The 144,179-nt window shown below is 32.6% G+C and overlaps 6 protein-coding genes and 1 long non-coding RNA gene across 8 annotated transcripts; 4 read left to right on the top strand and 3 right to left on the bottom strand.

Annotated features, from left to right (window-relative positions):
- Positions 1-12,949: 12,949 nt before the first annotated feature.
- LOC133205785 (angiotensin-converting enzyme-like) lies at positions 12,950-20,436 on the bottom strand. Its single transcript, XM_061341655.1, has 11 exons — positions 20,309-20,436; positions 19,341-19,465; positions 18,999-19,153; positions 17,591-17,823; positions 17,046-17,255; positions 16,096-16,369; positions 15,639-15,874; positions 14,198-14,342; positions 13,876-13,974; positions 13,521-13,643; positions 12,950-13,166 (listed from the first exon to the last, which is right to left on the bottom strand). The coding sequence occupies exons 1-11, from the start codon at positions 20,415-20,417 to the stop codon at positions 12,974-12,976; spliced, it is 1,902 nt and encodes a 633-aa protein (XP_061197639.1). The 5' UTR covers positions 20,418-20,436; the 3' UTR covers positions 12,950-12,973.
- A 4,617-nt stretch (positions 20,437-25,053) lies between these two features.
- Positions 25,054-36,849, top strand: LOC133204764 (Na(+)/citrate cotransporter-like). Its single transcript, XM_061340507.1, has 14 exons — positions 25,054-25,377; positions 30,196-30,345; positions 30,596-30,711; positions 32,626-32,780; positions 32,978-33,044; positions 33,833-33,988; positions 34,137-34,265; positions 34,476-34,556; positions 34,811-34,915; positions 35,000-35,086; positions 35,255-35,369; positions 35,500-35,661; positions 35,975-36,112; positions 36,507-36,849. Exons 1-14 carry the CDS (start codon positions 25,234-25,236, stop codon positions 36,660-36,662), a joined length of 1,761 nt encoding a protein of 586 aa, XP_061196491.1. The 5' UTR covers positions 25,054-25,233; the 3' UTR covers positions 36,663-36,849.
- An 8,322-nt stretch (positions 36,850-45,171) lies between these two features.
- LOC133204767 (solute carrier family 13 member 2-like) lies at positions 45,172-62,882 on the top strand. Its single transcript, XM_061340511.1, has 13 exons — positions 45,172-45,291; positions 46,192-46,307; positions 58,238-58,386; positions 59,101-59,200; positions 59,366-59,533; positions 59,826-59,954; positions 60,215-60,298; positions 60,392-60,496; positions 61,071-61,153; positions 61,417-61,529; positions 61,890-62,051; positions 62,320-62,457; positions 62,600-62,882. Exons 1-13 carry the CDS (start codon positions 45,172-45,174, stop codon positions 62,810-62,812), a joined length of 1,680 nt encoding a protein of 559 aa, XP_061196495.1. The 3' UTR covers positions 62,813-62,882.
- Positions 54,702-57,908, top strand: LOC133205914 (uncharacterized). Its single transcript, XR_009723676.1, has 3 exons — positions 54,702-54,786; positions 57,325-57,474; positions 57,792-57,908. It is a non-coding gene; the product is annotated as an uncharacterized LOC133205914 (long non-coding RNA).
- A 4,987-nt stretch (positions 62,883-67,869) lies between the features above and the next one.
- Positions 67,870-81,408, top strand: LOC133205913 (Na(+)/citrate cotransporter-like). Of its 2 annotated transcripts, none has more exons than XM_061341807.1 (14): positions 67,870-68,013; positions 68,518-68,667; positions 68,983-69,098; positions 73,931-74,079; positions 76,253-76,361; positions 76,478-76,633; positions 77,378-77,506; positions 77,601-77,684; positions 77,764-77,868; positions 78,901-78,983; positions 79,169-79,281; positions 80,220-80,381; positions 80,636-80,773; positions 81,006-81,408. In XM_061341807.1, exons 1-14 carry the CDS (start codon positions 67,885-67,887, stop codon positions 81,195-81,197), a joined length of 1,815 nt encoding a protein of 604 aa, XP_061197791.1. In that variant the 5' UTR covers positions 67,870-67,884; the 3' UTR covers positions 81,198-81,408. The 2 variants fall into 2 exon arrangements, with proteins under 2 accessions (XP_061197791.1, XP_061197790.1); XM_061341806.1 differs by having other exon boundaries at positions 76,229-76,361.
- A 2,596-nt stretch (positions 81,409-84,004) lies between these two features.
- Positions 84,005-90,210, bottom strand: LOC133204766 (glycerophosphocholine cholinephosphodiesterase ENPP6-like). Its single transcript, XM_061340510.1, has 7 exons — positions 89,988-90,210; positions 89,616-89,764; positions 87,673-87,835; positions 86,951-87,240; positions 86,421-86,588; positions 84,360-84,453; positions 84,005-84,231 (listed from the first exon to the last, which is right to left on the bottom strand). Exons 1-7 carry the CDS (start codon positions 90,208-90,210, stop codon positions 84,005-84,007), a joined length of 1,314 nt encoding a protein of 437 aa, XP_061196494.1.
- Positions 90,211-97,174: 6,964 nt separating this feature from the next.
- Positions 97,175-102,374, bottom strand: LOC133204765 (glycerophosphocholine cholinephosphodiesterase ENPP6-like). The gene is made up of 7 exons (XM_061340509.1): positions 102,155-102,374; positions 101,672-101,820; positions 99,470-99,635; positions 99,057-99,346; positions 97,804-97,971; positions 97,531-97,621; positions 97,175-97,377 (listed from the first exon to the last, which is right to left on the bottom strand). Exons 1-7 carry the CDS (start codon positions 102,372-102,374, stop codon positions 97,175-97,177), a joined length of 1,287 nt encoding a protein of 428 aa, XP_061196493.1.
- Positions 102,375-144,179: the final 41,805 nt, after the last annotated feature.

Raw genomic sequence — 144,179 nt, 5'->3', positions numbered from 1 at the left:
TCCCTTTTCAATCGGTTATCACAACTTATTTCTTTTATATCATTTAAATCGAGTTTTGATTGAATAATTCAATGATGACGTTTTATGTAATAAATAAACAATTGCTTGTTGTCAGTTTCATTAAAAATTGCCAGTAACTTAGATCCGCCAACCGGAAACGCCACCGTACTCACGTTTTAGCTATTTCATGGCTGTTTATAGAAAATGAAAGTAGACTTTTAATTTAATGTACGATACTTACTATGCGAGTGAAATCTAAATATAGTTTACGGACATCAGCTTGTATCTAATAGTAGTGTATTGTTAGAGGAGTAAGTTAGAACTCTGGTGCACCCGTTTCGGAGTTTATTTGCAAAATTTATTAATTTATAAGTATAGATTTGTAGTGAAGGTGTCAAAAATCAGTCACGTCGAAAAGTGACGTTGATCACGTGTGGTAGAAATTGAACTCCATCAAGCTAAGTATGCTGGTATAATCAAGTGAGGATCTTTCCTTATGTATAGATACATTTACAATATTATATGCATTGAAAGCAGCTGTTCATGATATTGTAAAGTCACATAAACAAGACGGACTTAAGTCCTTACTTAACTCCAGGTAATCACATCAAGATAAGTGTATAAGGTAGACGGAGTGGACATTGAGAAACAATGACGTTGTCGGACGTCATGAAACTAAACGGCGACAGCGCCGTGTGATCATGTAATGTCTTTTTTATTTTAGAATAATTTGGCAAATTATCAACGTATCAAGTTAAAATTTTTAACATTTTTTAAACTTTTGTTGATTTATGTTTTTCATAAATTTTGTAAGCACAGACTACATAGTATTAATTTTATCGCTTCAGTCCACGAATTTTTTGATAACCGCTCGTACAATTTAATATTAAATCACTTGGATTATTCTGAATTATACACCCCCGACACAGAAGATTTTCATAAAAAAGAATTGCGTCAATGTATGATTCAGCCAGGTTTGAATTTTTATTTTATCAACGGTTGCCATTCAGTAACAGAAATATTATGATCTTTAAATTAAACTTCGTCAATATTAGATGTAAACATCTAAGATCCTAGCATACAATCAAACGATTGTAATTTAGAAAATTCATCTCAAAATGAAAAAAGATAACAAAGGTTATTTAAAGTGATTTAAAGAAATCTCTTCGCTTAAGTATGTTTTGGGAAATCTATTTCTTACAAACTGCTGCTCTTATCCACTTTAACTTTAAAAGATTTTATCCTCATACATGTTACATGTATAATGTACTTCAGAAATCTTATAGATGAAATTATGGTAAAAATATCATTTTCTTTCTGATGGAATATTTAGTGATAAGTGAATAATTTAAAGAAAAGCATTTTTTTTTTTTGAAGTAGCGTTCCATATAATAGAAGTTTCAATCATCAAATCCAATTTTAACAAATAATATATTCCCAAGAGTTTCCAATCTAACATGAATATTTTTGTTTTATATATAATTAAGGAAGTCGGCTACTAAAATTGAACCAGTATATGCTGAATTTACTTTCGTATGCGTTTTATAAGGTGTGAGCTAAAATGGATTTGAATACAAGAATCTCTTTCAGAAGGAGCTAAGGCTTCACTGATGATTTGTTTTCGCACTAGTTCTCCATACAATTAGCTGAGGAATTAAATTTTAGTCTCATTTTTGGCGAATATATCTCTTGGTACCTCTTACGATAAATATTGCTGACTCAGCATGTGGAAAGTAATTCAAGATTCTGCAGACGAGAGTTCTAAAATTAATAAAATCTAGTTATGAACCCCATAGGAAATCCAATATGAAATAAATCTATCTGACTAAATTACGATTTGCTTTAAAGTCATATATGGCGTATTTTTGATAAGTTCAGACTAACTAAAATTAAAAAGATCTTTCTATGCGTTTTATTACTTGATATAAAGATAGGAGTTTCCTGTAAATTACACATTACAATTTAAATCAATCGCGTTTCATAGATATTAGAAATTTAAAACAATAACCGATTTATTTACCGACTCCGCATTTAAATATCAGACACAGTTTAATTTAACGTGGGATTTTTCAAGTTCTGCGGAAGCCCGTTGAGGCCAGTTCAGAGAAAGAAATTTTTTTATTGCGTTTAAACGCAAAACATTGCGTTTGATCGCAAAACATTGCGTTTGATCGCAATAATCATTGCATTTAAACGCAAAAGATTGCGTTTAATCGCAATGTATATTGCGTTTAAACGCAAAACACTTTGGGTTTAATCGCAAAAGATTGTGATTAATCGCAATCTTTTGCATTTAAACGCAATAATATTTTTGCGTTTAAATGCAATACTTTTTGCGTTTAAACGCAATAATTTTTGCGATTAAATGCAATACTTTTGCAATTAAACGCAATGATATTGCGATTAAACGCAATAATTTTTGCGATTAAACGCAATAATATTGCGTTTAAACGCAACAATCCTTCCTTATAAGGATTTTTTTGCATTTAAACACAATGATACTGCAGTTTCAAAATCAAACATCAATTAGCCATAGCTTATAATTACATGTACATGTACTAGGATACTAGTAACTATGCAACATTACTGAAACATTCAATTGATCAAAGACTTCATTAAGAGCGTTGGGTTCTAGTACATTTAAGACACTCAGGTTGTTAGGATGCCATTGTTTTACTACAATTTTCAAAAACTGGAAAATTTTGCAAAAAAGACACAGAATAAAATTGGATCTTCTTTGCTTACGTATCACAACTTATAGATAATGTTTCAGTGGTATTAAAAGCACTTGTCAATTTGGTAGTACACATCGATCAATCTGTTTTCATTTGATTTTGATCACATATGAATCCATCACCTATGTTCTTGTGTTTACTGTATGCAACCATAGGAAGAGTTGAGAATTTACATTTAAGTCTAAATACTACATGTTGTACGTAATTCCAACATTTCATCATTCCTTTTCTAAAACCCCTTTATATATGGGTTAAACTTTGTGACCGCAACGTAGTTGATAGTTTTTTTTAACAAAGCAACTGACCAAAACTTCATTAAGAATGTAGAGATCTAATAAGCTTAAGACATGTCTCGTTCTTAGATTGCCTTTGTTTTTACAACTGACATTTTTTTCTCTTCTATAGATTCATATAAGTGATTTATCCTTTCAGAGAGCGTTTGCTCGGAGAATCTGATTCTATAAAGCTAGACAACACACAATTTCCTAATAAGTACAGGTAACAAAGAAAAAAATGAAAGATATAAGTTTGCGTGGGTCCATTGTACTCTGCAAGGCCCTATACAAATGACTGCTTGTAAACACAAAGATTATTGCGTTTAAACGCAAAAACTATTGTGTTTAATCGCAAAGGTATTGCGTTTATTCTCAAAAGTATTATTGCGTTTAAACGCAAAAAGTATTGCATTTAATCGCAAAGTTATTGCGTTTAATCGCAATCTTTTGCAATTAAACGCAAAGTGTTTTGCGTTTAAGCGCAATGATTATTGCGATTAATCGCAAAGTTATTGCGTGTAAACGCAATAAAAAATATTTCTTTCTCTGAACTGGCCTCAACGGGATTCCGTAAAGTTCAAAATCAGTGAAAATTTTAATTTGAATGTAAATAAAAAGTATCATGTTCATCTACACTCAGTTTCGTATTTTTATTTTATTTTATTTTTTGCTGAGATACGCCATATTTAGCTTTAAAAATCTATGCATTGATTTCTTGCTTTTTACACGAATCTACCTTTTCATTAAACCTTTTTAGATATTTCTTGTTGCCAGATATTCACGTATAAACAAAGGTATATTAGCAAACATTTGAAAAAAAAAAGAATAATGTAACTAATTATTGCTTAAAAGCACTATGCAATGCAAGAATATTTCAATCCACGTGTCATCATGTATAATTTTTTTTAAAGAGTTATAGAGTTATGAAAATTATGCTTAGGACTAAACCCTTTCATTTTTAATTTCATTCAAAATCAATTGCCGAGAAAGCAGCCTTATTCTTAGAGAAATTTTGTTATAAATACGTTTATTCTGACATTTATTCCTAAATGCCACCCCTAGCTATTGAATTTATTGAATTTTTTTTATTGAATTTTCCTTAAAAATATATGTTTCTTGTGCAGTTGAATTATGCATGCAAAGATTGAAAAAGGATTTGTTTTACAGATGTACAGACACGTATTTCTTGGTGAAAATTCTGTGATAGCGAGCATGGTCAATCAATTTAATAAAGATACATGTACAATGGCTCATATTGTGACTACAATGTATATACACATAAATCTGCCTAAAAAGGCAGACAGACCACAATAATATATATAATCTGCTTTTGTTTCACCAAGAAAATACCATTTAATGGTAGGAATATATTAGTTGATTTACCCAAAACGTCATTCATTGGTATATATGTAGCTATTTTGTCGTTCTTCCAAGCTCGAAAGCTTGCATGGAACACGAAATACACCATCAATATTAAAGATATTGCAACTTAGATCATTGGGAATGGGTGACGTCAATTAATTTTGTTTTTGTCAAAATTGACAGCATCTACACATTTTCCAGTTATCATATCCCATAAAGGGATAGCGAAAGAACATAGTGATTTGAGTCAATGAGATCATTAAATGTATAAAAAGAATTAACTTAGAGTACACAGTTCTGGGTAATAAACATTAAGGCAGGAGTTCGTGTTTTGACACAATACATAACATCAAACTGCCATACAGGACAGTTAAAGATTTAATCAGGGGATCACAAAATAACGTAAATACATTACAGAAATTCTCCATCAATACCAAAATATAAAATTCAGGGAAGCAGAAAACTTTCATGTTTTGCTTTAATATATTTACTGGGTATACTAAATTCAATCATTATTTCTAAAGTTAAATATAAAAATACATGTATTTCCAAAATAATCTGATAAGAATTTGGAAGATAGTCACCACAAACTATTAATATGTAAACTGTATTCCAGAAGACAGTTCATTATTCATTTTATAAGTTATATTATATAGATATAGCCTTTTCATGGAGTTGATCTATTGATATATCGACTTAACAGAAAAGTATAACGACCGAGCACGAAGTCGATATATCTATGGATTCACCGAATTAAAGGGCTACATTTGTTATATTATTTCTTACAGAGATTTGACAGAGCAAAATTTGAAAATAATGGGACAAACCTCTAGTTTTTTTTTCTTCTCTTTTTTAAATACTTGGAGACCAAAGATTAAAATAAATTAAACTGTTTACTGTAATTGTGTTTCCTCTATACTGAATATAGTAATTTAGGGAATTTACTGATTTAAAAGGCTACGTTTGTTTTAGTATGCTTTGTATCAATTTTTGAAAAACATATCTAAATTTTTAATATAAAGTGTAGATCCTTATTCAAAACATTGTTACGACTTATCAATTATTACAGAACATCACAAGTATAAATAGAATTTGATCTATAGATAATGGTTTATTTTTTTCTCGAGAAGTGATTGGTGATTATTGATATCGGTCGAACAATCAGCGAGGGACTGTGTGGCTGCCTTATGTGCCACCTGGCACGAAGAAGCCTAATGTAAAATGAATGAATCAGCGAGTGTATTGCAAAGCTATAAATAACGATATCTTTTACTTTAGCTTTGGGAATGAAAAACACATGTACATGTAAACAATGATCCGTTAGATAACATGCCATTGTACGTGTACAAGTACCAAATCTGAGGCACCATATGCGCATTTCGACAAATTATGTCTCTTCAGTGATGCTCATGCCGAAACGTTGGAAATCCGAAATATTTCAATAAAAAAAAAACTTTGAAGAGCTGAAAAAGGGAGTACCAAAGACTGGAGCCAAATACGTCGAAGGATCAGAGCAATGCATGAGGGAGATAATCCTTAATTTGAAATAAATTTCTAAATAAATAGTTATGGCGTTATTCTAATTTAAGGTGATTTTGAATCTTTATTGCAGATATAGACTTGCACCCTAAATAACAAATACTTATCCCGCTTCAGACAAATTTGTAGAATACTGATCGACTAAAAAACAGATCACACGACGCCCTGAAATTTTTCTAATGCATCATCTTCGAAAGGGGGTTATAAAAAATCGGGTACGGTGCGAGATTCTGTTTCTGGTGTAAAAATGGCGGCTGTTGAAATTTTAACCGCCTTCCTATTGGAAGAAGGTAATCACATTTTAAGTGATTTTATCGTAGGCCGGAAAATGACCTTATAAGAGAATCATCCTTTCTAAAACTAACCTTTCACAAAGTTTTTAGGTTTATGGTATTGCAATGAAATTTGATGCGTAAATTGTTATGTGAAATAAATTATTGAATAGTGATCTTTTGAACTGCTTTCAAAATCTGATTGCCTAACTTTTCCCGAGTGTGTGAAAAATCTACATAAGGGTAATGGATTGACAATACCGATAAACTGTGCGTCAACTTCTTAGCTCACCTGATCGAAATTTGTCCCTTGTCTGTCGTCGTTATTGTCGTCGTCGTTGTTGTTGGCGGTGTCGTAAACTTTTCATATTTTCATTTTCTTCTCAAGAACCACTGGGCCAATTTCAACCAAACTTGCCACAAAGTATCCTTTGGTAAAGGGGATTCAAATTTGTTCAAATGAAGGGCCATGCCCCTTTCAAAGGGGAGATAATTATGAATTCGTGAAAAATTAATGGCATCATTAAAGATCTTCCTCTCAAGAACCACTGTGCTTGAAAATATGAAACTTATGTGGAATCATTGTGAGGTAGTGTAGATGCAAATTTGTTCAAATCATGACCCCTGGGGGTAGGGTGGGGCCACATTGACAATCAAAGTTTAACAAAGGAATATATAGGAAAAAAACTTTAAAAATCTTCTTGTCAAAAACAGCAAAGCTTTGATTAGTTATATTTAAACGTTAAATGGAAACAGCCTCAGGTAGTGTAGATTCAGATTTGTTCAAATCATTACCCCTGGGGGTAGGGTGGGGCCACAATGAGGGGATCAAAGTTTTACATAGGAATACATAGGAAAAATCGGCAACAGACATTTTGTGTCATTAATTCAAAAGCATTCTTAGGAAGTGTATATTCAAGTAAGTTCAAATCATACCCCCTCCCTGAAACACTTATGTATTTAAACTTTTCTAGACTGAACTGATTTCTGCTTTTTCCTAGCCAAAGTGCTCAGGTGAGCAATGTGCCCCCTGGGCCTCTTGTTCATACATGTACATGTAATTGTTTGATGCACTGAAACTGTAAATAAATCATACGAGCTATTAGTGTCTCATTACAAAATAATAAAACTATTTATGTGCAAAATAAAGTAAATCATACCATCTCTGTTGCTTATTCTGTTGTAAGAGTTTACATGAGTTTGCACAGTTATTTTTTTTTTTTTTTGTTTACATCTTTAGAAACCTTCTTTTTTTTTTTTTATCACGTAATTAATGTTTATCTCCAGTTCGTGCATTCTGATGAAAACATTTTTTTTAAAAGTGAGCATTTATTAGAATGTCAAACAAATTACCAAATAAGTATACAACAATTATGTATGCCCGTACTTGAATACAGCATATAATTCCTTATAAGGATATTGAACAGATGTACACAATAAAAAAATACTAATTTGAATAGAAATATTGGCGAAAAGATTGACGTTTGTAAAAGGTTTGTCCAATCTTTTTTGCCATATTTGTGTTTTTTCATTATGTACATTAATATTCATATAAAAGATATATTCAGATGTGGGCATTTGTAATTTTTATACTTATTTGCCAATGTGTATTTTATTTGGCATTCTAATAAATGCCCATTTACGACAATTAGTTTCATTTAATGTATTGCAAAAAAGGTGAAGATTAAATATCATAATTACGAAAGGTGAAAAGGATGTTAAAACATCAAAAGTTCAAAAAATATTAAATGGAATGAAACAGTAGATATTAAATACTTAATTTTCCAATGGTACGAGAGTACATTGCAAATGACGTTCAACATATCAAATATACTAGTAATTAGAAAAGCACTTTTCTTGTACGTTAATTCAATAATATCTTATTTATCCAAATCCTAAAAACACATATAATTTGTGTCTTCATTTTGGTGGATAGTGTCAGTCTGAAATACTGTTGACGTCTGTGTTCTGATTGCCAAAGGAAATTAATTCTAAGAAATGATATGACATCTAATACAAAGAATACGAGTAGTATATAGAATTGTGTCTCTATATTGTTTTACGATAAAGTTCAATCATAGGTAAAATATACAAGTCCATAAAGTACGAAGGTCTAAAAATGCTATTGTTTTCTTAATAACTGCTTAATGTGTATGATATTTTTTTAAATATTGACCATGATTTGTTATATATATTAAAATAAAGACAACTCACATTATTTTACTGACTTTATAGGTGTAAATACTTGGTACGTGCAAACCGCACGGCATAGTTTGACGTAAAGCTAGTTTCATGAAACGTCAAAAATATGATTTTTGTTACATGTTCGCGGACACACGCTGCGCTAGTTTTTCATTATTATGCTACACTGCCAAGTAAATGCGATAATATTTATAATAGCGCATAATTGGGTAAATTTCAAAAATTTAGAAACAATAAACGACAAGTTAAATTGATGCAAAGCATCACATCGGCCGCAAATATATATTTAGCAGTTTAAAGCATTTCCACAAGAAAGAAAAAAAAAAAAAAAAAAATCAAAAAGTATACGATACATTTTTACTGTACACTTCCTTACTTCTCTGTGCATCTTGAATTCTTTAATTTTCAATGATCAATTGTTAAATATCTATTTATTATTTAATCCAAGTAAATAAAATGGACATAAAAATTGGACTGCCCGCAATTAAAAGGATAGGAATGTATTATGACATCAAATTATTTTATTCAAAGACAAATGCATCAACTATTTAAAAATGTTAATATGAAATTCAGAATATCTGAATGCTGACAAAAATGACGTACAGACTTTCAAGTGCTGATACGTACTTGGATCTTTGTCACGTGATAATGCCGATGATATACGTTTCACAATAAATGTGAAGTGCAGACAAAAAATAATCATTGTATCCTTTGCAACTGTAGTTTATTCAAAACAAAATCAACTTTTTCTTTAAATTTTTATAATTCATTAATTATTTTAAGCACTGTAATTCATATTCGAAAACTTAATACGTTTTGTTTTCATATCTTAAGCACACCGGTAGCAGTTCATGAAACAACTTTTTTTTATATAAATAAAATCATACATTGATACATATCTGATAGGAATTGAAAAATTATTCCATCGAAGCAATGAAAAAATAACGACTCATTTCTCCATGTGCACATTCTAACACAACCAAAAATAGATCGGCCGCTCCTGCGGCTGATAATAATATAGACTGTTCGAGCGTCATTAGGATAAGCATTACTGCCCAGTCCGACTTTGTGCTATATTTATTAAAACGTAGCAGTGATTTTCCACTTCTTGTACTGTCTCCCAAACCGTACACACCGTTTAAACAACGATCGATATATCTTATCAATCTCAAATCATAGAACTAAATATTTTCGAATAATTTTCAGATGTTTGAAAGATTATTTTATCTCCGACGTCGTTTTAATCATATCAAAACATAATTGTTATGACTGGACGCTGTTCTATTCAGATGGCTGAAGTCGCTTTTTCTGTCAATTTTAGAAACATACTTCTTGCAGTTTTTTTCCTTTATATTTTCAGTGTCTGTCCAATAATCGATACTTAAGATATCAGAAAAATGAAGACAGTCGCTTTATTTGCAGCACATTTAATTTTTATTAATTTTTGACTTAATTTATGAAGAATATAATCATTTTAATGTAAAAACTTTAAATTAGTTCAAAATTGAGCATTTTAACCCTGGGCCGTGCGCACTATCAGCGACCTTTAAAGACCCGGATATTTACAAAAATATCATATCAAATTCAAACGATTCAGATTTGGATTTTAATAACAATTATTTTGTTATGCAATAAGTATAAAGAGAACCGTTCAGTTTGAAAAAAAATTCGTCATTGTTCACGAACTTTATGGACAACTCTTGTACATCACCTTTCAAAAGTTGTTACCCTGTTAGCAATAGTTAGATATATATAGGAGGACATATTCACTAATTAAAACTTAATTGTTACACTTTCTTAAAAAAAAACGCCCCTCCCTCCTGCCATTGAAAAAATGGTGCATGCTGACGTTTCGTAAATTGGTTTGCAAACATTTAACATGGCCGCCATCAGGTGTCTTGACAAACCAGATTTTTTTTTCAATAAATAGGCATCCACACAACGTCAAGGATCCACAGTCTATTCGTGTTCCTGGAACCAGTAAAAACCCCATCTGGTATTTTGGGGCTTGCTTCTCTCGTTGCGAAGCACCAATCAAATTGGGGCTTTCGTAAATTGGCAGAAAACGTAAACAGAATGTTAGTACATGTAGTTGACACTCAATGCATGCGGTACAAGTTGTCACCAAAAGGCTTTATATGTGATTGATGGAGAGATAAGAATGATAATCAAGATATGTTAATTTCCCCGGAAGACGTTGCTTCAGTCAACCTGTAAAAATTTAATAAATTTTGTCAAGGGTTTCATGATCACGAGTGAACTCAGGGCCCCCGACTTTGTCAGGATGGTAAAGTATCCTTTTGGTTAACTAAATAAACAAAATTTAGAAACATCACTCAAAAAGAAATGATGGTGTATTATATACAAATGACACATATATTTAAAAAAAAAGAAGAAGTGGGTTCCATCATCTTCGCTAGCCAAGGATTTCTGATCCCCTACACCCTATCGTTTGTGAGGAGGGGATCAGATGTAGGGGGTCAGAAACCCTTGGGTAGCGAAGCTATGTTCCAATATGTATGTTAACGTTTTACGAATCGGATCTGGTGTCGGATCTTGAGAAGAATATACCCCCTCCCCTCTCTCTGAAGAGACTTGAATCTTATTTCAGTTTACGTTTTGCGGAAAGTTATAGTTAAAATCGTTCTATGATTTTGATTTTGTTTAAAAATTAAAAAATACTTTGTTTTAACAATGGACTTAACGTTAAGAGAAATGTATTATGGGAATTCTACAATCAATTTAAATTCTAAAAGTAGTCTTGCTCAAGAATCTTATCAAACGATAAGAATTCTGAGCAGAGCAAACCGCACAGACCTCTGAAAACATAAGACGTAGGATCAGGTGCCATGGAGGAGTAAGCATCACCTGTTGACTGGTCACACGTTCTGCGTGTCCTATGTCATGATCGGGTATATGGAGAAATCTGTAGCAAATACTTTGATCGACTATCATAATGAATATTTACTTTAGAACTATTTGTGAAATTTCTGTGTGTAGATTTTTTTAAATTCAATACAAATGAGGTAAAATTTGGAGATAATATGTGAATAACTGTACAAGTCATATTTCCATTTAATTATTAAGAAAAATGTGCATGTATGCAAGTAAGTAAGTAAGTATATAGTTATTTACTTTAGTTATACAGCGTACATACTTTATTTACAAGTATAGTTAATAGTTAACTAGCCTTTTTTATTTTTGTTAGGGGGCTCCGTTTTACAAAAGAACTTACGACAGCGGACTAAAACTTTTGCAAATAACTTTCTTTTTTGACATTAATTTGAAAATTGTTTTTAATCTTTTTAAAAAGAATTCAGAAAGATATTTTTATGCAAGCATTTTTTTTTTACAGAAACATTAGTTTTGTAAGATTTTATAATCAATTAGTTGTTGGTCTAAATATTAAATTCTTTTGTAAAACAGACCCCGTGGATTCTTAATTCTGTCATAAGATTTTGAAATGCCACTCAAGCATACATGTATACATGTAAAGAAAAAACATGCAAAGAACGACAACACCTAAATATTGACGATTCGTTTTTCAATTCCAAATATAATTCATGACATTTGATGAGGAATCAGTCATGGTCTTTGAACATGCTGCAGACCAAGTTAAGAAATCAAGACCACAGGTGCTTGTGGACAGGACCCTCCCCCCCCCCCCCCCCCAATATATACCCTGGATCCAAGGATATTTTTATACGTCTTTTTCCATAAATTAATCTTCTAGTACACATTTACAATGCATTCCATATGAAAAATCCAAAAAATAACGTAGAATTAACGTTTTACATGTATTAAAAACATACCCGCGGTATTTTATAATACCGCGGGTATGATTTTTTAATAAAACGTTAATTCTACGTTATTTTTTGGATTTTTTTTATTTTTCATATGGAATACATTGTAAATGTGTCCTAGAAGATTAATTTATGGAAAAAGACGTATAAAAATATCCTTGGACCCAGGGTATATATTGGGGGGGGGGGTCCTGTCCACAAGCACCTGTGAACCTAACCTGTATCAGTGTATGCAGTGTCCTCTTGACTATGATACATGTATCTTATTCGATCAGGAGATACATCTACATATACCATTTTTCATGACTTATTACAGGCATGTAGTATAATTTTTGAAAGTGAGAGGAGCCAGCCAGAAAAAAATGACAACTTACACCTGAAAAAACTTTTACAAGAGAGATTAATTGTCCAAACTCAAAAACCCCATTGTACATGTATGTGTGTGTGTGAGGGTGTGGGTGTATGTGCGTGCAAAGGGAGGGAGGGGGTGGTAGGTTCTAACTTCCTTGACAATCAAATTTTTTTTCATACATTACCACATTATCCCGATTTGACTATACTGCAGCCTTTCAATGAACATTTTCAACATTAAAAGGTAATGTTTGGAAAAAAGAGAGGGGGTGTCCCCCCTGATACAATGTACCCGTATTATCCATGCCATTCAATATTATGTTCACAGTTACCTGTAGGCTACGTATCTTCAATGTCCACCTGCTTATATTAATATGACCATAACAAAAATAGATTAACATTAAAAATGATACAGATGCAATGCTTTTTATTCTTTATTTATTTGTCTCCTGTTTCCAATTTATGTTGGCCTTTGCCCAACCAACTTCCCCTTTATTTTCTTTCTTCAAAAAATCCGTTAAAGGCTGAAAATATTTTTTGAAAGGTTCTGTGTCTATTTTGGATTTCCCAGTCATCTGCTGTAAAGCCTCTTTCCAATGTTTGCTGCCACCAAGTTTCAACATATTCCTTAAATTAAAAATAAGAATCATTTTTTTGGAAATAAGTAAAAAAGAAAAACAACATATAGAATGAATATAGTGTTGAAAGTTGTGAGCTATTTTACTGTGCGTAATTTACTGTGCGTAATTCACTGTGCGTAATTTACGTTTACTAAGTTAATTTTACGCAGATGTGAAGAAGAGCATTGATAAAGAAAACATCGGACAAAAAAAAAAAAAAAAAAAAAAAAAAAACACACCTGGCAAAAAATTATTCTGTACAAGAATTCGATTTCTTTTTTTAGCATTAAAAAAAAGTTAGTATCTTCCCTATATTCTTACAGACACAACGGGTAAATATTATACTGTATGTGTAACTTACAAAAGTTTGAGTCCTGCCTCTTTTGATCTGTAGAAATCGCACGTGTAAAGTGGTCCCTGATGACCGCTAGCGTTACACATGGCTTCATAAAATTGGAATTGCAGGATAAAACTGGTAAAATATCTGTTATGAAGTATGAATTGTAAATGTACAAAATATAGTATAAGAGAATGTAGAAAACATTTTTTTTTCGATTTATTCTCAAAGGCACAAATGAAAAAGGTGCAGAGAAATTAATTGCAATAAGATACATGTAAATTTAAAGGCAGATGTTTTGAAAAGGTCAGCATGCAAAAATTTTAAGTACTTGTGAATTTTACTTACTAGTATATAGGAGATAAGTACATGTACTTACACGATATACTGTGCATTAGCTGCAACATGGAACTTCGCCCCAGGATCGAAGTCTGTTATTGTTCGTGGGACAGGGGAGGTAACTCCTTGGTACTCCAATCTATAAACAACTCATAGGGGTTATCTCCACATAAAGCTAATTCATTTATTAATTTCTTTATTTATCTAGTTACTAAAAGATTATGTATAGTGTATTTATTTATAATTTTTCTACTCATTTTTGTAGTTTAATTAGTTCATTTTCTTTTATTTATGTTTTATTTATTTACATTTTTCTCTGAAAACATGTACAGTACAGAATATTCTTATTTCAAATTGCGTACCTCATTTTCCACCATTCCTCATTGTACTTGTCGGGAGTGACCTCTCCACTAAATACCCGCCATCTCCACTTATCCACCAAATAACCGAAGGGAAGAAACGCTAGTTTTAACAAGGCCTGTCTCATCAGATAATTGATGTCCGATTCTGAAATGTAGATACAAATCAAATAATTATTATACACCTATGTACTGGCTATGAGGACAAAATCAAGTTGATTGCCCCCAAAGACAGGAACTATTCCACGAGGTGCAGTCGAGGAAAATACATATGTAGTTGCTGTTGAGGGGGACAATAAACTTGCTCTTGTCCGAATAGACTACATTTGTCACGATAAAACCAGCTAGAAGAGTGCCGAGATGAAACGAGAGGGAAGTGGAATGCTGAATAGTAAATAGTTCGATGACAATTTCATTGGCAAATAGCATAAAAAAAAAAAATTCCACGACAGGGTTTGTTTAGAAAAAAAAATGGTGTACTCGTCATATTTTTATAGAGAAAAATTCATAGTGATAAAATAAATCATCTAAGTTCCTTTCATTAATTAAATATCCATTAATTTGTTATATGATATATATATACATGTACATGCAACTTGAGAAAATTTTTGTTATTCGATGTTTGATATTTATAATAACTCATTAGAGAGCAATTTCCGGAAAAGCATTTAAATCTAAAATTTGCTATAGAACAAATAATTTTCAATAACAAACGAGAAAGCACAAAAAATTATGACAATACCATTGCATTTTCTCGTCATATCATCTCTAAAAAACACACTAATATTCGCAATTTAAAAATGCATATACATGTATTAGTTTATGCACCCCCTCCAATCGAGATGGATGGAAAGTTAACTGCTTTCTTTCTTTTAATTATTTAGTGTTCATTTTAAATTAAAATAGACCAATAATTAGATGATTAATGCGAAGCAAGGGGAAAAAATAAATTTTTACAACAGTGTCAAAATTGCTATACCGTTAAATTAATTTATTATTACGTAGCTGAACATTGTGGGGGTTGAATATTTTTACATAAATATTTGCAAAATAATGCGGTTTAATAAATACTTAAATTGTTTGGATATTGAGCATTTCTTACAGCAAAAAAGGGTACAATTTAAACATAATATTTGCATGTTTGTTCATGAAATTACGGAATCTACAACTATATTGAAATTCATGAAATTATCAACATCATTAGAGGGTACATGTAACCATAACCATTGGCGTCTGAACCAAGGGGGAGGGTGCTAAGGGGGCTTATCTTCCAACTTTTTTTTTTTACAAAGACATAATATGGGCAATGAAAATTGGGGCTTATGTGTGTGCTTGACGTACATGTAGAAACATTTTTGTGGGTTTAGCCCCCCCCCCCCCCCCCCACTATCAATTTGCTTCTGACGCCTATGCAAACTATACGAACTCAGAAATATACACTTACTCATTTTATCTTCATCAGACACAGAATTTTCCTCCAGTAAACCGAGGGTCTGAAGATGTTTGCGCGTGCGCACTGACAGTGCAATTGTGTCTCCAATGGCTTCGTGGAATCCACCATTAGCTCCGGTTCTGTACACTGCAGGCTGGTTCCGATAGGCCATAAAGTACTCTATATGACCCATTTCGTGGTGTATGGTTTGGAAATAATTCATTTTAACTTCTGTGCACATTTTTATTCTATGGAAAAAAAATCAATTTTTGGTTTTGAAATTTTGTTATGACTCGCTAAAATGATTACGGTACATAATTATATGACTGTGCGCAAGGAGATAGCTTTTCGATCTGTTTAAAACTATCTGCTGCAGGGAAAATATTCAAAAATATGAAAAGGACAATACAGAAAAGCTTTTACATCAATAGGATAATCCAGACTATCAATGTATACATGTACAGTTTACCTAAAAGTATCATTGTTGTAGAAATCAAAAGCGGAGGCGTGACACTGCACCTCCCTGTCTTTTTCTTTAGGACGGACTAGCATTGAGCGTTTCCAAAAATCAGGCACCATTTTATACAGTCCTATAGAAGTATAAAACTCCTCTGCAATCCGGAACATGTTGCCAACATTGTAACCCTTTTCCACCATTATCTTATCGAAATCCGGTTCCTTCACTTCCGGGTAAGGTTGTACAATGTTAAAGATATTATCCCATTCTTGTGCCCACATATTTCCTTAAAATTCAAGTACATAATAATGTCAACCTTTTACAGGTTTAGAATACTTTTTCTTATTGCCTACAACAAGGTATATGTATTCCTCTTTCCCCGTGGTATAGAATGTCATTATTGATACTGTAGATTCCTAAATATACGCGAGTAATTAATAATCGCGTAATTTCGCAAGAAGCACCACTCTCGAAAGAAAATTACTCGCATGTATTCTTATGATTTAAATCTAAGGCATGTAAAACATTTAGATCAACCGTGCATTCGCGAATGATTATTTTCGCTATTTGATGTCAAACAGCCATTTCGCGACATTTAGTACTCGCATAAAATAAGAAATTTACAGTATTCGTTTCAAATTATAATTTACATTTTTTTGGTGAGAAAGATGAAAGTTCGTGTCAAGTGTATATTAATTGTAGATGTAGACATCTGTCTATAACATGTGTTTCTATCTTTAAAGCTTCTAAGCTATACTCAATTTCTCCCCCTTACAGCATAAAAGCAAAACAGATTAAAACGCAAAAAAGTTATTCATACATGTACTGTCCTTTGTACCGAAAAATAGAAATTAGTTAACATAGACATATTCACCAAACACAATATCTAAACGACGTATACAAGTATCAGGCAAATTTGGTGTTGCTTAATACTAAGTTATATACACGCCATTCATGGTTACCTAATAGGTGCGCAGGAATACTTCCATCATTTGGAAAGTCGTAGGTCGGATGATGCTGAGCATAATAATTTTTCAACTTCCGGCGAACATAACTATGCAGCTGAACGTACAAAGGTTTGATCTCCTGCCACAATCCTTCAACAATTTCTACAAGTTCCGGTGTGTCAAAAAATTCTTTCTGACGCCAAGCGTCTCCCAAGTTCTCAAAACCTTGATAAAAAAAAGAGAGCATTCTCTCATGTTGTAAATTTTGAAATAACCGGGTGGCAGTAATTCAAAATTTACAAGATGACAATTCTTCAACATGATACATGTATGTTATATATATATATATATATATATATATATATATATATATATATATATATATATATATATATATATATATATATATATATATATATATATCTATGGTGAAAATGACAAGATTGCCTTCCAAACATTTTAAACATCTATCGATAAAATAAAATGATCACAAAAACATCTATCGATAAAATAAAATTATCACAATCATGTACAAATTTAAATTGATGAAGCTCTTGTACCGTGTTCCAATGCTCCAGTATTTTGAAGTTCTACCCATTCTGTGTAAAGATTGGCCATTTTCTTTCCGGTAGCATCTCGCCATTTCACCCATAAATCGGATAAAACTGCAGGATCTCGCGATGAATCGAAGATATTGGTTATGCCTGGCTCTAGTTGGATAGTTGTACCATTGAAAACTACGGTTCCCTTTCCATATATTTCTTCTAATTTGGTTTGAATGCTGTTCATTTTCCTACAAGGTTAAAAGATGTGAATTCTGTATGTACATGTATACGTATAATTATGTATCTGCAAGATTGTCAAAATACATGTTAAGGTCATGTTCCTTCAATATATGTTTTGTATTTCTTCATAATATATAAAAAAAATTATTGATAATTATCATTATACTAGGAAACACATCATCTAATATCTTGCACAAATGCCTGACAAGGTACCTCGATTGTTTGTAGGGAAGCTTTTTTAAATTTGGACTATTTCAATGACAATTTTTAAAAAAAAGAAAATTGATCATTGATATTATTGAGGCTTTATTGGTAATAGACCTAAGAGCTTACGAAGTTGCTCTGCCTTCTGTCTACACTTTGTATTCCATGTCAATAGTTTCAGAGTTCTTTTATGGTATGAATGTACGCTAGGCTACATGTATATACAGAGGGAATTAAATGCTTTAAGTTAGAGAAACAGTGTTGTAAAAGGCCCGTAGAACGCAGGGGGGGGGGCACTTTTTCTGATTATAGTATTTTGCAATTATAGTAAAATTTCTTTAGATGCTGGTTGCCCCCCCCCCCCCCCCCGAACTTTCGTTGCTCTAAGGCACTGGCAAATTCCCGAATTTTTGACAGTTATTTGGGTTTTTTGCTTGTCAGATTATTTTGGGAAGTTGCCCCTCCCCTCTCCCCCCCCCCCCCATTTCAAACCGTTGCTACGGGTCTTTGTTGTTATTCAAAATTAACTATGACTAAATATCCTTACTTAATTTTGTGTATTTTTTTTTAAATTAACTGTTACATGAACATGACTGTACAACACTGAACATTAGAGTTTCATTGTATCATGCAATGAATTTGTTTGAAATGTTTCTACTCCTACTGGGTTTTTTTTAATTTTTATAGAACTTTGTGTAAAGGTACAGCACTGTCACATATATTTTTTCAAAGATTAAAAGAAAAAGTAAGTGATGGGCACGCTAATCCACCCCCTCCCTTGCATTCTCTGGCAAATCTTAAACAGATTTTGAGGAAATAGAAATTATTTTAAACATAGTTTTATGTCAAGTTAATTTCAGCGACTTGTTCAGTATTTTTTTGTTTTTGTTTTGTTTTTGGTATTTTAAAACCTGTGACCAACATTTGAACATAATTCTCATGTCTGACTCTTATCAATGTATAGAACTGACTGACAAACCTGAGTTTTGTTGGGTCAGAAGGATTGACGTCATAAGATAAAATCCGAAGTTGGTGTCGGGTATCGTCTGCCAGGCCGGGAATCTTTAATTTCTGTGATGCCTCTTCCACACATTTCTTTTGCCATGATGCAAATCTTATATTGACTTCATTCAACTGTTCGTGAAACAGTTCTCATAGTTAATTAAATTACACTGCACAAATACAACACATTAGGAACTTTAAATTTCGAAAAACTAGAATAATGCATGTCAAATCTGATTTTTATATTAAATCCAAAATTTATACAAAATCTACGAGGAAAAAAAGACAATCGTTGTTACATTTTTGTGGGCTGTTTTACCTTTCTACCGTTTTCTTTGGATAGATCCGTTTCATAATTCCAGCTGGCAAACGCCACCTTTCCAAGCCATCTTCGATATTCCTCGTTTTTCAATATCAACCAATCAGAAACTTTGACATTTATTTCTGAATAAAAAGAAATTATTTTATTTTACAATTTTAAATAATATCTGTAAGATTGGGATAATGCTCACATACAATCCTGCATGGTTTAAAAAATTAATATAAAAAATGTTCAACATTACAAGTACTTTCTATCTATTGTGTACAACATATCCTTCCCCATTTTGGTCAGTTTATGTCACCAACTACAAAGCAAGGGTACAGAATCATAGGGTAAACATTTATACTTCTTTTTGTAGGACAGGAGGGACCAAGGACCTTCACACTCACCTGAGTATGGTACTTCCGCTTTTTCCGAGACAGGTAAACTTATCCTTTACCCCATATAATTAAACCTTCCCTAATCTTTATAGCTCTAACGAAACTTCATGTACATGTAGACTCAAGCGTCTTTGAGAGCCAATTTTTTTTCTTACTTGCAATGAGGCAAAAAAAAAAAACAAAAAAAAAAAAAAACAACAACAACAACAACAAAACAAACATAATTTTGATATGTTTAACATAACATGGACACTTTACAACGGACAAAAACGGATAAAGTGAATCGGATGGCATAAAATGATCTTGAAATCACTAATATACACTTTTAATATGTACGAATGTTGTAAATAAAACGTTAGGTTAGGAACTTGGTTTGAGAAATGCCTTATCGTAGAGATAAAATTGTGTGCCATGAATTTCCTCTTAAACAGACAAGCAGAACAATGAGGGATAGTGGAGGGAAAATTTGACAATACCTTGTGACCGAATAAATACATGTACATTAATCTATGGGTAATAAAATGGACCAGATGAAGCATCATATATATAAATACGCTCTGACAGAGTAATTCTTTTTATTCTGACCTTGTCGCCGCTGTTGAAGAAGTTGTCTTAGGCGCTGCTGTTGACGAGGTCTCGAGTGGACATTTGTGCATAAAATGCAGATGACAAGAAAACACCAAATTACCCTCATCTCATCATGAAACGCCCCCCTGAAAAACAATTTAAATATTCCTCATAAGAAGTATGTGAAAATTATATATCTGTCGAAGGACTTACTTTCATGCAATCAGCACATATAGATATGTTCTCGCTACATGTACATTGATTACAAAAATAGTCGAAAGTTCTTGTGAATTCTCGCTCTAATTTATCGAGAGATAAACTGTTGATCGTTATACATTTATATGCAGATATCTTCGATCAATATGTTTAATATTTTCAGTGTATGTTAACTTTGCCGTGGACAGGGAAAATTTGAAGGTGAAAAGAGAAAAAGATGAGGGAAGAGGCGGCAGAAAAGACGATAAGAAGAGGGAATAAAAGAGAAGATAACGAGAAACAGGGGGAAGAGAGGATGGGAGGGTGTGTGTGTGAGGGATACTACCCCTCGTTCCATTTCCACTTTCTTACCAATGCATAATGAAGGAAAGAACATAATACATATTACATAAACAGGTACTTTCAACCCCCCCCCCAAGAAAAAAGATTAAAAAAAAAAACAAATGCTATAAAGTGTTGTCAAACATCTTGCAGAGTAGGAAATGTCATGATAAACACTCAATGTCTCTGTTATTGCCGATGATGCAAACATTCAAATGTCTTTGCATATTTATGTGACACAAAATTAAAACTGAAAACGTTGAATTCACATTTGATTACCATTTGCTATCCTTTAAATTTAAATCAATAGTAGATTAGCAACAATTAGTGATCCTTGAAATTTGACTGTGAATACATTAACACTATTTCTGAGGCATCTAAAAGTAATTAAAAAAAAAACTCACCTTGTGTTTTTTATGATGATTTAAATTGATGTCCTAGATTAAAGATAAGTATTGCCAATCTAAATTGATGCTTGAGAAAACAAAAGTCAAGAGGATCTTATACTTTGTTTTTAATTGAATTGACGTGTCGCCTAGGTTGTATATACCGGATACGCACATTTGTAACTAGGCTAAGAGTGCATCATATGCTATGCATTTCAAATGGGGGAGGCCTATGAACGATTACGCTCATCTGTATCACTTTCCTTTGTGAGAAAAAAAAATTCCCACTATAACTCATGAATTGTATTTGTAATTGGTCAATTCAATGAACTTTAATCTATTGTAATCAGTAGGTCTTGGAAATCAGCTGGACACATTATTCTCGAGAGCTTACATTGTAATGTTTTTTAAAAAAAAAAAACAAAAACAAAATGCAAGTATTTCTTTAAGTCCCAATTTTGACCTAGACGCTGAGTTTGGCAAACTTAAAAGAGGTCTCGGCTTTTGAAAATGAATTAACGAAAACCAGATTAGCAAAATCAACAGTTAATCTTGTGTTAACTCTACAAAATGGACTCAGTACAAGATTTTAAAAATGTGCATTTACTCAAACGTATACAGGTGTCGTATAGAAAATTATACCCCGCTGTTACGTAACTATGTAGGAAATTTCCCCTTTCAACTAAATACTATTTATTTAGTACATGTACATGTATATACCCCCCCCCCTTGAACTTTACCGTGTACTAAATATTCCCTCAAGATTTGATTTTCTATTACAAAATTAAAAAAAAAATACAAATTCGATCAAATTTTATTTGAGCTTTCGTCTGATTTCTACATGTACTTGTTAGCTAGATTAGAAATGCATGACAATCGAGATAAAATAATATACACTTTACCGTAGCAGATGTGAAAGGTATCGATCCTTTATCGTCAAATATACGTACGTGTTTTCCCAGTATTAAAACGTTTTAATTATTATTTCAGTGTGTGAAGGTCTGTATTCAGCCCGTTTTCTGTGGTCATACCTTTTCCTTTCAAACGTTTCCGGGGGGGGGGGGGGGTATTGTGTTTACAAATTGTAAAATGGTGTCGAGATACAAATAAACGAAATGACAATTGCCAGATATAAATATGATGACCCCTGGCTAATGATATCAAAGTCACAGAATATTATAAGGTGTAGGAAGAGCAGTGGATCTAGATGAAAGACTTAGTACATATAAGCATGTTCCTTTCTTTCCGTGCAAATGAGTGTGTTCCTTGTTAGAAATAAATTTCAGTTATTTGGACTTACACTTACAACTACGGATATCAACAACAACTTTAACAATAAAGTTGCTTAGTACATTGAATCTTTTTAAACCTCGCTAAAGGCACTCTACAGAAAATATGCTCATGAAGAGACCCTAAGAGGCTATTGTAAGTGAAGTTCTTAGTAGACCTTGACTCTGTACTTGTACTTACTTACACACACTGTAGAATACGCTGATAAGACTTCTATAAACAAACCACTTTCTCAGTCATAAAAAAATTCTGGTCCAGGAGTAAATTAAAAGTAGAAGACGAAAATGAGACAAAGCTGATTTTTTTTTTTTTTGCTTTCGTAGTTTGTGTAATTGGTCATCAATCAGACACTACAGAAATGAAAATATCATAATGTAAAAACTGGGAAACTACTTTTGCCACGTACCTGGTTTTCGTACGTCCTGTTTATTATTTTTCTTCAGGTACAACGACGTGTATATTTACCGTGTGACGTTTATCTATTCAATCTGTCTATTCAGGTGAATATTCACTGAAGCGTGTGGATTTTCTAAAGATTTAAACTTCCCACCCTCTCTTACATTCCTTAAAAAATTACCGGACATACATTCTCTCTCTCTCTCTCTCTTTCTCAAATTACAAGTTCGAAATACTTCAAAATAAAGAAAACACTGTCAGGAAAAGAATAAATCTTTAACTTCAATTCAAAAATTATGCTGTCAAAATGGTTAAAACACAACTGTACCTTTGAAAAAATTAGGTTCTATTACACAAAAATTAGGCATACATATCCAGAAATTATCCATGTATAAGTAAAATCTCCCAAAACAATTCATTTCAACGTAAAGGAAAATGACGTCACAATAAAAATACCCGCGAAATTCAACGCATTAATCTTTAACAATATTATGTCGCTAAACACAAATATAATATAACAATAATTTTTATATGTTGTTAATTTTACTTTCCCTATTATATAAAAAATATATTTATGTTAACTTTTAAAAATCTGAGACTGCTTCATAATCTTAGGACCAGAGCAATGGATTTGAAAGCTAACTTTCAGGCGCCTCAGAGTTTTCACATACGTAAGAAATATTTAAAATCCCATATAAATTGAGAAAAAAAAAAGTTCTCACTTTATACGTTTATGTATTATGTACAACCTCCAACATCCCATGTACATATAAATTGAGAAAAAAAGTGTTTTTTATTAGATCACTTTCTTCGTTTATGTATTATCTACACGTACAACCTCCAAACAGGGGGAAATTGTGTCATTAAATTCCAACTGGCAAGTGTAGCAAGTGTCTGTTGAATACAGGAAAACACACACATTTATTTGTTCACTGTATACATATACAAAGTAAGACTTACGGGGAGGGGGGGGGGGTTCATGCACATAGCAAACGATTGCTTTTATGAGAATTTATTATTTTCTGGTTTACATTTCATATCTACATGTATTGCCTGTAAACTTAGGTGCATTATCAATACAATTAATTAGATAAAAATAAAAATAAACCGAATTACTTGAAAATTCTCACCTTAGTATTTCTTTTCCATCACTCTGTATCCATGCGATTTTTCAGAGAGGCACTAAATGCGTATTTTACACGATATTTATGTACGTAGTGAAATTTTATATCTGGTTGTCGTTTTACAGAAAATGCTTGTGACCAGGATTAAAAAAAAATCTATTTTACAATACGACAGGTAGCTTTACATGTATTGTTTTAATCCTTTTTTTATCTGTGAAGACGAAGAATTCAAACATATACAGAATTCATGATTTCTTTGTTCAAGTTACTTATAGTGAGTAGTGTTTATAATCTAGTGGATTTTTTAAATGTATCCCAAAAATAAAATTTTGCATTTACATATACATGTATGCCATGTTGAGAGTACTAGCTATAGTGATATTGGAATCAGTGATCAACAAATCTGCCCCCCCCCCCCCCCAAACTCAGCAAAAAAGCTAAAATTCATATAGGAGTATTACGCACCATAAATTATTTTCTTTCATGCATACAAGTAATGTGGATAGAGGAATGTTTAAAAGTCGAGATTTTAGCATTTATTAGAATGATTTAAATATGTGTATAAGATACATGTAGTTAAGACATACTTTAGTCAGCTCTTCCGGCCGCCCAAGTTTTGCTAAGATTGCCAAATCTTTGCACGCTTCTAGTTACGGTCTTGAGTCTATAAAACTGTACTTAAGTCCTACTTAAGCATGGTCTTAAACTTAAATACCCTTTACAATATGTATGTTACGACCCCCTGGTTGCCGGAGGTGTTTACCATTAACCCTTTCCCTTGAAACTCAGTTCAACATTTCGATTTTTTTCTTAAAAAAAAGTGCTTTTAAGTATCTGGCACTTATAGAGATACATGTACATGTATCCTTGATTTTTTTTTAATATGAATTATGGTTACCTCACTTTCTTTTAAGTTGACAAAAAGGCCACTTTTAAATTAAAAACGTTGGATCACTTACGAACATTGTACAGAATGATATATTATAAAGTGCACCGATAATTATCAGACCATATTAAGTTAAGCATCCTTGTAAGGCACCGATTCAACGTAATCACATGAACACACTTCCAGGACAACATCTGATTATCTGTATCCTATGTGGAGATTAAGGTATTCATGAAAATATAAACACCGATATGACAAAATAGGTAGATGGACTGTTAGAGTCATTTAGTTGTCTGGACTTGGCCGACACGGAATGAAGCAGTAATGGCACCTGGAACGTCTTCTCGGTTACCTTCGAGGAAATCGTGTCGACATCTCTTGAATTTGATTTTTAGTGTTCGGAACATCCTGCTTATTATAATAACACCGATTATTTTGCTTCCGATTCTTTTACTGGTGGAAGGAAACGTAAGTGATTTTTTTTAAAATTAATGTTAATCTGTACATTTACTTTCAACTGTTGCGCTCTGCTTTATAAATATTTCATGACAGTGTGTAAACTATTAATCATGTCGATGGATTGGATAATTTATTCAACATCATCTTATCACAGTGTAAAAGGGCGAGTTTAAAAGTGATAATTAACCCCTCATCTAGCAAATCCAGCTTAGATGAAGTGTACTATTAATGACAGAAATAATTTGGGTATATTTTTATGTCATTTGGGTTGACACAGTTTGCTTCTCGGCAGCTTGTTGCCATGAAATAACCAACAATAGCCGCCTCAATGAATGAATAATCCAGTGGAATGTGTACTTACATTTGTGAAAATAACGTCTTTAGGGTGGACGTTAAAAGGTTACTGAAATCTTTCTATGGTGAGGGCTTGTAAATAAGAAACAAATACTTATAATAACAAGATTAAAGTGTACATGTACAGTGTATTGTTCACGCGCATCTTTTGATGGTACATTATTTATAACAAGTAAATGTACATGTAGTGGCCCAACTAAAAATGTAAAATTCTTTTACATTGTATTATATTGCCTTAAATTGTTACAGTTTCAAACACAATAGCAAGTTCATTTCATTTTGTATTAAACTTGCAGCATTTTATTTTCTCTGCGCAAAATTATACACGAATTATTATTTTATAATTTAAGATAATTACTTCATGTACCAATCATTGAAATACGATTAAAATTGGTAGAACGATTTTGGTGATTTTACAGCAGGGTACTCCAGCAATTCTTTTTAAAAAAAATCCTTCTTCAACATCAAATTATTCTAGAGAAAAATGCTCTAACGATCTGAGGCACATTTTATTTAGAGGAAGATTTTTTTCGCGCAGAGTATAATATTTTGCGAAAATTTGAACACGCACGAGTTGAATTGGCAACCCCCCCCCCCCCCATATATCGTTCATGACTTTCCTCATTGAATTCCTTTACCGTTAACCCTCATTTATCCTTCAAAAATTACCCCAAGACGTAACACAAGACACATTCAAATGATGAGTCCTATCCAAAATTTCCAGAATTTTTTAATGTTATTTTGCAGAAAAAGTAGCAACGTTAACAGCTGAGTCTAAAACAAAATGAAATAAAAATTTTGTCTTTAAAAAGTTTTAGAGAATATAACCGTCAAATTGCAACAGCTTCCTTCACACTGCCAACCCTTTTAACATTGAATCTTGATTAAATAGACGACTTGTGTATATCGTAAGTATTATAAGCTAAATTGTCTTACTTGCAAATCGGACATTGATATTACCATGTAATTCATGTTATGAATAATTAATCTTAGTTTCTTTCTGGTCAAGGTATACCTTTTGATCAGAGGCTACTTATGTGGAAGGTACCTGCATAAAACAACTCATATTCAAAACTGTCAAAAATTGTTCACAGTTATACAATTTCTTTGGCACAGGCCTTGTTAAAATGAAATTTTAAGGTCACAGATACCCTGCAGCCTAAGATACTAACTGATCAAATATACGACAGTTTGTTTGCTTAAAAAAACTTAGACCAAGCTAAATCTGAAGAAAAATTCATAAGAAAGAAAAATGCAATTTCTAATTGATTTCCTCCAGTGTAAATTGCTTGTAGAATATTGAAATCATAACCCTGTGCCACTTCGTTTCACAGCATTCAAAAAGATCCTTTTCAAATCAAGAGAAAGCAAGACGTGTTTGTGAAACACTGATGCCCTGTATGGTAGCTTAAGGCCAAGGTTAAAGTTTTCAAAATCTAGGTCAAACTCCAAGGTCAAGAGTTAAAAAATGTTGGTACTCAATTGCAAAGAAATGCCTTGTCAAAAGAATTATACATGTGAAATATGAAAGCCCTAGACAAGTATCAACCATTCAGAAACTATGGCATAGGTTAAAGTTTTTTTCAAAAGTAGGTCATACTCCAGGTCAAGGTCATGAGATAAAGAATTATTATAATGATACTAAAGGAACGATCTCGTCAGAAGGAATACATATTAAGTGAAATATATTTAATCCCTAGCAACAACCGATTAAAATTAATAGGTAATTTCGGGGACATAAAAATGTCAAACTAAATCATCCCTTTGTATGTCGAGTATAAACTCAACTTGTTTGGATTCAGTCATTGAGTCTTCATATCAAGAAACATGAACAGAAGCAGTCAGTGTTTTGTGTGGATTTTCGATTCAAAATTATCCCGAAGATCTTATATATATATATATATATATATATATATATATATATATATATATATATATATATATATATAATAACTTATACGACTTAATTAATTTGCTCAAATAGAAATTCAAATGGCAAGCTAAGAAGTCCAGATCAATCGTATTAGTACTAATTAAGCAACTGTTACAATATAGTCAAATGGCTCCCTAAATATTAAAAAAAATACAGATCGGGTATGAATTCCGAACCCTTGCATTTACTGTATTGATGCAGGCCCATAGGAAGCAATTTCAGTTTGGGGGTCCACAACCATACATTTTCAGATTTTCAGTTGGGGGGGGGGGGCACTATCAACCACCAAAAATTCCTTGACAAGCAAAAAATGCCATGTGATGTAAAGCAAGGTTACACATGTATTATACAAGTAAATTTCTCGTTCAGAGCCTTCACTCGTTCAGAGCCTTCGCTGTCGGGTGATCAACCTGAACTCTTTTAATAGTCTAAGAAATATTTGAATTTTCATGCTTGCATACTTATATGAAATTTAACTTTAAAATACATTGTAGTTTGAAACAGGCGATTGATATAAAAAATTATTTTTAAACTTTTACGAACAAGTTTTAAAATACGGGCAACGTAGTCTTACACATACTGTAATGGAACACGACTTTTTTTTTTTAGCTCGCAAGAGACTGAAAACGAAAAATGGACATTTACTAACGGAAGTTTATCTAGTTTCTATTCCTCCTTTGCTATATATTTCTTTTTAAAAATGTGTCAAAAGAAACTTCTTCTATAATTCTGCTGTGACTAGAAGCATAATACATGTATATAGAAGGCGAAAATGTCAATAAAAACCTCGAGTTCTTTTTAAACATTACATGTATTCTAACATGCGTCCCAGTCAATACTTGTAAATTCCCTGTTCAACACCTGAGATATTAGATTGTTATCCTCATATTAATCTTTAAGGGCTATTTGATCCGAAGGCATGGTTGAAAGGACAATAAAGATATTGATAAACATTTTTATGTACTTGAATCTTCATTTAAATAAAAAATAATTAAATTTTGTATATTATTCATATTATATATTACAATTTGAATAGACAGCCATTTGGTTTCGAGGGTCGACAAAACGGTTTTTCCGAGAACACAGTCAATAAATGTTTTTTTTTATTATAATAACTTCTTTTGACACATCGTGCGCTGGCTTCCATTTTTGCGATACTGATCCCACGTACAGTGTAAAAAACGCCATGTGATCCAATATCAATAATCGGTAATATGTTAACCTGGAAGATCACGCGCAGGTGAAAATAATACTTTAATACATGTCCCTTTAAAGGTGCTTAGACACAGATTTGAAGTTAATATTTACTCAAATTTTCTGTGTAATTTCATGACTTATATGTTGCTATAGCATTTCATACGAAAATTTGATAAAAATCTTATTTTATCTGGAAGTTATTGAAACTTCGAATTTCTGGACGCGTTTGATAGACACATCCTTGCACTTTCACAGATTTTAACTTCATCCTTATTACTTTAGAAAAGTAGCAATTTTATTGTTTATTATTAATGAAAATTATTAAAACTATAATGCAGAAATTTCAGAGTAGAAATGTAGAAAGCAAAATCCTCTCACCAGTATTTTCAGTCCGTGCTCAGTGGTGTGTGCAGAGTTTAACAATCGAGCCCATCCGGTGAAACGTAAACATTAACAACAACAGAGCTCGTGCCCTGTTTACAAAAACAGTTTACGTTTCACGGGTGTATTCAATTTGTTAAACTCTGTACACAACTACACAAAACTGAGCACGGGCTGACAATACTTAAGTGAGTGGGTTTTGCTTTCGCACATTTTTACTCTGAATTTTCTGGATTATAGATGTAATATTATTCATTAATACACAACAAAATTGCTACTTTCCTTAAGTATTAAGGATAAAGTTAAAAGTTGTGAAAGTGCAAGGATGTGTTAATCAAACGCCTCCTGAAATTTGTAATTTCAATAATTTTCAGATTAAATAAGTTTTTAATTTTATTTTCGTGTGAAATGCTATAAAAACATATAAGTTGTGATATTACACAGAAAATTTGAGAAAATATAAACTTCAAATCTGTGTCTATGCATCTTTAAATGTTTTTCCTGTTTTTACGTATATGCTAAAAATGTTGAACATTTCCAATGCTTTTCTGAGCGGTTTAAAAAAAATCGATGTTGGACCGCTCAGTGAGATATTGGACCGCTATGACGTTTTGTACATCACACTATAGCTGGATAATCAATTATCGCAAACATGAAGCCAGCAGAAGATATGTAAAAATCAAAAGTAAAAGGTATAACAAATCACTGACCGTGTTCCTGGACTAAATGCATTTTGTCGACCTCTCTAACCGAACTGTTTGCCTTAGGCCTAACGGCCTCCGGCATTAACAGTCTCAGGCAAACAGTTTGGTTCTTGGGTCCGACTAAACACATGTTACCCTCGAACCCAGTCAATAATTGTGTATAATTGTATTTTTCTAAAATGTTAGATCTCAGCAAATCGGAGAGATAGGAATTCTTCAATCATATAATACACAAATACATTTAATTTAATGTTTTAGGAAGCAAAATGTGCATACTGTATTATTGTAATGGCGATATATTGGATAACAGAGGCTCTTCCTATAGCTGTGACGTCATTGCTACCAATCATTATGTTTCCAATGGTCGGACTATTGAGCGCAAAAGATGTGTCAAACAAATATCTCAATGTAGGTATTCTTACAGTATAATATCTCAATGTAGGTGTTGTTATTACATTTATTAAATCAGGATCATTTCATTTTTTTTTTATATTTGTTTACTCTTTTCAATTGTGGAACTTTTATTTAATATACTAAGTTTCTACAATTTCATGTCATTTACCTTTTAATGCTTAATTTAATAAGACCGTTGACTAAGATCAACATTTGATTAATTCAATGTCATAATAGCAAAGTTAGTAAAGGGAACTACTTTCAGGACACGGCCATGTTGTTTGTGGGAGGATTGATCGTGGCAGCCGCTATTGAATACTGGAACATACATAAACGTCTCGCCCTCAGGGTGCTCATGCTGGTCGGATCCGAACCAAGATGGCAAGTTTTGTCAGAAAACGCACTTTGTCTGAAAACGACTGGCTAAGTGTAACATTCAACGAATTATAACCTTTCTTTCCACGAAGAAAATATAAATCAATAGCTTAACATGTAGTAATATACACGTATGTTTAAAATCATAAATCTCAACAAAATACACATGTACCTGTAAGCATGATTTATCACAACAAGCTACATGTACCCATAAAAAGAAACTGTTATCTTTAATGGAAGTCAATTAAATATGCATTTTTTGGCAAATACTGTAACTGTATTTGTGTAATGTAGTCGCGAGGGGCAGAACATGTAATTCTAAACTTAGTGACCGATTCTAGATTTAAAATCACAGTCAAGAGTAGTAAAGTGAAAATGGATCTCATTGTTATATAAAATCATTAAAATTGTTTTGATTTATTTACATTTTACAGTTTAATATTCAATTTCTATCAGCAAAGGCGCTCGCTCCCTGATCGGAAGGTCGAATCACGGCCGCGACTGACCTTATTCGATAAAAATAGGTAGCAACTGCTCCTTCGCCAGGTGAAGTGAAAGTTGCAGGTCCTTCGGATAAGACCTTTAAATACTTAGGCCCCGTGTCACGGTAGGCGTTGGCACGCTAATTAAGGGTGGTCAATTCTCAATGGCTCTGAGTGCCGAGTAAAGATCTAAATTTGAAACCCTTCACCGGTATATGGTGACGTCTCTATATGAGTGAAAAATTCTCGAACGGGACGTAAAACAACATACAAACTAGTGCTAATTGTAACGGGAACCGTTACAGATGTTCCCCAAACGGCTCCCCAAATCCCTTATGATGCCCCATTTTCTACAAGCTTAAATAAATTAGAGAATACTTCTGTAATATAGACGGGCACTTTATTTTTAAGGGTATTTCATTGGAAAACTACTCCGATATAGCCATATGGGTATTAGCCAATCAAATTTCAGCGCATGTGCTTGCACATGTTTTCTACATTTTTCACTTTAATTTTCTTATAGTGTCTCACAATACATACAGTTGTGTTAAATATTAAAGAATTTCATTGAAAAATAAGAGAGATGTAACCCTTTAAGTATTAGCCAATCAGAATTCAGCATACGCACATGCAGGTCCTTGCATTCAATTTTGATAGTATTATAATGTAGGAGCTCTATGTGCCTATCCATGTCATAAATTTCATCCTGTTTTGTTGAAAACCAAGGGAGTTATAGACATTTAAAGTTTCAACCAATCAGATTGCAGCACACCTGCATGCGCGTGTTTTCAAGAAATTTCCTATATAACATGTTGTAGCACCTTATAATATATACTTATATTCTAAATTTCAAAGTATTTTGTCAAAAAACAAGGAAATTATTGAGATTTTTGTATCAGCCAATCAGAGAAGAGCGCACGTGCATGCCCGTGAGTTCACGCTAATTTGACCATGTTATCTTGTCTAGACTACTAATGTATCTTTATATTTTGAGTTTCAAAGCAATTCATCAAGAAATATCAAAGTTACGGCTTCATCAAGTATATCAGTCATTTCACTCATTGCACGCGCGCGCACGTGCATGCATGTGCGCGCAAAATGACCTTCGTTCCGAACACCTACACAACATGCCTATTAACCCTAAAAAGGTTTCATGTCAATCGGATTTGTGGTTCTATGAGAACACTCGCGGACAAAAAAGTACCGGAGAAGAAAGTAGAAAAAAAGAAGAATAATAATAATAATAATAATAATAAGAAACAGAGTAAAAACAATATGTTCCCAAACTTCGTTTGGGGAACATAATAATAAATCAATCTATCAACAAAGATTTAAAATTTTAAGGAAATCTTACCAGTTGCATGTATAATGTATCGCACAATGTTCTACGAATAAAACATCTGTAAATGACAAACATCTATCATGTATTTTTTTCCAGGCTGATGTTTGGGATGATGTTACCCACGTGGTTCTTGTCGATGTGGATCAGTAATACAGCTACTACGGCCATGATGATTCCTATAGCCAACGCCGTCCTTGTTCAGCTTAAAGAAACACGCGATCTTGAAAATACAGATATTGAAGATGAACTAGGTTTGTAAACTTTTACTTAAAAGTCAATTTAACAGTTCTTCTATTATACACATGTGCATGTAATGATCCAAATATCAGAACAGAAAAAGGCTAGAATACATTGTGGAACTCACCACCCTTAATTAATTATAAAAGACTTATGTTTGGATTTCTGAAGATACAAACGTAAAAGCCTAAGAAAAATACTTTTCTTGTAGTTGTACAGGTAGAAATGTCCGAGCAAAATGGTTCTTTAAAGGAAAAAGACCAAAAAACAAACAAAATGTAAGTTGAAAGTTTGAAAAATAGTTGCTAGGAATATTCAATTTATAGTTTTCATACTAGTACCGTATAGCGGGTGTAAAATTTGGCGTTTTCCTTGCTCAAAGGCATGCTAAAAATTTTGGCGGACACAGATTTTAATGACTGCAAAAGGGAGGAAATTCATCTCAGATGAGTTTTCAATGCGTTTAGTATATGTTTGATTTTCGATTTTCGTAAGAATTTTAGCAAAAACCAATAGCAGATGTTTAAGAACGGACTAAATAAGTTAGGTTTCTTGTATTCAGTACCTATACACAAGGGTGCAGATTTAGCGATTGAAATCTTAGCAGGCTTCTATAAAACCGCTAAAATAAGCCAAAGTTAGCACCCCGCTAAATATTCCCGTTATACGGTATTTCATTTCACTGGACATACTACAAGATAAAATACGATTCTTGTTTATGAAAAATTCTATTGTGTGTCGAAGCATTCTGCTTTTAAACGTCATATGTTTAAAACATGTTAAACATATTTTACACTTACAAATGTATGTTGCTCATTTTATGTAGTACTTTGCAATATTTCATGTATGTTACCCTTAAAGAAAAGATGCATGTACTATTTATAGTATGTATTCTCTAAATGAAATATATATGATATTAGGTTATAGATTTATCCAATTTGCAAAACAGAATATCATTCATAGAAAAAATCCTAAAACCTTTCAATGAAAAAGGTTTTTTTTTTTATAACAAACAACTTGTACTTTTTTCTCCATCGTTATGCATATATCAATATTTGTATTCTAGAGAGAGATTGTCTCAAAATGAGAAAACAGAGAGCCCAGAATATTTACGCATGTGCAAAGCCTTGTCATTAGGCATTGCTTACGCTGCTAATTGTGGGGGCGTGGCCAGTCTTACTGGAACCAATCCAAATGTCATTATGAAAGGTGTAGCTGACAAGTAAGGAAATATTTTTTTCATTTTCAATACCGGTAATTAAAATCGTAATAATTGATTTTGATATTTTTATACATGTTTGTGAAGCATAAAAGATGCATAATTATCAATGCACATAATTACTGAAAAAAAATCTTTAAAATACATACAGAATTTTCCAGGAAAGGAATGGTACTTCCCCCGTAACCTTTGCGACCTGGATTCAATTCTGTCTGCCGATTTCTGCAATTGTGGTAGCATTCATATGGCTCTGGTTACAGTTTGTTTTTCTACGATGCAGGTAGGTTACCTGAGAAAAAGGTGCCAAAACTATATCTAATAGAAAATACACCAATCCACTTTAAGTCATACATCACGAGTATAAAAAAAGTAATAAAAACGTCTGAATTAAATCTGTTTTTTATTGTTGAACTCTTTAAAAATAAATTGAGAGAGGGGAGATCTATTGGCTTTAAATAAAAGTACTTTTTATTTCATAAAATCTTTTAAGGACGACAAAAAGTACCCCGGAGCAGGCACAAAGAGTCAAAGATGTTATCAGAAGGGAATATTCTAAGCTTGGACCAGTCAGGTATGATTTTTCAAAAATGGCACCGCAAAGCAGAACATCTCCTTGCAAAATGGCACATCCGTCCCGATTTAAATTATTGCATGCGTTACATACGTTACACACTCACCCCTCCCCAACCACACACTGACACGAGCGTGTTGTACTTACTATATCACCTCCAACTTCATTGCGAGGGGATAATAGATTAAAAAGACTTTAAAACAACTAAAATCAAAACAAAATAACCAGGGATAACCATTACCTATTTGATTCAGCTTTGCTCAGGGAGCAGTCATTGCCCACTTTGTGCTGCTGGCAGTATTATGGATCACACGAGACTTGGGAGGTGTAGGAGGGTGGGGAAGGATTTTCCCACCAAAGTAAGTTTAATTATATTAAAAATCTTCACATTCTCATTCATTAAAAATGCGTAAATATCAGAAAAAATAATAAATGTCTTTCAGAACTGTTACAGATTCCACTCCCTCCATTCTCATTTCCATCAGCTTGTTCCTATTTCCGACAGTTATCCCTTGGAGATTTAGTGGCAAGTAAAAATTTGCATATAAAAAAGCAAAATGCTTAATAAATTTCAACTACTAAATGTGCCATTTTGTGGTGGAAAAGGGCAATCATTTTTGTTTTTGCAATTATAATGATGACCAAACATACTTTTAAAGCAGTCATGGGGAAACTACAATTTACTGTATTTCAGAAAGACATCATAGTAAAAGTGTACCAGCTCTTCTACCTTGGAAAGCAGCCGAAAAGATGGTTCCATGGGGTGTAGTGCTCTTACTTGGAGGTGGATTTGCCTTAGCTCATGGCAGCAAGGTACAAAATCAAATGAAAAATTTGAATCAATTTTTGAAATTTTACTAAATAAAGTGTTATTATACCTGAAAATGTGTTATATTTTGTTTTCCAGGCTGATATTTTTATTTAAATCTTTAATTTTTACAAGGTATCTGGATTATCAGATTGGCTTGGTTGTGAGTTGAGCGTGTTTAAGGATTTTGAACCCTGGGTCATGAATCTGGTTCTTTGTTTCATAGTGGCGGCAGCAACAGAGGTGACCAGTAACACGGCTATTTGTTCACTTATGATGCCTATTATGAGTGAGCTGGTATGATTGGTGTCTTTTTCCTTAAAAACTAAATAATAATGTAATAATTATCAAAGCTAAATGTAAATAAATCATTCAAAAAGAGAATTTTACAGAATATCACCAAATATACATTTCTACTTTCGATTACTAGTAATACCTTTAAACAAGGGCTGTAATTTCATCAGTTACACTTTTACACTGTATTTCTAGGATTTGTGAAAAAAAAAATTAATTACAGGTAATATTTCAGGTACTTTTCTACATTGTATATTACATAAACCTCAGTTCAATGCTAAACTTCAACAGAATTATTGAATTCCTTCATTTTCAGGCTTTGACCCTCGGTGTAAATCCACTATACTTCATGTTTCCTACCGCCATTGCTACTTCCTTTGCTTTCATGCTTCCGGTTGCCACTCCTCCAAATGCTGTAGTATTTTCCTACGGATACGTCAAAGTTGCAGACATGGTAATTCTTTATCATAAGGAAAAGTAACGCTTCATAACTGCAAATGTTTAAGAAAGAATTGATAAAATTTTGATTAGAATTACAAGACAGCAAAAATGGCACAACTTCATGGCCGAAAACAAATAATTTACAACACTTTGAAAACAAAAGCGCTATCTGAAACAATTCATTTTAATTTAACCGACCATTCAGAAATTCCACTAACATGTATAAAAATCAAAGGTTGATTTAATATGAAGTAGTAAAAAATTAATATTTGCTTACATTAACGTTTAGCATTGATCTATTTGATAGACTACATACATGTAAACGTTACGTAAATGTTCCTGGGTAAAAAATAAATATAAATTATGATGATAAAGGTACATTTTAATTAATTTTTTTTACATTACAGGCTATGGCAGGGCTTCTTATTAATGTTGTAGCAGTGTTTGTGCTAGTTCTGGGGACGGAGACATGGGGAGAAGCCATTTTTGGTTTTCATACCCTGCCGACTGTCTTTAAAACTGCAAACATCACTAACTCTAATTCTGCTCTGAAATGTGTATGATAATGGATCTCCTAGTGATACTTCTTTGATGGACAGCTATAAATCTTAATTTCGCAGCCTGGAATAAGTTCAGTATTTTTATACATAAATCCAGGTTTATCATTGTTGCAAATGATTTCTGTCGATATATATATCGCTAGCAGAAGAAAAATGGTACACATACACGTACATGTAGCAGTTACATTTAATAGCAATTCTCTGTAACCACTTAAACTTCTTTGCCACGCATGGTCACCGATTTTGATGAAACTTTGCCCATTATTACAACTTGACACCAGAAACATATATCAAATAAAATTTCGTTGCTATGTGTCTTGGTTGCCATGGTAACAGCCAGAAAAGTTGAAAAAATTGAGATTTTCTGCTACTTTAAATCTTTATTAAGTCTTAATAAAGACTAAGTAAAACAAACAAACCATTCTCCCAAAAACATGACACCTTGTTGCCACTTATGCTATAAAGAATCTATTTAGAATTAATCTCTAAGTAAGTGGTAACCATGGGTACATTTGGAATACATTTTAGATGCTGAAAAATGCTGAAAAACGCTCTATAGTCACAAATGATAGATGTTACATGATCAAACTCGATCAACAACGTAAGAAAAACAATGAAAAATATTTGACCTCATGTAATTACGCATTTGCAATATTATTCTAAAAATAACTTTCATGGTTGCCATGGTAACACAGTGTCACCATGCAAAATCTGTTGCTATGATTGGTTTAATGCTAATATCTTGAGGAAATACAATAAAATTCATGACTGGCACATATACATCCTTAGGACCTTGCAACACCGACAACATAAGAAATATTGGGATTAATTGTTACTTTGCAGTGTAACCATGGAAACAACGTACTAGTTGTTTAAAGTGATATTTTTTTGCTGCTTTGGGTATTTACTAACCTTTTAATCAAGAAAAATATTATTTGAATCACCTTGAATAGTACTTATCTCGTAGAACTAAAGTTGAATATCATATATTGATAAAGGTTATTGAAAAATACAACACTGTTGCTATGGTTACCAAGAAGAGAAAATGTTCGATTTTGTTAATTTTTTGTCAATATTAGACCCTATGTGCCAGCTTTTTGCATCCAGTTAGAGATTGGGTGATAGTCAAAACTGAAAGTCAGGTTAGTTGTTCACATATATCAATCATTAAAGTTTTGGGAATCTACATACAACTGTACGTATCCAAGGAAACAGAGTATTTTTCAGATTTTTATGCATGTTTTTTCGCCTTATTTCCATAGCAACGCACTATTTAAAGAATTGAAATTGAATTTTTTGAAATGTGAAAATTAGGGTCACACCAAGGCCTTTAAAAATTGATCATCAGTTATATAGAAATATGCTTTTTAAAAAGATAGGATAAGATTAAAACACTAAGAGAGTAAATTTAAAATCCCTTCGTGGTATTAAAACCATGGCAACCATTGCCAACCTATAAGAAATATCATATTTTGTCCTTGGTATATGTTACAAGGATCTCTTCTCTATTAATTGCTTGCATTTCAACCTATAATTGTTTTTATTCTTAAGTGTATGACTTTATAAAATTAAATGAACAAAATTATTACTTTTGAATACTTTGTTTCCATAGAAACGTATGTTATAGATGATTTACCAAACATGTTTATCATGCATTTAAGACACCAGGCCTTCAACTTTCAGAAACAGTCCTTGCCACTTGTTTGCTTTGCTGCAAACGTTAACTGGGGGACTCTGAAGATGTTGAAAAATGCCATTTTTCAAACTTTAGGACATGTTGCTATGGTAACCATGATACGTAGCAACCAATTTTTGCCTGATCTGAGTTAACAATATCAAAGACTTTTATCATAGAGAGTTTGGAGAAATTCTGAGACTATGCGTGCCACAGCTCCTATATAAAAGTTCAAGTCATTACAGAGAATGGCTCTTAACATGTTCTTATTAAAAAGACTAGTATACAATGTACATGAATGTAGCTATTAAACAAGATCAGTTTTGTAGCAGGAGTTTTCCTTTCTTTGTCGGTAGAAATTTCGTATTTATTTGAAAACAAGACTTGTGAAGAGTGAGATGAATTGTTTTTTTTTTTTTTTTGGTATTTGATTATAAAAGGTGAAGATAACGAATAGTGATTAATCTTGTAAATCCAGTAAAACAAAAAAAATGTGAACAGGGCAAAATCATGGACCACCTGAAACACCGGAATTGACCAATCACATCCTCCCTGAGTCTTATGTGCTGAACAGGTATATGGAGTACTCCGTAGTCAAATTTAGTATAAAGGCATTGACTTAACAAATGGTATAAAAAATGCCAGACAAAGTATGGCCCAATGTTGTATTTACAAACAAGATTATTACAACTGACTTAAAACGGGGTTGTTGAAATCCTTGTAACATAAACTTATTTGTCAGAAGTTGCCTTGGTTTAAAAATTGATCGTGCTCTGAGCATGCTCTTGCGTATTCAATCAATTTGAGTGACAATAACACCACAAGACTGTGATGATGGAATATTACTGCATGTAAATGGATAAGGAAATTGGCGATGGAAAAGCTGATATCAAATTGTTTGCCATACATTTTGGCTATTAATTGGCCATTATCGTCTGTAGTCAGTATAAAACATCCTTATATGAAACAGATGTAGCAGACTCTGTAGTGCCTTTAACTTAGAGTTCAATTTGATATATGGAGTCGACATGTGAATGGAAATAAATATTGTAAGTGATAAAACGTTTTCGATATATCTAAATGTCGAGTTGAAGGCTACAGAAAGAGTTTTCTCTTCATGCATCTATAAACAGTATAATAGTATCAGGCCCGTAGGAAGCAATTTCACTTTGAGGGGGCACAACACCATACATTTCAGTTGAGGGGGCACTATCAAGTATCAAAATTCATTGACAAGCAAAAAAAAAAAAAAAAAAAAAAAGGTCATCAGACGTTATTATTGAGGGGGCACAAGCTTATAGTAGTTATGTTTTCTATAGTATTCTATATATCGGCAAAATTATTGGGGGGGCACGGCCCCCCGTGCCCCCCCCCCCGGTTCCTACGGCCATAAGTATTTTTGTCCATTGAAAATTGGTGGCGTTCCAACATCAGTGGAAAGTTTCCGAATTGACGTATAACAGTATACCAAACAAACAGAAATCTTTTGATCAAAAGAAGGCATGATTTAATTGTCTGGCATGTTAGAAAACATGATGGTTTGGCATTTTAAAAAAAGTATTTATGTCTCGTTTTTCTCTTCACAAACAAACAAATATCGATAAAGACTGTCAACATATTCGAAGTGCTCCTATGCATTTTGAGGAAAATGTGGTTTGTGAACCAATCTTGATGCTTGGTCAATATATTTCTTTCGTTCATATATAAATTGCATGACTGTATGAATTGAAGAACAAAAAATATAACAAACTGAAATCCATAGTAAAAATGCTTTGATTTACTATAGTAAAAAAACGTGGATACGATAATAGTTAACTATAGTTAATTATAGTAAACTATAGTTAACTATAGTAAACTATAGTTAACTATAGTAAACTATGGTTAACTATAGTATTTTTTGTTAGGAAATTTACATTCAGTTTTAATTATCAAGAAATCAACTCGCCTAACTTTTAAAGAGTTATCACAGAGAAAACAATTAGAAATGTACATACATTGTATATGGAAACAACCTTCAGTTAATGTAGATTCAAGTTTATTTTATTCATGATCCCCCTGGGCTAGGGTGGGCCAGTCACGCAATCGGCGAACAAACTTTTACATAGCAAAAAACGGGTGAAATCTTTTTAAAATCATATTCGTGTCAAATACAGAAAAGTAATAATTTTTCATATTTATATTGCAGCTTCTTCAGGTAGTGTACATTTGTTCACATCATGACCCCTAGGCGTAGGGTGGAGGATCAAAGTTCCACATAGGAATATATATATATATATATATATATATATATATATATATATATATATATATATATATATATATATATATATATATATATAGATATATAGATAGATAGACAGATAGATAGATAGATAATCAGAAAAGTTCACTTCAGCCAAACACACAATGCAAAGCAGAACACTAACACTTAATTAAAGTCTAGATAACTTTACTTGTATATGGACCAAAGGTTTCTTTGGATTCAAAGAGTCAATTTGACCTTTAAACCAATATTTAAAAATGCTGCTTCCATAACGTGAGTAATTTATTCAGGGCATACTTGAAAGAATGCGTATCAAAAACGCTTGCAAGAAGTCCACGATGTAATGCAGTGTTACCTTGGTCATGTCAAAAATATTGCATTATCTTATTAGATTTAAATCTAGGCCTACTTGTCTGCACTTCATCCACTCATACAGGTTGTTGTTTTTTTGTTTTTTGTTTCTTTTTTTTTTTAAATATTCCTTAAGTTATTTTTTGACTCGTTACTACTGTCTAAAATTTGTTTAAAACTGCTTTCGAAAATCGAAAAAAAAACTTATGCGCGAGATTAGAACATCATTAAGTTGCGGGGTAGTTCAATAATCAGGTTTCTTTGTAGAGTTGTGCAGATGACAGAAGTCAGCTGGACACTGAAACTTTAAACAAAATCTCCCTAAAAATTCCTCTTTTCATTTCTGTTTCCAAAGCCGTATAACAAACTTCTACCATTCACCTACACTGTATCATGAAATTTTTTTTTTAGAAAAGATGCCAGCACCAAACTTGGAAACTGAGTGAAACTGCTTTCTGCAAACCTAGAAAATGAGAAACATTTATTCGCGTTCCAAAATTTTTATTCCTTTGTAAGTATACAAAGTTAAATATTGGGTTCCTCCATGATAGAAAAGGCAATAAGATTTTCAGTCATTTTGAAGAAAGAACTGATAGGATTGACGCAAATTTAGACATGGCAAACATTTTTTTGTGAAGTTACATGACTACAGCGGTATTTCGTTTACCTGGATAATAATTTCATTCATATTTTACTTTCACGTCCATTTAAACAATATTTCAGAATGAACAGGGCAGTCCTTTGACGATAAAAGTCCATTAATTTGCCCACACTTCTCACTTGCCGAAAAAAATGGTGTCATCAAGACCATCACTTGATAAAACGTCTCTTTTTATATATTTACCTGTTCTAGTTTACATTATCAGGTCGTGTTTTTTCTTAAACAAGGATTGAAATAATCTCCTGTACGGTGTGATAGGGGTAATCTATCATGCATCTTTGCAAATGATTCGAAGTTACACGGAATTATATCGTTTACGCTTCTATTTTGTCGATAATAAATAGACATTGCTGCCATGTCTAATCTTCAGACTGTTTTTGGATTATTTTTGACTATAAGAAATATCATCATTGTCATCTTAACCCCTATAGTATTGCTGCCACTTATTCTACTAGTGGATGGAGATGTAAGTACTGATTTAAAACCTTACTTCTAAGCACATAGTTTTAAGTAGATAGTTTAGTTTTAAGTAGATAGTTTCAGTGTTAAGTTTTGTGGAAAAAAATCTTTAAAAAAACCCCAAAGATATCCAATTTTAAATTCAAACTTTTTCAAAATAAATTATTAACATTTGCTATTCACTAACTTAGTTAGAACAGTATTTAGACTGAGATTTAGACTGAGATTTAGTAGAAAATTTTAAAACAAAATCTGTTATGATAATGTACCGGGAAATGAACAGGCAAATCTTTGTAAAAAAAATATGTTCTAAATTGAAGCATAAAAGAAAACGAATCAAATGTTGAAATAGAAACTTGAGATAAGGGAATCGGGTTTCATAGAGATACAAACATTACTTTCACTGTTTTACATGCAAATTACAGAGTGTTTCAACAAACATATTCCGAATTTGAATGTCTCTCTTATTCACAGTAAAAATATTTACAAAACAACATGGAAAGTTTCACGGCAAAAATATATCATGATATGGAAACAATATTCTATAATATCATATTTTAAAAAAATAAATAAAAAAACTCAGGTGGTCAGGTTTTCTTTCATATGGATGTTACGAGATCTCCTTATGAATATTGGTACACTAGACTATGCAAACAGAAAATAGCAAATACTAGTGAACAATAATGGCAAATACTAGTGAACATGATATTGTAAAAAGAAGAACCCAGATGAGAACAATCTTTCTAGGAAACAGATTTTTCGAATTAATTCCAAATTTGAACTGTATGGGACTTCAGAGACAAAATGAAGTTACTGATTGAGAAACATAACAACCATTCGGAACACATTATTAAGCGAGTAAATCGAGAATTGCCTCATGTCATTTTTTTACCTTCAAAAATGCTGTCTTAAGATTAAATGATTCAGCTTTAACATTGTAACTTTTGATCAATGAAATTATAAAGATATGTTCTTTATATTTTTGCAAACCTTGCTTTCATAAATACTAACTAACTTTTGTATTGAAAAAAGTGGAACATGTTTGCTGAAACACCATGTTTGATATTATTTGTAAAATGAAGTCGACTGTTTTCTGACATTGAAGTATATTGTACATGTACATTAACATTTACAAGCCCATGACTGAGCCATGCAGCTACCATCGAGTTTTTGTATTTCTTTTACATTTTGAATTTGTTTTCAAAAAAAGAAAATCATATTTGCAAAGTATCACCTAAGCATTATAGATCATTTTCTTTAAAATAACGGATATAAGAAATCTTAAGCCAGTGTCTTATCATGTATACGTACAATCGTTTGAAAAAGCATGCATTTTTATCAAAGATCACGGGATCTTGAGCACTTGAAGTCTTGATCATAGTATTTTTTTTCAACAAGGGACAGCAATGCATTCTTGCCATCTTACTTTATCGTCGTCTGACCTTGGAAATGCACCGATAACCTAGCTGGCCCACTTTTTTCTTGTTGCATTCATGACTTTATTTTAATATTTTAATACCATATGTGCATGTATTTGAACGTTTCAAATTAGTCTTGTTTGAAAATATGAACGGGACTTAACTAAACTCCCAAAAATCGAAATTACTTTTATAATTAGTAATACGAACTGGAATGAAACCTATTACTGTTAGTATTTTGCAGAATAGTGTTATTCTAGTATTGACATTGTTCAAAATTGACTTTCACGTACTTTTTCTAGAGTCACACCTGGTCAAAAAAGTAAAAATTAATACAGGTAAAACTGTCAAATTAATACAGCTTTAGTATATCATATATTCACATTTTCCCTTCAATTTTATTAACCAAACACAAAAGAAACGTCTCCAGAATTGCACTTTTTTGGGGAATGTTTACTCGATTAATAATTTGGAAGGACCACGTGTATGCTGTTCGGCGCCCTTAAGTATTTTTGAGAGAAATAAGTTCCTACAAGGGCTGTTCGGAAAGTTCACAGACCATGTCAATCTTTGTTATACTATTTTAAAAGAAATTTAAATTAAAATTATCATTTGTAAAAATATTTATTTTGTTGATGTGTGAAGTTTCATTCCAGGTGATTAGATAGAAAATCATGTTACTTAATTTTTAAATCAAGAAGTTTTTAACCACGGAGCACTCTTAACAACGATGTAAGGTCAAAAATATAGCGTCAAGAGTTTCTCAAAAATACTCTCCCTATACATTTCACACAGTATAGTCCAATACCCACTCATTAAAAACCTTTTTCTATCACTTGAAATTTATTTTTCTAACAATTGTTCCAGTTGCATAATTTCGTTTGTCAATGTTTTATTTCTTTTACCGCTTAACTGTGCTTTCACAAAATCAGCAACTGAGAAGCGCCTATGTCTTTCCTTGAGTTCAACTTTTTAAAGTTTTTGTTAAGATTTTTACAGTTAACCCGTTTCTTCACAGATCGTCCTCGTCCGATACAGAGTCTCTATCACTCAAATACCGCCTGTGTCATTTACCACATATGCAAGACTCACTTTTGACATATACATGTATTTCTTGCTTCCTGCAGCATTTTCAGAGTTTATTCAGGAGTTTTCCCGAGTACAACACATAATTGTATCGTTAACTGCTGCTCCTTGACGTCATCTTATTTGTTGTTTTAAAACTTATGAATCTTCTGAAATTGATTTCTTTTCAACGGAGCAAAGTATTAAGCTATAATTTGGGATATGAATCGATGTAACAGTTCTTAATTTAAACGTCTAGGATTTTTTTTTGTGTGTTTTTGCTCCATTTTACAGAGAATATAACTTAGGACATTATTTAGTGTATTGTTTGTAAATTAATTTTGACCTGCTCCACGATCCGATTTTTGCAGTTTATAATTCTGGATATGTTTGAAATACTAGTAAATCACGATATTTAAAAAACAAAAATAAATACACGTCATTCAAATTTATTGTTAAAACACTTCTACCAAAATTGGATATAATATGACGTTAAGTAAAAAAGTTATGACAAAAGTCCTCGTATATATAGAAAATATCATAAGAATTAAAAAAAAAAGTATTGAGATAGTCTTGTTTTGTTTTTATAGGAAGCAAAATGTGCCTATTCCGTTATCATCATGGCTGTGTTTTGGATAACAGAAGCCCTGCCGATAGCGGTGACATCACTATTACCAATCATTCTCTTTCCTATGACTGGACTGCTGTATGCAAAAGATGTATCTAGTACATACCTTAATGTACGTATTAAATTTTACGTAGATGTATAATCTAGAAGTTACTAGAAACTAAGAAGTTATTTTGATACTTTCTATAACGAAATCAATGAAACATCATTACATTTTAATTTCCAAATAGATATGTAGCAATTCCTGATGCACTAGTCTAATACATGCATTGCAAACATTTCTAAAAGTTGATTAATAAAAATAAATATAGTTACATGTATATACAAAAAAGTATTAGAACTTCTTTAATTCGCTGCTCTATATAATATTTACTTATTATTGCATGGCTTTGTTTTATCAACTTGAAAACCCTACTTATATGCAAATACTTTGACTGTGTTGCTTAATTGCCTCGACAGCTCTTTGGTGAACACATCACCTCTACCTCCCACCCCTTAACATTTTTAGAAATAAAGAAAAACTGCATATTGGAAATCAATGAAGACAGATTTAATGAATGAACTACTCAGTATTTTTTTTTCATATACTGAATGCTCTTAATACTAATTCAACCTAATCTTTTTTTGAAGTTTAAAAGTTGTCCGAGAAAAAAAAATTAAATGCAGAAAAAATTTGGAAGGAATCCATGTTCTCGATATGAATACTTTGGTAAAATGAAATTCATAGATTCATTAAAAAAAAGTATATAAATCGAAATAAAAATTTTTTTGAAAAAAGAATTCAAGTCTGTAAAACAGTCCAAAATTCTAATTTACATAGCAGAATGATCGACATAAATGACTTAAATATTTTTATTTATTTATCTATTAACTGACTCTCAGTATACTCAATAATAGTATTTTCTCACCTGCAACATATGCTTAAACGCTATATGATTTCAAAAAAAGTGAGAAGGTTGTTTTCTTTCTTTCTTTTTTTTTTTTTTTTTTAATTTTGATTATTTCTCTACAGGATACAGCGGCTTTGTTTCTTGGAGGTCTAATTGTGGCAGCCGCCATTGAACACTGGAACATACACAAACGTCTTGCACTTAGAGTCCTTATGCTTGTTGGGTCAGAGCCAAGATGGTATGCGTTGTACATATACATGTATATAAACTTCCCTGGATATGGTGAAAATTCCAAAAAAAATTGTAATTCAATGCATTACATTCAAAGTAATTGGCCCCAGGTCTACTGTCGATCAAACAAACTGACATACAGTTATTGGAATGATATTATGTGCAATGAACATGTATAATAATCGCGAGTAAAATAAATGAAATTACAGTGTATATGTTATTTTATGTTAATTATCAAGAACAATATTGATGATGAATTTCACTTTCAATTTAATTCAAACATCAAATCAACAATCAACTTTTACATATAGTATTCACTGTAAGTGAACAATAGTTTTTTTCCATGCAACTGGAATCTAAAGTTTAATGTGGATAGCATAATTATCATAATATTACATGTGTGCACGAAAAGTCCCTTCCAGGTTAATGTTTGGGATGATGTTGCCCACGTGGTTCTTGTCGATGTGGATCAGTAACACCGCTACTACGGCCATGATGATTCCTATAGCCAATGCTGTCCTGGTTCAGATAAAAGAAACACGAGAGTCAGAGAACAAGGACGATATCAAAGGTTTTCCTTTTCACAGCTTCAATTATAAATTTTCTCCAGATCTAACTCGTTAGGAATATGAAAAATGAAATGAGAGACAGAGAGAGCTTCTCGTGTAGTGTGTATTTCATTTACTTTTTGTTCGAATATATGCCTAATACAGCTCTGTTAAAAAAAGTGCCAAACAAATATATTGACAATGATTTAACAGTTAAATTTTGAAGGATATCAGTACTTAGTCTGATATTTCACTTATTATCAGATTAGCAATAATATCGGACTGTTCCTAACCTATATCAGACTACCAAAGACAAAAAAAAAGATTATAAGAACAAGGAATGACGTTACTTAAATAATTAAAGAGTGGGGTAGGAAATAATAAAGTGGTCAAATTTTACAAAGACATAATTATACTCAAGATATTTTGTTATATCTCCACAGGAACAGCAATGCAAATCTCTAAGTAAATATTCCTGACATATTCTGTAGATTCTGGTTTGTATAACCTAACCAGGACTGATGTATTAAGGATTTTTATCATTATTCATTGGCTGCAATAGAAGTTCATATTAGATTTGTACAAAATTATACAATGTATATGATTTTTTCCTCAAATCGTTGTCTTTATATAATTAGAAGGAGAAGATGCCAATGCAAATTGATATTCATATCGTTTAATGTAGTTTCATTTAACAAAAAAAAGTCCAAAAATGGCATGAGGGAACTAAAATAGGTGATTTAAAAAGTCTTTTAGAAGAAAAACTATACGTGTGTATAGAATGATTTTTTTAATCCATTCCTTCCTTTTACATATATTTGACTTTCAAACTGAATTGATTACATCGTAACAATACTGCCTTCCTTTATACAAGGGGGACGGAACCCTTTTAAAGAGATATAATTCAGCCCTATCATTTTGTCTGTAAGAGAAATAAAGTTTACATTTACAGTTGTTGATCATGGTGATGTTGACATTGAACTGAAAGTTACCGTGAAGAATGGTACAAAAAATATGACCAACGGAAACCTCGACAAAGACAATGAAAAACATTTGTAAGTAGAATACTTTACTTAAACACAAAACATTTTATCACAGAATTGTTAGAGTAAGATTTCTTTTGTTTTCGTGTACCCATTTAAAAAAATTACTTGTTGAATTAATAATTCCAAAAAAAACAAAACAAAACAAAACAACCAAAACCCATAATTATATACCGATTGAGTTCCTGTTTAAAAATTAATAACCAAAATATGCTTAATACAAACAAGGGCGTCACTACAAGATAATTCGATTTTTTAGGGTGGACAATACTGAGGGACAACACAAGAAAAAGAAAACTGAAGACGCAGAGTACTCGCACATGTGTAAAGCCCTGTCGTTAGGAATAGCTTATTCTGCTAACTGTGGGGGCGTTGCTAGCCTTACCGGAACTGGTCCTAACGTCATCATGAAAGGAGCCGCAGACACGTGAGCGTACTATTCAAAGAATACATAATTATTTTCATATTGTTCATTTGATTTTTTAAAAGTAAACTATTAAAACCTTATTGTAAAAATGTTTTATCAGACACAGATTAATAGCATTATTAATTTATATGTGTCTGGTTTTATGAAGCCTCAAATGAAAGCGTTTGTTTGAAAAGTGATATGGTACATAAACAAATAACATGACGGAATTTTGCACTCTTCAGTATCCTTATTTATAAATTCAAAAATTTTAGTTACTCTTAGATTAATCTGTGTTAGTGAATTTAGATTTATTTATTTGTTCTCTAGTGCTTTTCAAGAGAAAAACGCCACATCTCCTGTCACATTTACTACATGGATACAATATTGTTTACCAATATCAGCCATCATTGTGATATTTGTATGGTTGTGGCTTCAGGTTTTATTTCTACGCTGCAAGTAAGTTTTTAAACTTCAACATTTACACAAGTTGAAAAATGCCAGAAGACTTGACAAGTAAAACAATATTTTGATACAAACATTTAAATGTATTTATTTTAGAACATATAATAAAAATTCCCCTGAACAAGCAAAGAAGGTCAGAAATGTTATAAGACAACAGTATGAAGAACTTGGATCAATAACGTACGTTTTTACAATAATGGAATTCAATCAATAAGTTTATAAATTGAGTAAAGCTATTTGACTCAGTGTGTCCTATAATTAATGTTTTGTAGTTTTGGACAGGGAGCAGTCATTATTCACTTTGTTCTGCTGGCACTGTTGTGGGTCACCAGAGATTTAGGGGGAGTTGGAGGATGGGGTGATATTTTTCCAGAAAAGTATTTATCATATCTCTTCACGGTTATTTTCTGTTATCAAATGCATGCCCATAGATTTAGTTCTAGAAAAGGCAGTTATACTTCTTTCATACATTCCCCTTCATAACTACATCAATAAACTCACACACACACACACACACAAAAGAAAACTCACGAAAAGATAAAAATGTATGTTTAAATTTTTTTTTCAATAATTATTCGATTAAATGAGACAAAAATATACCTACAAATATTTCTATCAATTTTAATAATGTTTCATGTGAAATGTTATGTGAAATAGATTGTACACGTTCTGAATATTTTTTTATATATATTTTCAGAACCGTGACAGATTCCACTCCAGCCATTTTAATCGCTATCAGTCTCTTTCTATTTCCCTCTGTTCTGCCACACAAATTTCAAGGTGAATCATAACAATTGTAAATAATGTATGTTTCATGTTTATTCCTACTTTCAATGTTTAAACGATATTTTATTTATTTAGTGAAAAGATCTTGTTAATGTATTTACAACACGCTGAAAATCTGATACTAGGGATAAACGTTTCTTTTTTTTCTTATCCAGATGAAAGATTCTATTATTTTTTTTAGTTTTAGGTTTACACGACATTGGCAATAATTATAGATATTTCTTATCCTCAACAAAAAAGAATGACAAGATAAACTCATTCCTAAAGCTTAATTTTCAATTTTCAATTAACTCCTCTCCGTAACAGGAATGGATTTAGCGTAGATTCAGATATTTATACAATGTTATCGGAAATGGTAGGTTACATCTGTGACTTTCGGTATTTTTTGTTAGAAAAGGATTTGGCATATATAGATTCAGATATTTATACAATGTTATCAGAAATGGTAGTGACTTTCGATATTTTTTTTTGTTAGAAAAGGGTAAACCTTTACCGCCCCTTCTTCCATGGAAAGCCGCTGAAAAGATGGTACCATGGGGTGTGATTTTATTGCTTGGGGGAGGATTCGCTTTGGCAAAAGGAAGCAAGGTAAACCCGTAAAAAGCAAACAGCCTTGAATATTTTTACCGTATATAAAGGGGCTGATTCTACTGCCATCGTTAAGTTTGGCATTTAGTTGTTAACTGTATTTCAAATATTGCATTTTATTTCTTTTTTTCATTGAATGAAAACTGATACTTCACAATCTTATACAACTGAAATCAAAGAGCTCAAGAAAAGAAAAACGAAATGTTACCTGTTCTCATTGAAATTGACTTAATATGTGACCTGGATTATGTTTACTAATTATTCCTTTTCTTTTATTAATTTCAGGATTCTGGGTTATCGAAATTGATAGGAGAACAATTGACAGTGTTTAAGGACTTTGAACCCTGGGTGATGAATCTTGTACTATGCTTTATAGTAGCAGGTGCCACGGAAGTTACAAGTAACACAGCCATATGTACACTGATGATGCCAATTATGAAAGAATTGGTAAACCTTACTTATACATGTATTTTACCAGCTATAATTTCTACATTTTGGCATGTACATATTGGCAGTTTATTTAATCTAATACATATACGAGGGGTGATCAAAAAGTTCGCGAACTATCTCCATATTTACAAAACCACAAATCAGATCAGAAATTTGGCACACATATAGTCATATACATGTTCTATAAATAACAGATGTTTTTTAATTTTTTGTCCCGTGTTTGTGACGTCACAAAATGAAAATGATGTCAATATGCAGGTGACATGTGACAAAAAAATGGTTGACTCAGTCGTACTCGAGAAACGAAGGGCTGTAAAGTTTAACGTATATCTTGGAAATTCCTTTGCAGTAGAATATGATAATTTGTACAAGGTTTATGAAAACAAAAGACTTACCAGAAGTTTAATCATTAATTGGATTGATTGTTTTAGTGAAGGCAGGGAGAAGGTTAAAAATAATGTTTGTTCTATTGCCCAGCGAAAGCAAGCCGGGGAAAAGATGTGTCCTTAGTTGAACAATTTGTTATGAAACCTCGCCAAGTTACAATTAGAAAAATAGATGAATATTTTGACAATAATATAATTATTAAATCCCTAAAATATCGTTTATTTTAGACTTTAAACATATGAGATATGATAAAAAGAAGGCGCCCATACTTTATCCACAATGGATAAACGACGCTCCCGAGACAGAGGACTGGGAAGGGATATCCTTATACAACTATCCTTTGCCGAGATTTGGCCATTTCTGACAGATGGGTTGTTCTTGTTATAAAAAATAATTTGCATGATAAGAAATATAAGACTCGGAAAAATCTTTTAGCTTCTGTGAACAGACCGCTACGGAGCATGTCAAGTGACCGCCTTGATCACGTGATTCGTGCATGGGCAAAACAATGGCAGATGTGCATAAAAATCGGAGATGACCACTTTAAAAAATAAAAAAAACAACACTGAAACCTCATTTTATTTCTTTTAAGGAAGTAATTCAATTAGTTCGAAAACTTTTTGATCACCCCTCGTACCTACAGTCGTGGTTTGACAAACATTGAAGAAAAGTAATGTTGGTCATGTGTTCTGTCTTTCACTTTGTCTCATAGGATAAATATTAAATAAACATCAATATCCAGCACGTGCATTCTTGAAGAAATAAATAATTTATTTCAACCAGGCTATTACGCTTGAGGTCAACCCACTATACTTCATGTTTCCGACGGCCATCGCTACATCCTTTGCCTTTATGCTTCCTGTCGCTACTCCACCTAATGCAGTTGTGTTTTCTTATGGTTTTGTCAGAGTATTAGACATGGTAAGACTGCATGATACATTTAATTCTTTATTATGCATTCATAATAAATTAAAAAGATTATTCTTTGAAATTATTAATTAAACGAAAGACACTACTTTTTGTATAACTCTAAAATATATATATCTTACATTTCAATTTAAATGATTTGGTACATGTATTTGCATTTCAATATATAATATATTTTGTGTCAATAATCATTTAACGTTGGATACTTCTAGGTGATAGCCGGATTTCCATTAAATATCATAGCTGTTTTGGTATTGGTCATTGGAACGGAAGTATGGGGAGAAGCAATATTTGGTTTTCATACACTTCCAGCTGCGTTTCAAGTATCAAACGAAACGTCAACCTTGTTCAACAATTTGTCAATATCAACTATTAATCCGTTTAATGCAACTACCTGATTGGGATTTTAATTATGGCTAATTGCTTCTGAAATTTGTATGATTATTTAATTTTATCAATAATTATGATAAGAATATAATTTAAACAATAATAAAATATTTCTGTGTTGCAATTTACAAATGCAACCTTTAATATTACTTGTAAGGTTCTGCCTGTTTATAATTATTATTTTCAAGGAAGGCAGCAAATTATTCTTTCTAAAACTTTATAATAATTTATTGTTTATCGAAGTATAAAATATCAAACAGCTTGAACATTAAGTATACAAAATGCATGTTGTAGGTCCTATCCGACATTATTTTAGTTTTATTTGCTAGATCAACATCATGATTAAATGACATAGAGTCATTTTAATATTAAAAATATATAAACATGGATTATCAATCTAAATACCATTCGACTCTAGCCTTTTATGTGATAACGAATTAGAATGACACCATTTTCTGAGAGCAAATGTACGGCTTACTTTTGAAAATTAAAATCTTTTAGATATTATAATAAAGACTTTTTACTCGTTTACTTTCCTTACCCTTTTGTTTTACTATATTTACACTCTTATCTGTCCTAATATTGAGAAGAGGAAAAATAAGCTCACTTCGTCTCCTTCTAAAAAAATGTATACATCAAATATGGAGATAACGAACAGTAATCAAGCTCAACTTCATAGAAAAAATACAAATCAGGAGCAAAGCAAACACGTACCTCTAAAAACATCAAAGGTGGGATCAGGTGCAATGGAGGAGTACGCATCCCCTGCCGACTGGTTAAACCCGTCGTGTGCTCCTTGTCATGATCGGGAAAACGGAAAAATCCGTAGACATTTCAATGTGTGAATAATGGCCTAACTATTAGGTATGAAAAAATCAATCAGCATTCGACTTAATGATAGATTGTATTTGCTGAGAAGGTCATTGTATCGACCATAGAATTTGCGAGATGAAATTTGTGAATTTTGTGAAAAATGAACTTTTAAATTTTTAAACGAAAGTCTTTAATATATTTGATTTGAGATTTGGTGAGCGGAATAGTTAAGAGACGAAAAATAGATGTCCAACTAATCAAAAAAAGCCGAAGGATGTTAGTAAAGATACACAGGCATCTGATTCTTCTTTTGTGTCCCGAAGATTCTGTGAATATTCCGTGTATCAAACAATGTGAAATAAAGAGTAATGAACGGTGAATTAATGGAATTTAAGATCGGTGCCACGGATTCCTCTACATTTCCTTTGCGACATTCAGTTCACCGTGGATTATTCACGCAATTTCAAAAGATTATCTTGTGAAATATTTATAATTTACGTCACTAATTGTCTACATTGCTCATATTAAATTCTTAAATTTATCAAAGCTTTTAAAGTGCTTCGCCCTCTGCATCGCCATTTGTTTTGATTTCAGTGTTACCTGTAGCTGTCCAATAAGTTGAATCTTATTAGACACCTACAGGCGCAGGACAATAAGAAATTTACTGGACTAGGTTTAACAAAAGGTGACGTAACAAAAATGGTTTCAACATATATACATCAAAACGTATTAAACACACATCCACTGGCCTAGAGTCGGATAGCTGAAACTGCGACAGGGAAGACATCATTCTGCTCTTGCTTTTTGTTATTTATAAAGAATGGATTTGGTACAGGAAAGCATTTAAATTTAGTTAATAATCATCAATGATGTTTTTACCTTTTACTTACCAGTTGAAAATGATAGAAACAGGGCCACAATACTGAGTAGGAAATGGTAATATATGTATATGCAACTTACACATTAAACTATTGCTAAATATTTCAAGACGGGTATATAGATGACTTGCAGTTATCTTTTACCCTTCTTGGCATTCAGATTTTGCATGTATTTATACGCCTCCCTTCCAAGTCTTCCAATTAGTTTAAACTCTCTCCTCAAAGTTATAGCATCAAGCATCAAGACATCATACCTGGTAGCATTGTCTGATTTTGAGTTGCAGTTACTTTTCTTGTTTGTTGAAGACATGCTAAAAATTTCTATCAACAATACAACAATACAAATAAGAAATTATACAATGCAAATTGAAAATACAGAAAGAAAATGAAAAATTATCCAATTCAAATGATTTTTTTACAAAACAAATTAAAAAGTATACAATGTAGCAGGATACAACCTCCTTAGTGCCGCTGGACGGGGAGCATGCATTTTTCTGACATAAACAGCTATTTTTGAGAGTACGTTATTTTTTATTGACACGCTTTACTTTACCTTGTAAATATTTTTTTTCTCGTAAACCGCAAGGATCGAGTTCGCCTTGACGCGTGCAATAATGCAAATAAGTTTAATATATCTGCGTTTGAAGTCTTGCCTATTTTATTTTTTGAAAAATTTACGCGAGTATTAACAACCATGTCATCTGAGAAACAGACGATCTGCACATTACTACTAAGCATTCGGAATGTATTCATTGTCACTTTAACTCCAATTGTTTTGCTACCACTGATTCTTCTTATTGACGGAAACGTAAGTACTTATATTTTGTCTCAAAATTTAAGTTATAGTGTATACTCTTAATTTTTGGTTCCATCACTTTTATTCTTCTCTCTAATGTACAAATTTAAAATATTCAACTCAAAACTGAAGATCACATTTTAAATTTATTCTTTTTGGGGACTGGGAGTGGGGATGGGGGTTATACAATGATTACAATGTTTAACTTTAAACAACCCGCAATTTTTCATGACATCTGAACAATTACAACTTCCATGCTTTTAGGCAATTATATTTAGATACATGAAAAGCAGATTAGAGGAATATTTGGAAATCTTGGATTCGACAAACATAAATGCCAAAATTCTAACTATATTTCTCAAATAAACTTTGTAAATGTTCATACGGTGACTTGCACGAGTTTTTGAAATTTATAAAATTGTGACTTTAGAAAGTTTCTTGAATTTAATTTGAATCATGTTCATGCGAAAATCATATTTAATCTACATGAAAAAATTGCATCAAGTGAAATCTGGTTATGATATATATAAAACAATATGGTAGGTACAGAGATCAAACTTGGACTAAACAATGTCAAAAACAATCAATTTTACAAGCTAAATTTACACAGAACAAGATCATCAAGGATTGTTGACCCATTTAAATAGAATGTTTACGTTTTGGTACACAGCTGAAATTGGACAAAAAAGATTTACAGCTAAGTGACAAGATCTGTGTACGTCCTGTTAACTTAATACATGTTAATGTAACGAATCTCGGATGATATACATATTTACATGGTAATTTGTTTTGTTAAACGTCAACCGTATTAAAGATTATGAAATCTTGCTCCAGTTATTACTTTAGTGGAGATATTATCTTCATGTATACTCTTTCTATGATATCAACTTCGAATAAAGAAGTCACTTAAAATACACCACTTTGAAAAATCTAGGGCACAGGTATTAGACAACAGTTTTTTTGAACATTCATAATATGAAAAATAAATTTTATGCTAAAATCAAATTTAATCTATACGAAAATATTGTAAGTGTTAAAACGAGCGTGGTATCTTGACGCCCGGAGAATTTAGATACACAAAAGACGCGTTTAAAAACGCTGTTGTTTGTTGAACCCTAAATGTGCTTGTTCTCTTCATAAATACATTGCAGGATTTAATTATATATTTATTAAAAAAACTGACTTAAAATCAGATGGTGAATACTTATTCCGATAAAACAGATCCTTTCCGAAATTGAAATCATCAGGTGTTTCTAGAAAAATAAAATGGTTTTTCAACAAAGTTAAGGTGTGTAAAGTCTGGCATTTCTATAAAGGTAAATAATATAAAACATTAAAGATGCGTCATCTTTATTACGCCTTATTTGTGTATTTGGAAATACATCCTAGTAAAATAAGTAAAAAAAGAAACACGTACCTGAGTGTTCCACAAATTTAAGAGCGTCATAGAATATTATGTAACATCGAGCTTATTTTCTGTCCGTAAACAACAAGTAAAGCAGGAAAAACCCACATTATACATTGTTTAAGTATTTAGTTAATGGTTGCTACTGCTCTTGGGCAATGTCTACTTATATCTACTAAATTAAATTAACGTTAATTTATTTTTTATTTGTCAAATAAGAGAGGGAGACTGAGTTTATTTTTATACTTAAACGCACAAGGTAATGTTGCCCCCTCCCCCATCCCTTCCAAAAGTTATTTAAAAAATCTTCCATCCCTTTCAATTCACCTTTCTTTGAGTTTGAAAGAAAATCATAAGTTTGTAAGATAAATGGTAATATATTAAATAAAATCAAATCACCACATCTTAACACGGAAAAAGGTTTATGTGTTAGATATATTGTTGGATTCCAATACAGAAATCCATGTGTGTACTAGTATTGCACAGTGGTAACCATCAGTGATATAATAGCCCCCTTTGATATAAATGCCACCGATAAATGTTTATTATCATTATGTAGCATTGCTGTTATACATTATAGGGATAATTTTGTTTCCGTCATATAAGACATATTAATACTGAAAACATTGTTATCCATAAATGTAATTAAAACATAAATCATTATAGTGAATCTGAACAAAAAAAAATATCAATAAGTGGTTGACACGGGTGTTACTTCATCCACAACTGCTATAATATTATATCATGATTTAATACCCTAATATTCTGAATTGACAATACCTAAAATATACCTAATCACATTTTCTATTTAATAAATGAGAAGAAACAGACTAAAACACACTTTTTTCTCTTCTTTCCTAGGCTAATCTATTTAGCAGTGTGTACGTCATGTCAATACGTTGGCCGATTACGTCAAAACTATTTAATATCATAAAGTGGAATAAAATTGCTGAAGTTCCATATTGAAATCAAACAAAATTTATTTTTCTATGCAAGTAAAAAAGATACGTAGTACTTAGAAAGTACTGTTAATTAGCCTTTTATTTTTCTTTTTGTAAAGGATTGATGGTGTACATGTAGCTATCAGAAAAATAAAATAATGAAAAATCAATTAAATCATTACATTTATTTATTTTATTATACAGGAAGCAAAATGTGCATACGTTATAATCATAATGGCAGTGTTTTGGATAACAGAAGCTCTGCCGATATCTGTGACGGCACTTCTACCAATCATTCTATTTCCTATGGTCGGACTTCTGTATGCAAAAGATGTTTCGAAAACATACATCAATGTACGTATCTTTAATACAACTTCATTGAATAATTCAACAAAATACAATTATGTGGTATATTAACTAAAAGGATAAAAATGTTCATCATTTTTAAGAAATTGAAAGAAATGGAAATGCTTTCTAAAGCATGAAAATATTCTAATTCTTACGATTTTAGCCTTCTCCTTCACAATTACAGTAACAGTTATACATGTACTTATTTTAGTCAATTAACAAATACTAGTTAAATAAAGTAAATTGAAAAAGAGAAAAAAACCAAGTAGTGTTGCTGCCTTTAGGTATTAGTCATTATTGCCAATGTGTCATATTTTTCATAGGACACTGCTGCTTTATTTATTGGAGGTTTAATTGTTGCGGCCGCCATTGAACATTGGAACATACATAAACGTCTTGCCCTTAGAGTCCTTATGCTTGTTGGTTCAGAGCCAAGATGGCAAGTATTACAATAAATAGATCTGTTCTACGGTTAAATTGTCTTTATTTCTTTTATTCATTCTTTGCTTGAAGATTAAATATAAAATTAATATAAATCTTGAAATCCTTTATAACCAGCTATATGCTTATGTGAGAGGTTTGAACATTATTTAGTAAAGGACCCTTTTTCTTGCTTGAAAATGCAAACATGCAAAATTAATTTTAAGAATGACTTCCTACTAAAAAAAGTATATTATTTTAATGCGGAAGTCTAAAATAATTGTATAAGATTTAAGTAAAGCAAGCAGTATTTCAGATCCAAATTTTCAACAAAAAAAAATTCCTACAGGTTAATGTTTGGTATGATGTTACCCACGTGGTTCCTGTCGATGTGGATCAGTAACACAGCTACTACGGCCATGATGATTCCCATAGCTAACGCTGTCCTGGTCCAAATGAAGGAAACAAGAGAAGCAGAGAAACAGGACGAGGCCACAGGTTTTACCCTCCCCCACTTCTTTTCTTTAGAAGTTTAACTTAATTAAATACAATTATCTTTTTTCTATGTATCCAGTAAATACCAAATGTTAACTATACAAAGAAAGATTTGAAATCTATGAGGCACTGACATGAAAATGTGTTCACTAGTGTTTCTCAAATTAAAGCCTTGATGAATGATGAAGATCATGTATTCGGATTCAAGGCACTAAATGTTTGAAAAAAAGGGGGGAAATAATATGCTAAAAGGAAAACCTCTAACAATACGTAGAAATTTCAATGGATAGAGAACTTTATTATAATGAAATAGATGACCATCCTTTATGATGAATATTGTTTGCTTGCTTAACGTTCCTCCGAGTACTTTTACTCATATTGAGAGGCCACTAGTTGCCAGTGAAGGGCTGCTAATTTAGACCTGTGCTCGGCACCTTTCTCGGATCTTTTTCGTGCCAGCACCTACTGCGACACGGGACCTCGGTTTTGCAGTCTCATCCGAGGGACCGGTTTACACGTCCTGCAGTGGGATTCGAACCCGCAACGTAAGGATCAACTCCTAACTCCTGAATCGAAAAAAAACATGTAATCTTTCATTACAACATATGCAGTATTTTAAATAGTATTATAATCTTTGTTTCATTTATTATATATATTTTCCATGTTTTTATTGAGCTACATGTAGCTATCGATATTTAAACAATGGGCTTTTCACAGCTGTTGATCAGGATGAGGTTGACTTTGAACTGAAAGTTGTACAGAATGGCATTAAACATAGTTCCAATGGCAACCTAGCCAATGACCAAGAAAATCAGTTGTGAGTAGCAATTATGCACAAAAGTATAAAAGTAAAAAAATATTTCCAACATTAAATATTCTAAAATATGTTTAATTTCAATAATGAGTAGGTCCAAAAGTTTGAATAAATATCAGTAACAATGAAAAGTCCTCAGTATAGATTGTAGCATTACCATTCATATAGAAGAGAAAATGCCAAGAAACGAGCTGATGAAGAAAAAAATGAAAATGCAGAGTACTCACGTGTATGTAAGGCACTGTCGTTAGGAATTGCTTATTCTGCTAACTGTGGGGGCGTGGCCAGTCTTACCGGAACTGGTCCGAACATCGTCATGAAGGGAGCTGCAGACACGTGAGTACATGTAGATATTAAAATAGCTTATTTTTTATATTTGCTGAATTGAGGAGAAAATCATACTTTGAATTTGAAATTTGGATATGTACCTTTTGGATAACTGTTGAAAGACACATCGGAATGTTAAGAGGAGTGTATGCAATATAACTCTTTCTTAAACATATGTTAATATTTAAAGGAGTGCATGGAATAGTTTTATCGTAAACATGCTATTGTACAATACAACATTTGCAAAAAGAGCATTATTTGAATATTTCAGCATGAATGCACACTATTTTCAATTCTTCAGAGCTTTCGAAGAGAAAAATGTTCCATCCCCTGTTACCTTTACAACATGGATGCAGTACTGTTTACCAATATCCGCCATACTGGTGATCTTTGTCTGGGCATGGCTCCAGGTTCTGTTTCTCCATTGCAAGTGAGCCTTTCGAAGCTTTATCGTCATGATTCTTCAAGAAAGAAATATTACCTATTACAAAAATATTTCATTCGGGGAAATTTTTGCTCTAGTTTAATTTTTGTCTTCATCACTAATATAATTATCTCTCTGATCTGGAATTTAAATAAAATGCAAATTTAAAATGGCGTGTTCCTTATGAATAAGTGTTAGCAAAATATAATATTCGAAACTTTATAGGCGGTAAGATAACCTATTCATTCTTAATTTGCTCTTCCAAGAACTTTCAATAGAAAATCCCCAGAACAATCAAAGAAAGTGAAAAATGTTATAAGAAGAGAATACGAAGATTTGGGACCAATTACGTAAGTACTCGCATGTATCCTCCAAAATATATCCAAGAATGTACAGTAAATAGTACATGAATATGTACGTTATCTCACTGTGTTATTTTGTAGGTTCGGACAAAGAGCAGTTATTGTTCACTTTGTTCTGCTGGCACTATTGTGGGTCACCAGAGATCTAGGGGGAGTAGGAGGATGGGGAGATTTATTTCCAAAAAAGTATTTACTCCATACTTTATCAATTATGAATATAGTTTGCAAGTAGTTTCCGTTTCCATTTGCATAATCACATTAACTACATGATATTTATGTTTTTTTTTTCCGCATGTACAGTATTTTCCGCTAATATTAATTTTTCGATGTTCCTCAAAAATAACATTTTTCCTCCCTTTAAAATTAAATTTCATTAACGTTTAAAGAATTTATATAATTATGATCAAGATTACAAATTCAATTCCACTGAAGTAGTTTATGTGTTTTTCATGTAAATGTACCTCAACAAAGTCAACAAAATATGTTTTCTATAAAAATTTCAAGTTACTGTATTCGATATATAGATGTATGTGTATATGAAGCAATTCTTCATTTTATATCTAAGATTTAAAATGACCAAAACCTCGCGTTTCCACCGGATTTCATAATTGGGAGTTCGATCCCGATCAGGCTGAACCCGATCTTCATACAACATACAAATAATAATTGTAAATTATAAATTAACTATGCCAATTACAATGTAAAAAAAGCTTGTATATAAAACACTTTATGGGACATAAAATTGTATTTCTGTTTTCAGAACAGTAACAGACTCCACACCGGCTATTCTTGTCGCCGTCAGTCTATTTCTATTCCCCTCTGTTTTGCCCCACAATTTCAAAGGTTAAGTAAAATACATATTGATTCATGTACTCTAGCATTTATGCACTTTCAAAATGAAGATTTGAGAAGTAAAAATAATTAAATGCTTCAATGCACTAAGAATAGGTTTTTGATGCAATATTATAATATACATGTAGAATTAAAGCATTGTAAAATGTTTTCTTTAGGTTTCTGCTAGTTTCTAATTTGAGACTAAACTTAGCAGCGTTTGATTAATGATTTGTCGATCAAATCTTCACCTTTGTCAGCCCTTCTACTTTTAGAGAAGGGAAAACCTTTACCTCCTCTTCTTTCATGGAAGGCAGCGGAGAAAAAAGTTCCATGGGGAATAGTTTTGTTGCTTGGAGGAGGTTTTGCTATCGCAAAAGGGAGCCAGGTTTGAAATATATTATATTGCTTAGTATACTATTAAACCACCGTCTTCTTTACAGCTACTAAGTTTTTTTAAAAGTTTGTTGACATCATAAATTGTATTTCAATACACATCTTTCGAATACAATTAATAAATGTTGAAAATAGTTCTGATACTTTCGTATTCTATGTCATTTATCAATCTGGTATGTCATTCCAAATTACTTTTTAAAGAACGTGCAATGCTCATCTTTATGAGATGGACATTTACAAGTGTATATCTAAAACAAAGTATTATTGACTTCATACTAAGAATACTTAACTATTAATATTGATTTGATCGATTTGAACTTGACCATTGTTTTTAACAGTTTCACTATTTTAGGAATCTGGATTATCGAAATTGATAGGAGAACAATTAACAGTATTTAAGGATTTTGAACCTTGGGTGATGAACCTTGTTTTATGTTTAATGGTAGCCGCCGCTACAGAAGTAACAAGTAACGTTGCTATATGTACCCTGATGATGCCAATAATGAAAGAACTGGTAATGACAGTTTGCTAGCTTTAAGCATAAAAATACGTATTATTTACTAAATTTTAAAGTTTAAATTGCTGAACAGGTGCTAAACAAAATGATAAAAATTTTAATTATTTAATAGAAACAATCATGGCATGTTATCTCTGACAAATCCTCTTGTTATGTCCAGTGAGGAAAGTGAGAATTTTACGATTAGGAAATGATACATGCTCGAAAACTTTTGGAATATGTATAAATAATTTTGAAGAACTAAGTAATTATCCATTTTATACAGGCTGTCACTCTTGAAGTAAATCCACTATACTTCATGTTCCCGACGGCCATTGCTACATCATTTGCCTTTATGCTTCCGGTTGCCACCCCACCTAACGCAGTTGTTTTTTCTTACGGATTTGTCAAGGTTTTAGACATGGTAAGAGAGTAAATATTTCATTTGTCTTATTAAAAATGATTCCTTCTTGCATAAATTTGTACACAACATCGCACAATGTAAAGATTGTGTTAAGGACGTTTGTTCTTTGGCTTTAATATTTTGGATTTAATTTTTTATATAGGTAATAGCTGGATTTCCATTAAATATTATTGCTGTTCTGGTATTGGTTCTCGGAACGGAAACATGGGGAGAAGCAATATTTGGATTTCACACGCTTCCTGATGCCTTCAAAACAAAAAATGATAGTACAACGTTTGTAAATTTCACAACAGCCTTTGTAAACACTTCTACATTACTGACAACAATTGTTCCGCTCAATGGAACTACGTTTTAGATGTTTTAAATTTTTAAAGGAATTTGTTATCATAAAATTTTATTGTAGTTATATTTTAAAAGTACGTTAACATAAGAATGATTGATCATGATTGCACAAAAAAATCTATAATTTAGCTTGTCGAGAAAATTATGAGTTCATCCAATCGATCCAAGGAAAGACAACATTGTTTTTATTTATAATTGATAGTTCTGTGGAATTTCCAGGGATCCATGTTTGATGCTCTGTTCACAGATTTGTAATGATCTATCGTTTGTTGGGTTTTTTCTTGAGATGGACCACTGTTCGTTTTTTTATTTTTACATTAGATCTCATTAAATGAAAGTTATTTGAATGTGCGAAGTTTTATAACTCTACGAGGGGTTATCAAAAAGTTCGTGGACTGACGCGATAAAATTAATAATATGTAGTCTTTGCTTACAAAATTTATGCGGAACATAAAACAACAAAAGTTTAAGAAATGTTGAAAATTTTAGCTTGATAAGTTGATAATTTGCCAAATTATTCTAAAATTAAAAAGACTTTATGTGATCACCCGGCGCTGTCGCCGTTTAGTGTCATGACGTCCGCTTAACGTCATTGTTTCTTAATGTCCGCTCTCTCTACCTCATACACTTATCTTGATGAGATTACCTGGAGTTAAGTAAGGACTTAAACCCGTCTTATTTATATGAATTTACAATGTCATGAGCAGCTGTTTTCAATGCATATAATATTATAAATGGATCTTTATATGGGGAAAGATCCTCACTTGATTATGCCAGAATACTTAGCTTGTTGGAGTTCAATTTCTACCACACATGATCAACGTCACTTTTCGACGTGACTGACTTTTGACACCCTGACTACAAATCGACACTAGCTGTGCATATTTCATCTCTCTGAATCTTTTTAGGCATTAAAAAACAAGTACTCTGGATGCATTTTATTTTTCTGTAGCCAGTTTAAACATTCCTTAGGTCAATACCAGTTTTTCCAGGACCGAAACTCTATAGAGTGTTTGAAAAAGAAACCCCTCCCCCCTTTTGACGTTATTTTCAAGCCCATAATTGTTTGGACACTCCATATAAAATTTACGATAAAATTTCATAGAAATTACAGAATGGGGTAAAAATTCCAAATTTTACTGAACAAATGTGTCATACCACATGCCTGAATTAACGAGATTTTTTGATGACATATACTCATATCTAAAGAGTTTTTCTCAGTTACACTCAGGTAGGAAAAAACGTCATATTAGAGGTTGCGCCGCCTGGACATACCTTTGCTTACAAAAACACTAACATTTTATTAAAAAATAAAACTTATGATTTATGGTTTATTCTATAGATAGAAAGGATGATGCTAACTAAATGTGTAAGAATTCATTGATGTACCTAAAGCGGTTTTAATTTTATCACGCTAGTCCACGAACTTTTTGATAACCCCTCGTAAATGTCGCCTTTTGCTCTGAAATGTGAAAATATAATGAAATCGTAGGATTTCTTTGGTGTTCAAATTTGCGATTTTGTGCCATGTTTTATGTGAATCTATACAAATTGTGGTACATTTTTATGACGTTATAACAAAATCTTACAAAATGTCCACACTATCTTTGGCAAACGTTGATCAAATTACTTATATGAACACAAATATAAATAGATATATTGCTGATTCTCGAAAAAAGTTTGTGTTATTTATCCTTATTAAATCTCACAATTTTTTTTACTTAATAGATATTTTTGGTATCTGCTACTTTTCAGGTAGATTATCGAAAATTTAATTTCTTTTCAGTTGTAGTCCCAATTTACTTTTGAATATTTGTTACACGTTGTTAACAATAAATGATTGTCATACACGTATTTAAATGTTTGATTAATCTATTACATATCCATGTACAAGCTTGGATTTCTAAGCTTAACTCAGTTTACTTGACGAACCTACTCCTGTGTGTTACTACTTTCTATATTTGGCAGTTACATGGATTACAGTTACCTTTGTGAGGGATACTTATATAGAGTACTAGTAATACTTTTTTCTCGTATGTATAGTATTATTATTTTATTATTAGTAGTGCTATGTGTTGCTTAGTTAAATTAAATACCGAGAAATTTCTACAGATCTAGACTGAGATAGGCGTCATACATGTATAAAACTAAACATTACAGAGCATTTTAAGTTTTTATACAAATCATGTCTAGTACAAATTCATTTCGGTTAAACACATCGTTTCTTCAGACAGCGTTTATTCAATCTCTGAAACGTTCCACTATCTATCCTTTGTTGAATGTAGGCTCACGACTTTCTTTTCCTTCAGGATTTACTCACCGCTCATTTCTTCTCCTTTCCTCCTTTTCTCAACCTTTGCTTTAATCTTTGTTAGCTCTTTGATCTTGCTCTTTGTTTGTACATATTTACTTCATATTATTCACTGATGTAAACGACAGTTAAAAAGTTTTTATGCCCCCGTAATCGAAGATTCGGGGGAATATAGTTTTTGTCCTGTCCGCCCGTATGTGTGTCTATCTGTCTATTTGTCCGCAAAAACTTTAACCTTGCCCATAAATTTTGATTGGTTGGAACTATGGCTTCAATATTTCACATGTGTATTTCTTGTGACAAGACCTTTCTTTTTGGGTACCGTCATATTTGACCTTGACAGTAGAATTTGTCCCACTTTTGCAAAATTTCATGAGACTTTAACCTTGGCCATAACGTTTGAACAGTTGGGGCTAGGGCTTTCATACTTCACATTTGTTCCTTATGACAAGACCTTCCTTTGGATACCAACAACTTTGACCTTTTGATATTGACCTTGGAGTTTGATCTACTTTAATTTTGAAAAACTATAAGCTTAACAATATCTTTTGAACAGTAAGTGCTAGGGTTTTCATACTTCACATGTGTATTCCTTGTGACAAAACCTTCCTTGGCTACCAACATCTTTGATCCTTTGACCTTGACCCTGGAGTTTGACCCACTTTTGCAAAATTTCATGAGACTTTAACCTTGACCATAACTTTTAAACAGTTGATGCCACGGCTTTCATACTTCACATGTGCATTAATTTTCCTTGTGAAAAGACCTTCATTTCGATACCAACCATTTTGGCATTGACCTTAACCTTGGAGTTTGACCTACTTTTAAAAAAACTTTAACCTTGGCCATAACATTTGAACGTTTGGTTTTAGGGCTTTCACTTTTCATGAACATGTGTATCACATGTGACAAGAGCTTCCCTTGGGGCACCATTTGACATTGACCTTGACATTTTACTAACTATGAAAAACCTTTAACCTTCGCCATAACTTTTCAAGAGTTGGTGCTAGGACTTTCAAATTTACAGGTATATTTCTCGAGACAAGACCTTTCTTCGAGTACCAAATTTTTGACCTCTTGACCTGGAGTTTGACTTGCATTTGAGAAAATTTAACCTTCCCGTAAGCTGCCATATGGGGGCCTCAGATTTTCACAAACACGTATTGTTTTTTTTTTTTTTTTTTTTTTCTCCATATGATCAATAAAAATGAGATTAACTGCCTGATAAGAACTGAATCTAGGCAATTAACTAGTATTTTTTCTTTAATTTTACACTTTATTTTATAATCAAGATGAATTAATTTCACACCAGGTTTTCTGGCAAATGACTGTCAACTGGATTGGTCATCTTAGCGATGTAGGAATTATTGTCGAAGAGGAACTGATAAACAATCTTAGTTTAGTAATGATACGTGCTCAGTTATTGTTTTTCAAAAGAAAATGTTTGACTGCATCCCGATTTAACCCCCTAAGGAATACATTTTTTTTAAAAAAAGATATACAGTACTAATTTAAAAGAAAATTAAAAAAAAATTGGGAGAGAACCATTTTCACGAAATAAGATTTTTCATATTTATAATAATTGTAGATAGGATAGTTTAAAGATATTTATAAAAACAGTATTTGTTACACTTGTAAAAGTATTACTTAATAATTCGCTCACTATTATTTCAGCGTTAACTGTCCTTTCGCTCTCCATTTTTTTTTGTAATCGCGTATATATCTATGCTAACTTTCTGTTCCTTGTTTGTGTTACCTAAAGTTTGAATTTTCTCTCGACGTTTGTTCATCGTATCGCTCTTCGTTCAATTTGGGCTGAAGAAGGTAGGTTAAACATGACTATGAAAATGAACCATATTCTGTTCAAACAGTAAAAACGTCAACATAAAAGGGAAAAAAGCTACAGGTGTACTCATTAGTTGTAAGGATTCTAACTCCAAAGATTTGATTTAGCAACACAGCTTTAGCTATCTCAAATTGTTAGGTATTAATTTAACTACGGTAAGTAAGGAATTTTTTTGTGTTGTATCCGGGCTTTATGGTTGTGGCTTCAAGAATGTGAACAGGACAAAAAAATTATGCCATACAGTAACTCTTATAATAATATTAGCCTCTGAAATATGACTGGTTCAAAATCACAACCCAGAAAAAAAATTCGAAAGTGCATTTTCACAGGAAGTCGCTAAGACGACTGTTTTGGCATGATTTTCCCAATATTTTTTCATTTAGAATGTGAAATCTACTGTGCATGGCATTGGAGTAATAGCAATAGTTTCAGTCATCATACTTACTACATTTCCTAATTCCACATTAATAACGATTTCACTTTGGTTACGTATTCGTCAAATTAAATATCAGAGGGCAAATCCTGACTGTAATAGCACCACTAAATAGAATATGCTACATTATACATCTACTTATTATATATTACATTTACTCGAAATTGATGTCTAAAAAAACTCAAATGGTTTGAAGTCTACATTTACATGTTAAGTGACCTTTGCAAAAATTAGCAATAACAAAAGAGTATAAAATAGGCAACTACCGAATGAATTAATCATTACCCTGGCTTAACGATGAATTCCTATTCATGCGATTTTATTACTCACTTTCAGGGTCCAAACATCTCTGTGAGAGTTTTTCGATGTTGACCTGCTTTAGAATGCTTAGCTCTATTTTTTCTCTTATCACAAGGATTGCTTGCATCACATTACTGTGCAACAAGAATCTCAGCAAGGCATGTTTACAATTAAATCAAATTTATACGTTCCTTGATGAAAACTGTTGCCATGTCGTCTGTAGTGCATACAGTTGTTAGATTGCTGAAGTTTGCAAGGAATATATTCATTGTCGTTTTAACTCCGATCGTTTTATTGCCGCTTATACTTGTTGTGGACGGAAACGTAAGTACTACTGTAACATCTTTGACTGGCATGTTAAGACATAAGTATGTTGATATATTTTCTCAATACATTATATCTTTTTGATAATAAGTTATTTAAGCTATTTGAAACTATAATGTATTTCGAAAATAGTGTTCACATGTTATTGTTAGCGTTAAAGATGCGATGTAGGATTTTTTTCCCAATGTATATGAACAGATAACTTTCAAAACTGTGTAAAAATAAGGTAAAATGTTATATACATGTACAATAATGGCATTTTTCACAAAACAGTGGACGGATGAAGTAACAACATGAAATATTTATCGAGAAAAATCTTTAGTCGTACTAGTATATAAAAATAATTTCTAAAATACGCTTAAAATTCTTGACATTTTCATTCCATCGAATTAAAGTAGCTTGATGATAAACTATAAGTTTACTTGAAGAATTATTTGGTATATTAGAATTTCATTAAAATATATTAAAGACAAAATATAGAGCTTTCTGGGGTTGTTTTTACAGGAGGCAAAATGTGCATATGTCATTATCATCATGGCGGTATTTTGGATAACAGAGGCCCTGCCAATAGCCGTGACGTCATTACTACCCCTAATACTATTTCCTATGGTTGGACTTATGTATGCTAAAGATGTATCAAGCGCATACCTCAACGTATGTTTCAGAAATTAATAGGGCATAAATGCATGTGTCTTTTAAAACAAATCAAGGGGCGCTTTTACTAATACATTAAAGTTCAAATTGATAATTCATAAATATTTCCTTTGTAGTAATGTTGTTGTCACATATCATTTATTACATGTCAGTCAAAAATAAACTTTTAATATAAGAAAACAATTATTATACTTTTGATCAATCAAGTGTTAGGGTATCATAGTTGACCTCAATACAATTGTACACACTTTAAGAGTTATACCTGTATAATATATATGTACAAACCTGAGTTCTCATTTTGTCATTCCTTTATAGGATACGTCCACTCTCTTCATTGGAGGTCTAATTGTGGCAACCGCTATTGAACACTGGGACATCCATAAACGTCTTGCCCTTCGAGTTCTCATGCTTGTAGGTTCTGAACCAAGATGGTAAGAACAACATGTCCGATTTTTGTATTTTATCAAAGACTAATTTATATTTATAATAGTTCTGCGAATAGATGTATCAATATATTTCAAAAATAATTAAAAAGTACATATACGACAACTATTCATAAAGTTCAGGGAAAATGACGTTTTTATCAAAATGAATGGTCCTACTACTTATATACGTATTGTATACCAAAATATTTGGTTTGAAAATCCAAGTCAGTATAGGTAAAGTGATCCCTAAGTGTCGCTCTGCTCTTGCAGGCGACACAGTTATGTTTCAATATGGTTGAAACGACGTCAGAGACAGAATATTGATTCAAACAACTTGAAATTATTGGAATGTATACTGAAAGGAAAAGGAAACGCAGGGTAAACTTTTGAAATGAATTAATTTCCGATGGGATTTTCCAGTATTGTTATCTATAATTTAAACTCATCTTTAATGAAGAAGTAAGCAAAATCTCATTTGATATTGACTGATAATTCATAAGATATTGAAATTCATATGACGGTACCCCCCCCCCCCCCCCAAATGAAAATAAAAATTCTCAATATATCTCTCGCGCGTCCATCACAACCTTGATCCTCCTGTGCATGAAGTTCATCAGAGCATTTATCTTTCTGATAGGGATATTTATTCAACCCTTCCAACAGGACAGCACCTTGTTGGCCGGGATTAGCTGGGCTTACAGACGCTATCAAACCGTAGCGTCCATTCAGTCCCACAGATTTTCAATTAGAAAAAAAAATAGAATATGCGGATGCCAATTGATTTGGTAAATGTGAATATTTACGAGAAAGTCTTGACAAACTTTGATAACATTTTCCTGGGGGTGAACATGCTGAATAATCAGGCTTACGACGCACCGACGAAAGGTTGACGAGCTCAGGGACTAAATTAGAGCGATGGATTTCTTTCAGTTTTAGAGTGAATGTAATGCTAATGATAACTTGCTGTATTAGAATCGGTTTCAGTTGTAATACCGTGGCGATTACACAGGTGGCAGGATGAAAAACCTTATTTTCTTATGACGTTGTTACGGCCAACGTCACCGTCACGGCTGGTTGGAAAAATTCCTGTTCATCTCTGACAACGGATAAAATGTTATATGGAGGAGTATTAATGACAAACTTCACAACAACAAGTTTTGCCTTTTTCTTCACATAGGCAATTGAATCTCTAGACCCCATGGGACTTCCACCAGCCGTACCATGATTACAAAAAATTCATATCGACTGTAAATAGTGAAAAACGATGTGTATACCTCCAGTGCATCAAGTAGTACTACAAAATCTGTTAACAAACCTGACATCATCAATATGTACGTGTTTTTGGCTTTTTATCACTTTTCCTATGTGTAAACTTTTCATGTTTGAGTAATTTTGAACACCGATTTTAGTACACAGTAACCAAGATACACCTCTGACCAATTTTCATAATTTTCGGCCACTAAGTCAAAAATATTTTGCATATTATGTTACCCTGCGTTTTTTTTTCCTTTCAGTATATTTAGTTCATTTATTTGAAATTGGTAAATACGAATTTTGAACGTGTGTACAATTTTGGAGACACTACAAAAAGTGGGAAACCACAGTTATTTGATGAAAATAGAATACTTGTATTCCTATTCATGACGTTGTTAAACATCTAGCACAACGTCAGACTGGGCTGCGCAGCTGTGTTTACTGTTTTTACTGATGAAGCTCGTAAATGACTGTGTATTGATTTGCCAATTGGATTTTAAAAAGTAAAATCAACTAGATGAGATCTCGTTGCGAGCAACGAGTAGGTCTTCCGTCCGATTTTGCGATGAGATGAGATGTGATTTTGATTAAGTTTTCGTTAAAAGATAATGATATAAAGATTTCCCTCCTTAGATTTCATTCTTTTGATTTATATAACATAATCTTGAAAATCTTTCGTTCAATATTGATTTTCAAAATATTTCCCCTTTTCGAGATATGAAGTGTAAAAGATTTAGCATTCTGGCCCTTTTGGCCCCAAATAACACAATAGAGAATCAAAATTTTACAACATATTGTTGCATATTGCTATGTTAAGAATTTTTGCTTCAGTAATTTAAAAACAATTTCTTGATCATTGAAGAGTTACATATTAGTCTTTTGGCCCCTCTGAGCCCCTAATTTGAAGGATCAGTCCCTTTTTCTTGATATCCGATGAAGACTTGTGATTTTAAACATTTTTTGTTCAACAACTTTTCAGAAGTTTCTTCTCGTTTTCGAGATATATAGAATAAAAATATTTTGGGGCCAATTCTTCAAGCCCTTAATTGGTCCGTTTTGCAAAAATTTAAAGGATGCATATTGTTCAGAACATTATTCTAAATATCTTTTGTTCAATATTGCTTATCAAAATATCTCACCTTGTTGAGATATAAAGCGTCAAAGATTTAGCATTCTGGCCCCTTTTGGCCCCTTATTACGCAACATATGATCTTATTTTTATAATATATCTTGGCAAATTGTTAAGATGAACATTTTTGCTTCAGTAATTGATAACAAAATATTGATAGTTAAAGAGTTATAGATGAAAGACTTTTGGCCGCTCTAAGTCCCTAATTTGAGGGGTCAGCCCCTTTTTCTTGATATCAAATGAAAAGACTTGTGATTTTAAACATTTTTGTTCAACAACTATTCAGAAGTTTCTTCTCGTTTTCGAGATATGTAGAATAGAAATATTTAGGGGCCAACCCTTCAAGTCATTTATGGGATCGTTTTGCAAAATTGAAAGGGTGCATATTGTTTGGAACATTATTCTGAACATATTTTTTACAATATTTCTTACCAAAATATTTCCCCTTTCTGAGATATGAAGCATCAAAGATTGATCATTCTGGCCCCTTTTGGCCCCTTATTATGCAATATATGATCAAAATTTCATGATATATATTTGCAAATTGTTAAGTTGAACATTATTGCTTCAGTACTTTATGACAAAATATTAATCATTAAAGAGCTATATATAAAAGACTTCTGGCCCCTTTGAGCCCCTATTTTGAGGGGGTAGTCCCTTTTTCTTGATATCAAAAGAAAGGTCTTATGATTATGAAGACTTTTTGTTCAACAACTACTCAGAAGTTTCTTTTCGTTTCCGAGATATGTAGAATAGAAATATTTAGGGGCCAGCCCTTCAAGTCCTTACTGGGATCGTTTTGCAAAAATTGAAAGGGTGCATATTGTTTAGAACATTATTCTGAACATATTTTGTTCAATATTGCTTATCAAAATATTTCCCCTTTCTAAGATATAAAGCATCAAAGATTTATCATTTGGCCCCTTATGGCCCCTTATTACGTAATATATGATCCCAATTTTATAAAAGGTAGTTTTAAATTGTTAAGATAAACATTTTGCTTCAGTAATTTATAACGAAATATTGACCCCTAAAGAGTTATGGATAAAAGACTTTTGGCCCTTTGAGCCCTTAATAGGAGGAAAAAGCCCTTTTTTCTTGATACTAAATGAAAGCTCTTATCTTTCTGCACAACTTTTGTTATATATGTTTTCACAAAATATTAACAGGTATAAAGATATAAAAGAAAACGTGTCAAATTTAGCGAGATGCTTTTGAGCCTATTTTTCGAGCCCAGGCGAGCTTCAGCGCCTTTTGCGCCGGGAAGATATAGACGCAAAAAAGCACATCTACAATCCTTCTTCTACCTTCACTGATAATCTCAACTCAATATCTTTAGTCGTTTAGGAGTGATTGCCAGGACAAGCCGACCCTCTGATAATCAGAAAATCGTCCATATCTCACGACCGGAAGTGACGTCATCGACGACGAAAATTTCCGACAAGGTTCAGATGAATATCTATCAGATCTGAAAGTTTGGTGAAAATCGACCGAGCCATTTCCGAGAACTCGCTTGCACAAAATCGGTAAGAAAAATAATAATAATAATAGGGAAAAAGAAACCGAACGAAAACAATAAGGTCTTCCGTTGGAGACGGAAGACCTTAATTATGGTCCATACATAAATAAATATTATTGCACACACTTGGGAGTGTGAGAAAATAAAGAAAAATAACGTATGTCCAAGAACATGTGACAAAATTCAAAATCCATATATTTAAAGTTATCATAAAAATAGCTTTACGTCAGACTGGGCCTTTGCAGCTTGCATATACAATGTATTTACATCTATAACGTTCGTAAAATAGTGTGTATTTTTTTAAAAAAATTCTTATATATTATCTAAATCATGGTCTGTATTAAAATATCATCTTACACGTTTGCTGATGCTGTCATTATTAAGATAATTATAGCATTTGTCCACGAACTTTATGGACAACCCTCATATATGCACTACTTGAACAGTAGTTTTTGGGAAACAAATGTTTTTATAGAATGTTTGAAACTCAATCAGTCATAATGGAATCTTCGATAAAACAAATTTCATGGTTTAAATTTTATTTGCATTACATATGAGATTACGACATTTTCTCTCCATTTGAATTTGCAGAAAATGTTATATATGTATACATTTAAAAAGAAAATTACAAAATAATTTCCCTTTGCGCTTTGATAGAGTCAGTTACATAAACATGGCACCTGATCCCACCTTTGATATTTTTAGAGGTCCGTGTTTGCTCTGCTCCTACTTTAATTTGCTTCATGATCAATGACTTTTGAGTTTGATTACTTTTCGTTATCTCCATATTTCACAAGATAAAAAGTAATTCAATATACATGTATGTTATCATTTTATGTTACTGTCCCTGAATAACTCATTTTTGCTTAACTTTTCAAACGAGGACTGTCTGTCATTAAGAGACATACTCAATATTACACTAGATTTTTTTTTCAGGTTGATGTTTGGGATGATGTTACCTACGTGGTTCCTGTCTATGTGGATGAGCAACACAGCGACCACAGCCATGATGATTCCTATAGCTAACGCAGTCCTTCTACAAATCAAAGAAACGCGGGAGGCAGAGAAAAGGGTGGATTTAACAGGTTTCCAGTTTTAGCTTCACTTTTTGTTTTAAACCTGTTTATTTTAATTTTTTATTAAGGAGTAAAAACTGTGTATCTTTTTACAACATTGAAAAGCTATTTCTCTCTAAACTCTAAATAAATTGCAGATTTCAAATTAAATAGTTAGATTCACAGTTCATGTATAAAGTTTTCTGATAATATTTTTTTCATTTATCGATGTGCCCGGATATTTACAGGAAATTACTGTTACTAAGTCACCAATTACAAATGATTTCTATTCATGGATCTTAAATCGTAGAAATCTGAAGGAAAATAAACTCTTATGAACATGACATTGCAAAAGCCACGATTATATTCTCTGAGAAATAGGCGAGATGTTAACTTTAAGATACATACCACAAACAAATTTTCTTTTGTACCATACAGAAGAGTAACATTGCTGTTTTTTTTTCAATATTTCTTTCAATCGAAATATAATTAGAAATTTTCTTTGTGTAAAATGTAAAAAATAGACTCTTGAAAATCTTCATAGAAACTTTACTGTAACAAAACTTCATATATTTCTTAAAAAAGTTTAAAATTATGTTTTATTAGCTGTAACGTTACATTTTCCCACTCTTCACCAAATTATGCAGCTTGGTCAAACATACAAGTTAAATTGTCTAAAGAAACGGATGTCATTTCTTTAGTCAGAGAGGCACCTATTTAAGCAAAGATATTTAAATTTTGGAAGAAAAAAATTGCTTGTGTTATTTATCCTTAAAACTATCTGCGCTATGTCCATATTATGTAAAACTAGTGGTATTATTTCGTCATAGATTTAAAGTTATCCGTAACTTGCTTAAAATCTAACATGATTTTATCAAATTAAATCTTGAGAGATCATAAAACAAAAATGGATGTCCATAACACATTGTTTTGATATGTAGACATGGAGATAATGGATCAGCAAAAGTATGGATTTATTTCCTACCTGTTGTATTCTTCTGAAGAACTTTCTCACCTTGAACATTACATTACATTCTTTATATAAAAAATCATTTACTTACCTTGTCATTGGTCATTTGCAAAATTATTTTGTCAAAAAACATTCTGATTGTACAAACAAGTAATCTGAAGTTGATATTAAAAAGATGCTTGAGTTTCTGATTGACAATATCTATTTGGTTTTTGGAGACCAGGTCTTCCAACAATCTATTAGAATTTCCATGGGTACCACTTGCGCCCCGTTATAAACAGACCTATTTTTGTATTCATATGAAGTAGAATTTGTTCAAAATTTTATACGTGAAAAGAAGAAAATACTTGCTATGGCCCTCAACTCGACATTTTCGACATTTAGATATATCAACGACATAGTGTCAATTAACAATGGTTATTTCCATTCTTATGTCGATACGATATATCCCAGTGAGCTTGAAATAAAGGATAGCACAGGGTCTAACACAACTGTTTCATATTTGGACATTTTACTAGAAAAAGACGTTAATGGCAATTTAACAACAAAGCTTTATAATAAACGTGATGATTTTAACTTTTCAATCGTCAACTTCCCTTATTTATGCAGCAATATACCTTCATCACCTGCATACGGGGTTTATATCTCTCAGTTGATTCGATACACGCGAGCATGCTTTATGTATGAACAATTTCTAAAACGAGGTAAGTTATTGAAAAACAAGTTGATGAAAAAAGAATATCAGCAGTCTCGTTTTAAGTCAGCATTTCGTAAATTCTATGGTCGATACAATGACCTTGTCAGCAAATACAATTTATCATTAAGTCAAATGCTGACTGACAGTTCTTATACTAATTGTTAGGCCATTACTTACACGCTGAATTGTCGACGGATTTTTCCGTTATTTCCCGATCATGACAAGGAACACACGGCGGGTGTGGGTCGGCAGTGGATGCTCACTCCTCCATGGCACCTGCCCACCTCTGATGTTTTAGAGATCCGTGTTTGCTCTGGTCCAAAATTTGTATTGTTTAATGGACTTCTGAGCTTGAATACTGTTCGTTATCTCCATACATGTCATCAAGTTAATATTTGATAGGGTGCATTGGATTTACCCTAGTTAAGTAAGTGGGAAAATACATCTACATGCTAGTAATTGATTATCCTCAGAGTAAAAGTATCCATATGGATACAGTATAAAATGAGTAGTTTTTTTTTACATGTACAACTCAGTTTGTGATCAGATGGATGGTGATACTGAACTGAAAGTTGTCGTAAAGAATGGCAAAAAAGATAGCTCCAACCTTTCTACAAACGTGATTGACGACCCAAGAAAAGAATCGTGAGTAAAAATTCTAGCTTCGCACAAAAGAATTTAAATTAACGTTCATTTGCACATAAAATATCTTTAACTGTATTTCTTGATATATATGCAATTATGCTTGATCCATTTGTCAGAAAAGAACAAAGTGACAGAGAAAAGAACGAAGAAGCTGATTACTCACGTATGTGTAAGGCGTTGTCGTTAGGAATAGCTTATTCTGCAAACTGTGGGGGCATGGCTACCCCTACCGGGACAGGTCCAAGCGTCGTTATGAAAGGAGCCTCAGATATGTGAGTTCAATACATTAATACATGACAAAAAATATCTTCAATCTAATCTGCTTTTTATTAATTATCATATTTATAAAATGACCGAAAAGACAATTTTCTTAAATGCTATCAAATACTCTAAATACATATTTACCACGCTCCAAGGAAGATATTTTGCAATTTGAAAGAATGCGAGTTTGTGTATTTTTAGAGGTGTAAAACAAACAATGAATGGTTAGAGAAGTACTGACATAGAATTTTATCATGAAGACGCTACAAATCGGATTGCTAACTTCTAAATATTAAAAGTTCTTTAACATTTATTTGCATTTATTTAAACAATAAAATGCTTTCTTTGGTTGTTAGAACGGGAATTAATGCCATGATAGCTTGTTACAGAAAAAATACAGAACCCGCGTAAGCGAGTCATGTAATTTTTTTCTGCAATAGCTGCGACGTTACATGTAATTCCCGTACTAACAAACAAAGAAAGGCAATTTATTGTTTATATTTATATCTGTATAAAAAAAATTAAAATAAAATCGAATATGTTCAATATTGTATTATAGATGTGTATGTCATAGTATGCATAATTGATGGAAGACCCGTTGTTTAAGAAATCTATGCAGTTGGCTTGCTTAGTGGCGATTACTGACTGATAAACGTCAATGGTTTTCATAAGAAATAAAGGAAATAATATTCAGTGGATGTAAATACATATCTATATGTGCATACATATAAATGTGTTTATTCATCTATCAAAAGTGCTTTTGAAGAGAAAAATGCTACATCCCCTGTTTCCTTTGCAACATGGATGCAATACTGTTTACCAATATCAGCAATCCTTTTGATCCTTGTCTGGGTGTTTCTACAGATTATATTCCTACGCTGCAAGTGAGCTTTTTTTCATAGCTTTACTCCCTTCAATGAACATAAATTAGAAAAAGTCCCATTTTTTGCTATAAAATTTGTTTTTTTCTTTCCCAAGAACGTATAATAGAAAATCCCCGGGACAGATTGCGAAAGTGAAGGAGGTTATAAGAAGACAGTATGAAGAACTAGGGCCATTAACGTAAGTTTCATGCTAGCTAAAGAATTAAATAAAACAAAAACTGTATAATCTTGCTTATCATACTCTTTTCGTATTGTAGCTTCGGGCAGGGAGCAGTAATTGTACACTTTGTTTTGCTGGTACTATTGTGGGTCACCAGAAAATTAGGTGGAGTTCGAGGATGGGGAGATTTATTTCCAGAAAAGTAATTACAGTACAGTATTTAAAAATCTTTTTCTAAAGAACAGCAAAGTCATGATTAAACAGATTTATATGAAAGCATCTTCAGGTAGTGAAAATTCTAGATTGTTCAAATCATGACCCCGATTGATAAGAATCGGACAACAGTGGGCGATCAAAATTTTACAAAAGAGTGTAAAAATCTCAAGAACAGCAAGGCCATGGTTAGTCATATTCACTTGGTGTTGATTCAAGTTTGTTCAAATTCTAACCCATGGGTAAGGGTGGGGCCGCGTTGTGCGATCAAAGTTTAAGATAGGCGTGTATAAGAAATTTTTAAAAAGTCTTCTCAAAAGCAACAAAGCCGCGGATGTTTTTATGTAACAACTAATTTGGTTTAGATTTAAGTTTGTTCAAATCATGACCCCGGTGTTAGGGTAAGGCCACATTGGGTGATCAAAGCATAACATAGGAATATATAGGAAAAGTCTTTTAAAATCTTCTAGTCAGGAACAGAAATACAAGCATTAGTCATATCTATGTGAAAGCTTTCTTATGGAGTGTAAATTCAATTTTTTTTTTCAAATCGTGACCCTAGAGGGTTAGAGTGGGGCCACAATGGACGATGAACATTGTAATAAAAAGAAAAATATTTTCTCCCAAGAACAGTAATGTCATGATTAGTCATATTTATATCAAAGTAGATTGAAATTTGTTTAAATCATGGCCAATAGAGGGTAGGGTAGGGTCACAATAGGCTATCAAACTTTTACATAGGAATATTTGGGGAAAATCTGCTTATGAAGAACAGCAAGGCTCTCAGTGAGTCGGTGAGCGTTGTGACCCATGCATTGGCCTCTCATTGTTATAGCATTATTTCACTTAAATATGTATTTATTTGTAAACGAGCTAAGTGAAAAATATATATTTTTTCAAATAAAATTTCTATATATGTTATTTTTTTCATATTACAAAAATATTTTTATAGAGCTTTTTCAAATACATTGCTTTTCAATTTCGCCATTTACGATTCTTTAATCATTTTTCTCATTTTCAGAACAGTGACTGATTCCACACCAGCCATATTTATTGCTATCAGTCTCTTCTTATTTCCCTCCGTTTTGCCACATAAATTTAAAGGTTTAGCAAGACAATATTGAAACTGCTTAATACATGTATTTTTATATTCTCTAATTAAGCTGTAGAGGTAGCTTAAGAATTTAAAAATAAAATTCAACTTTTGATTTTAAATTTAAATACTCTCCTAATGCTGTGTTTTCCTTACTGACTAAAATTTGGATAAATAAAGATGGCTGTACTTCCAGACAAAGGAAAGCCACTGCCACCCCTTCTTCCGTGGAAAGCTGCCGAGAAGAATGTACCTTGGGGAGTAGTTTTATTGCTTGGAGGAGGGTTCGCTATCGCTAAAGGTAGCAAGGTACTATAAAAAGGAGAAATTACAATCATCTATTGGCTATAACTAATTTTATTTTGCTGCTATTGTCAATATTCGTAGGTCCCTGGAGGTTTATAGACCCCTTTTTTACAGACATGGCTGATTTATTTATTTATGGAAGAGCCCACTTGAAACTGATCGTTGATTTCATTTTTGTAAATTCTATCCTAGGGTTACTGGTCAAAGATAAAAATAAATTGGAGAAATCTACAAGATTTTTAAAAAAGACTGTTAAGCTATGTAAAACGGAAAGAAATGTCTTATTCGACTAAACAAATTTTATTCAAGTGCAATTTATCGTGTATAAAATCAAACTACTTTTGCAATTATGATCGTTCTATTAAATCAAATTACATTGTACCTCTTAATCTTCCAAACCTCTTATTTTCAGGATATTAGCTCCTTAACCAAGGAAATAACTCTTAAAAACTTTATTTTATTACTAGGTACTTTTTTAAAAAGAAGAACAAAATTTTCTTAAATCTTGCCTTTTAAACCAATGCTTATTAGTGTGAAATGAAATCAGAAGTAATATATGATGTCTTGCAGATATCACATGCATTTTTACAATATGTACTTATTGAAAAATGGAGTTACTTAATAGAAGAACAAATATACAACATAAGTATTAAACATATATTTTTTCCAAAGCCCTGGATAACTTTAATCCTAAAATAAACTTGTTTTCCAATCTTAAATTCGAAAATTCCTTTATTCACGTTTCCTGAAAATATAATAGTATTTGAGATTTGATAAATATCCCTAAATAATAGGATTATTAACATTGTCAAATACACATTACTATAAATTTGTTGATTTTCAAAACATGTGGAACAGACTTCCTTAATTAGTTCTTTTACTTTTATTATATTGTCTTAGATTTTATGATAGCCTTAACATTCTGTCCCTAATTGTTGTAGGTGTCTGGATTATCAAAACTGATTGGAGAACAATTAACTGTGTTTGAGGACTTTGAACCCTGGGTGATGAATCTTGTTCTGTGCTTTATGGTAGCCGCTGCAACAGAAGTAACAAGTAACATTGCTATATGTACACTGATGATGCCAATAATGAAAGAATTGGTAAATATTACTTTTTGTTCATATTTGTTTTATATATATCATCATATTTGTCTTATTTTATAGAAGCATGAAAATATTTAAGTACATTGCATGTAGCTTGAATCGCCCAAAGAAAATTATTATAAATAAAAGAATTAAGAAGAAAAAAAAAACAGTGACAGATTATAACCATTATAGACTTTCTCTAGTAAGTATGAAAATTAAGTAATTCGAACGTAATTAATTTTTTTTTCTTTTTCTAAAAAAAAATCCAGTCAATAACTCTTCAAGTCAACCCACTGTACTTTATGTTCCCCACGGCCATCGCTACATCCTTTGCCTTCATGCTTCCTGTCGCTACTCCACCTAATGCAGTTGTGTTTTCATATGGTTTTATCAGAGTATTGGACATGGTAAGATTTGAACATTGATTTTAAAGATAATCAAAAAAATCTCTTTAAATCTTTTAAAAAAGTTCAAGTTTGAAAAAAAAGATTTCCAGAATAATTTTTATAGCTGAGATAGGATATAAAAGCATCTTGATTTAGTGATTCAGTTATGCTTGAAAAGCATAGAATTGTCATAATGATTTTTTTTGTAAAACATATATACTTAATTGAATGAAATTTTGAATAATTATTGTAGGTTGTAGCTGGATTTCCACTGAATATAATAGCTGTTTTGGTATTAGTCATCGGGACAGAAACGTGGGGAGAAGCCATCTTTGGTTTCCATACGCTTCCTGGTGCTTTTAAGTTAGGAAATGATACAACAGTATTAACGAATGTAACAACTGTGTCCGTAAACTCAATGTCAACAGAAGGGCCAACCTTCTGAAAATACATATGTATATAAATTCATACATTGCCTATAATGTATCTACAACCTTTGCTGGATGGCTATTCTTTTTTAGCACAATTTTTTTTATGGCTTCATTACTTTTAGAATTTTTTGAATTGTTAATTTTTTAACCCTGCGTCTTAGACGTAAGTGCGGCAATGGCTAATTCTTCCATTTTAATGTTAACCTATATTTATGGATTATTTATAATAAATAATGTAAAAGCCATTTTAATTTTCACATACTTAAATGCATATGGTTCTTTTACTTAGAAATATAAATTACTCCTGTCTACTTATGTGTGTTTATCAACACCTATTTTTCCAAAAAATAACAATCTATTTTCCCATTTATTATTTTTACTAAATAGCCCTAATCGAAGAATTTCTATTTTACAAATGTGCAAGACAAAAACAGAATGATTGGTGTAAGAAACTGTTAAACTTTATTCTTCTGAAGGAAATTGTGTTTTCTGCGAGGAAGTAATACATCCACAGATAAAAATATATCTAGTGTTTTTAAATTGTAAAACTTTCGGTAAAAGCAAACAATTAAAGCTTAAACATCTTTATTATTAACGTTTATTAAGCGATGTGTTTTAACAAAATAATAATTTTCAAGCTATTAGAATAATAAATTTATACAGTTATATTCATTTGCTAACGTTAACATTGATTAATACTGAAAGCAATATCTTCAGGTCAAAAAAAATTTAAAAGTTTTAGAATGATAATAAATACATTAAAAATTACAAAATATGAAGAGATATGGAACAGGGATCCTTTAGTCATTATATATTTAACATTGTGCCAAGTTCCATTATGCGCATTGGGCTTTAATCCATGAACGTTAATTTGGTAAAGTTCTACGTTTGCTATTGATCTATGTTTCTTAAATGCTGGAAAAATTATTTAAGTGAAAAAGAAGGCTGCTGATTTTACCTGAATATAGTCAACTATGTAGGCACATAAAGACACCTGATCCCACCTCTTAAATGTCTGTGTAACAGGGCATACAACACAGCCATTTAAGAGGTGGGATCATGTGCCTTGAAAATATTTTGGTAATAAAATAATACATTCCCTTATATTTATGGATAAGCTATCAATAAAGCTATTGCTTATCTAATAAATTCATACTTCAAGCTACTCATTTCTGATATAAACATGAATTGAAGTACATTAAGCTGCGTTCCATTAGATAACAATCGCAAAAGTTATACTTTTCCCACAAAAATCAATAAATAAAATTATTTAAAAAAAAAAACAAGATTAAGCCCGTTTTCATGTTAGCCAACTCAACATTTAGACTGGTTTGCCATATTTTTGTCCCCCGCTTTCACTGACAGTGGGGGTATTAATTTGGGTCTGTCTGTCCGTCCGTCCGCCCGTCTCTATTTCTGTCTATAACATTTTCGTTTCCGTGCGATATCTCGAAAACCCTTTGAGCTTTCGCAGTGGAATTTTGCATAGCAACTCCCAATGGCCTAGAAAAGAACCCTATTTATTTTGAGGACAAAAGGTCAAATGTCAAGGTCATAACTTCATAAATTCTGTCTGTTTTAACACTCGTTTAACACTCGATATCTCGCGAATTCTTTGAGCTTTTGCAATGAAATTTTACATAACAACTCCCTGTGGCCTAAGGAAAATCCCTATTGATTTTGAGGTCAAAACGTCAAAGTTCAAGGGCGTAAAATTCATAAATTCCGTCTGTGTGTAACACTTTCGTTTCCTGGCGATATCTCAAGAAGCTTTTGAGCTTTAGCAATGTAATTTTATACCATAACTCCTTATGGCCTCTCTCGCCCCTCTCAAAGTGTCCCGCCCCGTTTTTTTTTTTTATTTATTGTATTAAAAGTCACTTGGCACTATTTTTAGCACAGGGTCATGGGAGAGTTATTACGTATAATACAGGTTGTCGGCGGACTTTATATTCTGATTACATCTATTAGAACTGTTTAGTAAAGGCTAAATTAGACGACATGTATTGTGTAAAATTTTGACAATATCGAACGTGAATATAAACCTTATATGTGACTTAATGTTTGCATTTAATTTCCTGTACAATCAAGTGCCTTCGTGCTCTAGGGGTATGATGCTTGCTTAGCAAGCGAGAGGCCCGGGTTCAAACTCCGGACGAGTTTTTTGGATTTACTAAATGATACTATTCAACATGTGAAATGAAAAAGTTATGACGTCTGGCATGAACAAACTCATAAAATAATTATTTCAGTGTGATAAATATTCTATGTATTAAAAAGAATCTTTTATACACATATTAAAGAATAAGCAATCAAATCTTTATATCCATATTGGCATTTTTTATTTGCTTGAATATACATGTATACATTTAATAATTCTACAAATCGGGGGGGGGGGGACTGCGCATGCTCTTTTTTTCCCCCAAGCGGGGGACACAAATTCTCTGAATTAGCTTGTTGGAAGTAGTTTATGACAGTATACTTCAGCCAAATCAGAAAAAAATTGTTATTATTCATGCCAAAAAAGCGGTTACAGAGAATGGATATTAATTAAAATTTCAACAGCAGGTTGTTGTTGAATGTTAAGGACTATGTTAATATCAGAAGGATTTTAAAGGTTAGATAATTATACGACATTAGTACTTGAAAAAAAACTCCAGTTAGCACAGATACTTGATTGATGATTTTTTTTACTCTGTTTATTGTAAGATTTTACTATACTTTAAGTATATTGCTTGACAGAATATTGTGGGAGTCAATCAAACCGTTATTATACATTAAATAATAATGTATAATATAACTTTTTATAATTTATGTTAGTTTACCAAAAGGAAATTAAGGTGAATGCAATATTAATCATGACACAAAGAAACAAAGGAAAGGAAAAGTCTGTTAGTTGTGCAGATGATATGTCTCTTTTGATCATCATTTGTGCGACATTGCTCCAAGTGCCATTGTTTCTCTTTGGTTTTATCCCAAGAATATCACACATTATTTGATACAACTCCACATTTGCTATTGGCTTGTTAACAAAGTTCTTCTTGAATGCTGAAATGGTGGAGAGTTGAATCTAAATCACACAATCAAAATGTTTCCAAATAGAAGAATATATATAATCGTACAAAGAATTTAATTTTTTTTTTAATTAGGAAGTGTTTTCATTCTGAACTACTTACCCGGCCCTGTTGCTCTAAATATTGCCCTCATATCTGGATCAGTATAATCATATCCGTGCATTCCTTTGTATGTTGTTCCAGGCACATAATAATCCTTCTTTAATGACAGAAATTCAATTTTCACTACAGTCCCACTAACATCTTCGCTAGCCAAGGGTTTCTGATACGCTACTCTCCTCATAAGCCCTTGGCATAGGGTATTTTAAAAAGTTGGGATTTTTTTCTCAAGTTGTGATTGGAGTTGATCGACATCGTTCGACCAATCAGCAATTGTTTTTTTTTATAAATGACGATATTTGCGTTCGGGATATATCTTGACTCTTTAATATCGGGAATGAAAAATGCAAGTAAACAACGATCCGTAAGATAACATGTCATTCTATGAATAGTTATATGGTGTCATCCAATATCTTAATCTACGTGCAAAATATGTGATTAAGAATCTATACTGAATGTGTACATTTGCATTTTAACATGTTTAAATAACAAATTAACATAACTCATTACCTTCTTGTTAATTATTCTTTAAAAACATTATTTTTTTAAATACGCTTTTGATTTTTGTCGATGACGCAATCTGTGCGTACCTGGTAAGAATCGTGATCACGTAACGAAAACAATCCCGTCTTTTGTCAGCACCGTATAATTATGAGGAGAGTAGCGTATCAGAAACCCTTGGTTAGCGAAGATGTCCCACTAATGATAAATTAAAGCGAGAGAAAGTCGTTGCGCTTACTTTAAGATTCAAGCATTTTTCTAAGCATACTTTTTATCTACGTTTCGCTACATCTGAAAGGGAACTACCTTTTTTTCTTTAGTAATGTTAATTCGTTCATTTACGTTTCAGGAATACATTTGTATTTCTGTGCTTAGGGAAGATGTATTCCTATGATTCAATCAAACCTAGATGTATTAATAATTACATTATTTAAATAATGTAATTTTATTTATTTATTCATATTTAATACTGAATTATTAAATTAATTTTATCAAAACTTTGAGCTCCTTTACCTTAATAAACTGACAGTGAAAAATCTATATTCAGAATTATGTACCTTAATTTAGAATATGAATAGTTTTAAAAGTTTCAAATGGGTCAGTTGAAATACATGAGGAAACATTTTGGGGGAAAACATAATTTTTTTTTCTTTTTAAACTCATAGCAACATCTTTCATAGAAATGGAGAATCCACGCTTAATTAAGAACTGATGAAGAATGAAGAATTTCAGGCTATACAATAAATACTTTTTTTAGTACCCATAGCAATAACCTTCATTGGCATCAAAATCGGAAAACAAATGTTTCATGATAGTAGTTTTCTCAAGAATCAAAGAACAAGGTACGGTTTTAATACATATCTGGCCCTATAATTTTCTAAAATATGAAAGTAATGTAAGAAATTAAAACTCGTGCTTTCTGAATTGTTGCACTTACATGCACTTAGATCAAACAAATCGTTTTCTCATCTGACCTCTTAGATGCTAATTGTGACGTCATAAACTTGTGCATTTACCAGTTGTTTTTCTTAAAAAGTTACAGAAGACATCAATTTTCAGTGGAATTTTCTTTCAGATAATATAGTCCAAATGCATCGGCCACAAAGATTTTGACATATGTGATTTTTCGAAGAATTTTACACATTATATCCGAATATTGAAGTGGGCGTCGGCTGTGGACACTATTTTCTCCAGGGAAATAACCCCTGAAATGAGTAATTTTGAGCTTTTTCTGTTTAAAACTTGGAAATATACCAAATTAATGACGTCCTCTTTCCTGTCATATTCTTTCATGATTTATCACACATGTACTCAACTCATATTTAAGCCAATTTCAAAACTTTCTGAAAACATAAAATTTTTAGGGCACAATAAAGCCAAAACTATATCTTCTTCTTTAAATGATATCACTCCAAAAACATAAGAAAATTGGCCAAAAAGAGGTTTATAAAGGTGGACAAAGACGGAAAAGAATGCTGATGAATGGACGACGAACACTTTACTGATGAATAATCTCCTATAGTTCTCAAACCACAGAGATGCATGAACATGTATAATACATACTGCGCATTCGCTACATTTCCATGGTGCCACTATCGCTGTTCCACTATCAGCTTCTATCACAATTGGTGATGTGCGTGGATGGTTTTTGAGATGATAACGATCAGGGATTGATTCCTTTTTATAAATTGTTATATTGGGCTTGTTAGCTGTTACTAAATCGTTGTAAACCTCGAAATATAATAAAAATTTGTTTGAAGCGACCATATTCAGAAGCCAATTCGTAAATATGTTAATGAATGAAAAAAAGTACAATGCAAGAGTTTACAATGCAAAAATCAGAGTCGACCACATTATAGACCCAAATAATTCCAAAAACATTCAAGGTGTAAAAACACTTTTTACACGTGTATTTCTTTTCATACCCCCTTTAAATATTCAGCAGTGTTTTCTTATACATGGCTGTTGCTTTTAAGGACTCATTACAAACATATTTTGATTCATTCAGGCGATAGACTGCATCTTCTTTTACATGTGTATACATATATGAAATCTGTGATCATATTAAAGGTATAATTCAATATTATGATTACCTTTTCAAGCTTTCCATCCATTGGCCAAATACCGACATAGGGTACCTCTGACATAATAACCTTTATATCCCGAAAATCCAACACATCAGTGATGTTTACCATCTTTGTGATATTGGTCATCCCATGATCAGAAAAAATCATTATGTTGACCTCATTTTGTAAATTAAGTGACGTCAGTTGCTCTCTGAAGCTCTGTAAATTCTTATCAATATCTTTCAAAACAGTTGTCAAGTTTTGAGAATCCACACCAAAAATATGTCCGTAGTGGTCAGGGGCTTCTAAGTATATTCCTAAAAATTACAGATAACAAAATTTAAAACTTAAAAACGTGGGAAGTTCATATCTACGATGTACAAACATTTTAAAATCCACAGAAGATTGCTATCAATAGAGTTTGGATACCTGGCAACGTCTTATGAATCAAATACTATAGAAAAAGAGAGACATTTTCTCAATATTAGCTCACGATTATTTTATATAGTTGGTTATCCTGTGGTGTATTCTTTTTCCCCGAAAATCTTAAAATCGTTTACATCTTATTTATTAAAGCTTGCAACTGAATGATGTTTAAGGTATTTACTTTAATAAATGTGTGTCTGTAAAAACTACTAGTTTCTGAAACTGATTTCACGGTAAAAACAAGGAAGACTCTAGAAATATATACGGAATACATATTTTTACACATGGTGATCAGAAGCCACAAGCACCCTGCTATATTTTACCGATAAGATCCGCTTCATCATTCTTAAGAAGTCCCACGGTTTGCTGAAGAGAATACTCAAACTCGGGAATCAAAGTTAACTTGTAATCAACACAAAGAGTGGGTTTGGTGCGTCTTATTGTCACGTCACATCCTGGCCAGTAGAAGAAATAAGATTTCTTTCCCTTAATGGAGAAATAGAAATAAACTTTAAGTTAAAAAAATAGATAAGGTAGTTATTCTTAACGGGATTTCTCCATGCAACAGCAGAGAGAGAGAGAGAGAGAGAGAGAGAGAGAGAGAGAGAGAGAGATTTAATAGATTTAATTACAATGAATGTTTTTACAATTATCATAGGAGGAAAAATTACAGCAGCGTATACTAAAATTTTCATTTATTGTAACAGAATTAAAGAAAAGTGCATATCTGCATGCATTGATTTAATAAAAGCTAGAGTCTACTTTTAATTCTTTACATAGTTGTTAAAATTAAGTTCCATGTAAGAGTTGCTAAAATCGTTGTTCTATTCAATCTTCTGTAAGAAAAAGATCATTTTGTAAGCCTATAACTATTCTAGAAATTGTTGGCCAGATGCAGGATCCCAGAGGGGGACACAGGAAATGTACATTCGCATTTAAAATATTTCATGCAACTTTTGTCTAGGTATGATTTAGAATTGAATTGTTCTAATAAAGTTGAAAATTGAACTCTTGTTTAGATTATTAGTGATTACATCCGAGTAAGGCTAGTCAAGAAACCTTGTTTGACATATCAACTTGGGACTTGATTTGTTTTATATATAACTCGAAATAAAAGACACCATAGTGTCTGACATATCTGCTTAATACTTGAATGTTTTTTGCTTTAGATAATGATGACAAACTAACAACTAAATTTTATGATAAATTTGACAAATCCATTTTTTCTATCATCGACTTTCCTTAATTTAGCAACATATTATGATATTATAATATCCTCTCATGGTGTTTCTGTCTCCCAGTTGATTGGATACATAAGTACATGTTCAGCGTATTTCGAAACCGATGCAGACTACTGAGAAATAAGCTGATTTTACGAGAGTATCAACAATCTAGTCTAAAGTTACAATTTGGCAAACTCTTAAGTCGATTAGATGGTACAGTGACCTTATTTGCAAATACAACATGTCGCTTCATCGAATTAAAAAATTGTTACTAGGCCATTATTTCCACATATTTTCCAAGAACAAAAAATCATCATCCGCATTTATAGGATACATGCGGCATCCAAAAAATGATGTCGCAGGAATCGACAAATTCGAATGTTATAAAAGACTACTAACAATTAAAATATGCTCTATAATATCGATCTATCTCTGCACTCTCCCAGAAATATAGGTCAAATGCAAGATACAAATCCTTATTTATAGTACATATCCTTCGATGCAAGTTTGATCGATACGGAATTTTGGATCACTAAGAACTTACCTACTAATTAGACTTAATTAAAATACAACTGTATATGTCACAATCTTCAGAATAGTTCTCCTGAAAAACTGCGAACGCAAAATTCCGATTCTCGCCGACACTTTCATATTTGAACATATTATTTTCTATTAAATCTATTTTTATTGTAAAGTTGACTTCGTCGGCAATTATTAATAGCTCTAATAACACTGTTTACTGACTAATTGCTGTTAAATACAACTCTTACCGACAAGGGGGTGTACAATGTGCAACGTTTTCCATTGAAATCAGAATTTATAATGTAATCGGATTTTGAAATAACATGGAAGTGGATAAATGACCTCTAAATCTTTTCGTTCGATAAATTTATGTAGGATTAATATCTGATTCATTTGGTAAAAGTTTATATCTGTCTGTTATTTGAAATGTATATGACTGTATTTAAACTAGGTCTGTGAACATATGCCCCCCCCTCCCCAGCGGGGAAACAACATGCATGGTACAAAGAAGAATTCAAAACCTCTTTTTCAGCAGTGATCCAAACAGGTTCTGCATCGTCCCACCAAAACGAAAGATTCTGGGCCGGATTTTCAGCAAGTAGAAAATTTTTGTCATTGATTTCGTCATACATATAGTTTCCTACCATACCATGGGATTCACAATGCAAACCTGCTTCATTAGACAGAAAAAAAGGGAAAACTTACAAATATCTGCATGGTACAAAAAAATTAATACACTCATAATTTTTACCGAAAAAAAGGTTATCAAATATTAAGATTTAAATTACTTAATCGAACAGTTTTGATTTTAACAAGATTATTAGAAATTAAGATTATTATTTTTTTCCAAATCACACTCCCAGTTGTTTTAAGAACTAAAGAGAATGATTTACCTGTCATGATAGTGTAATAATTTGGGTAAGATAAAGTAGGATAGTCTGACAACATGTACTCCGCCTTTACTCCCTCTTTTGCCATTTTAGCAAAACCTGGCAAATTCACGTGGTCAAAATAATCCCATCGAAATCCGTCCATGAGGATAACAACAAGTTTAGAACATGAAGCGAAGTAAAATGTCGAAATGATGAGGAAGCATATTTTTGTTGTACAATACATCATCTGTCCACGAGAATTGAAGTCTAATAAACTGGAGAAGGAAACAATTTTGGAAAAAGATTGGTATTTCTCCTTCAATGTACAGAATCTGACTCGAGAAAATCTACGATGATATGTGATAAAGTTTTCCACCTACTGTGCTTTTAAGCATTTTTAATGTACATACTGTATACCTTCTGTCAAAAACAAACAAGGGGTCTAGATCTTTTAGCAAAGAAAATACTTTTGTATCTCAATTTCTTATCGTACGTCAAATGTACATGTATACGAAAGCCGGATAGGTTCATTTTTGACAAGACAAAAAAAATATTTAACTCGTTATAACGAGATAATTATTTCGTTATAACGAGTTAGTATCTCGTTATAACGAGTTAGTATCTCGTTATAACAAGTTAATATCTCGTTATAACGAGTTAGTTATCTCGTTATAACGAGATAATTATCTCGTTATAACGAGTTAGTTATCTCGTTATAACGAGTTAGTATCTCGTTATAACGAGTTAGTTATCTCGTTATAACGAGTTAGTATCTCGTTATAACGAGTTAGTTATCTCGTTATAACGAGTTAGTTATCTCGTTATAACGAGAAAATTATCTCGTTATAACGAGTTAGTTATCTCGTTATAACGAGAAAATTAACGAGTTAGTTATCTCGTTATAACGAGTTAGTTATCTCGTTATAACGAGTTAGTTATCTCGTTATAACGAGTTAGTTATCTCGTTATAACGAGAAAATTATCTCGTTATAACGAGTTAGTTATCTCGTTATAACGAGAAAATTATCTCGCTATAACGAGTTAGTTATCTCGTTATAACGAGTTAGTTATCTCGTTATAACGAGTTAGTATCTCGTTATAACGAGTTAGTATCTCGTTATAACGAGTTAGTATCTCGTTATAACGAGTTAGTTATCCCGTTATAACGAGTTAGTTATCTCGTTATAACGAGTTAGTTATCCCGTTATAACGAGTTAGTATCTCGTTATAACGAGTTAGTTATCTCGTTATAACGAGTTAGCATCTCGTTATAACGAATTAGTTATCTCGTTATAACGAGATAATTATCTCGTTATAACGAGTTAGTTATCTCGTTATAACGAGATAATTATCTCGTTATAACGAGATAAAAATTGATCTAGAATTGATATATCTAAGTAAAGAATAGACCATTATTTATAGGAAATATACAGAAGCAAGTCGATCAAATTTGTTTGAAGTGTTCGTGATAAAGATTTTATGGAACAGCATACTAGTTTTTTTGTGTTATGCCTTTGATTAGTATTGTTTATTGGAAAAACGAAGACAAATATACGGAAACTTGTGACCGCCTCATGTTGTTGTGTTATACCTTAAAATTGCAAAATAGAATTAGTGTCATCTTCAAATGGAATGTATATAACATCAAAATTTTGTCAACTTGTACAAGGAGATCAGAAAAAAAATGATATACTCTGGCTGATTTAACTGCCCTGTTCAAGCTTTCTTGAATTTGTTAAAATTATAATAATGTTTGCGTAATATTTGTCGAAATAAAAAATGCAAAGAAATAATCCCATTATTTTAAATATTCCGAATAAATCACGTGGATATGAAACCATTTGTTAGGCTTTAACGATCATATTTTGATAATTCCTTGCCTGTTAACAAGGAATACCAGTTCAATTTTATCGTCTTAAAGGGGCAAGATCAAAATTCAATGTCTGACAAAAAACTAAATTCACGTTGTTTTTATCATCAATCCCTCCTTCCCCTCAATAATAAATATGATCAATATCAAGAACTAATACTGTACTTATCACTTAATAATTTATATATTTCTTCTGTTTATTAAAAGAACGAAACATTTTAATTTACCAATTTGGCATGGAATCTTAAATTACAATATGTAATTTTTGCGTTATTATCAAAGTGGTAGAATTAAAAAAAACTTTTGGAGCTCTTTATTCTACGGAAGCCACAAATAAAGGTGAAGGTCAGCATTAGTAAAAACAGTTGACATGTGATCCTTTTTGGGTATAGAATGAAAGTTTAATATCTAAAGTTTACAATATGATAAGCATTACTTAAGGTGTATTTCAAGCATAAATTTTGCCAAGAAATGTGTATTGTATGTTGAGACAGGATTTTTGATATTATCACTCGTGCTTCGCACTCATGAAAATATAAAAAAAAATTCCTGTCACACTCGTGAATTAAATTCCATATCAACTACAAAACATTGAATATCCTCTATTTATTAACCCCCCCCCCCCAAAAAAAAAAATCATCAATCTCTTTTTGAAATAAAAATTATATGCTTGTAAAATATACATAATAAATATTGTGATGAGGAAAATAATTAACGACATTGCTTCAATGTTGTATTAATAATATAAATGTACATATTTAGTTTTAGGCCTATTCGTTGATCAATCCTAAGTAAAAAGATTATAAAAGTGAACTGGCTTTGTAAATTCTGTAAACTTTTTTTTTTGTTTTGTAAACTCTGGTTTGACTTTCTGACACTACGTGGTAAACATATAGGATCCGCCAAATAGACGTGAATCTCAAATAGGTCTCCGTGAATCTCCACAACTTGGACCCCCCCCTCCCCCGCAAAAAATATAAACAGTGAATCATGACAGAATATTAGATAAAATGTCAATATCAGCAGATCAGATTTAACGTTTTATTACTTAAAAGGATGTAATATCATTTTTGCTTCACCATTCCTCATTATCGTGGACAATATGCATAAGCTAAGTCACAAAGTTCAAGGGGGGGGGGGGGTAAACCAAGTAAAATATTTGACAAGTAAAAAGAAAAAAAAATAGATTTGATATTCCAACTACGAGTATTCGCCATTATTTTCGGGAGATATTTACTCAGGTAAAAAATATATGGAGGTAGGGGCACAAAGATACTCTTGACCGACCCCGTTCAAAAGTGGTGGTGTGGACATTAGCCCCTCTATTACTACGCCTCTGATCATACTGCTGATGTCTCACCATCCCCCGTCTTCAAAACATTTCTGAATCTCAGAAGTAACATATGTATAACACTGTAATCTATATATTATATGTTGCATAAACGATATGTTGCACTTATATTGTCTCTGATATTTAATTTTAGCGGTATAGAAATTGATATATGAAAGTGTATACCCGATAAGTCGTCCAAAACATATCGAAATAGTGTCATTCATCAGAAATAGTTGTCATAAATAAATTGCCAAAGTTTGAAGCAAGTATGTTTGGCAATATTATTTTAAGAAAAATATCGCGTCCTAATGCAACAATTTGAGGAGTTCACGAACATGTGTAAATGTGTTCGCCTTAGAGTTGCTATGATTATTGACAGCGAGATAGTTCAAGATTTAATCATAAGTAAACCCAGAGCAAATTAAATTTTCAACCATTTATCAATTGTTCAAGTTAAATTTGACTGATAATTACTTGCTAAAAATTCAATTGCATTTAAAACTGCAGCCATTTTTATTCCTATATTGCTATTAAGTCTCGAAATAACCAGAAAACTGTCTCGTTATAACGACATAACTAATTCGTTATAATGAGATAATTATCTCGTTATAACGAGATAATTATCTCGTTATAACGAGATAACTAACTCGTTATAACGAGATAACTAACTCGTTATAACGAGATACTAACTCGTTATAACGAGATAATTATCTTGTTATAACGAGATACTAACTCGTTATAACGAGATAACTAACTCGTTATAACGAGATAACTAACTCGTTATAACGAGATACTAACTCGTTATAACGCGATAATTATCTCGTTATAACGAGATAGATAACTAACTCGTTATAGCGAGATAGATAACTAACTCGTTATAACGAGATAACTAACTCGTTATAACGAGATACTAACTCGTTATAACGAGATAACTATCTCGTTATAACGAGTTAATTATTTTTTTTTATCTTGTCAAAAATGAGCCTATCCGGCTTTCGTACATGTACGGCAGCTTTTTGCATAAAAAATTCTAACATGTTGAAAATGTTGAAACGTACGATTCAATGATAAAAAAATATGAAGATTGATATTTCATCTATTATTTATTGTTATTAGGCAGGATTTGTGACGGTAAATTTGTCGCCCTGTACATATTGTCACCAGCAACATGAACAGAAACAATGAACTTAAAACTATTAGGGTCTTTGAGTGTGTCTTGTAGTCTAATTAGAAGAAGACGAAGGGAGCTTGAATGGAAGACACTAGCGTCCAAGATTTGTAGAAAAAGATTGTATAAACGTTTTCAAATCAATTAGACGCTTTTCTGTAATTATCTATAATTTGCTTTTGGTAACTTGACTCATTTGAACATTGAATCAGCAGGGTAAGTATTGAATTGCCTACTAAAAGCTGAGAATTTAGATGAAATATGGAGATGACGAACAGTATTCAAGCTCAAAGTCCATTCAAACAATGCAAATCGGGAGCAGAGCAAACACGGACCTCCAAAACATCAGAGGTGGGACCATGTGCCATGGAGGAGTGAGCATCCCCCGCTGACCGGTCACACCTGCCGTGTGCTCCTTGTCTTGATCGGAAAAAAAATCCGTAGACAATTTAATTTTTAAATTATGGCCCAACAATTAGTATAAAAAACGTCAGTCAGCATTTAACTTAATGATAGGTTGTATTTGCTGACAAGGACATTGTATCGACCAAAAAAAACTTGCGAAATGATGACTTCAAACGAGAGTTTTGATATCCTTGTTTCATCAACTTGTTTAACAATAGCTTGCTTCGTTTTAGAAATTGTTCATACGTAGAGCATGCTCTTGCGTATCGAATCAAATGATATTATTCTTGTGTATCTGTATATTGTGGTAAATAAATATTAATATTTACATTTGCTGTGTTTTTCTACTATACTTACTAAGAAAATTGATTTGAATGCCATTTTCGTGTAAACTCACGCGTAGAAATATAAACGGAGAAACTCGCGCTAACGTGACGTCACAATGAGGATACAGAGACGTCAATAAAAATTATATAGGGCAGCGAGAAATTCAAACATTGAGTGTATTTTTGCTGCGTTTAAACATGTAAAATGTATAATTATATAAGGAATATTTTTCAGTTTTGTGTGAGTTATTGGTGTGTAAATCACACAGACTTGTCATGTAGGCATATTTTTCATGAAACGTGCTAGCGCTTCATGAAAAATACTTTGAATTGGAACAATCAAAAGTGAGGAATAAGTTCTGATCATCTTTTTTGAAGCTTATATCAAAATTCTCGGTCATCCGACTTTATATCTATGGAATGGACACCATGGTAACTAATTCAACTTTTCTGCGCATGCATATCTTAAAGAGGAAAAAGTAAAGCAATATTTTCATGTTGGGGCGAACTAAAATTATTTTTACTTACATTTTTCTCCATAAAAGTAGATTTTTTAGGTTCTGAAACTTGTAATTTTCTGAAACCTAATACTTTCAAGAATTGAATACAATTTGCACGTATCTTGCAAAAATTCTACTTTTGTCAAATTTCACGTTTTCCCGTTACGATGTCTTTTTAAATTACTCCAGACAATTGAGACCAATCATTGCAAATACATAGATGAAAGCGTGATTTTGTAATCAACCAGAATTTCCTCTGGCCTTTATTAATCGGTGTATAATTTACCTCTTGTGAGCAAAATTATTATTACTGGTGGTCGTATAGAAAGAGATATCTTGGTATTTTGAATGAGTTTATATTAATCTTGTCAATTGCAACGCTCTCACTATTTACATTGTATATCGTAAAGTTTTTTTATTGCACTGCTTCATTAGAGTTAAAAATGACGAACATTGATTTTCTTTCATTGAACAAGCAAATTCATGAAAACTGTTAAAGATATAAGGTTCAATTTAAGTACCATTTTGTGATAACTCACGCATATCAATTACACAGAGAAACTAAAAAAGTTTCTGTAGAGAAAGAATCAATTAAAATCCAGAGCTAGGGCAGACACAAATATAAGAAGTGTCTATTTCTGGTGTGTATAAGCAATGTGAGTATGTGATAATTCGCATAATTTCAAGTGGATTATCTTCATACAAAGCAGAAACACATTAATTTCTTATAATTAAATTCCTTTGGAGATACCTACATAAGTTTTTAATCGAACTTCAGCAAGTCATAGTGTTTTCTGCACCGAGATGATACATCCACTGATAAAAGATTAATGGTATTTAGTAACTTTATTTCGTAAGATTTTGTTTCAGTGATATCAACATATAAAACACATCTTTTCCATTCTATTTAATGACATACTTTAGAAAAAAGGTCAAATTTCAAGCTAGAAAAATAAAAGTTATACGTTATGATTATGTATTATGAGGGTTTATAAATGACAAATTATCAATTATCAAATCTATTTTCTATAATTTTCTATATATTTGTTCTATTAATTTTCGGTCTTGATTTACATCTGTAGTTAAAGGTTAATTGTTTTATTTGATGTTTAGAAAGAGCATTTTTGCACATGGTAGCAATATCTAATCCTTGACATCTCTTTCCTGTCACACGATATCAATGTCATTCACTCTTACTTGTTATCAACTTTATGGTTAGATCTTAGGATTGTGTTCTTTGAATGTGTTAATTATGTTAAGCTCTACCTAATTTCAGTCTTGTAAATTAATGTTATCCGGATTTACCCTGTCCATGCAACTGTCTTATCCTTAAGTTAATTGGCTGGACAGTACGAAAGTGGGAGGTGGTATCAAAGATTAGATGTGAGCGAGTTTAAATTGAGTCAATCTACGAAATTTCTTTGTTAAATTCAGTTTGTTCACAATGCATTTGTGAAATTAATATGTTTGGACATAATAAATTCTGAACTTTAAAACCGTTTTAATCATTAACAACAATAATACAATACACATATATTCAACTCTTAACTTTGAATTGATTTTATGCAGTTTTCTCCTACAATTACCGTGCGGAATTCACATAACATTAAAACAGTGCTAGAATTATGCAAGATACACTAAGGATCACTAGAATCGAGGATACATGGAATGGGGACCCATTAGCCAACATATATTTCACATTATTCCAAGTTCCATTATGTGCATTGGGTTTTAATCCTAGAACGTTACACATAATTTGGTAAAGTTCTATGTTTGCTAATGGTCTATGTTGATAGTTCTTCTTAAATGCTGAAAAAATATACACACAGGGTATTAGCATTATCCTTGTGATTAAGAATTCTTTTTTTGTTCAAAATTATAAATAAATCATACTTCGTTCTCAAAATTACCACATTTTCACATAAAAAGACATATTTTATTTTACTCTTGTTTTTCCCTTACCTGGTCCAGAAGCCCTGAAAGTAGCCCGCATTTCTGGAACTAAATTGTCAAATCCATGGATACCTATGTCTTTGGTTCCCGGTGGAATAACCTGTATTTCAATTAAGATGCACATGCTTTTAAACAATAATGTATGCCTCGGTGACGCAGAAACAATCAAATGATATTTTTTTTATTCACTTTTATAATTTGAAGAATTAAAACTTATTTTCATTGATAGTTTTATGAAACAGTGTCATGTGGAAACCAAGATTTATTGTAATAATTACTTACACTACATTCGCTACATTTCCAAGGAGAAACCACTGCCACGCCATTGTCAGGTTCTATAACAATGGGCGCGGTTCGTCTATGGTTCTTTATATGATAACGGTCAGGAAGGGAGTCTTTTTTGTGAACTGTAATGTTTGGCTTGTTTGCCCTCACTAAGTCGTTGTATACCTTCGAATAAGAAATACGTTGACTTAAATTTAGTTGTTTTGCTTTGTGATATCAAGAGATTAAACTATCCACATTATGAAAAAAAGAATTTATTTGGCCTTTTTTCTTTACTTACGAACTTTTCTGCTATTATTTTCTTTATCTTTTTTCCCATTACTTGCATTATGGGTGTAATATAAGTATCATTTGTTTATCAATTCAACATCATTCAATGAAGAGAGATCACAATGGCGGCAAAATGGAGAAAGTAACTAAGTGGGGGAAGGGTAGATGAGGGACAAATTTCCCCAGTTGGTGCATTCCTAGTCAATAGCATTAACTATGACCTATTGACCTACATTTACCTTTACAATTAGTTACAATAACCCATGCCTCTTAATAACCTTTCAAGATGGGACCAAAGAGGTATATCAAGTTCAAATTCATAAATAGGGTCATGTAATAACCACTAATGGAATGAAAATTCACTAATGCTATAATGTGATATAATGTAGCATGTGTTACGTTGTAACTTTGCAATAAATAATGATACAACTGTGTCATTAATTACAAATCAATTTGAGTTTTAATGATGCAACATCCACTAATGAAACAACATTTTTGTATGTCATTAATGAATGTAAAGTAATTCACTTAATATGCTAGAATTATATAATACCAAAAGTTGGTTTTATTTCATTACTTTAGTGGTGACCTGCATAATAGGGCGCAATTTAAAAAAAACGACCTGAGTTAAAAAAAAGGAGAAGGGTCTCTTGCCGATATCCATATATACAGTCTTAATAACTATGAATACTTATGGAAAGCATAAACTCCGTTTTATTATTTTTATTTATTTATTTATTTTTTTTTTTTGACAAACAACTTATTGTGAAAAAGTACAAATTACGTGATTATAACAAAACAGGCATATGGGGACTTTTCAGATGATAATGATAAATATATAAGAATATATAGTTCTTTACCTCTCGAACTATCTTGAAAATTTTGTTTAACTTTTTTTAAATATGATGAAGAATGTATGATTAACCTTATTTTATTTCGATTAAAACTTAATTTGTATCATATTGCAAAATCGTATTTACCTTTTCAATCATTCCTTCCTCTGGCCAGATTGTTAAAAAAGATGGCTCTTGAAATATGATTTTTATATTTGTAAGGTTCAAGGCATCAGTGATGTTCACTTTCTTCGTAGTATTGATCATTCCGTGGTCAGAGAAAATCATCAAATTTACTTCATTATCAAGACCAGATGACGTCAAATTTTGGCGAAAATAACTTAAAGTTTTGTCAACATCTACCAACATTTTATTTAATTCCACCGAATTTACACCGTAACGATGTCCAAACAAATCCAGAACTTCTAAGTATATCCCTGAAAAAAAAACATTTTAGGCGTTTTAATAAAATGTCCTTAATTTTGCCTTTAAATTAAAACAAAATATACATCGTGGAAAGCGAATACTTTCAAATTCATTTTATGCTTGCTGAAGGTTACCAATCAAATCAGCAGAATCATTCCTGAGAAGTTCCATAGTTTTCTGAAGTGAGTATTCAAAATCTGATAGCAGTGTGGCACGTGTATATTTTTCACAATATGTTGGTCTCACTCCCCGTATTATTGCGTCACAGCCCGGCCAATAAAACATAAAGGACCTTTTCCCCTGTAATTTTATAAATGAAATTAATAATAAGTTAACATATCAAATAAGAAGTTTTTTTTAAATATATTTACATGAACAATATAATTGAGATAAATCGTGACCTCAGCAGGGATTATATTCTTGTACAGCTAAACTTGGCAGTAGTGTTTTATTAAAGTAATACAAGGATTTTATTTAAGTCCAAAATTCGTTCATAACAACTAAAATGGTAAATTGTATTAAAAAAATATTAATAATATGCAACACACAATAGACGTATTTTTGGAACCTACATTTTTACATGTATACCTCTGAATAAAGGGGTTTACATAAGAAATGAAATGTCTATGCCCAAATTGGAAGGGTTTCAATACCAGTCCATCTCTCTGGCATTCTGAAACTTTTATCTATCTTGTTCATATTATTTTGAAAGTGAACAACATAATATTTGAACATTTCGTAAGTTGGTATTTTATGACTTAATAGTGTATCTCCACCTTGTTAAAATATTAGGGAATTATATGGGGTCATATTATTAGTAGCATTAATGAGTAGTGGAGATCTGAATTAATCCCATAATTACTTTAGATTGACACAATAGTGGCTTATAATTCGAATGTGCATTGTATGTCATCACCCTGAAATTGTTATTGGAAAGTAAATATATCATGATTGTTTCGGAATATAATTTTCCATGTATGTATTCTTTCGATTGTGCCATCGCTAGTACGTGTACAGCTCTATATTGGTCAAAATTCACATCAAGAATGGGCTATGTTGGGTGATGTTTGTTGTTTTATATGAAAGAAAATGCACATATATTCTTGGAGCATTTCAGCTTTCAAAGAAATTGAGAGACATGAGTCTCATCTTCATACAAATCTACGTCATTTTCTTAGCTGGGATTGACATTTTTAGAAGAAAATAAATGTGGAAGGTAAATTCGATAAATGCTATTTAGAAGTCGCCCATTGTTCTTAACTCTCCATTCCTAAAAAATACCCAGGGACAATAGAATGACGTTAATAGTTTATTTTAATTCTTTAGCTTAATCCAATTCTAAGGGGTAAAGACAACATTTATTTGCTTTTATTTATGTATGATTCAAATAATCATTCCTTTATTTTACTGTATAATGAAATGTGAAGATAACGAGCACTAATCAAAAGTCCGATAAACAATTCAAATGAGAAGAACAAACACATACGGACCTCTGAAAACTGGGGTGGGATCAGGTGCCATGAAGATTTAAGCATATCCTGTCGACCTGTCGTATGCCCTTGTCATGACTGCGTAAACGGACAATTCAATGTGGAAATAATAGCCTAACAATTTATATGGAAGACATCAGTCAACAAGTGACCAAACAATAGACTGTATTTGCTTATGTGGTCATTGTATCAATGAAAGAATTTGCAAAATGCTGAGACTTTATACAAAATTGTTGATATTTCTGTATCATCAACTTATCTGTTAGAAGCCTGCTTTGTTATAGAAGGTATTCTTAGGTAGAAAAAACCCTGAGGCTTGTGTATCGAATCAAACGGGAAACATAATCACCATATGCAGGTGATAATGATATATAGCGATATAACGGGAAGTTGACGATAGAAACTTTAAAGTCATCACGTTTGTCATAAAGTTTAGATGTTAGTTTGACATTAATGTCTTTCTCTAGTAAATCATCCAAATACATGTATGAAACAGATGTGTCAGTCTCGTGATGTCTTTTACTTCGAGATGAATGGGTTATATCTATTCAATGTAGGAATAAAAATTGATATCATTAATTGATAAAACATGTCAAAATATCTAAATGTTGAATTAAAAGCTACAGCAAGAAACTTGTGTTTATGTAGCATGTAGATTTTTTTTAAAAAAAGTAGATTCTACTTCTTAAGAATACAAAAACAGGTGTGCTTATAATGTGACACATTAAGTACCTATCTGAATATCAACAGATTGATAGAAGACCTAATCTACGAAGATTACACTGATATTGTCAATACTTGATTTTTTTAGATAACACTGACAATTTAAAAAAACCCACTGCATACTTGTTTTTCCGCTGTGACCCATAATGGTTCTGCATCATCCCACCAAAAAGGAAGACTTTGGTCAGGGTTGAGACCAATTAGAAAGTTTTTGTCATGAATGGTATCGTACATGAAATTTCCTACCATTCCATGGGATTCGCAATGTAGACCTGAATTTATGCCATATGAAAGGTTAATTGAATTGATGTTTAATAAGTGATCTAACTATTTTTTAATATCGAATTTAGAGAAATACGTACACGGATTTGGTTGATAGATCATTTGTTCATAATGTATGGTTTAACAAATTAACATCTGTGAAAGAAAACTGTACATAAATATGTAAAAAAAAAAACAAAACAAAACAAAACAAAAAAAAAAAACAAAAACAAAAACAAAAAAAAAAAAACAAACAAAAAAAAAAAAAACAAAAAAACAAACCTAAATCAGAATTTTATACACATTGGAGAAATTTTTTTTAAAAGAAATATTATACCACCAAACCTGTCATAATGGAGTAAAAGTTAGGATAAGATATCGATGGATAGTCAGGGATAATGTACTCCGCCTTCACACCATCCCGTGCCATTTCAGCGAACCCAGGCATATCCACGTTGTCGAAATAATCCCACCGTAAACCGTCCATTAGTATAACGACGAGTTTTGAACTGTTCCCGAAATTTAGACTGGCAAACAGCAGTAAAATTCTCAACAGAAATATCATCTTCTCTCAAAATCTGAAAATTCACTGCATATAAAAGTTTTACTACGATGAAGCAAGTACGCTTGTTTACATTAATTTTTCTCTTTTCCCCCCTTCTTTTTTCTTCTATGGTTTCACTACCATATTCTACATGTACCTACATTTAAGGAGATAAGCCCGATATATTTTTATAACGTGGAAACTAAAATATTTAGAGAATGATGTTGCTCTTTTCTTGATTGATTTTTAAGTATCATAAGGAAAACTGTCCTCACTTTTTCTTGCTTTGCTACCTGTAATTTTCTCTCCATTTAAATATTCTGTACGGTAATTCTTAATTTGTGTACCATAAAGCAATTTTTTACACAGCAGTTGACTACATAAATTGTCTACTTTGTTTCAAATGATTTGTTGAAATTAATAACATAATCTTGTCAAAGTATTATTAATAATGAAACATAAACTCACTTTTAAGATAAATTTCCTGTTCAGTATATACATGTATATAGTATTACATACACTTGATCGTGCAGGTCTACGATTATGGAAGACTGTGACCTCGAAAGTGTAAAGGATTCTGAGTTAAAGTATACTTCGATCTAATGAAATCTGCATCCGTGTGTGAAGGAGACTCACTTTTACATGTACATAAGCGACGGAAATATGTCAATTATTTAGTCTTCATGTATCAGATTGAGTGTGATATTCAGATATTTTCACCTTCGGTTCCAGCTTTTGTTTATCTTAGGACATCACAGTCTACACCATAGTAAGATTGTTAATTAAATGTGTTGATTTTACATTTGATTCGGACATACATTACATGTTTATATGTATGGATATAGAATTCCAATTATGAAACGTTTTAAAGAAATTCAAGAAATGCAAAAAATATGAATTTAAATGCTATTTCGTTTTTTCTTGAATAAATATATGGAGAAATAATAATCTTCAATCAAACTTTCAAATACATTTACAGTCAAACTAGACTAGTTGTAGGATTTATAGCTTCGTGAACTGGAGGTACCCAGTTCGATTAAAAACCATGACAAACCCAAGGACGCTAAAATTACGGAAAAATAATTCAAAATTATGCAACCATTTATCAAAATATTTCTTAATAGAAGAATATACTCATACAAAGAGTTTAAAATCATTTATTAGAAACTGCGTTTTCATTCTGACTAAAGTTACCTTGTCCTGTTTTCTAAATAATGCTTTCGTATCTACAACAGTATTATCATATCCGTGCATCCCTTTATGTTTTCCCAGTTATAAGTAATACTCCTTTTTTTAAAATTACAGAAATTCAATTTTACAATAGTTTCATTAATGGTGAATTGAAATTAGACAAAAAACCTTTCGATAATAATTCTTTAAGCCATACAATTAGTTTTATGATTTGACCATGAATTATAACTTATAGGAGAATTGATGTACTGGTATTTTAAGTATGAAATCAGAAAGCATGATTTTGATACATTTTGAGAATCAACAGTACAACGAGTAACATTATGAAATTAACGGTTATCTGTGATCAGTTTTTGGCCAGAACAATTTAATTTGATGGCACCTGAGGCATCCAAAATATACAAAATAAAAGGCATCCAAGACGCAAGAGACTGTTTTGTTTGCTATAGATTTGTGGTTTGGTTTCCTAGAATATTTTCATGAAGTTTAATGAACTGAAGAGCGTTTTTATTGCACTTACTTTGAGATTCAAACATATATTCCTTAATAGCGGGTGTATAAAGACTATAAACGTATTTTTTTTATCTATGTGATGCGACCTCAGTATTTCCTTTTTTCGTTCTGGAAAGTCGATTCGTTTATAAATTAATGTTTTATGTAAACACTTGTACTTCTGTTTTAGGGAAAAAGTGCTTTCATAAAATTTAATAAAAGCTGTAAATATTTTAATCATTTTCTTTTTTAGATAAATTGAAAATGAGGAGGCATAGTTTGGAACAATAAATTATCTATCCACGAAAAACAAAGTCTGAAACTTGAGAAAGAAACAACGTGGAAAGCCCACAGAGTTATTCGCGATTTTTTTTCAATCCACTGTTCTCTAAAGCATTGATATCATATTATGTATACCTTCTGTCAAAAACAAACACGATGTCTGCATCTTTAAGCAAAGAAAATACTTTCGTATCCCGATTTCTTATCGTACGTCAAATGTACGATAGGTTTCTGGTATAAAAATTCTTACATGTAACAAATGTTGAAAACGATGATTAAAATCTTTATATCTTTATATTTACATTTCCAATGTCTTTGTCCGAGATAAAATTTCAAATAATAAAAATACTTTATTTCTACATAAATCTACTGGTTCATCGATAGGCGTGGCGAAAAAAAAACACGTGCGGGGCGGGACAAATAGAGACAGAAGCGTAGCTTGTAGCACGTGAATTTGCAGAATCAAGAGCATGTAAATATAAGGAATAACTGTCAGATTTATTGGTTTTATGGCCATGATCAATCGATTGGCTTGCACGCCTATCGATGAACCAGTAGATTTATGTAGAAATAAAGTATAAAGATGACCTCCCTTAGAACCTGGCGGGATAGCGCTTCCACAAGTGACTGAGGTGGGAATGGGCCTCTTGGTGCCCCAAACAAGAGTGAATGTCACACCAAATAAACGAATTCAAGCTCTAACTCGAGCTCTTACTCTTTACCTGCCTCATCTGGTATACAACAACTAGATGGGGATAATACCCTAGGGGTAGGCCCCAAACATTGCATTTGGTACCCGCTAGGATCAAGCTGGTCCCTCAGGTACCGCTGAGGTAACCCCCAAATCCTTCCCAGTTCTGAGAATAGATTACCCAGAATTCTGAGCAAGCCTCAAGAGAATTCCTCATTGCATTCAATATTCCTGGAATATATCTTTTACCCGTCAAAAAATAATGGGGATATGTTTATCTTGTGAACAACACTTTCCATACCACCCGTTTCTAAAAGAACACCCAAATTAAAGGAACTGTAGGTACAATGTACCTCTGTTAAGCCAAACTTGTTTGCAGGAACCTAATCCAAAACTCATGTCTGACATAGCAAAATTTTCAAACTTAACAGGACATGATTTAAGCAAGGTAACCCCTCTGCTCTATTTTCCCCACCGCAAGTTCGACTTAAAGATGATAATAGTTTCAAGTTGTTCCATTCAACCTAATCCAAAACTCATGTCTGACATAGCAAAATTTTCAAACTTAACAGGACATGATTTAAGCAAGGTAACCCTTCTGCTCTATTTTCCCCACCGCAAGTTCGACTTAAAGATGATAATAGTTTCAAGTTGTTCCATTCACATTTATATCTTGTCTAATCAGGATTTATTCCTATAAAAAAACATTGCTTCCATAAAGAAGATCAATCAATTAATGTAATAAGTGTCATTTTCTTCTGTTCACTTTTTGTAATTGATATCTGATTAACAAGTATCGTATACTCTTGCAACTTTTTATTCGAAAACGTCCTTGTTTGCTCTGCTCCAAATTTGTATTGTTTCAATGGACATTTGGGCTTGATTACTGTTCAAAATCTCATATCTCATTTATTTATTTCCAAGAATATAATTATAAATATTCTGTAATGCATGTTCATTTTTTTTTTTTATTAATTTACATATATTTTTCATAAGATCAATTGCAAACTGAATTGTCGACGGATTTTTCCGTTATTCCTGATCATGACAAGGAACACACAGCGGGTGTGACCGGTCGGCAGGGGATGCTCACTCCTCCATGGCACCTGATCCCACCTCTGATGTTTTGGAGGTCCGTGTTTGCTCTGCAACTATTTTATAATGTTTAATGGACTTTTGAGCTTGAATACTGTTCGTTATCTCCATATCTTTCATAGCAAATAAATTCAAAAAATGTGAAATTGAGTAAAATAAATGAAGAATGCTAACAAACATAATCATACAAACATTTATATGAGTATATGTTTTTTTCGAAAATACAAATTATGAAATTCTAATCCATATATAAATCTATCCTAGTATCAAAAATTAAAAAAAATTGATGAGAAATTGTACAATAAGCCCTAATTATATAAACAATATTAAACACTTTATGTCATACATGTATATTTGAAAAATGAACAAATGTAAAATAAACACATGAAATCAAAGATTACACAGCTGTCCTCAACTAATGTAATCTTTAATTTAGCTCTACACTAAACAATGTTCAAACAGTGCGCATCTCTAGATGTAATATTTAGCCGTCTTTACTGGTCTTGGTAGGAATTTTATTTACTTGAGAAAAAATGCTTCAAACGCTTTCTCAGTTAAAAAAACCCAGGAATACTAATGTAAGATTCAGCGTCCGAACCCTGTCTGGCAGTCTGGCAGTGTTAACACCTTAAATCATTTTTCATGCAACTTTGGTCAGCATGGAACTTACAGTTACCTGGGAATAAACCTCTTCAAAAACTCTTTTTGTCGAGATGAAGCTTATAGTTTCTTAAGAATTCACCCCCTCCAAATGTTTAATCATATGCAAAATTTAGCTCAGATTCAGAATCCGAAGGAAGTCTAACAGCTTACATCCCTGGATGCATCATCAATGCAAGCTTAGTCACCAAAAGATTTTAAGTAAATTGGAAATGGTTCTAACTACCCTGAAAATTCAATTTGGTCACTCTTCAAGAAAATGTTGGAAAATTTCTGAATTTTCTGAATTTTGTTAAACTTTTCATTATATCTTAGGCAAATTTTCTTTCAGAAAACACCGAATTTTCTTTCAGAAAACACTGTCTTTCTACGAAATTTACATAATTCATGAATCTGTGTCAGATTAATCTTGTGTATGAAAATCTTAAAAAGACAATCTTTTCCTCTGTGTTTCCATAGGAAAAGTATTTCAAATGTCACTAAATTGCATCAAAATTGAGGAAATTTGGGAAACTTTTCTAATTTGTCCCCCCTTGTGCCCTCCATTAGCAATGTGATTCAAAATCAAAGCTTATTTTAAAACAATGAAATATATGGAGATAACGAAAAGAATTCAAGCTCAAAAGTCTATTAAACAATTCAAATTGGAGCAGAGCAAACACGGACCTCCAAAACGTCAGAGGTGGGATCAGGTGCCATGGAGGAGTGAGCATCCCCTGCCGACCGGTCACACCCACCGTGTGCTCCTTGTCATGATCGGGAAATAACGGAAAAATCCGTCGACAATTCAGTGTGTAAATAATGGACTAACAATTAGTATGAAAAACGTCAGTCAGCATTTGACTCAAAGGTAAATTGTATTTGCTGACAAGGTCATTGTATCGACCATAAATCCTACGAAATGATGACTTTGAACGAGACTGCTTATATTCTTGTTTCATCAACTTGTTTGACAATATTTTACCTCGTTTTAGAAATTGTACATACGTAGAGCATGCTCTTGCGTATCGAAACAACTGAGAGATATGAACCCTGTATGCAGGTGATGAAGGTATATTACTGCATAAGTAAGGGAAGTAGACGATTGAAAAGTTAAAGTCATCACGTTTATCATAAAGCTTGGTTGTTAGATTACCATTAACGTCTTTTTCAAGTAAAATATCCAAATATGAAACAGATGTGTCAGACTCTGTAGCAGGGTTTTCCACACTTGAAAATTTAACCATGGAGGAAGCTGTGCGAAAGAGAAATGTGATCAAAAGCACGAACGCGTGTTAGACTCTCTAAGCTTTATAATCTATGATTGATTTCACAGAACTTAACCACTGCAAAACAAGAAGATGAAATAAAGAAATTTAAAAAAAAAACAGAAATAAAAGAAAAGAAATAAAAATAAAACCATAAAATTAAAAGGATTATGTATCCTTGTTTTTAAACATACCAAATGTACCAAAATTGGACCAAAACTGTAGGATCGTTTTAAAAGAATTTCATATATATATTTTTTAATTTTAATACATGTATATAGTAAACATTAATACAATGTTCGTCGATTTATTTTTATTTAAATAGGACCAAAACTGATAAAGGAGTAGTAGGCCCTATTTTGAAAAAAAAAAAATTACAGACACAAACGAACAAACACCGACATCTTAACATTGTCTGAGCTTTTAACTGCATGGTCTTTGAAAACTTACTGATGGTATAGGTATCAAAACTTAATATAACCAGGCAGGCGCATAAATTTTAAATAACTGTAACATTTTTTTTCTCTGTTCTGCTCTTTCTAAAAGTTTTCCAACACTGCGTTTATCCCGATTTTTTTTTCACAGTTTACTTATCCATGTGCCACACTGCTAAAAAAAAAAGCGCCAAGCGACGTTTCATAAAAACGAGAGATAACTCTAAAACTTGGACGTGCTGATTGGCGTTTGTGTCCATTTAATAAGAAAAATAATAAAATTAATATTTAAAAACGGAGCAAGAGGAATTAATTAAATACAAGGGATAGGAAATTTCTTTTTGGCCACAGAAACTTGATTCGAATGCTTGTCGATTATTAGACATCGTTACGTCCCTGCGCGCTGTGTTATTGTTTGTAAATTTGTTATTATATGTATATAGTGAACACGTTGTGCATAGTTCCCCGCAATTACATGCGTACAGAAAAAATTTGTTCTCAAGATATTGATCATCAACTGATTGACTCTCAATTGTCAAGCATCATGGTATTCGCTGATCAATGGCCGTGTTTGTTGAGCACGTACAGTCCGCTTTCTCTCAAGGTGCATGCCAGCCGTAGTATAAACACAATTAACTACTCAGGTCATTAAAATTAAGTGACAGTACTGAAATGCAATAGAATTTAATCATGGCGGCCGCTGATTTTAACCATGGCGGAGCTCGTTTAACCATGGCGGGCCGCCATGGTAAAACCCCTTGTGGAGAACCCTGTGTAGTATGTTTTATCTCAAGCTCACCGGCATAAGAAGTATCGACATAAGAATGGAAATAACCATTGTTAATTGACAATACGTCGTCGATATATCTAAATGAGTTGAAGGCCACAGCAAGTGTTTTCTTCTTTTCACGTATAAGATTTTGGACAAATTCTGCTTCATGTGAATACAAAAAAGGTCTGCTAATAACGGGGCGCAATTGGTACCCATGGGAATTCCAATAGATTGTTGGAAGACTTGCTCTCCAAAAACCACATAGATATTGTCAATCAGACAGGTAGTAGCCTCGCTAAGGAATTCCCGAGGAGGCAATAACATTGATATCCCAGCTGACTCGCTAAGGGGTACCTTAGGAGTCGATTAATACATATTGTTACGCCTTGCTGTGGAATACCCTAGAAGGCGAGGTGCCATAACGCCCGTTACCAATTTAGGTGTGTGGCACCCGATGATTGTTAAATGCTTATCTGACATTTGTCATTGAAACAATTATTAAAGCTGCGGCCTTTATCATCCAAAAACATGTTTTGTTATTTTGTCGGAAAAATATTCTATTAAGATCGTTTAATGCAATCGCAAATTAAACGCATTTAATTGATTTCCGAAAAACAATGGGATAGGTCTTTTGACACTTTCTCCCGACTGCCGCGAGTATAAAAGAGGGGCGCACGTGGCGAATTCCCCCTCTTACTCAACCAACTACTCCAGCGTTCTGCACTTGTAATAATTGTTTCTTACCCACCACTCCCATTAAAAAGCAATAAATCTTAGCCGTTGATATATTGTATGTTTAAACATATAGATCTGAGCTGCTGCTGTTGCTGCTGTTTATTTGAATTTTTCTGGTCACCTGTATCTATGGACCTTTGTTATGTTTATGTGCACAAGATTGTGATCTACCTGCAATGGGGCTGAAGACTGACGTTACGTTGCTGTCGAGGCTTTTACGGATATGTCAGACAAGCAGAGACATTAGTCATCATTATATTATTATTTATGTTTGGTTATCTATTTTACATGCTTTGTAGAGCATGTGGTGGCTCGCTAAGGCTACCCTAGGAGCCAACACAAGCTTGCTATGGAGTGCACTAGGAGCTTGTGTGAGGGATCTGTTTGGTATAACAGTAACCTCGTACCCCGTTCGGTATAACGGGTGGATTATTTGTTTTACTCGGTATAGTGGGCTTACCTGTTCGGTATAACATATATAATATGACATATTCTTCATATGTTCTTCCAAAATACTGTTTACCAAAAACAACTGCAACAAAGAAGTTTTCAACACGATTCCGGGTAACTGTATATTAGCATTTTTCACCAAGAAAGGAGGAAAGACTTGTGAGCATTATTTATAAAGTTTTCTTTTTGTGTACCAGTAGAAATTTGCAAAATAAACTGTATAACATCTTAAATGAAATACATGTATATTAGAACCTAGACATATGTAGGGATTGACCTAAACAAAAGGCTTCTTTTATGTTTGTCTCAATTATTCAAGATCCTTCTACTCCTTAATGTCAATGAACAAACCAGAAATATTGATGACATTACCGTCAATTCCTACATGTAGTGCATCTATTTGTTATATGGAAACATTTATTATACAGTGAGTGAGTGGTGGTGGTGGTGGTGGGGGGGGGGGGGTCGTGGTTATTTCAATTAATCATATAGATTGTACATTATATCAATAAAATATTTTTTTCTAGGAAATATTTATCGAAACATTGTACATTGCAATATTGACATACCTTCCAGTGTCATTTCTGAATCGCACGTTTTGTTCATTACACATCTTACGGTTTCTTTTGTTTTCTCTTTAATAATATCCCTTATTTCTTGCATTCTGGAACATTTAAGTGACAAAAGTTTGCTTGATTGAGTTATGTAAAGTAAAACATAATTAAATAATAGAATTTAGAATACAAGTACTTACGACCACATTTTGGAAGAATTTTGCTTCCATTCCATTTAAATAAGGTTTCCGAAACACACACGTATATTTGATTGCAATCCCGTCTGGAATAAATAACCCTCCTCACATGAAAGAAAACACGTTTTCTGTAGATTACTATATTCTCAAAGCAATCCACAACTGAGTTATTTCCAGCTTTAAAGGGAGGACATTCTATAACGATATATATTTAGTACTCTATTTGCATGCTATGCAAGTACATTAAGCTCTATTTCTAAATTCATTATGATCATGCCGGGACATTTATCTGTATTGCAATCCTGAAGTTCTTCAGCCTCCGAACTATCACACGGTTTTCCATCCTAAGATGGCAAATTAAAGGATTATTACATGAACTCTTTCGTTTTCTTGTCCCAGACTCGCATGATTTTGAGCAAGTTGACCAGAAACCCCAGTTGTTCCAACCACCGTCAACTGAAATGATGAGGTTTGTATTTGTTTTTGCAAAGAAATTGACATTTTACATTAAATGTATTTGAACTTAAGTATAAATCATTAGAGTCATTGAGGCTCAATATTTTTGTGTTTGTTTACTGCTTAAGGACAGATGATACAAACAAATTTTTACCAAAAATCTTGAAAATAACTTAAGTCATGTTTATAAAAGTAAATTGAACAAGCATTCTGAGAGTATTGCATTAGCAATACCAGTCCCCTACCGGCAAATGTAATCTTGTTCCCGTTAAAAATTGAAAATGCCATAATTGCGTCAAAAATCAATGAAGCGGAACGAAATGTAAACTTAAACTAAAACCCATCAAGATAAAGCCACATACCAAAATTTAGCTCAATATCTGCAAGCGTTTAGAAAAAAATTGCGGAAAACCCTGAAAAATTGGAAAGGTCGTAATTCCGTGAAAAATCATTGAAGCGGAACGAAATGCAAACTTGATCTGTAACTTATCAAGATACACTCACATATTAAAAATCAGCTCAATATCTACAAGCGTTTAGAAAAAAAGTGCGGAAAACCAAGTGGGACAGACTGACAGACAGACAGGGGGACAGACAGAGAGACAGACAGAGAGACAGACGGACGGACAGACTCAGAGGAAACCTATAGTCCCCTCCGGTTTCACCGGTAGGGGACTAATAAGTTTTACCGCATAGATTTTCATTTTTCTTCTAAAATTTCACAATAATTGGATATACAGTGACAAAAGTTTGTATGGATTAATAAGGATGGTTGCAGAAAGGTGGGATTTTGAACATAGATTTAGAAATCTATTATTCTAATCATTTACAACCAAAATAGGTCAAAAAATATATACGTGTACCAATCCAGGCATCCATTTTTTGTTTGTTTGTATCATCTGTCCTTAAACAACGTCATTCCCAATAAATCTTTATTCAGGGCAATCAATCCACAAAATAATTCAATTTCACATGAACACTTCCAAGATTCACCATTTAAAAATATGTTAGAACGCCTTAAATGTATTTGATTTTGCGCTTCATACAAGTTCAAAGTGTTTTATGAATATATTAACTTACTTATTGCGTTTTCATATCTTATTCCTGTATAATGCATGTTACATAAACAATTGAATGATGTGTTCGAATTTTCACAAGTTCCATTGTTAAAACATGGACAGGAGAAAAGTTTGGTGGAGTTTAGCACATATTTCCTTTAAACCCAGAAAGGCAGTTGCGAAAGTAACCTTCAACTTCATTTGAGCAGGGATGACCATTATGAGGATTTGGATCACATTCATCCTTATCTGTAATTAAAACATGACGTCATAATGAATTCAATTTATAATCCACAACTGTTATTTTACTCTCATACAATAAAATGATAACGCTTACCAAAACATGAACTTGGGATAATTTTGAACGGAAGGATTGTTAGTTATTTATGCGTTCTGACAAGTTTCTCATATTGAAAATCACCAAACGTAGCAACCTGTTACACCTTTGAATTGAAGATTTTTCGTCATCTTGAATTAGTCTATCTGGAAAACTGCAGAACGGAAAGGATTACATCTAGAAGTAAAATGCTTATCAATTAATGAACTTTTTTCTATTCAAAATGTGTAAGTCAAAACATGAAAACCATTAACAGAACCATATGTTTCAATTGCAATACCGGTATTTTGAATATTACATGTAACAGAATATAAATGTTTCTTTCAATACTTTAAATATAAACAGAATATAAAGAATTGTAATATACTAGTATGTATTTTTGTTCTAAGTATTATTCACTAATACATTTACAACTTTTCCTCTACCATTTCCTGATGTTAGTTCTACCTCCACGTTAGTTTGATTTGATATATAAAAATGTGACGTCAAATTGATCATCTTATCCATCTGTAGACGACGCCTGTTGTAAAGTCGTATATTGACGTGTCTTCTGAAAGCATCACAGTCACGTGGTTCCACTGGTTAGACATATTAATCAAATGAGTGGAAACATTATTCCTAAAAGAAATACATATAGATTTAGCATAAAGAAGAAATAAAATTAAAAAAAATGGTTCCGGGGGGACTAATAATATCTTTATAATATTTTTATTGATTTATCTTTTTTATATTCCTTTGTATAACTATAATCCCCTGTTGTGGCCCTTTTATACTCCTGGGGGTTATGATTTGATCAAATTTGAATCTACATTACCTGCAGAGGATGCTTTTATTTTATTATTACAAATCACGGTTTTGCTGTTCTTGAGAATAAGAAAAAGATTTTCCTACATTTATGTTTTCCTATGCAAAACTTTAATCGTCCATTGTTGCCCCACCCTACCCCCTGGGGTCATGATTTGAACAAACTTGAATCTACACTACCTGAGAATGCTTCCATATAAATATGATCAATCATGGCTTTAATTTGCTGTTCTTGAAAAGAAGATTTTTAAAGATTTTCTCTATGTATTCCTATGTAAAACTTTGATCGCCCACAACGTCTACTGTGGCCCCACCCTACCCCCAGGGGTCATGATTTGAACAAACTTGAATCTACACTACGTGAGGATGCTTCCACATAAATATGACCAATCATGGTTTTGCTGTTCTTGAGAAGAAGATTTTTAAGATGTTCCCTATGTATTCCTATGTAAAACTTTGATCGCCCACTATGGCCCCACCCTACCCCCGGGAGTCATGATTTGAACAAACTTGAATCTACACTACCTGAGGATGCTTCCACATAAATTTCATATTTTCTAGCACACTGGTTCTTGAGAAGAAGATTTTTAAAAGATGCCAAAAATTTTTCACGATTTCGCAATTATCTCCCCTTGGAAGAAGGCCCTTCATTTGAACAAACTTGAGTCCCCTTTACCCAAGGATACTTTATGGCAAGTTTGGTTGAAATTGGCCCAGTGGTTCTTGAGAAGAAGATGAAAATGTGTAAAGTTTACAACAACGACGATAGACAACGGACAAATTTTGATCAGAAAAGCTCACTTAAGCCTTCGGCTGAGGTGAGCTAAAAAATACCCCTTATTCTTCATATTTTTTAATCAGATTTCTTTTTCTAGCAGTTTATAAAGAAAGAAGTGAAATCTGTAGTTTAGTCTATTTTTAGTTTTAGAAAGAATTAAAGACAAGGCCGGTAAAAGTTATAAAGTTTTTACAAAAAAACAAAAACAAACAAGAGGCCCATGGGCCACATCGCTCACCTGAGCACATTGGCTAGGCAAAAGCACAATCAGGATTGAAAAGACCGGGGGGGGGGGGCTTGAATTTTAAACTATCGGATGATGCTTCCATGTCAATATAACAAATGGCTTTGTACTTGAGAAGATTTAAAAAAAAAAATTCCCATATATTCCTTTGTAAAAATTTGATCCCCCATTGTGGCTCCTCCCTATCCCAGGGGTCATCATTTGAACAAACTTGAATCTACACTGCCTGAGGATGCTTTCATATCAATATGACTAAACATAGCTTTTCTGTTCTTGAGAAGAAATATTTTTTCTATATGTTCTTATGTAAAACTTTCCATCCCCCATTGGGCCCCACCCTACCCCTGGGGGTCATCATTTGAACAAAATTGAATCTACACTACCTGAGGATGCTTCCATATCAATATGACTAAACATAGCTTTTCTGTTCGTCAGAAGAAGATATTTTCCTTTATATTTCTATGTAAAACTTTGATCCTCCATTGTGGCTCCGCCCTACCCCCGGGGGTCATGGTTTGAACAAACTTGAATCTACACTACCTGAGGATGCTTCCATATAAATATGACTCATCATGGCTTTGCTGTTCTTGAGAAGAAGATTTTTAAAGATTTTTCCTATATATTTCTATGTAAAACTTTGATCCTCCATTGCGGCCCCGCCCTACCCCCGGGGGTCATGATTTGAACAAACTTGAATCTACACTACCTGAGGATGCTTCCATATAAATATAACTCATCATGGCTTTGCTGTTCTTGAGAAGAAGATTTTTAAAGATTTTTCCTATATATTTCTATGTAAAACTTTGATCCTCCATTGCGGCCCCGCCCTACCCCCGGGGGTCATGGTTTGAACAAACTTGAATCTACACTACCTGAGGATGCTTCCATATCAATATGACTCATCATGGCTTTGCTGTTCTTGAGAAGAAGATTTTTATTGATTTTTCCTATATATTTCTATGTAAAACTTTGATCCTCCATTGCGGCCCCGCCCTACCCCCGCGGGCCATGGTTTGAACAAATTTGAATCTACACTACCTGAGGATGCTTCCATATAAATATGACTCATCATGGCTTTGCTGTTCTTGAGAAGAAGATTTTTAAAGATTTTTCCTATATATTTCTATGTAAAACTTTGATCCTCCATTGTGGCCCCGCCCTACCCCCGGGGGTCATGATTTGAACAAACTTGAATCTACACTACCTGAGGATGCTTCCATATAAATATGACTCATCATGGCTTTGCTGTTCTTGAGAAGAAGATTTTTTAAAATTTTTCCTATATATTTCTATGTAAAACTTTGATCCTCCATTGCGGCCCCGCCCTACCCCCGGGGGTCATGGTTTGAACAAACTTGAATCTACACTACCTGAGGATGCTTCCATATAAATATGACTCATCATGGCTTTGCTATTCTTGAGAAGAAGATTTTTAAAGATTTTTCCTATATATTTCTATGTAAAACTTTGATCCTCCATTGCGGCCCTGCCCTACCCCCAGGGGTCATGATATGAACAAACTTGAATGTACACTACCTAAGGATGCTTCCACATGAGTTTCATTTTTCCTGGCCTTATGGTTCTTGAGAAGAAGATTTTTAAATGATGCCATTATTTTTTCAGTAATTCCTAATTATCTCCCCTTGAAAGAGGGCGTGGCCCTTCATTTGAACAAACTTGAATCCCCTTTACCCAAGGATACTTTGTGGCAAGTTTGGTTGAAATTGGCCCAGTGGTTCTTGAGAAGAAGTCGAAAATGTGAAAAGTTTACAGACAGACGGACAGACAGACGGACAGACAGACGGACGCCGGACAAAATGTGATCAGAAAAGCTCACTTGAGCTTTCAGCTCAGGTGAGCTAAAAACAAAAATCACAAACAAACAAACAATTAAAAAAAACCCACGAATTCCACATCTTCCTTCCTTAAGATATGAAAACCCTGTATAGAAACCAGCAAATGTAATAACTTGATAAATATTTATATATAATGATATATTGCGATTCCCCCCCCCCCCCCTTGAAATGTCGTGATACATCGTATTATTTTTTAAAAAAAAATGTTTTGGTAGGTACCATCTCGGGGCAATCAAAGTACAAGTTACCTTTTTTCTGTTTGATGACAACGTTACAAACCAGAAAGTTACAAAGCCTATACTATCGTGATTCTATGGGTTTCCCCCCAAAGATGGCAGGCAAGGGAAAAAACTTTTGAAAAGTGTGGATTCAGTTATTCTTGTGTTCGTAAGAAAGACATTCCTTTGATCGATTGACAATACACCCGCCCCCTTCTCAAACAAATTTAACATGAATGTAAATATCCTTACCTTCAACTGGACAGTTGACGAATATTGTGAAAAAGGAATGCAATCGATAAAGTTTTATGGCCATTTTACCGGCGTCCATACATGTGACCGTTCTGAAGCTCCATCTTATCACATGACTTCAAATGGGTAAGATAAAACAGCGTACAATTAAAGGTGTTAGGAGACGCATAAATATGAGTATTTTATTTAAAAATATCCCCAGGAGCTACCAAGGTTGCATTTTTTTTAATGGTAACACTGTTCGCAGTAATGTTAAGGCTCTCCGAAGGCTTAAAAATACTAAAAACAGGCCCGTAAAGCGCGGGGGACGCTTGTCAGATTGTATTGGGACGTTCACAATACTTCACGTGACGGTCACTTATAATATTTTTGGAATGTTGCACAAAAATCGCATCAGCACAAGTAATAAACAACATTATTGTGAACATTTTGTTCTATGAATCAATTAATGGTATCGTATTGTATATATTTGGAAGAGTTGGGGACAAGTCTGAATTATATTTATAAAGTAAATATTTCATGAGAACTTCCTCTTACCCACACATGAGGGTATTTTCCATTCTTTATATATATAGCAATTTATAAAAAATAGACAGAAATCAAATTATCACGAAGAGATTCAGAACATACCACTTTTGTTGATTCACACAGAATATCTTCAGTTTATACTTATATTTACTAATCATAATTCAAACACGATGTAAATTCTAACTCTGTCTGCGGGCATGTAACGGGGAACATCTCGCATTCTACTCTTTTGTTATAGTTTGAATAAGCTGTATATCAGATAAGAGACAGAAATCATGATGTCAATGCAAATATTCACCATTATACCGAAGCTTATAAACAATCCAGACAGCTGATTTCAACATTTCTACATGTCATAAGACAGAAATGTAAAATCTATGACACTCTCCCCGTCATCTCAGCTCAACCTCATGCAGTAAAATGACGTCATATGCTATTATGGCGTCATATTTACGTAATTCAAAGAAATTACTACTGCTGATGCACTGTGTTATTTTACGGACAGCCTTCTCTCGTTACGTTACGCAATGGAGGGTACCTGGCGGTACATCTGCATTTCTAATTCTGCATGAAAAGGACGTTTGGCATTAAAACTCTCACACATATAGCAATTCATTTGGGTATTAATAAGTGATAATTACTTCTTTCACGGTATATCTATACCATTAGTCTTTCAATTGATAATGAATTAAGGAATGAATTTAATAGCTACCCATTTTATAATGTATATAGTGGGTTAGGGCAGTTTACGCTTTATAAAACCGCGAAGCGGTTTATAAAAAAGCATAAACTGTTCCATCCCACTTTATACCGTATAAATACTTAGTATCGCGATTACCTCACAGTTATCTAACCTAATACCGCTCTTTTGCGGCGAAGTCGAGGAAACTCTAAATCTTGCGAGATTTCCGGGGCATGAATTACTTACGCTAGTGACAATCAAATGATTCGAACAATTAGTATGCAGAAAGTACAATGTATTGCAAAGGGTTGAACTTCAAATAGAAGATTATCTAATTGGAATGTTTAGAGTTTTTTTTTCAGCTTCCAAAAGTACGATTATCAGAAAGAAAGAACTGAATTTAATTAGAAGAGTCGGCTTAGTGAACGTGGTGAAAAAGTATCAATAAAAATGTTACACATGAGGACTAGGTTCTCTTAAAATTTATAAGCGTTGTTAAGCGAATGTTCCGCAAGATATTTCGCCAGGACTTCTTTCATATCAGCCCTTTAAAAATCCACAATGCTCGATCTCACGTTGTATGCAAAAGCACATTGCCCCCAGGCAACAGACGTTTCCTACCTTCACCGCGAAAGAGTTCCATTAAGTTAAGTAATCGCGATATCAAGTATCGGGTAGCTATAAAATTCATTCCTTATAATTAGTGTTGTCAACGAGTACCCGGTTAACCGGTTAACCGTCGAACGATGCGAGTATCGGTTAGTAAAACTGCTTCTCGGTTACTCGGATATATAAAATTTTACATTTTAGCATGCTTAATTTAGAGGAAAAGGATGTAATTCCCCCCCCCCCCCCCCCAATTTCCTTATCTTATTTACCGTTATTTAACGACAGACTAGTCCTAGCATTTACAAATATGATTAATCTGTCTTGATAAGTATTTCACAATTTATCTTATTGGCGGCTTTCATTGTTAAGGGGTATACAAGTTTTGAAGACTTGAGTTAATTATAATAACTTGACACAAATCTGCACTAGTCCGTAGTACAAGATTAAAGAGGACGCCGCCATGTGCATCAAAATAATTTTTAAAAAAATGACTTAATTAAAATTAGTAAGGTGTGAAATATTTGAAACGGAATTAACATGCACGGATAGGACAACGAATATGCTAAACCACTTAAGATTGACAATTAATTCTGAAACAAGCGATATATTATAAAGGACGTCCCGCAAAACAGAAAAAAACTTTTTTTAATTATTCAGAAGATATTTTATACTGTGAGTTTGTTATTAAGACTAAAGTTCATAAGCACTGCATTTGTGTTTTACATAATTATACCGATACATACATGTACAAATGATGATTTATATAGAAACGGTAACAACGTTACATATTTATTATACAAAATGTATTTTATTTATACGCGAGAAAGGATGTTTTGAGGTCTAAAGAAAAATCATCCGAGTAACCGGTTACTCGATCGGAAAAGTAAGCGAGTAACCGGTTAATAAAAATCGTCCGATTTGACAACACTACTTATAATTAATTTTCATTCATTTATTTTAAGAAAAAAGATGATTGCCCTTAAAAAATGACTTCAGATTGTACAAAATTCAAATGTAACGTCAGGCAGATCGATACGTTTTTGACGCAAGTCATTGTGACGTATGCAACCCTATTTATACGATATAAAGTAAAGTTTTTATCCAATCAAATACCGCGTTATAAGTAGAATTAAATCATATAATTATATATCTAAACAAATAAAATATATGGAGAAAATAAACATAAAAATATATAACAGTACACAGTCTATGTTCTAAATCCAATCATAGACTAAAAGGTAGGCTATAGGACCTAAATTAAATCTAATCAATTTGAACAAAATTAACGTAAATTAAACTTGAATGTGACGTTGATGTGTTTGATGCACACATAATTTCTAGTTGACTTTGTAGGTAAGGAAGGATATTGCAAAAATAAAGGAAGAAAAAAAACTCTATTAATTAGTAAACTAAAAAATAAATAAAGGTATGCATATAATACAATACGAAACATACGTACATGCATACATGTATATTCATAGCTCAGAAAATATAAAAAAAAAATTCCAACAAGAATTTTTAAGTAATTCATTAAAAAAAATTACAGCAATCCACGCGCTATTGGTCCCGTGAAGCGGAAAGAGGCTTTTCGTATTGCGTCTAATGTTACAGTTCTGAACGCTAACCCCAATAGTATATTGTATAATGGTAATTCCACAAACAGCATTGAAAACTGTAACCCAAATAACATTTTTATCAGTTCAGAGCTGTAACTCTGTTCGTATGAGATGCCCAAGGGTCAATAATTTGGAAAGAAAACTGAGTTCACATAACGGCTCAACAATCTTTTAACCTAATACGCATTTGTGAACTTATTTAATGTACATTTTGGAAATAAATATACTGAAACGCAAAAGAAACGCAACATCCTAATTTTAGGGGGGGAATTATATACAGATTATGACTTTGTACTTAAAAAGTTAGGACATCTTCAACTTTGCCAAATTAGTAATTTGACGGTTGAATGATTTTCATTCCATTACCGAAAGTTGATTTTGAGCCCTTTTTACAGAAATAAAAAATTGCATGTTTAATAAAACATTTGATAATAATTTGGGTTTTCAAGGGTTTGTAGCCGTTAATCATAAGTATTGCACTAATATTTCGGGGGAAAAAAATCCCTCTTTCTTTAACCGAAGAACAATGAAAATGCGTGCTTTCAGTCATTTTGAGGAAATATTGGCCCTTTAATCGGGAAAAGAAAGATTTTTTTTTAATATAAGTGCAATACATATTATTAATGGCTACAAACCCTTGAAAACCCAAATTATTGTCAAATGTTTTATTAAACATGCAATGTTTGATATCTGTTAAAAGGGCTCAAAATCAACTTCCGGTAATGGAATAAAAATCAATCAACCGTTAAATTACTGATTTGGCAAAGTTGAAGATGTCCTAACTTTTTAAGAACAAAGTCATAACCTTTATATAATTTTCCCCTTTAAATAAGGATGTTGTGTTTCTTTTGTGTTTCAGTATATAATATTAAGATATACCTTTACAGTTAGGCAATGTTGATGACCAGGACTTGTCAGCTAGGCAAGTGACACTGTTGACTCCTGGTGATAAGGTGTACCCCTGAAAACACTCGGCGCGGCATCTCGATTGATATGTGTAAGCTTCACAAAAAACGTCACCATTTTTCACTTTCAGTTTACTGTCATTTTTGTTGCAAGTCACCACTACATAAACAAAGGTCAAATGAGATGTTTTAACTGCTTATACAAATGAATGGACAAAACTTCAATTATCTTATTTTCAACGATGAAAAATTGAAACATTTATCAATAATTGAGTAAAATTATTTCTATCAGAGGTGTTATTTTAATTAGAGCTACATGTAATAGGGTTTACAGGAAAACTGAAAAAAATGAATGAAGTAGTCAGATACTTGGTGTTTTGCTGTGAGTGAAGCAAATAAATTTTATCCAACTGTACACTTAAGAACAACTTCCAAAATACATTTAGTTATTGATTATAGTCTGTTCCACGACCGGAACGTCACTACTTTTTGCAAGATATCTCAAAATATATGAATACCTTCGCTTTCAACCTAGGTTCGATCGGTAGATTGATTTTTTTTCCAAACTTCCTGCATTTATACGAACCCTCGAGGTCAACCAGTGTATCGACACGGCGGCAAATTCAAAGTCTACGGGGATTTAACATTGTCTAAATGGCAACCACTTCGGAAGAGGATCCATCATTATTCGTAATTTTCCGTACATTGCCGTCAGTGAGGTAATGACGTCACGCACGTTCGGGAATGCTCTATACTTATCGACGTCCAAAAAGCTATAAAGCCCGAAACTTGCCAAGTATATATCTAGGCCTATATATAGGAGAAATTACGTCTTCGACAAAACTTTCATACCCAGGCAGAAGGGATCAAAGATTTTTAAAAACAGCTAGCCTATACACTGCATAAAGAAAAGAGGTATGACTCAAATCTTATATCCTTTGAGATATGATTTGGAATTATGTTAAAAACAATCTTATCTAGGCAACTGCAAGTTTAGCTCAAGTGGCATGACTGCTTTTATTGCCAAAACGTAGAGATCTAACTTCTAGTAAGCGTAGTCATATTATTAAGATTATTAAAATTAATTGCTGCTTTACCTTACTCCTTAGCCTTCCTTATAAATCCAACTCCCTATAGTTTGTTGTAAACACGGTCAAAATAAGCATCGTATCGATGTCCATTACTGCACAGTGTATCCTGTTTTTGTTAGACTTTAAACACATAAATCCACAATCAGTATTACATTTTGAATCTCGGTGCAAAACAACAATTGTTGTCTGCATCAAACTACGTCACCAATGGAATTTGACCTTGCCCTTCGATATCGGCATTCGGTAAATTCAGGCCCTTGGATATATTTTTAGTGTTTCCAAAAATATAACAGAAAGCCAAAAATTAAATACTCAGTCCTACACACATAAACTACATAACACAATTGTAAAAGGTTATATTCTAATTTTTTTAATTTTAATTTTCCTTTTCTTTTTTATCATGTTCTTTCTTTTCTTTTGGTAGAAAGGTTAATAGTTTTACATATGAAAAAAAAAGATTATACATGTATATAAATTGACACTTTCAATACATTTGCAAGACATGAAGTCAGAGCCAGCTGCTAGTCTGATTCTCATATAATAAAAACAAGAGGCCCATGGGCCACATCGCTCACCTGAGCACATTGGCTAGACAAAAGCACAAATCAGTTCAGTATTGAAAAGATAAATGGAGGGGAGGGGGGGCTTGAATTTTAAACTACCTGATGATCCTTCCATGTCAATATAACAAATGGCTTTGTTGTACTTGAGAAGATTTTTTAAAAAAAATTCCCATTTATTCCTTTGTAAAAATTTGATCCCCCATTGTGGCTCCTCCCTATCTCAGGGGTCATCATTTGAACAAACTTGAATCTACACTACCTGAGGATGCTTCCATATCAATATGACTTAACATAGCTTTTCTGTTCTTGAGAAAAAATATTTTTTCTATATGTTTTTATGTAAAACTTTGATCCCCCATTGGGCCCCACCCTACCCCCGGGGGTCATGGTTTGAACAAAATCGAATTTACACTACCTAAGGTTGCTTCCATATCAAAATGACTAAACGTGATTTTCAGTTCTTGAGAAGAAAAATTTTTCCTATATGTTCCAATGTAAAATTTTTGATCCTCCATTGTGGCCATACCCTATCCCCGGAGATCATCATTTTAACAAATTGAATCTACACTATCTGAGGATGCTTCCATATAAAATGACTAATCATGGCTTTGTTGTTCTTCAGAAGAAGATATTTTCCTATATACTTCTATTTAAGACCTTGATCCTTCATTGTGGTCCCACCCTACCCTAGGGGGTCATGATTTGTACAAAACAGAATCTACACTACCTGAGGATGCTTCCACATAAATATGACAATCAGGGCTTTGCTGTTCCTGAGAAGAAGATTTTAAAAATGTTCCTATATATATTTATGTAAAACTTTGATCCTCCATTGTGGCCCCACCCTAACCCCCAGCATCATAATTTGAAAAAAATTTGAATCTACACTACCTGAGGATGCTTCCAAATAAATATAATTCATCATGGCTTTGCTGTTCTTGAGAAGAAGATTTTTAAAGATTTTTCCTTTATATTTCTATGTAAAACTTGATCCTCCATTGTGGACCCGTCCTACCCCTGGGGGTCACGATTTGAACAAACTTGAATCTACACTATGTGAGGGTGCTTCAATATCAATATGACTCATCATGGCTTTGCTGTTCTTGAGAAGATTTTTAAAGGTTTTTCTTATATATTTCTATGTAAAACTTTGATCCCCCATTGTGGCCCCACCCTTCCCCCGGGGGTCATGATTTGAACAAACTTGAATCTACACTACCTCAGGATGCTTCCACATGAGTTTCATCTTTCCTGGCCCTGTGGTTCTTGAGAAGAAGATTTTTAAATGATGCTATTAATTTTTCACTAATTCTTTATTATCTCCCCTTGAAAGAGGGCGTGGCCGTTCATTTGAACAAACTTGAATCTCCTTTACCCAAGGATACTTTGTGGCAAGTTTGGTTGAAATTGGCCCAGTGGTTCTTGAGAAGAAGTCGAAAATGTTAAAAGTTTACAGACAGACAGACGGACAGACGGACGCCGGACAAAAAGTGATCAGAAAAGCTCACTTGAGCCTTCGGCTCAGGTGAGCTAAAAATAATTATTCATAAAAAACAACAGATGAAATTTTTGAAACAATAATTTAATTGCAGGATACCAAAATAGCTACCCGATGAAGACACAATATAGACAAGCACAAACAAACAAGTACATAAAATAAATTCAGCCATAAGTAACTGCAGATACATCCTAAGTAATTTTGGCTATATGGACTGTAGATGCATGTATCAGTCTGGGCAGCTTAGTTGTCAGAATACCTCATTAGTATACAAGTATTTGTAATGCAGAGGTCCTAGGTTTGATTCCTAGTCAAGTAAAATGTTTTTCCTCATGTATTTGTAAATTTTCAAAGTTTGTTTATTCATTATTCCATTCCTTAGTACATATGGCTTCCTGATATACATTTTTTCTAAATTGCATAATACTATGGAATCATTTTAATTTGTGAAGGTCAGTGCTTGTGGGCAGGCATATAGTTTTGTGGACAGGACATAAATAAAGTTAACAAAAATACAATAACAGCATCTATATGAATATAATATAGATGCCTTTATCTTATGGGGAAATTTTTTGCTCGAGTTCGGCGTACAAAATCGGGTTCGGTATACGCATCCTTTTTTACATGCGCTTCGAACTGAAAGGTAGCATAATTTTAAGCTCTTGAAAATTTCCAAAAAATAATCTCAATCCTGCTTTATTTTTCTAAAAACTTGTTTGAAAGAATAATTTTAGACACATTGGTGATGTTTGTTTACATCGATGGCTTAGTTTAGCTGTATTTAAAGGGTGATTTTCGTGGGATTGAAATCGTTAAGAAAATTCGAATAAACGCAGCTTGTACACTTTAAATCTTTTATATATTTTGTAGAAAATTTTAGTGTAAATTAAAAAAGTAATTTTTGCTATTGTTATTTTGTTTGTGATATCACAATGCCACGGGTCAAATCCAAGAGGACCAAGGATACGACATTGCGAAGGCAAGCAACCAAGCCAAGACCTAAACAACCCAAAGTCACCCCAGCAGAGGTTGAAAAAGAGTCTGAGATGGTTCCAGTTGTCCTTGAACAACTCAACAAAAATAGCGAGACTGTTGGTTTTCAAAGCCCTACAATGACAGTTGCAGGTGTGCAATCTTCTGCGACATCACCCCCCTGTACCTCAGAGTCGGTTATTCAGAATGCCATGGGTGAATCACAAGGTACACCTCAAATGCTTCAAAGTATTACACATCAGCTGGCAGTTAATGTGTCACAAAATATTAAATCAAAAATAATAAGTTCAGCTTATGTAGATCTTGCTTTGCTGCTTCACAATACTAATGCTTACCCTCAGAAAAATCTATCTACATTAAATATCTACATTAATGAAAAGGGGGAACTCGTCACAAGGGAAACTAATAAACCATCTGTCAAAATTGATAACATTGAAAAATGGACGGATGCCTTTATTATATATAGCAGCATCTACTCCGCAGTTCACCTTGATTCAGTTCAAGGGTTATTCAAATACATGCATGATGTTAGGTTGGGAGCATCAAGGGTTGGGGGTCTTGGTTTCAAAAAATAAGACGAGCAATTTCGTCTTCGTCGTAGCCTTAATCCAGCAATTCCATGGGGAAATGTAGACAATGAATTGTGGCTTATTTACATGTGCCCAACAAATGCATTTCAAACCCCAAGCACAGTCCCCTCTCTGTCAACATACACATGTTTTGATTACAATTATAAAGGGATTTGTGTGCGCCCAATATGTTCCTATAGCCATGTGTGCATCAAATGTCGAGGTAACCATCCAGTTTCACAGTGCCCTCGGGCATCATCTTACCCTCAAGCTCAAATTCAATCAGGCAATTATGGGAATAACTATGGTCAGGTAAATACCAAAATTCCTTCCTTATCATCAGTTGCTCCTATTCGTTTTCGCCCCCGTGGACCACAGACACAAATCCCCAGATCAAAGCTTCCAAGGCATAACTTGCCCAGCACTAACTATCATTACTCATATTCCACCAGACCTATGGGAATTGGGAAAAACACCAATTAATGTAGACAGGTTAATTGAAAGTCTTGAAACATACCCAAATAAAATTGCAGCACTTGAATTAAAACAGGGATTTTATGAGGGATTTAGATTACATTACAATGGTCCAAGGATTCATTGTATGTCAAAAAATTTAACATCAGCCTCTGATCATCATGAGGAATTGTTGGATAAAGTTAGGAAAGAGGTAGAGATGGGTAGGATTATGGGTCCTTTTCTTAATATTCCATTAGCTAATCTCCATATTTCACCTGTAGGAATAGTACCAAAGTCAGATGGGGGTGGCGTATGATCATGCACCTTTCATATCCAAAGTTCAAAAGCATAAATCACTTCATAGACCCAGTTTTATGTTCTGTCCATTACTCATCATTTGACAATGTGGTTGAAATGATAGCTAAATTTGGGAAAGGGGCCTTGCTTGGTAAAGTAGACATCAAAAGTGCTTTTAGACTTATTCCTGTAAACCCAAGTGATTTTGATTTGTTGGGCTTTTCAATTGATTCTTTATTTTACATAGATAAGTGTTTACCTATGGGGTGCTCAATAAGTTGCAAAATTTGGGAAACTTTTGCCACATTTCTGCATTGGTTAACGAAAGTTCGGTCAGGGTTAGATTCATTGGATCACTATCTTGATGATTTTATTTTTGCTGGAAGGTTAGGAACAAACAATTGTCAAAAACTAATGTCAGAGTTTATAAATATGTGTACTGAGCTCGGTATTCCATTAGCAGAGGATAAGACCATTGGCCCTGTTTCTGTACTTACATTTCTAGGATTAGAGATTGATACCATTAATATGTTGATTAGGATCCCTCAGGCAAAAGTTGATATTCTGAAACAAATTATACATGACTTTTTGGCAAGAAAATCAGTTTTATTGAAAGAACTAGAATCATTAGTAGGAATGTTAAATTTCTTTGGAAAAGCAATAAGGTCCAGTAGGGCATTCAATCGTAGGTTTTACGATGCTATGAGTGGTGCCTCAGAAGCTCATCATCATGTAAGGTTATCAGTTGAGTTGAAGGAGGACTTATATATGTGGTCTAAGTTTTTAGAGGAGTTCAATGGGATTTCCTATTTTCCAGATAAAGAGTGGATAAGTTCAGATGTACTAAAATTATATACAGATAGTGCAGGAAGTGCAGAGCTTGGATGTGGTGCATATTTTCAGGGTAAATGGGTGTTTTTTCAGTGGCCATTATCATGGCAAAGGACTGATATTCTTAGGGATATGACATTTCTAGAGCTAGTTCCCCTAGTATTAGCAATTAGTTTATGGGGTCATGACCTTAAGTGCAAAAAGGTTTTGTTTCACACTGACAATCTTGCTTTAGTCAGAATAGTAAACAAACAAACTTCCAAGTCCAAGAGAGTAATGAAGCTAGTTAGGCAATTGGTATTAATGCTTATGGAATGTAATTGTATTTTTAAAGCCAAACACATTATTAGTAGTAATAATAGTATTGCTGATTCTATTTCTCGCAAGCAGTGGTGGCGGTTCAGGGAATTGGCTCCAGAAGCAAAGGAAAGTCCAGAACCCATTCCAACCAATTTTCTTCATTTGATTTGCAGTTGCAAGTAGAAAAACTATTGGATGCCTCCTTATCAAAGAATACAAAGCTAGCATACGATACTGGAATAACTGCATTTCAAAAATTTAGGGATGAATTTAGCTTTTCAAATATTTGGCCTCCACCCCCAGAGCATGTTGTTCAATTTATAGCATATTTATCTCTGAAAAAGTTTACTTCATCAACTGCTAGATTGTATCTATCAGCAATAAGTTTTGAGTGCAAGTCCAGAGGTCTAGTTGATATCACAAAGAATTTTTTGGTTTGTAAGATGTTAGAAGGCATGAAGAGATTATCAGTTAAGAAAGTTCCAAGACTTCCAATTACCCCTTCTGTACTGTGTAAAATAATTCACATATTACCATCAGTCTGTACAAATTTGTATGAGTCTCGTCTCTTTCAAGCGGCATACATGTTAGCATTTTTTGGGTTTTTGAGAGTTGGGGAATTAACACTGTCAAAGGGAAATAGTTTTGATACTATCATTCATAGGTCAGACATTAACTTTGATTGTGACAATTCTAAAATGTATTTGACCATAAGACATTCCAAAAATGACCAGTATGGGAAAGGGGTTAACATTTGCATTGAAAAAACTGGTACTCTCCAGTGCCCAGTTAGGTACATGCTAGAGTTTCTGTCTATAAGACCTGCAGTCAATGGGCCATTATTCTGCCATCTTGACCATTGTCCTCTAACCAGATATCAATTTACAGCAGTTTTACATAAAGCAATAAATCTTCTTGGGTTTCAGAGCTGTAGCTATAAAGCCCATTCTTTTAGAATCGGGGCTGCAACTACTGCTTACCAACAATGGTGTGATCCAGATTATATTAGGGAGGCAGGTAGATGGAAGTCACAAGTTTACAAGTCTTATATTCGCTGCCCTATTAAGAAATTATGTTTGTAAAATTTATGCTTTACAGGTCATTCTACTGTTTGGTGTGTTGGTCATCTATAGTTAAGCATGCCTTTCAGGCCGCCTTGCTTAGGACAGGAGGGGTTCACTTAGGATTGGAAAGGTTAGGGATGGATATCTGGTGGCAAGGCTACTCAGGTTTAAAGTTAATTAATTTAAAGAAAAAAGTACTGTTATTAGCCAAATATGAAGATTATCCCGACTTCTTGCTCATTCACTGTGGGGGGAACGATTTGGGGGAACCAGATTTACCTTTGTTTAAGCTTATTACAATAATGAAAGAAGATATAGAAAAATTATCGCAGCTCCTCCCCAATACAAGACTTGTTTGGTCCCAAATTTTGCCACGCCTTACATACAGACACTCGTTAGACAATTCTGCCATGGAACGGGCGCGTGTACGATTGAATAGGGCAGCTGCTTGTCAGGTACTTCATCTAGGAGGGGCTTATATCAAGCATCCAGATCTCATTAGGAACATAGAGTGTCTTTTTTGGCTAGTGATAAGGTGCACCTAAATCCGTTAGGCAATTCTGTATTCTTAAACAACATACAGGGGGGTCTTGAATATTTTAACAGTGGGCGTGGGTCAGTATTTCCTGACACCCACTGTTAAGAGGGGTGGTTACCATTACATGTTGGTCGTGGGTCAGTTGAATGGGGCTCCCCATGTGTGGGGTGACCTTAACTTTTAAGTTTTAGGTCATGTGGCATTTGCGCCCATCCATTCAACTGATGTTTCAACCTTGTGCATCTGACTGTGTATGATATTTTGAAGACATTGAACTGTGAACATTGGCTTGATATTTTATAATGTAAATACATTAACAATTTATTTTATTGTTCGCGGTCAACCCGGAACAAACAAATGCTGCTTGATTGTGCTGCTTATTTTATGCTTGTTGTTGCTATATTTGAATTTATTCAAAACTTTTTTATAATTAATAAACATTAATAAGCTTAAAGGTAAATGACTGTTTGCGGTAAACCTGGAACAGCCAAATAATTGATTTGCTTTGTATTATGTTGTTGCTTGAATTTTGGGTCTGCCCTGCTTGGCGACCCTTTGCTGCTTATACATGTATATTATGCCACGACCAACAACGCCAAACAATAAATGTTTAAATATAAATATTACTGTTTTTCATTTCCTCTATATAGATAAAAGGAATTAACGGATTGATTAAAATGTTAAAATAAGCATTTGTGGAAATATAAATTTATGGGTATGGCTGATCCGTGTGATAAAATCCAAGCATGTTGGTCCCCCACAAACAATGATGATTCCACAGTAGATGTCAGTTTTTGTAAGCTACCTGTCTGAAATGGGCAAAGTAATTAATCATACTCAGATAATTGTTTTCAAAATTTTATTACTGCTTGTTTAACAGCTAGATATAATTACATGTTTTTCAAAATTATCAAATAGAATTGCTTCAAACTTTAAACACATTTAGTGAGATTACAGGAAATATTGCAAACAATTCATGAATTGTCTTTCCTTTATTTAAAGATATCAGATCAAATTTAGAAGAATAAATGATTATGAAAATTGACTGTCCAATGTTGCCAGTGTCCATGCTTTTGAAAAAAAGATGAGAATCCATAGTGAGAAACAAGTCATGAATGAAGACTGAGATGGAGTGTTTATGTTTCTGTCCACTAAAACTTCTATGGAAAATGGTTGGTGTCTGGCTCATCCAATGATCAACCCACTGGTCGACTACTAGGTAATCTTTTGTTCAGCCAATACTTTGGGCCTGAAAAAAGAAGATGATGATGATGAAACACATTTTAATCCATCATAAAGATTCTGGTGCATGGAAATACTTTTAAGTCTGTGCAAAGTGAAATTTAAAGGAATAATGAAAATTCAAATGATTATACTTGAACTTGCATTACATGTTAACATGAACTGATACATATTAAAAATGTATGTACATAGTCAATTTTCAATTACAGGTTCCATCCTGAAGAATACAAAGGAAGAGTAAAATCTTTTTCATTTATATAAATACTTACTAGCTATAGTCCAGAAGAATGTCCTGAAACCTGAATGTTTAGTCCACTATCAGATGAATTCCAATCATATTATTCTGAAAAATTGAGTATATAGTCATCTACATGCAATCATGTCTTACAGTCTAGTCATCATAACTCTGCACTCCAATTAATTATACATTCAAAAATCTTACTTAGTAATTAATAAAAGGTATCATCAAATATTTTTTGCTTTAGTTATCATTACATTTCTTTGATCAATGTTTTGTCTTTTAAATAGTTAGGACTGCAATAGGGAGATAAAACTAAAAAAAAATGACAAAGCTTAAAATGTTATATCACGATATACAATGTGTACAAAAATATATAAGGTTTTTGTATCAGGATATATTACTTTTTTGTGTGTATTGTGTAAGTTACTTAGTATTTATATGTTTCTTCAAATTATTATTTTTTTTTAAGTTTTGAACAAAAAAAATGACTTGTAAATTTTATAGTCAAAATCTCTTGATTGAAAGACAAAAAAATCTAAACACTGAGGATGCTGAGGGACCAAAAAAAAAAAAAAATACACGAGAGATTAGAAAAAAATTGTAAAATGTTGACATGAAGTGTACTAAGCTTAAAAGTTTCATTCTGATTGTTCAGTATTTAAATGGATAATTTGAAGATATGAGACATTATAATAGTCTGACTGGTTTATTATGTAAATCATTTTTGCTTTATAGCCATGATTTCTGATCTGCTACCCTCCTTATCACTAAATCAAGCTACATGTACATAGCTGAATCAAGAGAATGTGCCATACCTGTATATAGACTATATACCGGGCATCTATTTCGTCAAATTGAAAACTGTTCTGAATTTGGAAGTTTAAATTTTTGTTCAATAAAAAAATATTTACATAACTCTCTTTCATAGTAGGTTTCCCAGCAGAAAATATATGCTATGGATACAATTACCATATTTTTTTTATTACAATAGAAAAACTTTTCTTTCTTATTGGTGTTAAAAGATCTCTATATGAATACTGTTGAACTAAACTATTGCAAACAAAAAATTGTAAATACCAGTGAATAGAGTTTTGAAAAAGAAGTACTCAGATGAGACCCTACAGTGTACTAGGAAACAGGTTTTTCAAAGGATGACTGCACTTAAGGACATGCGAAATTTGCGTCAAAATAAACTTTCAAAACAAACATTTTTCTTTTCATTGCAAGAATGGTCAACATCCAACCTACAACTTTATGTAATTACGTTTAATAAAAGTGTGTATTTACGAAGTTCGAATCTGTTTTCAAAGGCAGGGGTATCACTATTTCTTGAATCTCCGTTCGATAATGAGGACGCCCACTTTTTTACTGACATCATACATAGTCAGCGCATGTTTGTCTATTGTTCTACGTTTAACAGTAGTTGTATATTTACATAAATAATAATGTGTTAAGAGGAGATTAATAGACAAACATGCGCTCATGGTTAAAAAGAGAAAAAACTGCTTCTTCGTACATTCGCTCTCTGTGTTGTAACCAAGGGTTGTGACATGTTGAATATTGTAATTCACCACGTCATTTCGTACCTCAGGTAACTTTGTGAATACTTAATTCCGTCGCGTGACTTGTAAGGTAGCATGTGTTGTGCTAACTAGGACATTATGTTCGATTAGTTAAGTATCTGGCATTGATATAAAATCTGCTTTAATTACATTGACGTGCTGCTATTAATTTCGTTTTGAAACATTTGTCAGTAGTGTATTTGTGCCATACAGAATGGAAAAGGAGATTGGAAAGAGTGATCGCGTTCTTTTTTTCAAACAAGTCATTGTTATTTATCAAGTCTAAATTTAGACCCATTCTTACAATATTAGCTCCACCTCTCATGCATATCGTATGTTCGATCAAGGGCAGGTAAGTGTAAATTCTCTATATTTGGAAAGCAGTAAGGACAAAAAACATTGAATAATTTTATTGTATCACAGTCTAAAATCATTTTAAGATTTAAATTAGGTTCCAAATTGACAGGATTCTTTCATAAACATACAAAAGTGAAATAAGGTTTAAATATAAAAGCAACAGAAGCAACCGAAAAAAGACCCAAAAACCGGCGTTAAGTGCAGTCATCCTTTAATAAGTCCATATTTGAGCAGTATGGGACCTTGGAGACAAAATAAAGCTGCTGCCTGAGAAACACAACACAGCAATGTGGAACATTGAATGTGGCACATGGCATTAAATGGAAAATTGCCTCTGATGTCTTTTTTTTTTGAAAAAATGTCTGTATTCAGAATAAATGATTCAGTTTTATCTTTACGCTTACACTGATGAAATTATATAGACATGACTTGTTCTTTATTTTTTTCCTTTTTCCTCTTTTGCTTATGTTTTTATTTAAACTGAATGTCAGGACATGATTGCTGAAACACTCTGTATATTATCATCTACCAACTTGAAGATAGTTGTGCTATACATTAATACATGTACATAAATTACCCTTAGAACTCGGTCCTGTAAAATTGACAAAACTTTGGGCTTAAGTTATATTTTAGATGTTAGAACTTGTAAAAAAGACACATTTAATTTTCAATAAAAATTCCAAAAAATAAAGCCAAAATTATGTGTTATATATACATGATATAGAAAACCCTATGTTGATTCCCCAGGGTGTTGACACTTAATATACAAATAAATGTAAAAAGAAAATGCATTTTACATCATGTAGATAGTGATTCACTGTCAAAAGCATGAAATTTGAAAGTTAAAGTATATACTTTCATATATTGAAAATGTTTAAGATTTTACCATCTGTTATTTTCTTTATGTAATCTTGGTGTTATTTTAATGCTTTTTTCTTAATTGTTTAATAAGCTGATTGTGTCATTATAACCATAAAAGTACCCTTTTACGTTTTTTAAACACATACTTCTGTATATGGGGCACTGCCAAATATACATATACCACGCGTTAAATGGCATATTCTTACAAATTGGAAACACTTCTTTCTTGTGTGTACATTAGGTAGTAAAACAACAGCAGCAAAAAATAAATAGAATAAACAACTTACGTTTCATTAAAAACACATTGTTGCATCATCATGGCCATGTCAACATCCGTATCCACAACTTGTACTGCATTAGATTCGACCGCGGACTATTTTCTCGGCGTTTATGACAAAACTCGTTATACAGTGTTAAAATATATTTTAATTCATATAAATACTCACATTATTAATAGAAACACTTTAAATTACGTCCTTTGATTTTCTCTGATTTTTCGGATTTTTACATTGGAAAGAACGACTACTCCCTTCATAAACTGGTTCCCCGCCCCGTAATCTAGACGCTAATGGACGAGTTTACCATGTTAAATCCCCGTAGATTTTGAATTTGCCGCCGTGTCAATATACTGGTTGACCTCGAGGGTTCGTATAAATGCAGGAAGTTTGGAAAAAAATCAACCGATCGAACCTAGGGTAAAAGTGAAGGTATTTATATATTTTGAGATATCTTGCAAAAAGTAGTGACCTTCCGGTCGTGGGACAGACTATAAATAAAAATTCTGCAAAATGAAATTGAGCTGATTTTGAGTCAACCGTTACATCTTTTACTTATTTATTGTCATTTTAGTTGATACATACTGATTTATTTTCATTTTAAATGTTGCATCTATCACTGATTCATTGGAAGTTTAGTTGTTAATTCTATAAATGATAAAATATTGGTTGTTCTTGTTTGATTGAAGACAATAACTGTTTTGAACACATCTTATTTCCTTCACTATTTTAAATTTTGTGGCAAAGAAAAAGACACAAAAGATGATCTTAAGCATAAATCTGATATTTTTCCTTTGAAAAATTAAAAATTGGCAATGAATATGTATTTGAAAAACATTCCATTATAAAATTGAAGTTATTTAAAACATGTTTCTACTCTTCTTTGAATAGTATGTTGAATATACAGAGTTTATCAAACTGTGAATGTTTGTTCATCATCAAAAAAAATAAAATAAAATAAATAAATAAAAAATAAATAAATAAATAAATTAATAAATAAATAAATTACTAGCAAAGGTATAATGGAAATTAACGAAGGAAATGAAAAAAAAAATCAACATTATATTCTCTTGATAGTTTTCTCTCGTTGCTGAATATTTATCATTTTGTGCGAGGCAAGTCCTAGTATTCAGATATACCTTTACAGTCAGGCAATTTTGATGACCAGGACTTGTCAGCTAGGCAAGTGACATTGTTGACTCCTGGTGATAAGGTGTACCCCTGCTTACACACAGTGCGGCATCTCGATTGATACGTGTAAGCTTCACAAAAAACGTCACCATTTTTCACCTCCAGTTTACTGTCATTTTTGTTGCAAGTCACCACTGTATTAACAAAGGTTAAATGTGATGAATGTATAAAGTTTTACTGCATATACAAATGTATTGACAAAAATTAAATCTACTTTATTTTTTACAATGAAAAAATGAAACAATTATCAGTTGAATAAAATGATTTCTTTCAGACGTGTTATTTTAAAGTGACCGTCGTGATTTTCTCAATGTAAAATAACAATCAGAAATTTCAAGTTATTTGTAATAGGATTTACAGGAAACCTGAAGAATTAAATCAAGAATTCAAAAATTAAGCGTTTTGTGTTCATGAATGTTTATATTGTATTTATTTATCTTGTAAGACAGAAATTTTAAAAATGGTATTGCATATGGAATTATAATATAAAAATCATCTTTCATTTATTAAATAAACTCTATATCTAATTGAGAATTATTGAATGTATAATTTTTCATACTCATAGATGATTTTAATTCCATTTCGTTACTTCATTCATACAATGTAGTACTCTTCCAATAAAGAGTCAATGATACTATGTGTTTTATCATTGTCGTGTAAGAAATAGTACAAACATGTGCTGACGTCATCATAAGTTCTAATACCATTATTTTTCCCAGTATTACTGCTTTGCTATGAGTGATGCAAATACATTTTATCCAACTGTACACTTGAGATCAACTTCAAAAATACATTTAATTATTGATTAAAATATATGTGGAAAATAAAGTTGAGCTGATTTTAAGTTAATTGTTTCATCTATTACTGATTCATTGTCTGTTAAGTTGTTAATTCTGTATATGATGAAATATTGTTGCCTGTCTGATTAAAGTCAATAATTGTTTTGAACACATCTTATTTTCTTGCTTTAAATTTTGTGGAAAAGAAAAAGACTTGGTGGTTGATCTGGAGCATTGATCTTCTATTTTCTTCCGAAGAATTAAAATTTGCAATGAATTCATAATTGAAAAAAAAACATTCCATAATAAAACTGAAGTCATTAAAAACATGTTTCTACTCTTCTTTGAATAAGTATGTTGAATATAAAGAGTTTATCAAACTGTAAAATGTTTGTTTCTCATCAAATAAAAAACTGACAAACTACTAGTAAACATGTACTTTGTATGAAGGTGAATATTTTTATTATTTTGTGCGAGGGAAGTCCTAGGATTCAGATTTATTTTTACAGTCAGGCAATTTTGATGACCAGGACTTGTCAGCTAGGCAAGTGACACTGTTGACTCCTGGTGATAAGGTGTACCCCTGCTTACACACGGTGCGGCATCTCGATTGATATGTGTGAGCTTCACAAAAAACGTCACCATTTTTCACTTTCAGTTTACTGTCATTTTTGTTTCAAGTCACTACTACATAAACAAAGGTCAAATGAGAGGAATTTACCAAGTTTTGCTGCATAAACAAATGAGTGGACAAAACTTAGATTATCTTACTTTTAACGATGAAAAACTGAAATAGTTATTTATTAATAGTTAAAAAATTATTTCTTACAGAGGTGTTATTTTAAACACTTTGAAAAAAAGTGTGATTTTCAAAGTGTAAAATAACAAGGAGAACTTTAGAGCTACGTGTAATAGGGTTTACAGGAAAACTGAAAAAATGAATGCAGTAGTAAGATATTAAGCGTTTTGTGGTTTTGCATGTTTGTAGAGAATTTATTTCTCTTGTGAGACAGATATTTTAAGAGTGGTATTGCTCATGGGATTACAATAAAAAAAATATCATGTTCTTTTCATGAAATAAACTCTATGACTAATTAAGAAATATTAAATATATATCTTGGAGATGATTTCAATCCCATTCCTTTACCTCATTGAACTGTACCCTTAAAGAGTGAAGGATACCCTGCGTTTTATCATTGTCATTTAAGGAATAGTACAAACATGTGCTTATGTCATCATAAATTCTGATACTAATATTTGTCACAGTGTTGGTGTTTTGATGTGAGTGAAGCAAAAAAAAATTTATCCAACTGTACACCTAAAAACAACTTCCAAAATACGTTTACATGTAGTTATTGATTAAATAAAAATTCTGCCATAGGAAATTGAGATTATTTTGAATTAACTGTTACATCTTTTACTTATTTATTGCCATATTAGTTGATACATACTGACATATTTGTCATTTTACATGTTACAACTATTTCTGAATCATTGGCACTTTAGTTGTTAATTCTATAAATGATGAAATATTGGTTGTTCTTGTTTGATTAAAGACAGTAATTGTTTTGAACACATCTTATTTCCTTAACTACTTTAACTTTTGTGGCAAAGAAAAAAACACAGTGGTTGATTTTAAGCATAACTCTGATATTTTTCCTTCGAAGAATTAAAATGTTGCAATGAATTTATATTTGAGAAATATTCCATTATAAAATTGAAGTCATTAAAAACATGTTTCTACTCTTCTTTGAATAAGTATATTGAATATACAGAGTTTATCAAACTGTGAATGTTTGTTCCTCATCAAATAAAAAAAAAACTGACTAGTAAACATGTACTTGGTATGAATATATAATGGAAATTAAGAAGGGATTCTTCTCATATTTCTTGTATTTAAAAATTAATGAAATTTTCATAGATTCAAGAAGACATTATCACTAAGTGATGGTATCAATAAAATTAAATTTGACCGTTTTATTTTAGAAGCAAGGTCAGGTCAAGGTCATTATCTTTTTCCTTGACATTAAAAATGAAACATTACTGTTGTCAATCATGTGATGCCTACTTCTATTTCAAAAGATAAAATGTTTTCTTTTTGCATAAAAAGATATTACTATATTGGGTCTATCAGATGATACTTCAAAATTGACACAAATGAATTAACTCAAAATAGATATTGGCTAATCTGAATTTCCTCTTTTTTTCTTAATTTTTTAGGATATATTGGTAATTTTTATATACTTTATAAATAAATTTTTCTGATTTTCACATATGGTCAAGAAGTCATATAAAGATACAAAATGATACAAAAACAAAAAGTTTTGACCGTTTATTAAGAGAGAAAAAACACTTTTATTTGATTTTCTGCTCAAATCTATACTTGGATTGTAAGCTTTTAAAAGCTAATAAATTTGTAGTTTATTTGGAAAATCATATTTATTTGATATATTTTAAAACTTTAGTTAATTTTACTTGCATTTGAAAATATCTTTAAGTCTCTGATTGTAAAATTTTTAAAACTAAATTCATTGTTCTTTAGTAATTTTGAGAAGTAGAAAAGGAGCTATTTTCATACGCCACCGTTCCGCCAAAAATATAGTCCCTGCTAGATTTCAAACTCAGTTTACCATTTCTATTTAAAGTTGTATAATTATGACGAGGAAAGAAAAATATCATCTTTTAAATTCCTTACATCTAAATATATAAGACATAAAAGCAAATATACTTTGAATATTTCATCTACTCAGAAAACAGACAAGAATCCCCCCTTAAGAAAAGAAATGAAGAATTCAACATTATATCTTCTTCATACTTTTCTCGTGTTGCTGATTTTTTTTTATTATTTTGTGCGAGGCAAGTCCTAGTATTCAGATATACCTTTACAGTCAGGCAATTTTGATGACCAGGACTTGTCAGCTAGGCAAGTGACATTGTTGACTCCTGGTGATAAGGTATACCCCTGCTTACACACGGCGCGGCATCTCGACTGATATGTGTAAGCTTCACAAAAAACATCACCATTTTTCACCTCCAATTTACTGTCATTATACCCGCACTTTCTAAAAAAAGTTCGGGTATATTGTTGTTACTCATGTCTGTCCGTCCGTCCGTCCGTCCGTCTGTCACACTCTTCTTTCTCAAACTCCTCTTACATTTTACCCAGTAGCCTAATCATCTTTTGGGAGATGGTTGATGGTGTCATGTAGATGTGCAGTAAGGTTTCGGAATTTTCATTTTCACCCTAGGGGTCAAATGGGGGTCGAAAAATGACGTTTTTTATGCAAAAAGCCCCAGGTTCCCTGAATTCCTCTTACAATTTACCCAGTAGCCTAATTACCTTTTGGGAGATGGATGGTGGTGTCATACAGATGTGCTGTAAGGTTTCGGAATTTTCATTTTTACTCTAGGGATCAAATGGGGATCGAAAAATGACGTTTTTTATGCAAAAAGCCCCAGGTTCCCTGAATTCCTCTTACAATTTACCCAGTAGCCTAATTACCTTTTGGGAGATGGTTGGTGGTGTCATGTAGATGTGCAGTAAGGTTTCAGAATTTTCATTTTCACCCTGGGGTTCAAATGGGGGTCGAAAAATGACGTTTTTTTATGCAAAAAGCCCCTGGTTCCCAGAACTCATCTTACATTTTACACAGTAGGCTAATCATCTTTTGGGAGATGGTTGGTGGTATCCTGTAGATGTGCAGTAAGGTTTCGGAATTTTCATTTTCACCCTGGGGGTCGAAAAATGACGTTTTTTTTACGAAAAAAGCCCCTGGTTCCCTGAACTCCTCTTACATTTTACACAGTAGCCTAATCGCCTTTTGGGAGATGGATAGGGGTGTCCTGTAGATGTGCAGTAAGATTTCGGAAATTTCATTTTCACCCTAGGATCAAACAGGGGTCGAAAAATGATGTTTTTAATGCAAAAAGCCCCTGGTTCCCAGAACTCCTCTTACATTTTACACAGTAGCCTATTCATCTTTTGGGATATGGTTGGTGGTGTCCTGTAGATGTGCAGTAAGGTTTCAGAATTTTTATTTTCATGATGGGGTCAAACAGGGGTCGAAAAATGACGTTTTTTATGCAAAAAGCCCCTGGTTCCCAGAACTCCTCTTACAATTTACACAGTAGCCTAATCATCTTTTGGGAGATGGTTGGTGGTGTCCTATAGATGTGCAGTAAGGTTTCGGAATTTTTATTTTCCCCCTGGGAGTTAAATGGGGGTCAAATTTTTTTAAAAAAATATTTAACATGTTTAAACACCCTGGTTCCTAGAACTTCCCTTATATTTTATGCACTAGCCTTAAATCATGATCATTTGGAAGATGATTGATTTTGTCCTGTGGATGTGTAAAATGGTTTATTATTTGCATTTCCATGTGGATAGCAAATAGGGGCAGGAAAAAATGGCCCCTCCCTAACCCATGGGGTCATGATTTGTACAAACTTTAATCTACACTTCTTGGGAATGTTTCCATATTAATCATGCTTTTGTTGTTCTTAAAAAGAAGAATTTTGAAGATTTTTTTTCCCTTTTATTCCTATATAAAACTTTGATCCCTTATTGTGGCCTGACCCTATCCTCGGAGGTTATGATTTGAAAACTAGAAATATGTCCATAGGACTTAAATGCCCCGCCGAATGTGTATTACTAATGCAACATGAAAATTTTTATGAGTGTATGAAGTTTGATGAAAATATCTTGAACAGTTTCTTTAAAATTGAAACTATAATCTAAAAAAAATGGATATAGATGATAAATTCTCACAAAATTATGTATAAGTGCATGCTTACATAAAAATATCTTAGATTGTTTCTTTAAAACTAATCAAAATACAAATTAAAGAGAAGGGAGGTCAAGGTCACAGGAAAGTGCAAGATGAAAAGTTTTTGATGCAGTTGAATTGCTCTCACTAATTCATATCAGCATATTAGGTTTGATAAAAATATCTTGAATGATTTATTTAAAACTGAGCTTAACACTTATTTGAGAAAAGAGAGGTTAAGGTCAAAGGAAAGATTGAGGTCAAAATGCTGATGTAGTTGAAAAGCTTATATCAGTATGTATTTACTATTAGCATATGAAGTGCGATAAAAATATCATAAATGGTTTATTTAAAACGTAGATAAACACTAATTTAAAAAAGTAACGTCAAGGTCAAAGGAAAAGTCAAGGTAAAAAAAGTTGATGCAATTGATAGCTCTCAGCAGTATATATCAGCATATGAAGTTTGATAAATATATCTTGAATTGTTTATTCAAAACTGATCTAGACACTAATTTAAGAAAAGTAAGGTCAAGGTCAAAGGAAAGGTCAAGGTCAAAAAGGTTGATGCAGTTGAAAAGCTTACATCAGTATGTATCAGCATATGATGTTTAATTGAAGTCGGACATGACAAACACTATATGCCTCGGCCATATTCATGGCAGGGCATAAAAAACTTGAACCTACACTATATGAGGATGTTTCCATATCAAAATGACTATAACAAGCAAATTCAAAGAATTGTGGTCCCCTGCTTTCCGTGTCCTAGTGGATGGGATGCCATTATTTATGACATATTGTTTCAAATATGCACGCCCTATCATATGCCATTCAAAAGTAATCACCAAAGTTAAATTTTTTGAAAATTAGGTAAAACATCAAGGTCAAGGGGTAAAAAAAAATCATAGCATGCTCGGAAACATCTTGTTACAGGTAATGTACATGTCAAATATGAAAGTCCTATCTCTTCTCAGTCAAAAGTTATCAGGAAATATAACATTTTTGAAAAGTAGGTTAAACTTCTAGGTCAATGTCACAGAGTCAAGTCATGATATATTTAGAAAAGTCTTGTCACAGGTAATATACATGTATAATATGAATGCCCTCTCTTTTCTCTTTCAAAATGATCAATTTAAAATAATGTTAAATTTTTTGAAAAGTAGGTCAAACTTCAAGGTCAAGATCATGGGTTCAAAAATCATAGTATGTTTAGAAAGTTCTTGTAGGTAATGTACATGTGAAATATGAAAGCCCTATCTCTTATTATTCAGAAGTTATGACCAAGGTTAAATTTATTGTGACAGACGGACAGACTGACAAACGGACAGACTGACAGACATATGAGATTTAATGTCCCCTAGGTCCCTATTGCGAAAACGGATGACAATAATGCCCTTGCTGTTCATGAGAAGAAGATTTATGATGGAAAAAATCCCCTGCATTTTTCTATGTAAATCATTGGATCCGCATATGTGGCCTCACCCTACCGCAATGGGTCATAATTTTAACAAATTTTGAAGCTGCGCTAAGTCTATGTAAAGAAAGTTTCAACTTTTTGGGCCCAGTCAGTGGTTCTTGATGAGACTTTTTTAAAATGATACCACCAAATTTTCACTAATTCTTGATTATCCCCCCTTGAAAGAGGGTGTTACCCTTCACTTGAACAAACTTGAATCCCCTTTACCCGAAGATGCTTTGTGGCAGGGTTGGTTGAAATTGGCCCAGCGGTTCTAGTGAAGAAGACAAAAATGTGAAAAAGTTTACAGGCGGAGAGATGGATGACAAACAAAATGTGATCAGAAAAACTCAAGTGAGATAAAAACTGATGATCACAAGTACTTGGAAAGAGTTACAGTATTTGAAAAGCAGTTTTTTTTTCATGCATTGTTTTCAGAAGCTGAAAAGGTATGACTTGTATCCATGTTGAAAAAACTTCACATTTCAGAAAACAGTATGATTAAAAATAGTTAATCAAGGTGCTTTGAGTAGCAAAATAAGCTAAACTGGTATAGCTAATTCAACCACAGAGCTTAGTGAATTTTAAAATGCACAACCTTTTCAACTCTTAATCATTCTTAAAATATTTATATCATCATTTCTGATTCAAGGGAGATCTAGAGATATGACCAGAAGTATATCCGTTGACTAATAAACATGTACATGTATATTGTGTTTTTTAAGTCATTAATGTTTATTTGTTGTTAAATGTCCCTCTCGGGAATTTTTCACTCATATGGAGACACCACCACTTAAAAATAATGAAGACGTACAAGTCGGATTTGAGGTTAACATTCATTTTAGGAATTTTCAACAATTAAGACGTAAAGAGATAACTCCTTCCCCTTGCCCCTTCCCCTTCCCAGACCCCTGTTTGTTCATGTATGCAAACTAGTCTAATACTTTGGTTTGACATAAAAAAAATGTGAATATATACAAATAGTTTAATGGTCCATCTCTTTGAATGATTTTCATTCCTAATTCTAGGAAGGTACATGGGTTGACCCAAATTCATGAATGAAATGTCAAGTAATCTTATCACTGATGCACTTTTATTTAATTTGATGTAGTCATATTATGAACATTTCCAGTTCATTAAGAGAGTGGGGATGACCTCCAGGGGTTCATAACCTTAAACCATTAGATGTACATAACATAATAACACAAGAAACACAATTATGTATAGTCAAATGGAAAAGTTTTCTACTATTTTGGAGTCACATGATCATTTGTCATTTCAGGGACAGGGAGCGGCTAGGGAGATTGGACCCCCCCCCCCCCCCTAGAATTTGCAGAGTTATTTAAATAGGACTATATACTGATTTATAGAAGCAAATAAAAAATAACTTTGGATGCCCTCCCCCTTTAAGAACATGGACCCCACCATCATTGTTTTTATTTTGTTTGTTTGTTTGTTTTTTCCTCCTCAGGAAATTCTGGGCTGGAATTTTTTTGGACTGAGGTGTGGACCCCCCACCCCCCGGAAAAAAATCCTGGATCTGTGCCTGTAACTGAATGTAATGTCGACAACGGGAGATAACTCTTCAGAATGTGAAATTCGTCTATTGTGGCATCCGATGATCCACTCTCTACCATCGGCTCATACATTCAGTGTCTGAGAGAGAAACGAACGACAACTCTGCATAGGAGATTGCCGATGATCTCTGATCCTTTTTAAACTTTAAACTAACCAGTAACCATTTGCATTTCGGT

The sequence above is a fragment of the Saccostrea echinata genome, unplaced genomic scaffold, assembly GCF_033153115.1.
Source record: "Saccostrea echinata isolate AGI-Se365-2 ecotype Australia unplaced genomic scaffold, CSIRO_AGI_Sech_v1 ptg000054l, whole genome shotgun sequence".
Taxonomy (NCBI): Eukaryota; Metazoa; Mollusca; class Bivalvia; order Ostreida; family Ostreidae; genus Saccostrea; species Saccostrea echinata.
The sequence above is the reverse complement of the archived record's forward strand: the minus strand, read 5'-3'. Positions and strand labels throughout refer to the sequence as shown.

What these genes read in the sequence shown, in the direction of transcription:
- LOC133204765 (XM_061340509.1), bottom strand. Translation starts at nt 102,374, where the DNA reads ATGATATTTCTGTTGAGAATTTTACTGCTGTTTGCCAGTCTAAATTTC. An exon ending in GGGTCACAGCGGAAAAACAA is followed by an intron (nt 99,636 to 101,671) that starts GTATGCAGTGGG and finishes ATAAAATTACAG; the next exon opens with GGGAAAAGGTCCTTTATGTT. An exon ending in GGAAATGTAGCGAATGTAGT is followed by an intron (nt 97,622 to 97,803) that starts GTAAGTAATTAT and finishes ATTGAAATACAG; the next exon opens with GTTATTCCACCGGGAACCAA.
- LOC133205913 (XM_061341806.1), top strand. Translation starts at nt 67,885, where the DNA reads ATGAAAACTGTTGCCATGTCGTCTGTAGTGCATACAGTTGTTAGATTG. An exon ending in GTAGGTTCTGAACCAAGATG is followed by an intron (nt 69,099 to 73,930) that starts GTAAGAACAACA and finishes TTTTTTTTTCAG; the next exon opens with GTTGATGTTTGGGATGATGT. An exon ending in ATTATATTCCTACGCTGCAA is followed by an intron (nt 77,507 to 77,600) that starts GTGAGCTTTTTT and finishes TTCTTTCCCAAG; the next exon opens with AACGTATAATAGAAAATCCC.
- LOC133204767 (XM_061340511.1), top strand. Translation starts at nt 45,172, where the DNA reads ATGGCTGTGTTTTGGATAACAGAAGCCCTGCCGATAGCGGTGACATCA. An exon ending in TATCTAGTACATACCTTAAT is followed by an intron (nt 45,292 to 46,191) that starts GTACGTATTAAA and finishes ATTTCTCTACAG; the next exon opens with GATACAGCGGCTTTGTTTCT. An exon ending in TTTGCCCCACAATTTCAAAG is followed by an intron (nt 61,154 to 61,416) that starts GTTAAGTAAAAT and finishes TTCTACTTTTAG; the next exon opens with AGAAGGGAAAACCTTTACCT.
- LOC133204764 (XM_061340507.1), top strand. Translation starts at nt 25,234, where the DNA reads ATGGCACCTGGAACGTCTTCTCGGTTACCTTCGAGGAAATCGTGTCGA. An exon ending in TGTCAAACAAATATCTCAAT is followed by an intron (nt 30,346 to 30,595) that starts GTAGGTATTCTT and finishes AACTACTTTCAG; the next exon opens with GACACGGCCATGTTGTTTGT. An exon ending in CCTTAGCTCATGGCAGCAAG is followed by an intron (nt 35,370 to 35,499) that starts GTACAAAATCAA and finishes AATTTTTACAAG; the next exon opens with GTATCTGGATTATCAGATTG.
- LOC133205785 (XM_061341655.1), bottom strand. Translation starts at nt 20,417, where the DNA reads ATGAGGGTAATTTGGTGTTTTCTTGTCATCTGCATTTTATGCACAAAT. An exon ending in TCTTCAACAGCGGCGACAAG is followed by an intron (nt 19,466 to 20,308) that starts GTCAGAATAAAA and finishes CTTTTTATTCAG; the next exon opens with AAATAAATGTCAAAGTTTCT. An exon ending in GAGGAATGGTGGAAAATGAG is followed by an intron (nt 13,975 to 14,197) that starts GTACGCAATTTG and finishes AGTTGTTTATAG; the next exon opens with ATTGGAGTACCAAGGAGTTA.
- LOC133204766 (XM_061340510.1), bottom strand. Translation starts at nt 90,210, where the DNA reads ATGTATTGTACAACAAAAATATGCTTCCTCATCATTTCGACATTTTAC. An exon ending in TTATTACACTATCATGACAG is followed by an intron (nt 89,765 to 89,987) that starts GTAAATCATTCT and finishes CTAATGAAGCAG; the next exon opens with GTTTGCATTGTGAATCCCAT. An exon ending in TGGATGGAAAGCTTGAAAAG is followed by an intron (nt 86,589 to 86,950) that starts GTAATCATAATA and finishes TTATATTTCGAG; the next exon opens with GTTTACAACGATTTAGTAAC.